The sequence below is a fragment of the Myotis yumanensis genome, unplaced genomic scaffold (genome assembly GCF_028538775.1).
Source record: "Myotis yumanensis isolate MYYU_CA2020_CCGP unplaced genomic scaffold, mMyoYum1.0.hap1 SCAF_1, whole genome shotgun sequence".
NCBI classification, from domain to species: Eukaryota; Metazoa; Chordata; class Mammalia; order Chiroptera; family Vespertilionidae; genus Myotis; species Myotis yumanensis.
In genome coordinates this window covers 154,748,916-154,893,094 of record NW_027223752.1, presented here as the reverse complement: position 1 = coordinate 154,893,094, position 144,179 = coordinate 154,748,916, and the positions used below count along the sequence as shown (strand labels likewise).

The window sequence follows — 144,179 nt, the reverse complement described above, 5'->3', positions numbered from 1 at the left end:
CCCCTTTACCTTTTTCTACCTTTCCCCCACTCCCCAACCCACTTCCCTCTGGCAATCACCATACTGTTATCTGTGTTCATGAGTCGTTAGGTCTATATGTTTTAAATATAACTATTGTCATTTTAATAGGCATTCAAGAGAGAATGGAAGTTATACTTCTATTCAAATTCACCATAATGAATCAGAAATCCCTATTTATATATAAAATCTTGTGGTAGTAGTGTATTTTAAAAAAAAATCTTTCATTATGGAATTTGTTCTTCAAAGATAGTTTGGTAGAACTGTAAGTAATGAATTGAGTCATCCTTCTCCTTTGTTTTAACATGGGAATTATACAAAGAGTAGCATGATCATTCTTTGAACTGCCTTTGAAAATGTGATTTTTAGCTTGTCACAAGTGATTTTGTATATTCTCTTGAAAATCTTTTCCTTTCACTAATGCCTCCTCATAATCAATTTGTTATATTGATTCAAATGCAACATTCCTATGTCTCTGTAAGTATCATTTCCAAATTCTCCAATTCCTTTAAAATTGCATTTCTTAGAAAATTTAGGTTAGCTATTGTCATTCCTCTATACAACTATATTTTTGGAGAACACAGTGGCTGAGGTAAAGCTGTTAAAGTAACAAGTAAAAACAACACAAGGGTTAGGTTACCAATTCTTGTACATATAACTCTAAGAATTTTATAGACTATCATCATGTGTGATGGGCTTAAATGAGCTGCTGTGTGTACACTAATGAAGCTGTTAACACTGAAAAATTAAAGCTTTAATCAATCATGGATTGGCTTATAATAACTCCTCCACTATCTCTTACAGTAGAGCTACTTTTTAAAAAAATCCTCACCCAAGGATATCCTTTCCATTAATTTTTAGAAAGAGTAGAAGTGGGGGAGGGAGAGAGAGAGAGAGAGAGAGAGAAACATTGATGTCAGAGAGTGCGGCCTACGCTCTACCATTGAGAACACTTGCCAGGGCACAGGGCACAGTAGAACTAGTCTTGAGTGACGTGTCCATCCAATACATATTTGCTTGTGGTCTTTGTTGTTGTTGTTACTTTATTGTGTGTGGTTTTGTTTGCTTTTACAATTTGCTTAAGGCTTTGTGGTATATAAAAAGTAGGTAAACTATAAGGAAATTTGCCCAAATTAAGTGTACATATATCATGTAATAATTATTTTTTATTTGATGCAAAGGAAGGTGGGAAAGGATTGCCTTATTTACTCTGCTAGGTGTGCTTTCATACTCAGTCTCTAGTCAATCTAGTAAATTATCAGTTCACTTTATATCTTTCACTTATTATCATTTTCCCCCCCAAGTCTTACTTCCTGACTGTGGAATGCAGATTGGAAACAATACACAAAGTTCATTGTATCGATAACTATTTGATGATTTCCAACATTAGCTCAGTTTTACTCCCTAGATAACTTCCTTACCAACTGACCACAAAGACTATTCTGAACTTCTGTCACTTTTATCAACCCTACCACTGTAGATATACTCCCTGTAGCTCTGCCCTATTAGAGTAAAGCAACAACAGCAGTTGCCACTTAATAAGCACTTACTGCCAAGCACTTTACAACAAAACTGCACAGTAGATCTTTTATTCCGTTTCTGTAGGCGAGGAGAGTAAACCTCAGAGAGGAAAATAAACATACTCAAGGGCACACAGCTCATGCATACACACAGCTCACCAGAAACACCTGACTCATGCCTTATCTTTTTCCTTTGTTTTTCCATTTGTTATCATCTAAAATATGACATTTGATATGTACAAAAATATGCATATAATGTATGTATAATTGTTACAGCTAAATAATAAAATGAATGTCCACCATCCCATCATCTAATTTAGAAAATAGAACATAACCTGTACTGTTTTCTCCCCTCTCCCATCCTCTGACCTCCCCTCACTCCCAGAGGGAACCACTGTTTTAAGTTTATCATTCCCTTGCTATTTCTTAATTTTTTATTTCAAAATATTTTAACGCACAAAAATGCTTAAAGAATATTATAAAAATTTTCTGTATGCCCTTCATCAGATTCAACAATTGTTATCATTTTGCCACCTGCATGCCCCCAACTGGGCATATCAAACTGTGACCTCCTGGTTTATAGGTCAATGCTCAACCACTGAGTATCTTTAATACTATTACAGTTTTTTCTATATCAGCCTTACACATATTTTATTAAATTTAATTTTAGGTATATTATTTTTGAGGTATCGAAATGAAATCTTTTTTTAAATTATGTTTTCTACATGCTTGTTGTTATAGAAATTGTTTTTGGAGTACTTAGATTTTACAGAAATGCCACTAAACTCTGCATATTGCTCTTATGGCAAACTCATTATTTCTAATAACTTAGATTTTTTATAGACTATCATCATTTGTGAAATAATGAAGTCCTTTTCCTTCCTTTCCAAACTTTTGTCTTTGATTTTATTTTTCTTATCTTTCAGTATGAGAATGATAAATTGAGTAGGAGAGCCTGCACCGTCATGGGGCTGTTGCTTCATTATCCAAACCCATCCTGGTCCCCACTAGAGTTTGGCACCATCTGGTGATAATTGTCCACTCCAGCTTACACACTGATGGGAAAAATTTAGGGTCTGTAGTTTATAGGACATCAATAATTCCAGGAAATTCCTAGCTAGACAGTACCAGTTTTGTTGGCTCAGTTTGGGAATGTTGAGTTTGGAAATTATTGAGCAAGCAGTATTCAAACTCCACTTCCCCTCTGGGTTTTGTGCTATTTTCTTCCCTGCTGTGTCCTATTTTCCCCCTCAACCTCAGGAGGTAAGAACTTTATCCTCTCTCCCTCTGCTCCATTCCTGGGGTTGGGTGGTAGATGGGAGTAATTCATCAATTTTTTAATCTCAGAATTCATGACATTTTGTGTGATTTTATTGTATTTTTATATATTTTTTTCTCTCCTTTCATTATAACATAAACTTTGAAAGCTTGAAATGTTTATGTTCCATTCACAGCCAATGAGTAGAAGAGTTCCTAGTATGAGAGCACTCAAACATATTTATTGAATAAAACTAGAGGCCTGGGGCACAAAATTCATGCACAGGGGAAGGGGGGCGTCTCTCAGCCCTACCTGCACCCTCTCCAATCTGGGAGCCTTCAGGGGATATCCAACTGCCAGTTTAGGCCCGATCCCGCAAACTGGCAGTTGGACATCCCTCTAGCAATCCAGGACCTCTGACTCCTAACTGCTCACCTGCCTGACTGCCCTAACCACTCTTCCTGTCTGCCTGATACCCCTAACTGCCCTCCCCTGCTGGCCTGGTCGCCCCTATTAACTTTTTTGGTAATCTTATCCCCTTCACACACAATTGTATTTGACTTCCTTATTGGCTTCTCCCTCTCACACAATTTTTCACACTTTTTCCTACTGACTCATCATTTATAAACTTTTCTTTCCTCCTTATTTCCTACTTCTGTTCAATCATCCTTCTTCCCATCTTTCTCCTACCCTCCCTCCCTCCCCACATTCCTTCTTTCCTTTATCTTTACCTTTCCCCTCCCTCCCCTTTTCCTTCCTTCCCACCTTAATGTTTTTCTTCACTTCCTCCCTCAGACCAGCTTTGCTCCCTCCCCCATTTCTTCCTTCTTCCCATTCTCCTTTTAAGCTCTACCGGCTCCCCTTTAAAACTTTTCTTCCCTCCCTCTTTCTCTCTCATCCACATTCCTCTCTACTTACTTCCACTGTTTTAATATCCATCTACCTGCCTAATTATTCACTATCATTTATCTTTTTTCTTTTCTGACTCCTACTTTTAAAATCTGTCCTCAGTACACAACTATACTTGATTTTCATTATAGCTCTACAGTTCACTCACACATCCTCTTTCCTTCTTTAACTCTGCTCTCTACTGAACTCCTTCATAAAGTCCTTCCCTCCCGCCTTCCCTCCCGCCTTCCCTTCTTAAAGCTTCCATTGGGTGAGGGGCGGGCTTTAACCCCCAGCCCAGGGCTCAGCCCCGCCTTCCCCAGCCTCCCTGCCACTGTCCTGCTCCCATTTCCTGCCTGGGACTCCCGGCCCAGTGAGGGTGGCCGAGGGCCACGCAGCCCGGGTGCTGCTGCCATGAAGCAGGAGCACCGCCACCCAGAAGGCCTCAGACCGTCCACCATTCCATCCCGGACATGTGGGCACCTTCCCGCCACTGCCCTCCTCCTGTCTGGGTGAGGCTCCCCGCTCCACACCGCCTGCACCCTGCCCCTCGCTGGGTGCACCTGCTCCACGCCCCTGTGGTCGCCACCCCCTCCTACATGCAGCCCCGCATTTCCTTCCCTTTTCCATTCCTGCACTTTTCTTTTTCCCTTTCTGTATTTCTGTTTCTCCTGTTGGCCTATCTGCATGCAGGCCTGCCTTCCTCTCCCTCTCCTTTCTTATCCCCTCCTATCATATCCTATCCTACCCCAGGGCCTTGCAGCTGCCTGAGCGGAGGGTGGGGGATGCAGCCTGCTGATCCGGTCGGGACATGATGCTGTAATGGACAATTTGCATATTCCTCTATTATATATATTGATGAGTAAATTGATATCAAAATCTTCCTTTCTATGGTTGGTTTGTTAATGTCTTCCTGTAATTCTATCAATTATTGCTTTATATATTATTATTATTTGCTTTATATATTTAAGGCTCTTTTATCAGATGCATACAAAATTAAAATTGTTAAAGTCTCTTGATGAACTCTATCTCCCTTAACAATATTTTGGGTTTTTTGTTTTTTTGTTTGGTCATGAAACCTATTTCAATACTAACATGCCACCAAGCTTTCTTTCAGTTACTATCTGCCAAATATATTTTTTCATCTTTACTCTCAACCTTTATATGTACTTTTGTTTTATCCCCCTCTCTTTTAAATAGCATTTAGTTGTATTTTTAAAATAAAAATTGTACAATTCGTCATTTCATTGGTGAGTTTAGTTCATTTATATTTATGTATCAAGTTTATTTCTATATTTCTTCAAAAATTTTTTAATCTGGTTATTGTTTTAAAAATTTTAAGGCATCTTTACATTCCTAGAAAATCCTTTTACTTCTAATTCCTCTTAGTCTTGTTTTGCCTGCTGATCTTTAATTCCATTGTAATTTGAATAATTTCATTGTTTATTTCCATAAGTATTCCATTCCTAATCCCCCATTATATGATAAAGTTATAACAGTTATACTAGGTAGCATTTATATAGTGCTAACATAACTGTTAAGTACATTAGATAAACACATTTGTGCGAGGCACTCTTTAAAAAATATATTTTTTATTTAAACTATCATTTCAATGGGGAACTCTTTTAGGAAATTTACTCGTGTTAACTAATTTAACCCTCATTTCACTAATTAACCCCATTTTATAAGTTAGGAAACTACAGCAGTGAAAGGTAAAAAATTTGACCAAGGGCACATATTTAGGTAAATTTCTGAATGGGATTTGAACTCAAGCTGTTACTACACTTTCTCTAATACTCAGTACAGGAATGGGGTATGGGGAATGAGGAAACAAACATTGTTTTTGGCAAAAGATAATTTTATTTTTGCTTTTTAGTGATTTTCAACCTTATTCACATGGCTTTTTCTTTAATTTATTATTTATATTCATTGTCCATTTTTACCTTGGAGAACTAAATAATCTTTTGTACTAAAAGCTCTTTGCTTCGAAGTACAATAAAGTGTATTTTTATTTAATAAAATTTTGCATTTTACCAGATATGAAATCCCAGTTAACATTTACATTTTCTAAGGAAAATTAGACTGAAGATTTATACAACATTTCCCGTTTCAAAGAAAATATAGCTCTGCTCTTCCTCATCCTTACTACCAGGAAATTCTCAGCTATTATTTTCTAGTTCCTAGCTCAAATGTCCATAAGGAAAACATAAAGAAAGAAAAAAAATGTATGCATCTTTCTGTTATGTATATCATGTTAAATATTATTTCTGGGGTCTGTGTGAAATTAAATACAAATTTATTAGTTGCACCAAATAACTACTTCTATTTAAAATGCCACAAACATAATTATACATAATTCCAAAATAGACACAATTTATATTTCATGTTTTTTAAGGAAGCAAACAAAATTCCAAAAATTTTGAAAAGGTAAAGATTTGCAATCATGAAAAGTATAAAAAGGTATCCTTTATTTTCAAGAATTATTCACTATAGAGTTTCTTTATAGAGAGAGCCAAAGGCTTATCTGATTTTTAATACTAAAATAAAAATATATATTCAAGAAACTAAAGAATCACACACTTTCATTTTGAAGCTCTCAGCAATTGCCATGATCAAACCAAGTCTTAGGAAAACAGCACAAATTAGGAATGTTGCCATCTAGTGGTCCCCTTTAGAACTGGCCCCATAAATTAGTATAAAACAGATGACTTGAAAATGTAAAAATCTTGACTTCTTGAAATTGGAACCAGAGATCAAGAGAGAGTTTCCTGAGGTAACTGAGCCGTTTTTAAAATTATGGAAAGAAAGGAGGAGGCTACTAACAATACTAGTATATGCGTATGTACATGTGGGAACAGCAATGAATGAGGATAGACAGTAGAAAGAGAAAATGGTAAATACAGCACTCAGTATCCTTTACAGTGACTAACGACCATGAGGAAAAGGTTGATTCTTTGAAGTAGTAGTAAAATGGCCAATTGTTCATTGAAATGTATTGGATGGGAATTATTTCTTTTTATGGTGGAGTATCAAAATATTTCCATTTTATTTCTGCATCATACATTTGCAATTTTAACAACTTCGATCATTAGCTAATACAGTAATACAAAAATGAGGAAGAAAAAGATGTTAGTATTCATTTTCATAAAGTGCAGAATTAATTGTATATTGTTTACCTTAGTAAACAAAACCTCATTTCAGGTCCACCCTTACCCAAGGAGGAAGAGAAAGGGCTATTTTTACTTAACAAATGAAAGATCCAATAAAGACAAGATTTTTTGCAAACATTTTTTCTGGGTAAGCTTCTGAGGACAACAGTACTGACTGTAAAATGACCTTTCATAGTTAATATGAACACATATAATAAAATAACAAGTTCATAACTTAGACCTCCATGCTTATTTTGCAATGTTTAGGTCTCCAATTATGAGAAAGGTACACAACTGAACAGGAACAGTTACTTTTTACTGGAGTTACTTGAAGACATTCTCTGATTTTGGCCCTTGCAGGAAGTTAATTCTTATATTCCCTTACCAATTATAAAAATACTAGGGGCCCAGTGCACAAATTTGTGCACCTTGAAAGGAACTGTGGGCCATGAGACTGCAGTGGGCACAGGGGCAGGTCTCAGCCTATCCTCCATGCCCCCGCCTGGCTGCTCCTGCTGCGGTCCCTGGTCCTCTGTCTGCCAGCAGCCCCATTCCTGCTGCTACCGCTCCCGCGCGCTGACAGTGCTGGCCTCACTCACACCCACTGACTGTGCGAAGCAATTGGGGCCGGTGCCAGCAGCAGGTGCAAATGGCAGCAGCCACCCCGATCACCCATCGGGAGCAGGGGGAGGTGGAGGAGCCCTTAGTGGTGGTCAGGGCCAGCAGCTGCTGCTTACACCCACTGACAGCGCCGAGCAATCTGGGCCAGCGCCAGGCACCAGCAGCGGGTGAGAGCGGTGGCTCTGGCACTGGCAGCAGGTGCAAGCACCTGGCAGGACCACGGAGCGCGGGAGCAAAGAATTTTCAGTAACCACCAGAGGCTCGCCCCAATGACAGCAACCAGTACCTCGCTTTGATCTGGCGGCCCCACTCACCTGCTCCACCATCCCACCACGGCTGATGCCCGCCATGTTCCGCACTCTGCTGCCTGCTGCCAATGCCTGCCATGTTCTGCGCACACCCCCTGGTGGTCAGTACACGTCATAGTGACCAGTTGTTCAGTTGTTTGGTTGTTCTGCCATTCTGTCTATTTGCATATTAGGGTTTTATATATATAGATAATGTATTGGGCATTTACAACTTTTGAAGGATTTTTGTTTTAGATAATAAAAGCTAACATTTGTTGAGTGCATAGTGAGTGTTGGATAATATGCTTTAGTGAGTGTTAGATAATGCTTTTCCTGTAATATCTATTTGACTTCTATAATCACTCTGTTAGTTACCTCCATTTAAAGTTGAGAAAATTGAGGTATGAAAGACTACAAAGTTGGTAAGTAGCAAAACTAATTTGTCTAAACCAAGAGGCAGGCTGAAATATCTGTGCTCTTAACCCATGTGGTATACTTCCTTCTCGATTAAGTACGGAACTTAGGTTGGATATATAACGTTAGATAGAAAGTTTAGTCAATTATCCAAATAATTTTGACCAAATATTATTTTTACTATCTGGATCTGGTGTTTGCACTGATAAACTCATCCAACAATTGTTTCATTTTTCTTTCACATCTTACTATATTCTGGATAAACTCTAGTACTCAATTTGTCTTTCATATAAAAATATTATAGTGCTCAGATTTCATTATAACTTCTTTGTTAGCAGTAATGGTAAGATTCTCTCTTCAACTCTTGGTCATCTTTCTGGATCATCAGCACAACTGTGGTCACTATTAGGGGTTGACTTGTGTCCCCTACCTTTCAATTTCATATATTGCAGTCCTAAACCCCAGTACCTCAGAATGTGACTGTACTTGGAAGTAAGGACCTTAAAAAGGTAATGAAGTTATTATGAAGTCATTGGGCTGTGCCCTTATAAGAAGAGAAAATTTGGACACAGTTACAGAGGGAAGACTGTGTGAAGACACAGGGGAAAGACAGCCGTCTATAAGTCAAGGAGAGAGGCCTTGGAAGAAACCATCCCTGTTGACACCCTCATCTCATACTTCCAGCTTCCAAACTTTGAGAAAATAAATTTCTGTTGTTTAAGTTACCCAGTCTGTATTACTTTGTTATGGCAGACCTAGCAAATTAATTCAGTCACCGTATCAACTGGGGTCTTAGTTTACCAAAAAACTAAACCAAAACAAACTGAAAACCCAAAACAAAAGAACCCCACTCTTGCTAGTTTAAGCAGAAAAAAAGACATTTCTTAAGGAATATTAGACAGCTCAGAGAATTTTTGGAGGCCCAAAGAGCCAGGTTGGGAGGCTATGCAGCCAGCTATAAAGCCCAAACCATGCGTGAGATTGTGCTAGTGGACATAAGATGCCAGCATTTATAACTTCTGGTTATGAAAGATAACATTTCAGCTGCTACATTTTCAATAAGGAGAGAGAGAGAGAGAGAGAGAGAGAGAGAGAGAGAGAGAGAGAAAGAGGATTTTCTGTAGTTCCTGCCTTGTCAGGTTTGACATCTCACACGGTGTGATGAGGGAGCCTAGACTCATTGCCTACAGAACTAGCTGTGAGCATGGGAGAGTGAGTGTTCTGGCTTCTGCTTTGGGGAGATGGATCAAAAGGCAGGAAATTGCCTAGACAGGGAAAGGGTGCTTGAAGGGTGGTATTACCGCAGTAGTATGATTCTTTGACCAGTTGCTCTGATGGTACATTTCTCTGAGACCCAGTTGTCATTTCCACAGTCCTTAAGCTTTTCTTAAATCTATTTTTATTTTCACTGGATAAAACTCTCCCTTGTCTAGAATTCAAATAACTATCAAGAAAAAATAGTTGAACCCTTCACCCCACCTTATTGTGTACCATTTTTTAAATTTCATTTTGAGAGCGCTTTCATTAAAGTTGGGGTTAGTGAAACTGGGAAGGACGTAGGATAGAAGAAGCAACAGGAGAGAGTCTGGGCCGGCTGCTGACAGCTCTCTAAAGTCAGAGAGAAGGTGGCTTTGGAGGCATGTTCAGGAGGTAAGCCCAGGATGAGCTGCTGCCGCCCACTGCTCCTGGTTGCAAGTCTCATGGGGACCCTCAGAGTTTAAGAGATGCACGCCTAAGAGGGAAGAAAGGCGGGCATGCTGTGAGGGAGAGCGGGCTTATGGTGTGGCTTTTAAAGAAAGAAATTAAGCAGCTTACTGGAAAGATGTTGCTTGCCAAATATTCATTCCCCCTTATGCTAGGAAAGTTCCCTCATCCACCCCCCCACCCCGCCCCTCTTTCCCTGTGGTTTGTGTGGGTAACATCCTGTACTCTGTTACTCCTGTCCAAGTTCCAGACTCATGTTTCTGTCTGGCCAATTAGAACATACAGACACTATCCCTCCTCCCCAGCCCTGTGATTAGCTCTAGAATATACAGTCACACTGTCCAGGACACATCCTAGCACAACAGACTTGCATCTCTCTGGCTCCTCTATTTCTGCTGTGGGTTGCTAGGCTAGGATGTAATCCTGGAGCTGCCGCCGTCTGAATTAATAATCCCTGATGAGACCTTTCCCAAGAGCAAAGCTGACACAGAGGAAAGTAGAGCCAAGAGATAGATAGACGGAGCATCCCACCTAATATCCCTTCAGCAGCTTTGCTTGAAGCTTGTGTTGTATCTGGATTTGTTTCCTGATCCATAAAGTCACTTTCAGTTTAAATCCATTGATTTTAGTCACTTGCCACCAAAGACTCTGGACTAATTTAATTTTTCCATCACCATTTATCCCCCTTATATAATTTTATTGTTTAAATAAAACAAGTAAAGATTTCCCCTAATAATTTTGCTTTAACAAACATTAACTTGATGTCCAACTGAAAAAAAACACACAACACTTCTGGTCTCTGCCCTGATCGGGGCTGAGGCCTAAACTCTGTGACTTGCTCTAAAAACCAAGTATCAGAACCCCCATCTCCCTCTTTTTATTTTATTATGATTACTATTACTAACATCCTTGCAATAGAATAACATTTATACTTGGAGTTAAAAAAAAGAAAAAGAAAAGAAAAAATTCTTGGCCCTGGCTGGGTAGCTCAATTAGTTAGATACACCAAGGTTGCAGGTTCAATCTTTAGTCAGGACATATATAAGAATCAACCAATGAATGCATAAACAAGTGAAACAACAAATCTATGATATTCTCTCTCTCCCTCTCTCTCTCTCTCTCTCCCTCCCTCCCTCTCTCAAATCAATAAATTAAAAAAGGAAAAAATTTGCCTTGTTTTTATATGTGTATATATCACATACACACAGATACAAAGTAAAAATGGAGTGAATACCTCAAAGATTTTATTCATCTTGATTTATTTCTTTTTAGATCAGCGGTTCTCAACCTGTGGGTTGCGACCCCTTTGGGGGTCGAACGACCCTTTCACAGGGGTGGCCTAAGACCATCGGAAAACACATATATAATTACATATGGTTTTTGTGATTAATCACTATGCTTTAATTATGTTCAATTTGTAACAATGAAAATACATCCTGCATATCAGATATTTACATTACGATTCATAACAATGGCAAAATTACAGTTATGAAGTAGCAACGAAAATAATTTTATGGTTGGGGGTCATCACAACATGAGGAACTGTATTAAATGGTCGCGGCGTTAGGAAGGTTGAGAACCACTGTTTTAGATTAGATGACCTTATTAGGACCTGATGAGCAATAAAACATACTTGGATATATTTCTCCATATTTTTTGCTTTATCCAGGTTTACTCTTGAATATAACAAAGAATTATTTTGCTGTTTCTTATGTCCGAGTGTTTGGAGGTCAGCATAGGGTTAACTGCTTTATTTTGTTCATTTTAACCTGTGTGGCTTCTCTCTCTTTGGGTTTGACCTTTCGATTTCATTCTTACCTGACTGTTCCTGGTTAAATGCTGAGGTGTAAACACACATTTAATAGAGGAGTATTATCATTTCAGACTGGCTCCTGTAAGAATTTATGAACTCTATCAAGTAACATAGTACAGTAGGTCCTCGGGTTACGTCGGAGATCCGTTCCTACGGCTCGATGTAAGGGGAACCCACCTACATAAGCACCTACGTCACTCACATGGAGCACACACACAGCAGTAATGAAGTGAAACAGTAGAAAAAAAATTAAAGATAACAATTCCTGACCTTTACTTGTGGTAAATAAATAATAAAAAACATAAAGCATATATGTACATACGTCGAAATGACGGAACTTTTTTTGTTTTTTAAATAAATGGGAGATGGCGACGTAACCACGAAACAACATACATCGAGTCCGACATACCAGAGGACTGCCTGTATCCTACTTCATTGTGTTTCATCTTCTAGCTTGCAGTGCCAGTTTTTTGTCTTGTTTTTTATCCTCACTGGAGGATATGTTCATTGATTTTTTTCAGAAAGAGGGGAAGGGGTAGAGAGAGTAGGAGAAACATTGATCAGTTGCCTCCCATACACGCCCAACTAGGGATCAGCAGCAGTTTTAACTTACCTTTGTCTTCTCATTGTAAATCAGATGCTTCTACACCAGTCTTTTTAAAAAATATATTTTTATTTATTTCAGAGAGGAAGGGAGAGGGAGAGAGAGATAGAAACATCAATAATGAGAAAGAATCATTGATTGGCTGCCTTCTGCATACCCCCCCACTGGGGACTGAGCCCGAAACCCAGGCATGTGCCCTTAACTGGAATCAAACCTGGGACCTTTCAGTCCGCAGGCCAATGCTCTATCCACTTAGCCAAGCCAGCTAGGGCTCCTACACCAATCTTAAGAGCAACTGTTGTGTTGAAGAAAACAGATCACTATCACAAATTTAAATTTAAATCTACTTTGGTGAAAATATTTAATTAAAGGTACTGTACCTGAATATATCAAGAATCTAATTCTCAAGTTGTGTTTCTACACAAATTACAAACTGACTGAGACATAAATGAGTGCCCTAGGGACAACTATAGACATAATCACTGTCTTAGTTCATTCATGCTGCTATAACAAGATACCACAGACTGGGTAGCTTATAAACGATAGGTTTATTTTCTCAATTCGGGAGGTTGGGAAGTTTATGATCAAGATGCCAACATGGTTGTCTTCTGCTGAGGGCCATCTTCCTGGTTCATAGATGATGTCTTCTCTTTGTGCCCTCACGTAAATGGAAGGGACTGGGAATCTCTGTGGGTTCTCTCTTATAAGGGCACTAATCCATTAATGAGGGCTCCACCCTCATCAGCCAATCACCTCTCAAAGACTTCACATCTAAATATCGTCAACTTTGTGGGCAAGGATTCTACATATGGATTTTGGAGAGGTCATAAACATTCAGAACATGGCAAGTACTATGACGCATTGGCTTGAAGAGTAGAAGTTTTGTCTCTGATGTTCCACAATGCCTTCCTTTCTTTTAGTTTTTCCTTTAACAACATTAACTTTGTGTTTTCTTGGACAGAATGTAATTTCGTGTGTCTTTTCATGTTATCTTGAAATGTGTTCCCATAATTTCAAAATAAAAATGTACTCTTAAAAATTTCAATTCTTATTCTACAACTCTCCTTTAGTGAATTTCATTTACTAAAGTTTCTATATGGAATAATTTCCCAGTGAATATCTGGAAGTTGTGTCCAATAAAGTTAATCAAGAATACAGCTTTTAAGTAAGGAGTGAAGAGCTGTGACTTAGGATTCTGTGCCTCTTATGCTGCTAGATTATGCAACCTAGAAATGGGGAAATACTAAAATAGGGAAGATTTCTCCCTATTACAACACGGTGATACAACAACTGGGCTTCTGACTGGCTTGGGGTTTGCAGAACCCTACCTCCCAAAAACTCACACCAGTGTGACCTACTTAATTCTCTGGACATCCAGGGAGAAAAGGATTAGGGGTGAAGGGAAGGCTGGGCAGGAGGGAAGGAGAAAGCTGGAGAAGGAGAGAAAGAAAACTGTTTAACTGGTGCATTTTACCTTCAGTGGGGTAAATAATAAGTATCTCCAAGCTTGTAAATAACTGGATAATGTTCTCTGACTAAAATCAGGAACTTGTTTTTATGGTAGTAATTTATAATTTCCTAATTGTATTGATATTTATTGCAGCCCAAATGAGCAGATGTGCTTTTAAATTAGATTTTTCTATTATAAACAAATGGATGCCTCAAGTTCAATCCAATTTTTTTCTTAATTCCTTATTGTATGGAAATATCTTAATTTTGTTTACTGCAAGAAATATGCACAATTAAATGGGCTTTTCTATGATTAAATATTTTATAACTTTATTTGATGTTTAATTTTCACTGATAATATGGTTATTTTAAAAAATAAATGAAGGCAAATGATTGCAGTAAATAGTGATATTATTTAAGTATTTGTAAGGAAATACTTGTGGATGAAAAGGGGTTCTATGGGAAGTAGCCTCAGAGGGTGATCTGATCATACATTCCTAACTGGACAGGTCTTGGGGTGTCCTCATGCCCCAGGCATATAACTTTTTTTTAGTATAAGGTTTATCTTTGCCTTAACCAGTTAACTGCCACACATCCAAAATGGAAACCATCCCCATATGCCACGATATTTTGAATTTAATTTAAAAAATCCGTTCCTTGTGTCTAAAGACGCTTATGGCATGTAAAGGGTTAAGCAAGCCCTGTCCATTGTTTCTGGGCATCTAGTTTAACACACCTTTGAAATGTCTCTTTTCAGAAGCCTAACAACCCTCCAGAGAGCACATAGTCTTGTCAAAAGATCCATCTTCCATTTCCTGCTTGCTTTCTCCCACGCCCATGTAATCTTCCTTATGCTTCCCCCTTAATTCAGAATGCATAAAAGAAGCTGCAAACTGCCATGCTGAGAAGCATTTTTCTCAATCTGTTGCTATTTGGTTCCAGGCATATCATCAGCTTAGCTCAAATAAAATCTTATAAATATTCTTTACATCAGGGGTGGGAAACATCCGGGGCCCACGGGCCATGTTAGGCCTGCGACATCATTTAGTCTGGCCCTGCCAAGGCAACTGCAGGCAGGACTCAAATTCAATAAATCTAGGAGCTTTTTTCATAGAAACATAAATTTATATTAAGTGAACTTTATTAAGTGAGTGATGTTATAAATATCCAAATGGTCCTTGTCAGAAAAAAAGGTTCCCGACCCCTGCTCTAAAAAGATTTATTTCTGAAACAGACATATGCATTTATAAATAGAATTGGGGCACAATATATTAAATTTATGCAATAATTTTTCCAAAACAATTCATCTATTTTTGTTGTTTACCTATTGATGCCTAACAAACTACTTGAAAACTTAGCGGCTTAAAACAACAACTACTCGCCCTGGCCATGTAGTTCTTTGACAGGGTAGCCAGGCTTCTTAAGTTGTCAGTCTTCCTTCTGCCACATTCTGTTGGCTAAAATAATCACAGTGTCAGCCTAGATTCAGTGTGAAAAGGACTACACAAGGGTGGGAATACCAAGAGGGGTGAACCTGCGGAGACTAGCTACTATAGTATGTGTTTCTTGACAACTTCACTTCCTGGATCCTAAATTGTAAAATCTGGTATTTCTCAAGATATATTTTTTGTGTAATCTGAGACATAAGAAATGCTTTTCAGCCTGGCTGGTGTGGTACAGTGGTTGAGCGTGGACCCATGAACCAGGAGGTCACAGTTCGATTCCCAGTCAGGGCATAGGCCCTGGTTGTGGGCTTGATCCCCAGTAGGGGGTGTGTAAGAGGCAGCTGATCAATGATTCTCATCACTGATGTTTCTATCTCTCTCCCTCTCCCTTCCTCTCTCTAAAATATAAATATAAATATATATATATAAATGCTTTTCAGAAAAAGAGCACTGGTTTAATAAATTTGGGAGACAGCACAAACTAGAGCCTTTCTCTTGAGCTAAAAACAGTAGAGATTTTACAGTATAAATGTCAATTTTCTTTGCTTACCCAGCATTTCCCAAACATTTAAGTGTATAGAACTGTGCCTGGTACTTCCCTTATAAATATTTGTTGAGTGAAACTTATCACAGGACCATTTTTCCCCCCACAAAATACCCATTGACAATACAAAGAATTGATGTTTCCAATGAAAGGAATTTGGGAAAAACAGGTTTATTCTGCAAGAGACAAGTATGCAATTCTTGTGTCTTCCTGACCTACAAACCCCATCTTGGTGCTTCCTAATGAATTAATTGTTGATTTTAGATGACATGACCCCATTTCCTGGTCCCAGGTGATTAGACTCCAGATGGGCACGTGATCCAAAGGCAGCTATCTGTAGGCTGGCCAGATACTTAAAATATATGCTAGCACTAAAGCTTTTGTGGGGAGTTTAAATTGGATTGTGACAGGCAGACCAAATCCGGACCCGTCACTTGGATAGCTGGAATGTGAGACAACCATTCCGTCAGTTGGTAGGGGTAGAAATAGAAATAGAAGCAGAGAATCAATGAATTTCCATTCTATGGAGCCCTTGGTGCTAGTTCTTCATTATCCTGTGGTGTGGCTGCTGAAACACTTCTCTTTCCCTTTCTTATACCATCCTTAGAAGAAAACCCCATTAAGTGAGGTAGCCCATCTATGTCTCTATTTCTCACTAAATGAAAGAGTCTAATTATTACATGATGTCAGGGAGAGAGGCCTATGCTCTCTTACTCAGAGTGAGGAAACCTTCTACTCACCTGTCTAGTCAGCGAAGAAGTGCCACTATGACATGTCCTTCACAAGCATGCAAAGCCATTGGGAGTTCAACAATAGGTAGGACAGGGTAGGGGAGGCTGGCAAACCAACTTCTCAGGCAGTGTTTTCAACTGTTGTAGGAAAATCTTTGTCAATAGATGCAGAAGAAACCGGATATAGGTGAGAATTTTTCTTAAATAAAATCTCGGAAATACATGCTGAAAGTTCTAGTTCTGGGCATGTTATTCCCTCCCCGCTCTTCACCGACAATCAGAAAGGAATAAGTAGTAAGTTAATTATAGATGAAAAGTGACAAGTAGAAGGAAAGAGCACATGGACAGCAGTGAAGCTGAAACTGTTGTGCACAATTTAGCTAATTACTAAAGCAGAGCTGGTCTAGGAAATAATGGACAACCAGGAGAAGGGCGCGCAGTCACTAGTCCAGGTCTATGGAGGAGTCAAAACGGAATAATTCCCTAGGTATTTGTTAGGAGACGCTTTTGAGGAGTGGGGAACAGCACCCAGAAAATCCCACTTAAGTCCACAGACATGCCAGGTCTAGAATGTGAGAAGAGATAGAATATTGACATTGGGACACCAAGTCAATCAGTGTGTTTAGCTGCAATTTTCATGAGGTAGAAGAAATTAAATTGAGATGCCAAGAGCAACAGAACTTGCCTGTTGTTACTGTGCAGACAGCCTCACTGCAGGCCGAGCATTTGGGGAGTTATCACAAGAAAGAAACATGCCTGCTTTGGGGTGTCAGGATTCTATTTGAAAAGTAGTCTTTATTTTTTATTTTTTAAATATATTTTATTGATTTTTTACAGAGAGGAAGGGAGAGGGATAGAGAGTTAGAAACATCGGTGAGAGAGAAGCATCGATCAGCTGCCTCCTGCACACCCCCTACTGGGGATGTGCCTGCAACCAAGGTACATGCCTTTGACCGGAATCGAACTTGAGACTCTTCAGTCCCCAGGCCGACGCTCTATCCAGTGAGCCAAACCAGCTAGGGCAGTCTTTATTTTTTAGAACAGTTTTATATTTACAGAAAAATTGAGCAGGTACATTAAGATGGTACAGAGAGTTCCCATATACCACCATATTCAATTTCACCTATTATTAGCATTTTACCTTAGTATTATTACATTTAATGAATCAATACTGATACATTAATATTAATGAAACTTCACAGTTTATTCAGATTTCCTTAGTTTTTACCTAATTTCTTTTTGTGTTCCAGGGCCCATTCAGGACACCACATTACATTTAGTCCTCATGTCTCCTTAGGCTCCTCTTGGCCCTGCCAGTTTCTCAGACTTCCCTTGTTTTTGACACCTTGACAATTTTGAGGAGTACTGGCCAGGTATTTTGTGGGTTATCCCTCTATTGGAATTTGCCTGATGTTTTCGTCATGATTCACCTGAGGTTATGGGTTTTTGGAGGAAGGTCCAGAGAGATAGAGTGTCATTTTCATCACAACGTCACATTAAGACTGCATGTTATCAACATGATTTATCACTATTGATATTGATCATGATTACCTGCCTGAGACAGTGTTTGCCAAGTTTCTTCACCATGAAGTTACTCTTCTTCCCTCCATTTCCTTAATACTATTTGGAAGGAAGTGTGCACAGTGCATATTTAAAGAGGTAGAGATTTATGCTCCCTCTCCTTGAGAGTCAAGTATCTACATAAATTAGTTGTGATTCTTCTGCATGGGAGATTGTTTCTTTTCCCTACTTATTTTTCAATCATTTATCTATATTGATATGGACTCAAACACTTATTTTATATTTGTGATAATCCAATAATCTATACTAATAAAAGAATAATATGCTAATTAGACTGGGAGACCTTCCGGACATCCTTCTGGACAAAGCTGGGGTCTTGGCCAGCCTGCAAACCACCCCCAAACGGCCCTAAGCCCCTCGCCCAGGCCAGCCATGCCCCCCAACCAGGACCCCCACCCTGAAGGGGATGTGGCCAGCCTGAAAACGGCCCTCAACCCCTCACTCAGGCTGGCCACGCCCCCCAGCAGGGACCCCCACCCTGATGGGGGTGTGGCCGGCCTGCATACCACCCCAGCCCCTTGCCCAGGCTGGTCCCACCCCCCAAGGGGACCCCCACCCTGATCCAAGACCCTCTTCAGGGCAGACCAGCCGGCCCCCACCCATGCACCAGGCCTCTATCTATACTAATAAAAGGATAATATGCTAATTAGACTGGGAGACCTTCTGGGAGACCTTCCGGACATCCTTCAGAACAAGGCCATGGTGGCGGGGCTGAGGCAGAGGCGGTTAGGGACGATCAGGCCAGGAGGGGAGGGCAGTTGGGATGATCAGGCTGGCGGGGGGGGGGGGGTAGTTGGGGTGAGCAGGCTGGCAGGGGGGCATTGGGGGTGATCAGGCCGGCAGGCAGAGTGGTTAGGGGTGATCAGGCAGGCAGGCAGGTGAGTGGTTAGGAACCAGTGGTCCCGGATAGCGAGAGGGATGTCCCAGATTGGAGAGGTGCAGGCCGGGCTGAGGGACATCCCTTCCCATGCACGAATTTTGTGCACCAGGCCACTAGTGCTTTAATAATTGTGTGGCTCAAATCATTCTAGCTTTGGCCATTGGGAGCTTCTTCCTTTGGCTCCTGAGTTCCTTTGACAGACCCTCATGAATGTGGTGTTTCGTTGTTTTTTTGTTTTGTTTTCCTTTTTGTATTTCCTTACTTTTCTGACATTATAAGATGTTCCAGGCTCATCTTGTATACTTCTTTGCTAATCCTGAAATCAGCCATTTCTCCAAGAAACCCTGGTTCCTTTTATTGGAAATGGTATTAGAAACCAATACCATGGGCATAAATTGTACTCATTGCTACAATTGATGTTAGTTATTTTGAGCTCTGTCATCTGACAAAGACATATCCTATATAATCAAAGGCCAGGGACCATAAGCGTAACGACTGGAACGACTGCTCGACCAGTTGCCATGAGGTGCATTGACCACCTCTTGGTCCCTCCCCTCCCCCACCTCCTCCATCCTTCACCTCTGCCCACAGGCAAAAGGGGAACCACAGGGAAGTGGGTGGGTGGCGGCAGGGCAGGATGGGGGACTGGCAAGAGGGAGGAACGGCTGACTTCTTGGTCCCTCCCCACGGCCCGCAGGCTCTGATGGATTAGCGGTGGTGAACTGGGGAACCCGGGTGGGTGGCAGGAGGACCCGGCTGGCTGTCAGGCCATTGGGATCCCCAGTTCATCCCTGGCTGCTCGGGGACTCTGGTCGGCAGGAAAGGGGGCGCTGGCAACTTCACCTCCACACGCATGCACCGGGCCGGCCACTGATGGAATGCTCTGCCCGCTCGGGGCCATTCGCTGCTGCTGCTGCTGCCGCTGCCACTGCTGCTGGGGCTTGTGGTGCTGATAGAAGCTGTGGGGCACGCCCACGACCCACCCACCCACCCCAGCAGCGGAGGCAGTGTTTGGCCTGGAGACTGGCGAATGGGCAGAAGATGGCTCTGATCACAAGCTAGGCCTAGGGACCCTGCCTGCACAATTTCGTGTGCTGGGCCTCTCGTACATGTATATAATACACACACATCTATAAATATTCCTTGAGTCTGCAGGCCGATGCTCCATCCACTGAGCTAAACCGGTTAGGGCATCTATAAATATTCCAATGTCAGGGGTAGGCAAACTTTTTGACTTGAGGCCACAATGGGTTCTTAAACTGGACCGGAGGGCCGGAACAAAAGCAAGGATGGAGTGTTTGTGTGAACTAATATAAATTCAAAGTAAACATCATTACATAAAAGGGTATGGTCTTTTTTTTTTTTTTTTTTTTAGTTTTATTCATTTCAAATGGGCCGGATCCGGCCCGTGGGCCGTAGTTTGCCCACGGCTGCTATATGTAGTCATTAGTATCTATATTAGACTAAACAGGAGTTCTTACTAATGTCGCCAATTCAAATCCAGTACCAACTGAATTATTCTGGCCTCCTCCCAATTCATACCACTTTCTTACCTGAATCTCACTGTACCAGTTGAGAAACGTGGCTCTCACTTTGTGCCATCCATTTACTTACCTATTTGATTCCATTATGCTTGTATAGCAGCATCAGAATCATGAACTCTATCATCAATTAGAGCACAATGCTTATGTGCAGTTCCTTATGCCTTCAGTTTTACAGACTCCGCTCATTTCCATATTTACTCAGGTCAGCACCCCACTCCCCTTTGTTGACACTGTAAGAAAATTAAAAGATGAAGGAATAAATTTACACATTGAAATAGTTTTAAAGACATGTCATACATTTTAATTTGTTAATACTAAATTATACTGTCTGGGATGTATATTTAAATGGTGAAACTTTAAAAAAAAAAAGCAAAAAAGTTATTACTATAGAAGTAACCTCATAAGAAAGAAACTTCTACTTTGGGGCAGAAAAAATATCAGTGATTGGATGTACTCTCCCACTTGAAACAATGAACAGATACCCAATAACAAGTGGTTTCAGACATTGGATAGCAGGCAGTACTTAACAGTGATTCCTGAAAATTGGGGAAACAAATAAGATAAGCCCTATAATTGCCTTAGCTTACTATAGGGAGGAAGTTGCCAGGCTCCAAAGCAGGGTTGGGGAACCCAGGCAGAGACCAGTGGTCCCCTGAGTTAAGAAGTTGGAGCTTGGAGTCTTGGAGATGGGCAGAGTACAGTTAGAGAGGAAAAAGCAGGGTAGAGAAGAGAGAGCTACCACAGAGCATGCTCCAGAGATGGCAGGAAGTCCACCTGGCAAAAGGCAGTGGGGAAACTAATGGAGGACAGAGAAACACACACAAAAGGAGCAGAGGGAAAATGCCTGGAGCTCACAACCAGCAGAATATAGACTGTGCTCCCACCAGCCAGTGGAGAACCTTGGTCATGGGCAAAGCCCTCAAAATGGTGTTCTGAGTAGTGGGACACAATTAGTCATAGATGAATGGTTATTCTGATGCCACTGAATGATGCTAAAATCAAACCTTGAAAGGATTAAACTATTTCCAAGTAACTTGACTATGACTCAGAATAAAGTTCAAGAATATTTGTAGAAATATAAAACTATGCAGCATTCAACAAAGTAAAATTCATAATATCAGGGGTCTTCTGGTAAAGAGGAGGAGAAAGAAGTGAAGATATAGCTCATAGCAACAACAACAACAAAAAAAGAATCATTGCAAAGAGATGTAAACACAGATAATAGAATTAGTAGATAAAGACATTAAAAGAGTTTTGTTCCGTATATTCAAACAGGTAGGGGAAAGATTTCATGTTAAATGGAGGCATAGGATATACACATATGTTTTGTTAGTCCTCACCTGAGGATATTTTCCCATTGATTTTTAGAGAGAGTGAAAGAGAAAGAGAGAGAGAGAAATATCGATTGGTTGCCTCCCACATGTGCCCTGACTGGGGCTGTGGATCAAGCCTGTAACTGAAGTATGTGACGTTGACTGGAATAAAACCCATGACTTTAGTCCATGGGTCAATGCTATATCCACTGAGCCAAACCGGCTAGGGCAAGATATATCTATATATTTAAAAGATTGACCTTCTAGAGATGAAAAATAAAATGTTTGACGGGGAATATATAGAGAATTTTAAAACTCAGGAATAGGAGAACAAACAACTCAATTAGAAAATGGGCAAAAGTTCTGAGCAGACACTTAAAGAAGATACATAGGAGCCAAAGGCACATGAAAAGGTGTTTAGCATTACTGTCCTTAGGGAAGAACAAACTAAAACCATAATGAGGGCCTGGCTGGTGTGGCTCAGTGGTTGAGTGTCAACCCATGAACCAGGAGGTAATGGTTCTATTGCTGGTCAGGGCGCATGTCTGGGTTTCAGGCTTAATCCCCAGTAGGGGGCATTCAGGAGGCAGCCGACCAATGATTCTCTCTCATCATTGATGTTTCTATCCCTCTCTCCTCTCCCTTTTAAATCAATTAAATAAACCACACACACACAAAACAACATAATGTGGTACCACTGCATACTACTACAATGACTAAAATGATAAAGACCAACTGTACCAAGTGTTGGCAAGGATATAGAACAACTACAATTCTCATGCACTACTGGCAGGAATATAAAATTGTAAAACCATTTTGGAAAATGGTTTTGGCAGTTTTCAAAAAGTTAAACATATGCCTGCCATAAGGCCCCGTCTTTCCCCTCCTAGGTAATTACCCCAGGGAAAGGAAAAAATATGTCCACACAAAGACATGTGTATAAATGTTCATGGCAACTTTATTTGCAATAGCTCCAAATGGAAATTACCCAAATATCCTTCAACAGACGAATAAACAAATCCTGGTATATCCATGTGTTGAGTTTCGCTAAGCTACTCAATGATATTGCTGCTTCAGCATCCATTTTGTTTGGCCAAGTGCCTGTGGGAGCCTTAAGCTGACATTAGCCTCCTTATGCAATTGTACACTCTAGATCAGAGATTTTCAACCAGTGTGCCTCAAAATTTTTTTAAAACACGCAATACCTGACTATTTAGACAGGGGCACTGATATCTTTTCCCTTCGATTTCAAATAATAAAAAAAGACAATGGTCATCCACTGTAAATGAATCAAATTATATATATATATTTTTGTCAGATTGGCAAAAAAATATATTTTTTGGTGTACCCCAGAGTTTTTAGTAATTAGCTTCTGTGTGCTGTGAGATGAAAAGGGTTGAAAAACGCTGTTCTAGATAATAGCTTGCTGAGTCACAAGCAAATACAAATTCTGGATATGACTTCCTCGACAGCTCTTGTGATCATCACTCTCCCCTGCCTCCAACACTTTCCCTTTGCATGCATTTTAGGTGAGAGCCTCATGGAGCTTCTCTAAACTCTGCTTTTGTTAGCTTGACTTGAACAATTTGTGCCCAGCTTGGGAAACCCAGAGCATCCATTAGCGGAGACTCATAAAGGCATATGCTTCAGGTCCTATTCCTCTCTCTGTCTGCACCCTGCCTTGACCTCCCAGGTAGCTCCTGAAGGTGTGCTGTGTACCTCCGCCAGGACTGTGAGTAATAAATGTCTGTATTTCAATTTCTCTTGTGGTCCGTTGTTGGCAACTCACTATCCAGCATCCTGTGCTCTACTTAACAAATGTTAATTTAACAAAAGCATGACATGGTACAATGGCATACTAATCATCCATAAAATGGAATGGACTATTGATATGCACAGCAACATAGGTAAATCTCATCATAATTATGCTGGAAGAATCTAGGGAAAAGAATATACACCGTGTTTGGCGCTGCTTCCCATTAGTCACTACTCATTTATTTTAACATATCAAAATTTTTAAAAAAATATATTTTATTGATTTTTTACAGAGAGGAAGGGAGAGAGATAGAGAGTTAGAAACATCGATGAGAGAGAAACATCGATCAGCTGCCTCCTGCATCCCCCACTGGGGATGTGCCCACAACCCAGGTACATGCCCTTGACCGGAATCGAACCTGGGACCCTTCAGTCCGCAGGCCGACGCTCTACCCACTGAGCCAAACCGGTTTCGGCAACATATCAAAATTTTTAACACAATGTTTTACAGATAGTGAGGTACTTAAAGATAATCTTTGTCCTTGATTAAATTATTGAAGCTTGGAATGCTCTTCCAAGCTCATTGCTATTATTGGCAGAATTCAGAATTATACTGAGATTCAATTCTGTATACAGATCCTTGATTAAGAGTCCTGTAGAAAAAGCTATAGGGAACCACAGACATTTTAATTGGTCTAGCAACAAGACCAAATTTCACTCTTAGAAATATCACTCTGACAGAAGTTTTAAGAATGTTGTGAGTGGCAGAGCAGCTGCACCGGTGGGAGGATGTGCAGTTAAGGGGCTTAGCAGTGATTCAGGTTGGATATGGGAAAGGCCTAATTTGAGATAGTTGCAGTCTAGTAAACAAACAGGGGACTTACACTGAGTGGCCAGATTATTATGACCACCCCACCAGTACTCGTTGGGCCACATTTTGCCTTCAATACTGTGGCAATTCTTCTTGGCATTAACTCCACGAGATGTTGAAAGGTGATGCGAGGAATTTGACACCATCCCTGATGAATAGCACTGTCCAGTTATATGAGATTTGATGGTTGTGGAACCAGCTGCCTGATGGCTCTTTTAACTTCATCCCACAAATGCTCAATTGGATTGAGGTCTGGTGATTGTGGGGGCCACCTAAGCAAGGTAAAGTCTCCCTCATGTTCCTGAAAGCACTCCTGCACAATACGAGCACTGTGGCATGGCACATTGTCTTGTTGGAAGAAGCCATCTCCATTGGGATACGCCATCAGCATGATAGGATGAACTTGATCAGCAACGATACTTAGGTATGTTGTGCTATTCAGACGTTTATAATGATCTGGCCCTCTAGCAACTTCAGCGGGAAATTATAGCTAATTTGCCTCCAAATTTCAGGTGGTCATAATAATCTGGCCACTCAGTGTATTTGCTAGCTATCAAGAGGTAGCAGCTTCAGGTTTTAGAAATTGGGGTATGTGTATTGAGGGGAGAAGGAGATGGAGTTATGGAGGAGCAGAGCTTCACATTAACTATCTTGGTGCCAGGGGCAAGCTGTGGGGAAGCACTAAGAGTCATGGCGATGGGAGAGGAGATAACTCATGGAGGAAGCTCCCCCATACCCTCTAGCTCATCCTATGAACTAGCCCTGCAATAACTGGGTGAACTTGAAAATGTTCTCCACAGGTGGGCATTTTACCCTAAGGCAGCGGTTCTCAACCTGTGGGTCGCGACGCCTTTGGGGGTCAAACGATCCTTTCACAGGGGTCGCCTAAGACCATCGGAAAACACACATATAATTACATATTGTTTTTGTGATTAATCACTATGCCTTAATTATATTCAATTTGTAACAATGAAATTGGGGGTCACCACAACATGAGGAACTGTTTAAAGGGTTGCAGAATTAGGAAGGTTGAGAACCACTGCCCTAAGGTAACATGCAGCCCTCTTAAGCCTGAATTTCAGTCCTCTAAGGATTTCCTGAGAAGCTAATAATATAGAGGTACCTTTTCAGCCTGGTCAGTGAGAAGTACTGGACAGAAATCTGATGTGAAGAGAGGTTTCCAAGTGGGTGTTAACCAAAGAAGAGGTTCAGGCTGTAACAACAACAACAACAACAACAAAAGCATTTATTTTTTGGAATCTGAGAGACTCAGATTCAGGGAGTACCCCAAACTGCTCTGGAGAGAACAAAGGAAGGCAAGGTTTACAAAGGCAGAAACCACAGTGTAATTCTTCCATGAAAATGAAAGCTCTGTTAACAGGGATGGCTAGTTCCAATATGCAAATGAGGGAGGGAAAAACTACAAGGAAGTAGGAAAGTCCATACATTTCCATGCAGCAGTTGCTCTAACAGCGGTTCTCAACTTGTGGGTCGAGAACCCTGAAAATACATCCTGCATATCAGATATTTACCTTAGGATTCATAACAGTAGCGAAATTACAGTTATGAAGTAGCAACGAAAATAATTTTATGGTTGGGGGTCACCACAACATGAGGAACTGTATTAAAGGGTCGCGGCATTAGGAAGGTTGAGAACCACTGCATGTTTATGGCTCAGCCCTGAGCAGAGGTTAGCAACAGGTTAGTCAGTGACTTATGGCAGCTCTGAGAACCGAGGCACAATGTTCAGAGGCCCCACTTCCGTAGTGGCCTCCTGCCTATTGAAGTGACTCTCTTAGCAGCTTATTCCATTATAGTTTCTCCATTATCGTGGGGGAAGGAGGACACTTTGCAAATAACCTCTAAGCCCAGTCGAGATATTAATTATGGATGTCCAGAGATGGCGCATCAACTTTGTAAACATAATTATGCGTTGAGCAGAAGGTTAAAGTGAAGAGGAATTTGTGGAAAGTAAGTTCAGTGAATCAATCCTTCCCTTTGCAAGCATGGAAAATCCATTTTTAAATGTGCCTTGGCTCACAAAGGCACAGACTGGGTGGACACGAGGCTGGTAGCCTGGTTTTGGAGGAAAAGCCAGAAGGGCAGAATTTCACATCCATGTCTTCTCCCAAGAGCATTGGCGCGGAGAGTCAGCAGCCATTCCCCAGGAGGCCGGCTCCCTGCACCCCGGCAGGCCCCCGCGCAGGCGCAGCGCAAGGCTGACCCAGAGGCCTGGGCGTCCCAGGGTGATTTTCCCAGGCCCCGTCCCTTCCTGAGAATGAAGAGGGAGGAGCCTCGCGGGCGCTCGAAGCCCCGCCCCCAACCTTCCCTTGGTCCCGCCTTCCGCTTCGCCCCGCCCCACATACCTCCGCCCTGGACGTGGGCGAGCGGCAGCTGACACGCTAGCGGGCGGCCGGAGTCGCGAGCACGAGCGGACGTCTGCGCGCGCGCGCGCGCGCGCCGGCGCCAGGTGACCCCGCCTCCCGCCCCGCCCCGCCCCGCCCCGCCCCGCCAGCCCTCCCTGCTCCTGTCGGCCTCCGGGAGCTGAGAATCCCGGCACCCGCGCGCGCTCTGCGGCCATGGAGGGACCCGGGAGCCTGTACAAGAAAGTCAAGCTGAGCAACAACGTGCAGAACTGGGTGAGTGGGGACCGAGGAGGCTGGGAGCCTCCGGCTGCCGCTGGTTCCGGAGCCCCTGCCTGCCTTCCGCCTCCTTTGCATCCTCGCCGGAGCGCCGGGGATGGGTACCAGAGGCCGCGGCGCCGTCCAACCGGGGTGTGGGTGGTGCGGGTCGGGGGCTGGCCGTGCTGCGGTCCGACCCGCCCTCCGTGGGAAGAACATCCCCTTCCCGGGTTCCTCGGCTCAGATGAGACCTGGAATTAAAGTCTTTGCGGAGAGAGCCGGCGGCTGCTGAAACCTGCACCTTTGAAAGGGGAGCTGGTTGCATCCCCTGGAGTGGCGTGAAGGTCTGCAGAGGGCGGAGGCGGAGGCGGGCGTCTTTGGGTGAGCTGCTGGTTTTTCTTGGCTCCGCCAGCGCAGTTACCCAGGGTTGTGTCCATTTCCAAGTCTTTCCATTTCTGCGCTTCGGTGTGAAGAGAGGGTGCCCAACAATGTATCCATTCATGAGTTGAGAATTCACTGAACTGAGGTTCTTTGTGGCTCGGTGTAAAGTGGGAATGTCTAACATTACATGGAGTTCCAAGACTCGATTCCTGGAGACTGTAAGGTGTGGGAAGACTCATGGTTTATAACGTTTAGCAACGACAGCCAGTTGGCTTTGATGGTCGGATGGTGTGTCCTCATTTAGGTTGCTTCCTTCCTTATTCTTTGGTAAGAAACAGCCTTAATCCAAACCCATTAGTGCCCTTCTGGCTGGGGTGGGGAGGTGGTGTCCATTTGGCTCTTTGAAAAGGCGCTGGTTTTAGGTTTAGGTGGACATTTTTATTTCACAGTGCAACAGAATCATGAGGTTTAAATGCAGCCTTTGCAAATCATTTCAGGCAAATGTTCATTTGCAGTCAGTCGTTTTCCATATCTGTTGTTGCCAGGGATGCTCACCTGATTGCTTTCTCCTTTTAGTTATTATCTTTTCCTTAGGTTTTAAGGGAAGGCGGGTTCAGGCATTGGAAAGAGCACTTACTGGACGACTGGCCTGGTCTCTGGTGCCAGCTTTGCCATTTACTAGTGTGATCTTGAGGAAAATAACTTTACTTCTTTAAACCTCAATTGACTAAAGAAGGGTATGATCGTGTGTTCTTCACAGGGTTATTTTGAAGGGTAAAGAAGATAATTTGAAAGTGCAACAAAGTGTCATAAAATTGTTGACTCTGCTCCTGTTACCCTGAGTAGTTCCTGGTTAGGGGAATAGGGGACTCAGTTAAAGTATTTAAAGGTAATTTCAGTTACACCATCTGTTGCTCATTTATTTACTATTCCATTTGCCAAACAAGTGCATATTTTTCGTAGAGACCTGTGCCAGACGTAGAAAAGATGAAAAATGAGGGACTCAGTGTTTGCATTCTGGTTGCTCATGGCCTGATTGGGGTTGTAAATGACCTTACCAGGTGATGAGTTTGTCATTTTGACCACAGTCGTGGTGTAAGACAAATCTTTTTTTTCCAATTTGGAGGAGAGATTAATTTAGCCTGGGTGTTTTGGGGAGGGTTTACAAAAGAGAAATGTATTCAAATTTCTGAGGCAGAGAGGAACTGTGTGAATAAGGGCTGGGAATAAGAATTATTTTTTTATTCCAAGACCAACTAAGAGTTTAACTACTCTGGACAGTTTTTGTTGAGGAGTGGAGATAAAATTCGATAAGCTGGGACTAGGTTATGCAGTTGTTTTTGTTAATCCTCACCCGAAGATATTTTTCCATTGATTTTTTAGGGAGAGTGGAAGAGAGAGGGAAAGACTGAGAGAAACATTGATGTGGGAGAAACATATCGATTGGTTGCCTCCTGCATACATCCCAACCAGGGCCCAGGTGAGGGAGGAGCCTGCAACCAAGGTACGTGCCCTTGACCAGAATCGAACCTGGGACCCTTTGGTCCGAAGGCTGACGCTCTATCCACTGATCCAAACTGGCTAGGACTAGGTTATGCAGTTGTTAATGTTTGCTTCTAGTGTTAAGACTTGATTCTGTGGGAGATTTTTTGAAAATATATTTTTATTTTATTATTACATTTTTTCAAAAACGTATTTTTATTGTTTTCAGAGAGGAAGGGAGGGACAGAGAAAGAGATAGGAACATTAGTGATGAGAAAGAATTATCGATTGGCTGCCTCCTGCATGCCCTACACTATGGATCCCAGGCATGTGCCCTGACCAGAAATGGAAACGTGACCTCCTGGTTCATAGGTTGATGCTTAACTGCTGAGCCACACTGGCCTGGCATTCTGTGGGAGATTTTTGATGAGGCTAGAATTTTTAATTTTCAGGGCCTTGTAAGTCTTTTTTGCCCCAGTAGGGAACACCCACCGTGTTTCCAGGATTGAGAGTGACACAAATTTGAAGAACCCATACACCTTTAATGTTCCTATTACGTGATAAAACTGGTGTTCCAGGAAGACCGTGTGCTGGAGAAATTAGACATTGTTCCAGATGTGGAAGCCCTGGAGAACAGATAGGGTTATAATGAGGTTTAAATGAATTACAGTCATACCTCATTTTATTGCACTTCACAGATACTGTGTTTTCATCAACATTGAGGTAAGACCTTTCTTCAGCAAAAAGATTATTACTCAGTGAAGACTCAGTTGATGGTTACCATTTTTAGCAATAATGTATTTCTAAATTATTTATGCAGTGTTTTTCTTAGACATAATGCTATTGCACACTAAATAGTCTGCATTGTAGTGTAAAGATAATTTTTATGTGCACTGTGAAACCAAGCATTTCTGTTACTGGTTTTATTGTGGTAGCCTGGAACCAAACCCGAGATATCTCTGAGGTATGCATGGAACATGCCTTGGGACATGCCTGGGACATGCTTTGTTCCACATGTTGGGGATGTAGTGGTAAAACAACAGAAAGGGGTTCTGCTCTCACGGGTATTACATTCTACTTGAGAGACTGTTAATTAAAAAGCAACAAATAAATGAATGAGATAATTTTCCCTTTACTAGTTCTACCTTTTCTGAACATTTTGCCCCTTATACTGTTAGATGCCTTTCATCGAAGGCCAGCTGCCCATTCTGGATTTTGGGGGAGGCTGAGGTAGTACAAAAATGAAATGAGTGCAGGAATGGAACACACAGCATATTAAAGACCAACCGAGAGGCCTGTATAGTCATTCTTTGGAGCATGGGCCTGGCTGTTGTCAGGGGCAGGTACTGATCTTCTCATCCTAGAAGCCAGGGAGATATTGCAGGAATAATTGCCCAAAGAGGAAAAGCTGGACTTTTTACCAAGAATGTATACTTTTTTTCCCTGACGATATTTTTTTCTATTGATTTTTAGAGAGAGTAGAAGGGAAAGAGAAAGACAGAAAGACCGACGTGAGAGAGACACATTGATTGGTTACCTCCTGCATGCCCCCAACCACGCCCGGGAGCCTCTAACCAAGATATGTGCCCTTGACTAGAATCAAACCTGGCCTTCAGTCCGTAGGCTGACGCTCTATCCATGGAGCCCAACTGCCTAGGGCAGTGGTCGGCAAACTCATTAGTCAATAGAGCCAAATATCAACAGTACAATGATTGAAATTTCTTTTGAGAGCCAAATTTTTTAAACTTAAACTATATAGGTAGGTACATTGTTATTAACTTAATTAGGGTACTCCTAAACTGGCCTTTGCTAAAAAGTCCTCAATCTGATTGAGGTACATTCACTGAGGTCGACCCTTTCCAACTCCCCCATCCACACTCGTCAAGTATACTTGTCTTGTCTATCTCCTTTCGTACATCCTCTCTCTATATGTCCAAACCATCTCAACATACCTTTCTCAATCCTCGACACTACATCTTCTTTCACTCCACAACGTTCCCTAAAATTAACTTAATAAACTTTACTTAAAGTTTTAAGTCAACTTTGCACTGTACGTGCGCGCCTGCACGTGGTATTTTGTGGAAGAGCCACACTCAAGGGGCCAAAGACCCCCATGTGGCTTGCGAGCCGCGGTTTGCTGACCACTGGCCTAGGCCACCAAGAATGTATTCTGTAATGTTGACTAACAACAACAGAAGAAGAATGATAGCAAGGTCTAGCTCTGTATTGTCCAGTCTGGTAGCCACCTGTCACCTGTGGCAACTTAAAATTTAGCCAAAGTTAAATAAAATAAAAAATTCTGTTTCTTAGTTTCTCTAGCCACATTTCAAGTGCTGCGTTGCCTCATGTAGCTTCTGGCCACTGTATTGGACATGCAGTATAGACCATTTTCATCATCTCAGAACAACAGGGCAGGTCTAGATAGTCACTTTGGGCTGGGTGCCAACATTTTTTCTACTTATCTATGTATATTTGTATTCTGGTTTTATCTTTACTTTCTTACCAGGACAAGGACATTTCAAGAGATAGTGGCTACTATCAGGATTGTAGGCAATTCTGAGCTCTGGCTCCTTGCAGGGCACCCAGCATTGTTAGCCTCCCCTTAGCACAGTTGCTTCTCTAAATTTGAAACGTGAAATAAACTTCCCCAGCCTGGCTTTGTTACATAGAATTTTGAGGATTAGGTCTTTACCAGTGGTTCTCAACCAGATAAAATTTTGCCACCCCCGGGGACATTTTGCAATATCTGGAGACATATTTGGTTGTTACAATTTGTGTGTGTGTGTGTGTGTGTGTGTGTCCCTGTGCATACGCTCATGCCTCTGGCGAGTAGAGGCTAGAGGTGCTGCTAAACATTCTACATGCACATGATAGCTTCAACAGTAGATTATCTGGGCCAGAAAGTCATTATTTATGAAGCTGAGAAAGTTTGCTCTACTCTCGGCTTTGACTTAACAAAAGGGGAAAATGTTATGTAAGACTTATATACGAAAGTAGTAATTTAAAATAAAATCCAATTGATACTAGAATTCCCTTTTCCAACCACTTGGAAGTTACCATCTCTTGCTCTGAGATGGATCAATTACCCATAGCATACCAACAATAAAACTCCAACCCTGAATTGTTTTAAAAACACATTACAGTGGGTCCTTGACTTATGAGTGTCCTGACTAACGAGTTTTTTGAGATACCAGCTGTCTCTCTGCCGATTTTTTGCATTGACAGAGTAATTTGAGTTAATGAGCTCCTTAACGAGCTCCTTAACGAGCTTGGTCTTCAAGGAAAGTCAAGGCCCCACTGTACTAAGTAATTAGTTCACGTGAAGAGTATAATGCTTCTTTTTGTTACTTACCTAAGAGGCAATCATTTTAGTGAAATATCACTTCCTAAGGACACAGTTCTTTACCAAATAAGTGGGTAAAACTAAGTGAGTGAAACTAGTGAAGATATTATACATTATTTTATAGAAGTTCATTTCTAACTTCAGAAGAATGCAGCCATTAGGTTGCTTTCTCTTATTCTCTCTACTTTGTTTGATGTTTGCATCCCTTCCCTTTGTCTTTATCTCTCTTTTGTGTTAAGTGTACAATTCAGTGTGTCTTTGTATAGTCACAGAGTTGTGCAACCATCACCAATATGTAATTTGAGAATATTTTCATCACCCCTAATGGAACCCTATACCCATTAGTAATCGTTCCCTACCTTCCTGCTCCCCCCACTTCCAGCTCCTGACATCCAATAATACACTTTGTGTCTTCGGATTTCCTTGTTCTAGACTCCTATAAATGGAATAATACAGAATGTAGCCTTCTGTGTGTGTTTTCTTTCACTTAACATTCTGTTTTCAAGGTTAATAAACGTTGCAGCATGTATCAGTAGTTCAACCTTTTATATAGTTGAATATTCCATTGTGTGGATATACCACCCTTTGTTCATATGAGTATTTCTACCTTTGGCTATCCTATATAATAATCTATATATATAAAGAGCCATCTATATTTATAAAGAGCCAGGGGCCATCACAACTGAACAGACGACCGAATGGACGACTGAACAGGCTGAGTCGGGCAACAAGGCCAGCAGGAGGGGCAGCGAGGGACGACCAAACAACTGAACACCAGGCTGTGTGGGGTGACCAGGCTGGCGGGGGGGCAGTGAGGGACAACCAAACGACTGAACAGCAGGCTGTGTGGGGTGACCAGGCCGGCAGGGGGCGCAATTGGAGGCAACCAGGCTGGCGGGGGGTGGGGGGCAGTTAGGGGCGATCAGGCGGCATGCAGAGGCAGTGAGGGGTGATCAGGCCTGCAGGGGGGATCAGTTAGGGGTGACCAGGAAGGCAGGCAGGTGAGCGGTTAGGAGCCAGTGGTACAGGATTGTGAGAGGGATGTCTGACTGCCAGTTTAGGCCCGATCCCTGGGATTGGGTCTAAATCGGCAGTTGGACATCCCCCGAGGGGTCCTGAATTGGAGAGGGTGCAGGCTGGGCTGAGGGGACCCCCACCCCATGCACGAATTTTGTGCATCGGGCCTCTAGTTACAAATAATGCTGCTGTGAGCAATTGTGTAGAAGTTTTTCTGTGCACTCATGGTTGTAATAGTTAATTTCAACCTTTCCGGTAGAAGTTAGTGAGCTTCTGGCTGCCAGCCTCTGAACTCCCTTCATATATGTGGGGACTGTCCTGCTGTCATCATGGTTGAGGCAACAGTCTGTGACCATGTAATGATTTCTTTATCTGTTTGTAGTCAGTGTCCTTCCCTGAAATGTATGTTCTCTTTTGTCCCCAGTATCTGGAAGGGATCAATCAACAATACTGAATGAAGGCACAGGTAGTTCCAGACTCATTTCTGACTTTTAGGAATCTTTTAGGGCTGGGCTCCCCACCTGGAGGTTGTTCAGGGCCCTTCCTTCGAAAGTATCGATATAAAAAAATCTATTAAGTAAATATTTAAATATTTTTAGTTTTTAAAACAAAATAGTTGTGGAGACAACATATATACGCAGAGCATGCCTGACAGTTGATGGCAATCAGATAAGCATGCTGGTCATTTGGTTCCCATTCAGGAGGTTTGGGGTAGGGCCTGAGAGCCGCTTCCTGCCATGCAGTCCGTGTTGCTACTTGTGCATGTAGTTGCAAGGCTTATGTGTAGCCTTCTCAAGTTTTCTCAATCTTCAGGAATGTATGATCTTCACTTGTGCTGTTTGGCCTGGTATCGTCCAAAAACTAACTTCAGTTATCAGTAACTGAACTAAAGGTTTCAGTCATCAATAACTCTGTGAACTGAGTGTTTCTTCTTATTGTCTATTACTGTCTCTTCAGTGTTATCCAAATTATGTCTTGGCACTTAAAAGGAATGTGCCTGTTACAGGGATTCTCTTTGGAGAGAGACATTGTTGAGCAGTTAGTTTAAGGTAGATTGTGGGATGGGTGAGAGAAGTGCAAGTCCTGAATTATTCTTGATATTTGGTATATGCTCTGTGCCTTTACAAATTTCACTTAAAAATGCGGGGTTCTTTATTAAATCCTAGTAAAGTCACAAAGCATGAAATTCTCGAAATGCCATCGTAGGAAAACTAAATTTGCCCCATAGGGAGTGGCTAAAATAACAAAACAGCTCACGTGGAAATTAAGGTGGGTCAGAAAGAAGCACAGGGCCCCTTGTGTGTGTGATGAGGACAGCAGTTTGTAGAATGTGTAGCAAAGGTGCAGTGGGACATCAGAGGCCATGTGACTCTGTCTAGCCCAGCAACAGGACTGATAGTCATTTAGTGGTGGATTCTTTTGAAATGAATTGCCCAGTTCTGCTAGATTTAAGATTTCTGAAGGGTTTAGTCATCATTTCATTTGCATGTTATGCAGAGAATACAAATCATGCTGTAAAATAAATGCCTTGTATCTAACTTTTACTGAACACTGGCTAGGCACCAGAAGAGAGGATGGGCATTGTGGAAAAAAAACAAAGGACTGTATGTCACTCAGAGTGCCTGATCTATCTCCCCAAGCAAGTAAAAAAATATATGCACAAAAAGACACCTAAAAATATTAAAGGGTCTATAAATAACAAACAAATGATACGGGTAGTAAATGTTACAGGGTCTGTAACACGTAATGAAGCCATTGAAGACAAAGACTAGGAATGTAGAGTCAGAAGGAAATACTGACTTAACTCACTCTTGGTCCTTAGTCACTCATGTTATATTTTTCTGTTAGAATTATAGGAAGGATTTATCTGGAATGGGTGGAGAAGGAAAAGACAGGGGGAGGGCAGCGAGAAGAAGATTGCATATGGAAGTGGCCTTTAGGTGCTTTATGAAGTTCAGGCATATTCCCAGCACCTTGCAGTTTCAGTAGTTTTAAAAAGTGCTTTTTGATTTATTCTAAAGAACTGGGAGGGAGGAGAATGTGGCACATCCTTTTTTTTTAAAGTTTATTTTTTTATTGAAAAGTATCAAACATACATAAACAATAAGCCTCCTCGTACCCAGACTGCCATATTTGCTGCCTGAATTTTTTTTTTTTTAAATGTAGGAGCATTCTTTTCTAGTGACTAAAGCAAAAGATCTCTGCTTATCTATATTTTCTCTCAGCCATATCTTCAGTATATTGTTGCTTGTCAGATAATTTTTGTACATTCTACTCAATTTACTAAGGAAAGCAGACGACAAGTTATAGGGCTAAAATGAATTAACATTCATCCAGATACATGTTTCTTTTTGCCCCAAAGCAAAGTAACTTGGAAAAATATCCCCAAACAAAATGACCCAGTCAAACCTGTTGTGCAAGTATAGGACACTAACTTGTAGGCAACCTCCTTGTTGCTTCCCCCATTTCCTGTCTGCGCCTCCTCAGCAGCCTGCCAGGGAGCTAAAACAGGAGGAGGTGCCTCTGCTTCCAGGAGATGCAGCTGTCCGTGTTTGAAACCCTGTATTTTGCTTAAGATATTGGAAGTGCAGAGCTGGAAAGTTGTGTTTGCTTCATCAACCTATTGGAAAGAAATGGGTCGGGAGACTCATTTTTATAAGTGGTTATTGAACATATAAATATATATTGGAAATACATCTATTAATGAGGTGATCAGTGGGGATGGGTGGGGGTGGTTTTTGTGGTGTGCCTATTAAAAGAATTGTCCAACTGTGTGTGTGGGCAGTGAGTGATATAGCAAGACTCAGATGGGCAGAGGTGCCTTCTCCTGTGTACTGCAGGGTACGGGGAGGGGGGAAGCTGTGGAAAGAGAACTTGAACCTTAGGCATCTCTCAGGCAGATTTTAGAAAAGACTCTCTCTGGAAGTTGAAGAGCTGGATGGAAAGATGCTCCTTTATGGAGTCCATATGTTTATCTTTTAAAAGATTCAAGTGAACAAGAATTCTTTCTTTTTTTTCCCTTTTTCCAGGGGATGCAGAGAGCAACTAATGTCACCTACCAAGCTCATCATGTCAGCAGGAACAAGAGGGGACAGGTGGTGGGGACCAGAGGTGGCTTTCGTGGTTGCACAGTTTGGCTCACAGGTATAGTCCAATAAACCAGCTTATTTCAAAAGCAGTGTTATCAACAACCTTGAGCTAGGAGTAAGCATATTTAAATTTTGAGGTCAGTTCTTGTATCTGGAGTGTGATAACATGTAACAGACAAAGTTGCTTAATAACCTATTTCCTTTGGGTAATTTTTTTCCCCCCTAAAGAATTGTTAAAATAAATAGATGCATCTTAAAACTACCTTGTAATTGATAACTACATTACATTCTATACACTTGCATGAAAAATAAGATCTAGATTCTGCCTTCAAGAAGCTAATAATCCCCCCTTTTATAGACACCCACACGCCTGGATGTTATGAGGTTGTATGTAGCATGATGAACACTTTGTAATATTGATCGATTAAATGTAAGACAATTCATCAAAAAAAAAAAAGCTAATAATGTAAACTATATGAAGAGAAAGAATGAGTGATAGAGATAATTTATTCCTGTCATTCAGCTTTTATCTCTGATAGGTTCTTGTGTTGGTTTTCCCAGAGTCTTTGGGCTTAGCCATAGCAGGCTGGGGAGAAGGCAAATTCATACAGATTTTGGAGATAGATTTAAAAATGATGGATACTTTCTCTTCTAGGAATTGTGTATTTAATAAATGTGTATTCAAAATTTATATACATCTCACCAAATTGCCTACTTAGATTTTATACCTATTTACTCTCCCACTAACGGTGTGGGAAGAGAGTCCATTTACCAGTGTCTTTGTCAACATTAGATACTACCAACCCTAAACATTTTTGCTAATGGTTAAAAACAATGTTTCCATTTTGGTTTCAGTATTAGACAGTTCTGTTTGTTTTTGTCTGAAAGAATTCAACACTCTCACATCTTCCCATCTCCTCATTTTTAAGACTGGATTGTTGTTAAATTGATACTTTTTCATAGCCCATGTTTGGAACACTTAACATTCTGTTCTCAAATCTTAAATTTCTGTAATTGTTTGTATTTGAATTCTATAAGTAAACTAATTCAGTACTTATCTCACCATCAGTTCTTTTATCATGGCATGCTCACTCATGAACACTTTCTTTGAGTCAGGTTTCAATTTTCTGTATTTTATTGTTAAACTAGAGGCCTGGTGCACGAAATTTGTGCATGGAGGGCAGGGTCCCCTCAGTCCAGCCTGCACCCTCTCCAATCCGGGACCCTTTGGGGCTTGTCTGACAGTCGGACATCCCTCTCACAACCCTGGACTGCTGGCTCCTAACTGCTCACTTGCCTGCCGGCCTGATCACCCTCACTGCCCCCTGCCGGCCTGGTCACCCCTCACTGCCCCCCCTCCAGCCTAGTTGCCCCTTACTGCTCCCCCATTCTGGCCTGGTCATCTCCAACTGCCACCCCTGCCGGCCTGGTCCCCCCTAACTGCACCCTGCTGCCAGCCTAGTCACCCCTCACTGTCCCCCACTGCTGGCCTGGTTGCCCCTAACTGCCCCCCTTGCCGACCTGGTCGCCCCAACTGCCCCCCCTGCCTGCCTGGTTGCCCCTCACTGCCCCCCCCTGCCAGCCTGGTTGCCCCTCACTGTCCCCCCTGCTGGCCTGGTTGCCCCTAACTGACCCCCCCTGCTGGCCTGGTTGTCCTTCACTGACCCCCCTGCCGGCCTGGTCACCCCTAACTGGCCCCCCCCACTGGCCTGGTCGCCCCCAACTGCCCCCCCACCCCTGCTGGCCTGGTCACCCCTAACTGCCCCCCTTGCTGGCCTGGTTGCCCCACACAGCTTGCTGTTCAGTTGTTTGGTTGTCCCTCACTAACCCCACTGCCGGCCTTGTCGCCCATGTAGCCTGCTGTTCGGTCATCAGTCCAGTTGTTTTGGTCATGACGGCCCCTGGCTTTTTATATATTAGGATAATTTTGGTAAAATGCTTTTCTGCTAGATTCTGGATTCCCTGAATTTTAATTTTTGAGGATGTCTGTCTATTATAACAGCTTGTCTTACAAAATATTTATTTGTGTGTTTTTTTTTTTTTTATTAATTCTCACCTGAGGATATTTTTCCATTGATCTTTTAGAGAGTGGAAGAGAGAGGGAAAGACAGAGAGAATCATTGATGTGAGAGAAACACATCGATTGGTTTGCCTCCTGCACATGCGCTGACCAGAGCCCAGGCCGGGGAGGAGCCTGCAACCAAGGTACAGGCTCTTGACCAGAATCAAACCTGGGGCCCTTTGGTCTATCCACTGAGCCAAATCAGCTGAGGCGTAAAATATATATTTGGTTCATACTCTCTTTGTCCAGAATTCTTAAAGCATTACTCCATTGTCTTCTGGTATTAAAAGTTGTGTGAGACAAATATGATCCCCTCCTCCCCACCCCCCTTATTTTTATGAGCTTTCCTTTTTCATCTGGATGCTTGAAGAATTATGTTTCCTGTATTTTCTTTTAGAAGTTTTCCCTTTCTCACTTAGGCCCTTTATCCATCTGCAGTTGATTTTTGTGTGTGGTGTGAGGGAGGGATCCATTTTTTTCCATATGGATTATCAGTTGTCCCAAGAGCATATGCATATATTGATGAGGGTATCTGATCTGCAGTGCCAGCCATCATTAGTTTCCACTTACGTGTGGACTTGTTTTTGGGCTCTCTGATCTGTTCCATACTTGTTGATTCTCCTATTATTACCACATTGTCTTAATTATTATATTTTTACAAATCTTGAAATCTAGTGGGATAAGTCCTTTTATCTTATTCTTTTTAAAAAATTTATTCATTGATTTTTTAGAGAGAGGGAGGAAAGGGAAAAAGAGTGAGAACAAGAGGGAGAGAGGGAGGAGTGTGAGGGGGGGAGAGAGAGAGAGAGAGAGAGAGAGAGAAAGAGAAAGATCAATTTGTTGTTGCACTTATTTATGCATTCATTGGTTGCTTCTTGTAGGTACCCTGACTGGGATTGAACCTGCAATCTTGAGGTATCGGGATGATGCTCTGATCAACTGAGCTACCGGGCCAGGGCTTACCTTATTCATTAGGAATAAGAAGACTTTTTTTTTTTTTTTTTTTGTCTCTGCATTATTATGTAAAATTTTTAATCAGTTTACCCAATTTCCCCTAAACCCTGTTGGGATTTAGTTTGGGATTACATTATATGTAAAGCTCAATTTGGCAGAAAATTGATCTTTAGAATATTGGATATTTGGTACTCCTTTTTTAAAAAATATATTTTTATTGATTTTAGAGAAGAAGGGAGAGGGAGAGAGAGATAGAAACATCGGTGAGAGAGAAACATCATTGATTGGCTGCCTCCTGCATGAGCCCTTAGGGGGTTGGAGCCACAACCTCAGCATGTACCCTGACCAGGAATCGAACCTTAATCTTCTGATTCTTGAGTCGACACTCTCCCACTGAGCCACATTAGCAGGACTATCAGAGTTTTTGGTACTTGCTTTATGGTCCTATATGTATTAAGTTTTTATAAATGTATATTTGAAAAGAACATACAGTTTTCTCATGTGTGAATATGTTCATTAGATCAGGCTTGGTGGTTATGCTGTTAAATCTTCTATAGCCTTCATTGATTTTCTTTTTTTTTTTTTATGTTGGAAATGGAGGCCCAGATTTCTTTCTTTTCTTGCAATTCGGTAGTTTAACTGGGATCTGTCAAGGTATTAGGTGGTTTGTTTGCCATTCTCCTGGAGCATGGTTTGCTTTTCCTCAGATTTATTTCAGATAAATTTTCTTCTTTTGTATTTTTACATTGGTTTGAGTTAATAGTATCCCAGGACTGCTGAAGCAAATCACTACAAAGTGGGTGGCTTCTAACAACAGAAATTTATCTGCTTGTAGTTCTGGAGGTAGAGTCTGAGGTCAAGGTGTTGACAGGGTTGGTTCCTTCTGTATGCTCTGTTCCATGCTTCTCTCCTTGCTTATGGAGGTTGCTGGCAACCCTTGGAGTTCCTTGGCTAGTAGATATATTATTTTATTTACTAGTATTTACTTTTACAAGCAAAAATTTATTTAGAAAGTTACAGAGGTAGAAGAAGTGAGCCATGGAAGAGGTGAGCCAGCTGGGCTGCGTGGGCTTGGGAAACAAGTTACAGAGGCAAAAGAAGGGCCGGCCCTTGGAGCTTAAAGAAAGAAAGCAAAGAAAACTCTCTGGGGGAATGAGGGGGGGGGGGGGGGGAAGGGGGTAGGGTAGGGGGGGAGAGAGAGAGAGAGAGAGAGATTTCCTGTCTTCACAACGCCTTCTTTCCTCTATGTCTTCATGTACCTGTCATATAAGGGCACCAAATACTAGATTTAGGGTCCACCCTAATCCTGTACAGCTTCATTTTAATTTAACTAATTGCATCCACAAATACCCTATTTCCAATTAGGGTCACATTCTGAGGTTCCATGTAGACATGAATTTTGGGAGGACACTATTCAACCCAGTACAGTTGGTTTCTCTTCTTCAGGTATACCATACCTTAGAGTTGGGTTGTCTATCTTGTTTTATTGTTCTTCTGTAACTGCTTTAATATCTTCACATCATTTTTTTCCATGTTCACTGTAATCATCTCAATGAAACCTTCTGTGTCAGTAATTCAATATTCAGCAGTGTCAATTCTTATTTTGTTTCAAATTAAATATATACATAAAAATATATAAGTACATGTGTGGATAGACTTTTATTATAATTTAGGTTGTCTTTATGGTATAACAAGTTTAGATTTTCAGGTTTCAGTTTTTTTGTTTTTGAAACTTATTGCTCAACTGGTAGTAAAAAACAACAAAAACTGTGAATAACCCGTTCATCACTTGTTTCAGTATTATTGCTGTCTAACAATACATTCAAAACCCAGTGGTGTAAAACACAATTTTCATTTGCTCACCATTTTGTGGGTAAGGAATTCAGAAGGGCTCAGCAGAGCAGGTAGGTCTTGCTTGGTTGAGGTCAGGCTGGTGTGGGCTGCAGTCGTCTTAGGGCTCAACCAGTTGTGTGTGATGATTCAGCTGACCATGCTTGTCAGCTGGGATTTTAGCTGGCAGAGGCAATCGCCCGGAACACCTGCTTGTGATCTCAGGGTACTGAATAGCTGGCTTTTCTCAAATTAAGTGTCCAAAGAGAAGCTGCATAGCCTTTTCTAGTCCAGCCTTGGAAGTCACACATTGTCATTTTCAGTACATTCTTTTTGTAAATTCTGGGATGTAAAGCTCTTCTTAATTTTAGTTGACATACAATATTATATTAATTTCAGGAATATAACATAGATTTGACATTTATATACCTTATGAAGTGATCACCACGAGAAGTCTAGTAACTGTCTGTGATGACTGTATAAAGTTATTATAATATTATTTATTGTATTTTCTGTGTTGTACTTTGTATCTCCTTGACTTATTTGTGTCATAATTATAGGTTTGTACCTCCTAATCCCTTTCACCTTTCTCCACCACCCAATCCTCTGGCAACTATCAGTTAGTTCTCGGTACCTATGAGTCTGTTTTGTTTGTTTAGTTTAAAGTTCATTTAGTTTAAATAAACATCCTGACAGGTGTGAGATGATATCTCATTGTTTCACTACATTCTTTTGGCCACAAGTGAGTCCTATGGCCAGCCTAGATTCAAGGGCAGTGATGTGATAGTGACAATGTCACATTGCAGACAACCTTTCAGGATGGGAAATAGCTGTTGTAACCATCTTTGGAAAATATAATCTGCTATACTCATATGAATTTTTCTTTTAATTAATTAGTTATTATTTTTAATCTTTATTGTTGAGATTATTACAGATGTCCTTCTTTTTCCCCCACCCCAGGCCTTCACCACCCTATTATCTGTGTCCATAGGTAATGCATATTTGCATATAAGATCTTTGTTTAACCTCTGCCTACCTCCCCCATGCCCCTTCCCTGAGAATTGTCAGTCTGTTCCATTTCCGTGCCTCTGGTTTTATTTTATTCACCAGTTTATTTTGTTCATTAGATTTCTTATTAGTTTATTTTGATTTTTAGATTCAATTGTTGATAGGTATGTATTTGCTGCCCTTTTGTTCATATTTTTAATCTTTTTTTTTTCTTCTTCTGTGTCACTGACTCCCAATCCACACTAGTTTTTACAGCTCATAATTCTTACTGCCCATAGGGACTTTTCCCAGCTCTGGGACCCTGGGCTGGGGGTCTGGTGTGGGGCTGGGACCCCTTGCTCCTCTGGGCGGCCCCCGGCAGAAACGATCTCCCTCCTGATTAAAAAAGTGGCCCATGTGGGTGTTGGACTGGCCCATTCCGCCCCTCCACACCTCCTACCAGTCTCAGTGTGCTTTCTTCTTTACTTCTCTAGTTGTAGGACTTCCATTCAGCCAGCTTTGTGGTAGTTCTGCATGATGGTTGTTCTGTATTTTAGTTGTAATTTTGATGTGGCTCTTCATATAAGTTTTTAATGTATAAAGCAATTAGCATTGTATTAATCCTCTCAACGTATCTTTTTTTCAGTTAGTTTTCCATACTACCATGACTTCTTTCCAGAGTATCAGTACATTACTCTTCAATATTCTGTCTCTTGCCTCATAGTTACCTTAGTTATGAATTCTACAATTACACATTCACCAAGGTGGCAAGTATGCGTGCATAAATGTGCTCTTGCATCCGTTCCTTCTTGTTGGTTAGTGAAGCAACATCATTGGTACAGGCAAGTGTGTTGAAATGAGGATATTCTTTCAAGGTTAATTATGTTATAAATTGGATTCCCAGATACTTTTTATCTGTCAGAGGTGATGATCCTGGGATATAGAGGTAACAATAATATTTCACTTACTTTTGTCTTTTTCTTCTCTTGCCAGAAGTAATTTGGGCATACAGAGGTAATTTGGGCAGCTTTAGAATAGTGGTAACAAGAAGTCAAAGGGAATACCTACCCAACCTTTTCTAATATTAAAATTGGTTAAATTCTTTGAAGTTCATCATTGATTTCTAGGATACCTTTGGGCATAGATAGGAGTTATTAAAAACATACATGCTTATTATATTTAACTACAGATATTTTTCTAGCTTAGAGGTAAATCTTACAGAGAAATACTTGTAAGATTGTTACTGAGAGACTGCTGTGAATAATGAATGTAATTAAGCCTGGAATAAAATTCTTTATTACTAACTCATCCTTCTGATTTGATGTATGGCATCTGTATGTACTGTGTAATTTTAGGCTTATCTGGAGCAGGGAAGACCACCGTGAGCATGGCTTTGGAGGAGTACTTAGTTTGCCATGGTATTCCATGCTATACTTTGGATGGTGACAACATTCGTCAAGGCCTCAATAAAAATCTTGGCTTTAGTCCTGAAGACAGAGAAGAGAATGTGCGACGCATTGCAGAAGTCGCTAAGCTGTTTGCAGATGCTGGCTTAGTATGCATCACAAGTTTCATATCGCCTTATACTCAGGTATGTGACTTTGGGCTAATTACATGTATTGGGAACATGGCAAATAGTTTCAGCATTAACATTTGCTTTGAGGCTAAATCCAAATTAAAAAGGATTAACCTACAGCATTTTTGTGCTGTGACTTAATTTTTTATAAAACCTGCTATAAACCCTCTGCCCCCAAAGTGTAACTAAAGTCATTGACCTTAAGCCAAGCTGACCTTTTAATTCAATATTGCCTATAGGAAATACTCAGCGGGTATTAGACACCAGGAGAAATCTTGTTTCTTAACATGTGTCCTATCGTCTTAGCTTCTTTGCTCAAAATTCTCAAGTCCCATCTCTCATCATATTCCTCTTACTTCAGAGACCATAGCAACATTGGTTCACTTTTTTGTGTTTCTCTGAAAAAAATCTTTTTTTTTTTCACTGCAAGTTTTTTTGTTTCTCCCATCTGAAAGGCACGCTTCTCCTTCCTGCTATCCCCCTCTTCTCAACATCACCCAGTCCTGTTCATGCTTTGAGACTCAGTTAGATATCTCCTCCTCCTGAATACCTTCCTTTTCACAGAACCTCAGGCTTTGTTGGGTGCCTCTCTGTGGTGTCCTTGTTATTGTACTTTGACACATTGTTAGTTATAAATACCAGTTCCTTGGTGGTGATTATGTCAGCAGCAGCAGGCGGTAGTGGTAGTAGCAAAAATATTAGTGATAATAGCAGCTAACGTTCATTGAACTGTTATTTTGTACTGGTAACGTGTTTAAGTGCCTTTGTGTGAATTAACTCATTCAGTACTCCTCACCCAGTAAGGAAGGTAGAGGTGAGGAAACAGAGGTGTAAATTACCAAGGCCAACACACTACACGTGGTAGAGCAGGGATTTGCATCCACACAGTGTCCCTGGAACCCATGCTCTTGCCTGCTGTTCTTTGCTGTCTCTTGGGGGCTGGGACTACATCTTATTTATCTTTGTAATCTTGATGCCACGCCCTGCTCCTGGAACACAGTAGATATTTAATGTTTGTTAAATGATAGTATAGCCCCGAAGGAAGCCCAGATATCAAAGAACAGGCAAGTTAGTTTAGTGATTAAGGGCAGGGGCTTTGGAAACAGACACAGTGGGCTGAAATGTCAGCTCTCTCTATTACGGTTATGACCCTGGCCAGTTTACTTAACCTTCCTAAGCTCTGATAATGCTTGCCTCATAGGGTTGCTCTGAAGATTGCATTCAAAGTTCTCAGCACAGTGGCCTGGTGTGTACTAACTATTCAGTTTATGGCATACATAATAGCACAGTTCTAGTACTGTCATAAATTCGGATGGTGACTTAGACCTTCAAAACCAAACAAAACAACATTTGAACTGTAAGATTTATAGATAAGTATCAGGTTGAGTGTTAACCCTGTAGGTTCACTTAATGGAACCATAGCAGGAGTCCTAATATGCTCTGTGAGGAGTAGCTACGTTTCTTCCTGAAATGTTGGAATCTGTGTCAATACATCAGTTTAAGTTAGGTTGATAATGAAGTGTTTAAGCAGACTGAGAGGTGTTTAGAGTTCCTGAATCCTTGGATGTAAACAAGTTTTATAGTTACGAAATAACAGTGATAGTCTTGCACCTTCTGGGGATCTTTGCAACTGCTGGAAAAGGAGAAAGTCAGTACCTGATTTTCAGAGCTGGGTATCTGAGAGTTTATGCTGATCTGCTTTCTGGCTCCCTGGTTTCCATAGCATGGAGCAAAATTTTTGTTGCTCTCATTTCTCAGAGCATTAAGAATGAGGTTTGACTGTGCTTAGGGCATATGAAAATCTGTGATACCATTGGGATAGAATAATGTAATATAGGATATGTGCATTTTTCCATGTCACCACTCAACTTGAGTGTCTTCGTTCTAAAATAAACCAGATTGTTCCTGTTAAAGGAGTTGGTATGCTAGGTAGTCCGGGAGGAACATGCAGATGTGAACAGTCATAACATCTTGAGGCAAGTGAAGGGGTAAATGTATCTGAAAGGTGCTGTGGAAGATTCACAGAGGAGGTGCTGCAAGTGAGTCACCAAGGATGAATCAGAGCATACCAGTTAGACTGGAGGGTGAAGGCTGTTTCAGACAGAGGGGTTACAAAGGCATGGAAATGTGAGGGCGTTTGGTCTTTGGAGGACTCTAGGTAGTTTGGTAAAACTGTGCAGGGTGAATGAGGGGAGATGAAACTAGAGCAATTTGCAGACCCTTCGGGTAGTTAACAGTTCAGGAATACTGAGGAATGTTGTCATTGAGTTTGCACCTTAGTGAGGACACCTTTGAAGCCTGGATGAGAATGGCCTGGAGGTAGAAGACTGGTTAGGAGGCTTTTGGAGTGAATTCCAGCAGCAGCGGCCATAGGAATGGGCATATTGAAGGGCTGGTGACCAGTAGCAGCAGCAGGACTTGGTGCCTGGTTAATTATTGCTTCTTTTTTGAGGGGGAAGGGAGCTAGGGAGTGAAGGATGGTGCTGTCTGAGTAAAGATGGTATTATTAAGTTAGAAAATACAGGGTAGGAAGGGGGGAGGGGTTGAGTATTCACTTCAGGTGGGTTAGATTGGAAGTGTTAATGGAGATGATCACGAGAACATTGGTTTTGGAGCTCAGGAAAGTAGAACTGAGATGCAGATTTAGGAATCATTCCCTTCATTGGTTGAAACCTAGATAAAGTTGAGTATACAGAAGAGTGTATAGAATGAGAGGAGGGCTGCTGATGGAAACTCGGAGCACCTTCTTTGAAAGGACAGCTGGAGCAGTAAGATCACAACTTAGTAATCACTCTGCCAGACACTATGGCTATAAAGCTAGTGAAATGATTTTAATATATCGGAATAAGATCTATGACAGAGGTACATGGTGGGTACATCTGGGAAGCCAGAGAGAGCAAGGTCCCTCAGTCTGGGCATACACAGGAGGCTCCTGGAGGACGCCACCTTGCACATATGCTGTGAGGGAGCAACTTGCTTTAGCCAGAAGAGCGGGTGTATGGGGAGGTGTTCCTGCAGGAAGGTGTTCCTGCCAGGGAGGTGGCAAGAGCATATGCCCAAACATCCAGGTAGAGATAAGGGGTTTGCATCTGGCAAGTGAATAAACTTTCCTCAGACTTCTGAATAGCCCTCGTGTAGGCTGAGGTTGAACATTAAGGAGAGGCCTGATGATACCTGTAGTCAAGCTGGGCTCTGGCTCAGGTTCCTCATAAAATCAAACGAAAGTTTTTATGGGGCATCTGTTACTTTTCCCTCCTGGAATTCCCCCAGTATCTCTGATTTTAAGAATTGTATGCTTTTAAAAATAGTTATGAAGGATGGGTGTGTTAACCTGATTATTTTTTAGATTTTTTTGTTTTGTTTAAATTTTAAAAAATATAAATTAAATTTTATCCAATGTATTTTTTTTATTTTACTCATCCTTGAATTCAAATAGTACCTTTGATTTGTATAAGCACTTTTTATTGTTCTGTACCCATCTTTTTTCTAAGGATCGCAACAATGCGAGGCAGATTCATGAGGGTGCAAGTTTACCTTTCTTTGAAGTATTTGTTGATGCTCCTCTGCATGTTTGTGAACAGAGGGATGTCAAAGGGCTCTATAAAAAAGCTCGGGCTGGAGAAATTAAAGGTAAGTCATGTTTTTTTCCCCCTGTTTCTCTTCACTTAGATATTTTATCTTACCATATCTGAAACTGATATATATGGTAAGATAAAATACCTTTTCTTATCCCATATCTTTTCTAAGTGATTGGGGATATTCGAATGTCTTGGAGCTTCTTGGGAAGAGAAAGTGGGTCTTATTACACGGTTTTAGCTCTCAGGCCTAGCAGAGGTACCTGGCACTGTATTCACCGTGGCTATCACTGATCGGGTTGGAATCCTAACCAGAAGGCAGAATTTTAGAGTGTTGGGACTTTGGGGGCTGGTGGAAACTCCTTGATATAATGAGCTGCCTGGCATTAGATGGGATATCAAAGGCTAGCTGCTGCTATTACAGCTCTTTGTTCCATTGATAATGTAGGACATTTCAGAGCCAGTGGGAAAAATGCCTGAATTTTAAGCATCTTGAGAGCAAGAACAATGTCTTGTTCTTGTTTATAGCCTAGTGCTTGGAATGATCGCTTATTCATTCTGTGTACAATTGTTGAATTGGGTTGAATTAACATATCACTGTTTTCATCAAAATATATACACCTTGCTTTTTAGGTTTTATGGTCTGCTCCAAGAGTTTCAACTGTGATGAGCATTTGGACATAGGAGACATTTAGAACTCGTCTGCTGTGGCCTTTGATGCCAGTTATGTTATTTATCTCCTAGACATCCTTGACATTAGTCCTGTTCTATTATTAACAGAAACAGAGCACATGCAGTGTTAAAAAAAAATCAAAGGTAGATTACTCAGTCAGCCTTATTTAGGAATCAATGATTCATGCAGGTAGCTTTTGTTTACCTTCCTAACTCAGTGAGATCGCCTGGAACTTTCGCAGGAGTTCCGGGAGCTCTGTGAATTATAGATGTTGGCCTTCAGCTTCTGGCCCTGAAAAGGAAAAGGTGGAGTGGGAAGGAAAATGCTTGTTATTCTGGGCTCTTCTGTATTTTGGACATGGGAAGGCTTGAGCGGTTGGCTCAAAATCCACCTGCTGTGGGAAATCTGGGTCCTTGGGCCGGGTTGGTGTCCAGTTGTGCCTCCTGGAGACTCAGTTTCACTTGTTAAGCTGGCTCTTGCTTGACTCAGAAAGCACAGGGTAATGTATGACAACGGGAGGGAAACCAGTTTCACCCCTTTGCTTCTATATCACCCTCTCCCTGTTGATGGGCAGTTTTCACTTCAGTTTGTTGTAATAGAGTTTTGACCAAGAGAAGCAAAATGATGTGTCCAGGATCCTGAAGTCTACATTTTTCACTTATTTTAATTGTAGTTGGTTTTGTTTTGCAAAGATGTATCGTTGAGGGAGGTAGATTTGTCTGCTGGGCTGGAGTAAGCGACTTGTGAGCAGGGACAACACCTTGTGCATTTTCATAATGTTAGAGGTTAGCACAGTGGCCCAAAGCATAATGCCTGGCAAACACATAGTAAGTGCTTTTCAGATGGATGAGAAGGCAGAGTGGAAATCAGATGACAATACCCGTTTATCAACCCTTACTTGCTTTTGGCAAGGAATATATTTGGTGTTCGGGATGCAATGATGAATAAGACTTCATCCAAAGTATCACTTACAGTTTGCATTCTACATCTGGGAGTGTGTTTGTATTATTTTCGTTTTCTATGTGTTACTTGCTTAATTTCCTGTTTCTCAATTCTTTTGTGTACACATTGACAAGATGTTCCTCAGGTTAAAATATGTATGGGTGTGTACATGTGTACACACATTTATTTTAGATTTGCTATGGTGCCAGAGTTCCTGATTGTTCAGTTGTTTTTAAAAATTCCTTGTTAGATGACGCTTAAAAAGTTCCCTGTCAGTGTTGTTTTGGGGCCTTCATGATAGACATTCAAGGACAGATGAGATTGCATACATTTAGCAGAACTCAGGATTTTATAGGTCATTAGGCTTTTATTTAACTGTAAATGTGTCGCTCTGTCAGGCATTCTAATGCCTAGATTATTTTCATGATTACTGCTCATGTACTTATTATCTACTGAAATATAAATGTTTTTCTTACAGCGTTAGTGTATTATCCTTATTTATGGGATAAATTAGCTTGGAAGAGAATTCTTCAACCTGTAAAATGTTAAGCCAAGTTTTCTAACATACTGATTGTCAAGCTTTGCTGCTTGACAATTAGCATTACCTGTAGGAATTTTTAAAACTCCAGTGCCAATGCTGTTCCTAGGCTCATGAAATCAGAATCTCGTGGGAATAGGACCTAATTGAAGTTGAATAAGGTGACGTTTGGCCTTTGTTTCCCCTACTATATTGTAAAGAAGCGTCCTTTTTGTGGCTTATTTAATACCATAGTTTTTGCATTGTTGGGGTGCTTTTTGTTGATGATTTTGTGTAGTTGCATTCTAGAATCAGAGCTTAAGAACAAGTAGTAGTGTTTTAACCAGAATTATACCTCCCCCCCCCCACCCCCAGCTGTTTTATTGCGACTCACTACTAAATACTGCTGGAAATGTTAGTAAAGCAGAAATATATTCCTGGGTTTAGGACTTCATGAGATACTTAGAAATATTAAATAGGAAAAAAGTGAAATAAGAGGACACTGTAGACTTGTAGTGTATATTTTAGAACACTTTTGAGAACTGTACCCTTAATAGTAATGATGTTAAGTTCACATTCATCCTTCTAATCCAAGGATGACCTAAGCATCCCAAGGCAGGCAGGCCTTGAATGACTTACGCGCAGGTGGTGCAGAAGTGTAAGACAGGAAGAGCGTACCTTCAGCTCAGCTAGCCCATTCCAGGAAAGCATCATGTGTTCTTTATTTTCTTGGCAGTCACATGGGAAAGTCTTAAATAGTGGTTAATAACTAAATTTGACTGTGGGATACATTTTGTGATAGAACAGGGTTACCTTCCTGATCTGTGTTTTGTTTAAGCTAAGAGTGGTTCATTTGTCTTGCCTGAACACTTAAGCTGGTGGCAAGGCGGAGCCTGCAGGGCTTCAATGTAGCCTTAGATAATTGCTGTGGACAGACAGATCAGGTGTCCTTTTCTGCCTTGAGAGGAAAAAACTGCGCCAATTTTAGTTTTATGCCCAGGTTTTAGGTGCTGTATTTTGTATTTCTTTGGAGAAATGAGGTGCTCCTATCACTTGGTGTTAATTCCTGTGTCTTCACAGGCAGTTTAGACATTTGAAAAGAAGATGGAAGTATAGTTGATCCTTATTAATTGAAGAGTCCTATTTGCAGGTTGGCTTACTCACTAAAATTTATGTGAAACCCCCACATGTGTGCTTACAACACTTTAGCAGTCATTTGTGGACATGTGCAGAGTGGCAGAAATTTTAGTCATCCGGAGCACACATTCCTAATTGAAGTTGAACAAGGTGACGTTTGGCCTTTGTTTCCCCTACCATATTGTAAAGAAGCGTCCTTTTTGTGGCTTATTTAATACCATAGTTTTTGCATTGTTGGGGTGCTTTTTGTTGATGATTTTGCTGTTTAAAGTGGCCCCAGGCCTAATGCTGAATTGCGGTCTAGTAAGTTCAGGAAGGCTGCCATGTGCCTTACGGAGAAATGTGTGTTAGATACGCTTCATTCCTGAAGCATGAGTTAGAATGCTCTTGGTCATGAGTTCAGTGTTAATGAATGAACAATATAAAGTAAGGTGCTTTAGACAGAAACACACATAAAACAAAGTTAAATATTAATCAGTTAACAAAAGCTTTGTTGCCAGAAGCTCATAGGAGTCTAACCCCAAATTTCCCCTACGAACAATGCTTCAGTTACTCACTAATGTAGTGTTTACAGCAACTTCACTGGACACAACTACTGTGATGATGACAATAGACTGTATGTGGCTAAAGAAGAAACAAACGTTTAATTAGAAATCTTCTCCCAAGAAAGAAGTTTCATTACTCTAACCCTGTACCTTCGAGGGGCAGCAAAAATATTAACTTCAACATAGCAGAGAGAGACTTGCACTGATGAAATAAACGCAGTTCATTTTTAATTTCTGCCTTCCTTCATTATCTGGTATCTTTTATAGGTTTCACTGGGATTGATTCCGAATACGAAAAGCCAGAGGCCCCTGAGTTGGTGCTGAAGACAGACTCCTGCGATGTGAATGACTGTGTCCAGCAAGTTGTGGAGCTCCTGCAGGAGCGGGTAAGAGGAGGTCAACGCAGGAATCACCAGAGCCTGTTTCTGTTTATTGCATACCCATGGCCTCTAAAAAAAGGTGGTGGTAATATGGAGGAATGTCTGTGGTTTTAAATTCTTTATGGTGCCAACAGTTTTCTGTATGTGTAGGTTGCTGTGTTAGGTATTGCGGGGAGGGGATACACTATGTATGCACAACATATGAAATAGTCCATCAGTGTAACCTACAGGAGGCTTAAGAGCCAGTAATCTTTTATTTTACCAGTAATTGTACCACAGAAGTACCTAACGGAGAACACTCAGCCTTGATTTATTCAGCTTCACAACTTGGCATTATTATATTTTTTCAGTTAAGATACAAAAGGTAGTACCACGGTAGCCAGTCTGCATTTTGAACCTGGGAGGCCTTGGAGGGGGAGGTTTCTGTGTTGTCACATGCATTAGCAGATCCTGGGCCAAGAGGTCCTCCACCTCCCTCCCTCCTTCCTGCGGACCATATTTGCTGCTACCCCCCCCCACACACAGTGGACCCTGGGAGGCCTTCCTGCCCTTCCCTGGCAGCCGAAGGCGTGTGTTTTGTGAGCCAGGGTGCAGGGAGGTGGGAGAGTTTGATGCCTGTGCACCACTGAGGAGAGCTCACTCTCAAGTCTCCAGACCTGCTCCCGATCTCCCTTCTGAGCACCTGTTGTAGGCCTGGCTGTGAGTGAGTGCCAAACCCCTGGTGTCTGGGCTGCCAGTCACACTGGTTGGTCCTTGCTCAGCCTTTCAGAGTTTCAAAGGCATTTTAGCTGTTTCTTCCTTTCTGCCTTTATTGCAGTTTCCTCTTGCTTCCATGCTCTACTAAAGGGAGCAGGTCATGTGTCTGGTCTTCTCTTGGTGGGACTTGTCACTCTTTGGGAGCAGTTCACGCCACTGCAATAGGACCTCTGCTCTGTGATGGCCTCAGGGAAGGTTAGGGTTTCATGGATCAGCTGGCCTTTCCTCTTGTTACGTGATGTTCTGTTGCAGAACCTCTGTTCCATTTTCAGCACATTGTGTATTATCCTACCTTTTGCCGTTGGGGTTGTTTATAGTTTTTAAAAATAAATTTGTATGAAAACCATAGATATTAATTCCATGTCATTGTTTGTTGCAACTGTTTTCAGTATTTTTCTTTTTATTGTGATTGTATTTTTGTTTGCATTTTTTTTGTACATCGAACCTATCTTTTTTACTTGGATCTGTCATATCAGTGTTAGAAAGTTGCACATAATTTTATTTTGTTAGATCTTTTTTATATTTAATTAATGATTCTGAAATATTTTTATTAGTAAAACTTCAGAAACATACTCATAGATACTAATATATAATAATAAGGGGGTCATGAGTCCCTGAAGCCATTTTATAGACTACAGATAATTGCAGATAGTTCCGACACTTATAAGTGACTAGAGGCCCGGTGCACAGGATTCATGCACTGGTGGGGAGTGTGGCCTGCAGGGATTGGCCCGCTGTGGGAGCACCTCTCATCCCGGTCAGCCAATGGCACTCCCACTTTGGGAGCGCACTAACCACCAGGGGCAGCTCCTGCGTTGAGCGTCTGCCCCCTGGTGGTCAGTGCACATCATAGCGACTGGTGAACCGGTCGTTCTGGTCATTCTGCCGTTCGGTCGCTGGGCTTTTATTATATAGGATTATTCTTACTGTGTGATGGTACCACAGGTCTTGCCCTCCTTCTTTCTTTCCTGCAATTCCTAGCCTCTTCTTTGGGCCCTATTTACAATAGAACCTTTTTTTTGGGGGGGGGGGCAACATTCTTTTGTTATTCTTGAAATAATGTTATTTTGCGAAAATTTTGCAGTTCTTTGAAAGTCTAAAAATAGCACAGCTAATTCCTGTATTTCCTTCACCCAGCTTCCTCTTGTTACCATATTATGTGATCATAGAACATTTCTGAAGATTAAGAAATTAACCTTGGGTATGATACTATAAACTACAAATACGGATTTTACAAGTTTTCCACTGAAGTGCTTTCCTATTCCAGGATTCAGAATCTCATATTGTATGTAGAGTTAAATTGTTTTTTGACCATGCTGCTATAAAATGAAAATACAGACTCATGGTATCTATAATGCATAAGACTGCAAGATTTTTTTCCTTATGATTAAAAACTGAGAGTAAACTGCCACTCTATAGTTTTAGGCTCCTACTACTTGTATTCTCTTTAACTGGTCACCCAATGTCCAGTTTTGTATGCCTTTTATTCCATCCTGTATTGTTTACAGAATTATCTTTCTAAAGTCTAATATCTTTTTGTTTTCACTCTAAAACATATATTGATTTTTTTTCATTGTTTATAGAATTAAGGTGATTCGTATTCAGTCTGGTACCAAGCTACATATTTTATTGTTGTCCTTATGTATTTCACCATGGTATTCCCTCCCTCCTTCCCTCCTCCATCCAACAATTCCTCCCTTTTTCCCCTCCCTCCCTCCCATGCCATTGTTTTCCTTAGTCTGTATTCTGTAGTCTTAATTAATGCCTTGCTCCGAATTAATGATTATACTAATTGCCTTTACTTTTATACAGATCTTAGTCTATATTATGCCTGTTAGATGATCTGATGATTGTCATTCAAGGTTGGAAAATAGGGACAGATATGAAACTAGAAGTTACTGATTACTTATTATAATGGGCATATATGCAAGGCTTTGTGTCTTAAAACTTTCTTTTAAAATTGATTTTAAGATAGAGAAAAGGGAGGGAGGGAGAGAGGAAGAAAGAGAGAGAGAGAGAGAGAGAGAGAGAGAGGGAAATAGACATCAATTTGTTGTTTCACTTATTTATGCATTCATTGGTTGATTCTTGTATGTGCCCTGATGGGATCAAACCCACAACCTTGGCATATGTGAACAGTGCTCTAACCATGTGAGCTACCCGGCCAAGGCAAGGCTTTGTGTCTTTTAAAATATTTGTTTTGATTGTTAGACTCTGAGGGAAAATGGCCTTTCTCCTAGTTTAGCTTGTTAGCAGGTCCTGAATAAAGACATTTTGTTCAGCATTGCTTTGTATAATGCTGATGTGATGCTGTAAGAACTTAACTCTTATTTATACCAATTAGCCTATGGTAAAATTGGTTTCCTTATACAGTCTTTTGCTTAAAGTTGCAGAGCCTAAGGAGGATGTTAAGCAGACGGATCACGAGAATTCTCGTTTCATATTACACAGTGTTTTACTAAGTATCATACTTTAAAAAGTTATTTGCTTGTAAGAACATGTAATAAATAACTTCAAAATGCAATGGGTATTTAATTTTAAAGCGTGCCTTTAACATATATGTAAAACGTTTTGTGTATTCTTTCAATAGAAACTTATCTGGCCACTGGGTAAAGCTAGCAATAAAACTACTGTTCCACCATGCGTTAAGTGAGGACTTACTGTAAGAAGAACAAATCACCTCTAACTTGGATTACTACGGCATTTCTCAAGTGGTCTTTATGCTGGGTACTTTGTATATGTTGTTTATTTGTTCACACAGTAAGCCTATGAACTTTTTCACAGATATTAAGTAACTTGCTCATCAGCATGTGGCATTCTATACCTAGGATTCCAGGTATATGGATTCCTAGGACTCATTTTCATATACCATTGGCTTTTGCTTTCAAGAATGTTCTCATTCTGCCTTATGTGCAATGTAATTAAATCTACAACCAGAAAGGGATTCTGGTTATATTCGTTTATGACAGAGACATTTTCTTTGGAAAAAAATATTTATTTTTATATTAAAGAAATTCAGACACTTCCTTTGCAATTGTTTTCTTTTGGTACCACCCTCCTTGGCAGGGAGGGGGGAAGGAGATTTCAATTATGTACTTTCCTACGTAAACAACCTCACTTTCCATTGAAAGCATGCATTTCTGTATTGTACATGGCTCGTACTGTTAATTTAACAGATATTTAGTGCTGTACATACTGGGCATTACTGTAAATACTGGGGTTTGTGGCAGTGAATTAAAATCAGTAAAAATTCCATTCTCATGGACCTTAATTTTTAGTTTTTAACCACCATTATTTATAGTTACAGATGAGAATGACAATATATAAATTCATTAAATTTTTTTTATAACATGATGTGGAATTTAAAAATACTATTGAATGATAATTGCTGGGAGGGAGAGATGAGGTGGAAGAGGGTATAGTGGGAGTAAATGCTGATGGGGAAAAAATAAAGAAAAAAATTTACTATTGAAGGAAGGCCACACACATACACACACACACACACACACACACACACACACACACACGACTAACTTCTGTTCTGGAATGCATCCTCCATTGACTTTTCTCAACTAGTTGAATCTTAAATGAAACCTGTGAACCCCTGACATTCAGCTCATAGTTTATGGTTAGTTGGTGACCAAGGAATACATTTACCTGCTGCACCTCTATTGCAAGGTGACTTTCCGTACAGACTTCTCCATGGCGATCAGGCTGGCAAATGCAGCTCAGCTTCATTGTCATCACAAAAACATTTGTTAGGTTTTCCAAAGGTGGGTTATGTGAACTCGCATAGTGGAGTTCAGATACAGACTGGGAGGTGAAGAGGTTGAATGTGTAGAGTGAAGTGTTTTAAAGCAAGGAAGAAGACCAAATCATCATAGCCTTATAGTGTGTGCTTTGAATGGGGATGTGGAGATAAGAGGTTCCGCATTACTACCTGTTGTTGTGTGTAAGAATATAATTGTGGCCCCTAACCGATTTGGCTCAGTGGATAAGGTGTCAGCCAGCGGACTGAAGGGTCCCAGGTTCGATTCTGGTCAAGGGCACGTACCTTGGTTGCGGGCACATCCCCAGTAGGAGATGTGCAGGAGGCAGCTGATCGATGTTTCTCTCTCATCGATGTTTCTAACTCTCTATCCCTTTCCCTTCCTTTCTGTAAAAAATCAGTATATATTTAGAAAAAGAGTATAATTGTGGGTGCTCAAAGCAGATGTCATCGGCAGAGATGGAAACCATCAACAGTAACTCCCATTAGTTGAATTCTTACCATACAGAAGGCACTGTAGTAGGCAATTCAACAGCACTGTTGTGTTTAATTTGTATTAAAACTGGAAAGTAGTCATAATTATCGTCATTTTACTGATAAGGAAACAGATTGAGGGAGGTCAGTTTGTTTGTTTCAGGGTAGTTCAGTCGGGTAACGTAGGATTTGAACACAGTCGGATGGATTCTGCAGCCCACACCCTTGTCTTTCTACGACACTGCCTTCCCTAATATCTAGATGCTTTTGGTTTCTAGTTTATTTCTAAAATCTGCATCTTTTCTTTAACTTTCTTTCACATTCCTTGGCCAGTTGTTCTCTAAGTGTTGTTGGGATTTAGAAATTGAGAAGAATGGACATTTCTTGACTTAATGTTTTTCGAGTACTTTTAAAATACTTCTGAGCAGATCAAAGAACACTGGGCTGGAAAAAATGTTTATTATGTAAAGAACTAAACTGCCATGCCTGTCCTTGGTTAGCGTGGAATGTTTGTTCTGTGTAGTGTGAAATAAGAAAAGTGTGTGTAGGTCATTTGATTTACCTTGGGTAGCTGCCGGATGAATCATGATTTACTTAGGTCCTAAACCCACATCTAAGTGGTAAATGAGTTGACTTGGCTTTTATGCCATCCGTAACAAAAACTCCATTTCTAAAACAGCCACCTAATTACATTTTATCTCCTCTTCAGATTCAGTTTGTTAGACTTTGAGAATTTTTTTCTTTTTTTAAAGATATATTTCTTTATTGATTTCAGAGAGGAAGGGGAAGGGAGAGAGAGATAGAAACATCAATGATGAGAGAGAATCATTGATAGGCTGCCTCGTGCACATCCCCTACTGGGGATCAAGCCCGCAACCCAGGCACGTGCCCTTGGCCAGAACCGAACCTGGGACCCTTCAGTCTGCAGGCCGACACTCTATCCACTGAGCCAAACTGGCTAGGGCGAGGATTTTTTCTTACACCAACCAGTTCTCTGTTTCTCTGACACCAACTGAATGTCCAACAATTCAATTCAGTCCTGACACTAACTATCCAGAGTTAGCTCAGACCCCACAGGTTGAGGGCTTTCTCTCAAGAATGCCTCTGCTTCAGATGCCAGCTGCAAATAGGGTGCCCAGCTGACTGCACATTCAAGGGTTCCCATGATTCCAACCCCGGCTCCAATAGTTCCACTCATAGAACTTGGGAAAGCACTTTCATTACTATTACCAGGCTGTTATAAAGGATACAACTCAGGAACTGCCAAATAGAAGACATGCATGGGGCAAGGTATGGGATGGGGAGAGACGTGGAGCTTCCATGCTACCCTCAGTGTGCTCACCAACCCAGCTCTCTGCACCCCTCCTTTAGGGGTTTTTATGGGGGTTTTATCATGCAGGGACAATTGATTAAATCTTTGGCCACTGGTGTTTAAACTCAATCTCTAGTCCCCCACCCACAACCGTCTAGGGGTAGAGCTGAAAATTCCAACCCTCTAATGACTTGTTCTATCTGGACTGAGCCCCACAGCCTGGAGCAGCGATTTTCAACCTTTTTCATCTCACTGCTCACATAAACTAACTAGAGGCCTGGTGCACAAAATTTGGGCACTGGGTGCGGGGGGGGTGTCTTTCCACCTGGCCTGCACCTTCTCACATTCCAGGAACAGGAGCCCTCGGGGGATGTCCGACTAACGGCAGGGAGCGGGCTTAAGCTGTCAGTTAGACATCTTTAGTGCTGCCGCGGAGGTGGGAGAGGCTCCCGCCACCACCACTGCACTCTCCATCCATGAACCAGCTTCTGGCTGAGCAGCGCTCCCCCTGTGGGAGTGCATTGACCACCAGGGCGCAGCTCCTGCATTGACTGTCTGCCCCCCTGTGGTCAGTGTGCATCATAGCGTCTGGTCGTTCTGCCGTTCAGTTGATTTGCATATTAGAGTTTTATTATATAGGATTACTGAAATTCTGTGGCACACCAAAAAATACATTTTTTGCTGATCTGACAAAAAATAGGTATAATTTTGATTCATTCACACTGGATGGCTATTGTTGTTTTGGCTATTGTCATTTTTATACTTTGACATTCTGAGGGAAAAGAGGTCAGTGCCCCTGACTAAATAGTCAGGTATTGCATGTTTTAAAAATTTGTGTAGCACACTGGTTGAAAATTGCTGGCCTAAATGGTGATGGAAGGAGACTTGACTTGGGGTGGTAAACACACAATACAATATACCAATGATGTATCATAGAATTGTATACCAGAAACCTAGTTAATGTTACTAACCAATGTCACCCCAATAAATTCAGTTAAAAAAAGAAAGAAGCCCTAACTGGTTTTGCTAAGTGAATAGAGTGTCAGCCTGCAGACTAAAGGGTCCCAGGTTCGATTCCGGTCAAGGGCATGTACCTTGGTTGCGGGCACATCCCCAGTAGGAGTTGTGCAAGACGCAGCTGATCGATGTTTCTCTCTCATCGATGTTTCTAACTCTCTATCCCTCTCCCTTCCTCTCTGTAAAAAATCAATAATATATATATTTTTATATATATATATAAAATAAAATTGCTGGCCTAGAGTTACCTCATTGTTGAATCTTCACTCAGGAGATTCCAGGGGTTTTAAGAGCTCTATGTCAGAGAGTGGGGACAGAGACCAAGTACACATTCCCATTGTACCACAACTTTTTATAAGAGCAACGAGAGTAGTGTGTTTTTGAACTTCTAGAGAATGCAGGTATTTGAGAAGTGCTGTCTCCATGGTAACAAATGGACGATTTTCTGTCTGGTGTTTGGTATTACTTTGGAGAGACTCTTCTGAAATGAATTCTATCAAGAATTGTTTTGTTAATCTTTGCTATAAGTGGCATTGGTTTCACTGATCAAGAAAAATATGTTGTTAGCGTGCCGCACGATGGGTATGTTAGAGGACTTTAGTTAGCATAATACCCTCTATCATCTGCGTTCTCTTACTTGCCTTTCATTCTGGCCTGTGTAATATAATGGGATAGGTTAATGCGGTCATTTATATAAAGACTGAATTTCTCAGTATTTTGTCAGAGCATGTTTATTTCTTATTGTGCTTCAGGTGGCATATATTTAATCAAAAATGTAGAAGACACTGAAAAATATTGAGGGTTTTGGATAAAAATATTTCCCCTAACCCTTGAATGGTCACTAGATGGCCTGCTGGTATTGCATTTTAACTTGGTGTGTTCCGACATAAGGAAGTAGGCTTCTTGCTGCTGGTTTTAATCTAAAGAGATATTTTAAATAATGTTTTTTAAATCTACCAGGAACTCTAGATTTTCTACTGCTATAAATTATTTAAAAGTATGTCTTTTTATGGAATGGTGGCTTAGTGCTCTTAAGTAGATTTTATACTGTACATAAAAACCAGACTTCGCAGCTCAGTTTTAAAGTGTTGCCAGAATGTTGTTTGGTGTTCATGCTTTGGAGGCATGTAGTTTAGATAATAGACATTTAATATTTACATAAAAATACGAATGTGCTCTAATGTTCGAATCTGTTGAGCAGACTTGGCTCAAGAAAAAAGTACAGAAAATTTATTTAAAGGAGAAGGTAAGAGCTACTATGCATTTTCAGGTAGTGAATGTTTTTTTCTGTCTTCCAGTTTCCAGGTAAAAAGAAACAGTTGTCTCTTTGAACAAAAATATGGATATAGTGCATGTTAGATCTTAGAGTACATGTAATCAGTCAAGCAAAAAATCTCTTGAGTATTCACGTTACATTTTAAAATAAGTATTTAAACATTCATAGCCTCTAAACCTACCTCATTGGTAGCATATGAATGGTGTCCTGACCCCCTAATTAGGGGGACTCCTAGGAACACCCCTCATCTTCCTTTACCCTGAAATGCTGCAGAGCTCTGAAGATTAGATGAGGGATTTAGGTGTGCAGACACTTGCTCCTCCTGGCCTGGCTTATGATGTTTTTGTGTTAAACAGTAAATTCCCTGAAATCAAGGGTCTTAGATGTACCATTTGAAGGACACATTGTTTTCTAATGGCTGACTATGTCTCTGGAAATCCTGATGAATCCCAAATAAAATGGGAAGCTTGTGTGGCAGGGACATCCTTCTGTTGTCCAGACCCCTTATCTACTTGGAGGTGGTTTTGCTCCTATTAGAAGTTTAGCCCTAGTTTTGGAGTCTAAAAAGGTTTATTGTCACTAGAATGTGTGAGGAGCTGGCTGTCTGCATTTGAAAATTCTTTTTGCATTCCTGATAGTTCTCTGTACACCTACTCTATATAGAACTTGCTTCCTGTAAGCAAATGTTCCATGTTTGTCTCCATTCGTGCTGTTATGTTGGTGTTAATTGCAAAAGATATTCACTTTATGAATCTTTTCCGAGGAGGGGAACAGTAGCAACCTTTTGAACTTGCACTTTGGCATTGGTTAGGCATCAGAAGAATTTTGTGTCTAAGTTGTGAGGCTAAAATTCATTTAAAAATATTGCTGGGTGTGAATTTTGAAAAGAAGAATTTTGTGAAATGCTTGTAATGAAAAGATTATTTTGACTCAAAAATAGGAAAACATTTTCTATTTCTTGAAAACAAAGTGATTATAGCATCTATGTTTATACATATAAAGCAGAACATTACTAACCGTGTTTTCATGCTAAAACTATGGCTTTATTCATGCACAAAACATTAACAAATTAATTTGGTTGGATTAATAGTATAAATGCTACCTTTTCATGTTCAAAGTAATTCTCTTGGAGACACTTAGATTTGATCACAAATTATTTATACCTTTTATACTCTGGGTATGGTTGGAAGGAAACAAGACAGGATTGTGTATAAATATTTGTTAGTTCTCAGTTCCTACTTTGAACATCTCTTCAGAGGGAATTGGTTCACATACCTGGTGGGCCTTCCCAAGTTGTGTGTTCTGGAGAGGGCGATTCCAGGGTGGAGGCAGGAAGTACAGACCCAGGCACGAGGGGCATCACATAGAGCACCATGTACTGCTGCTCTTCATCAGTATTTGTGACCTGAGTCTAGTGATGCTGGTTTAGGAATCCAGCTAAATATGCCCTGTGGCATCTAAGGAAGATCAAAGATTGGTCTGCAGCATGCTGTTCTCTGACCCTCCAAGATGGTTGACCGTTATCAGTGGTACGTGTGGAGGAGAGGGAGAGTAGTCAATCCCAGCACAACATCCTTACAGTAATGCAGGGTTCAGAGATGGCAACGAAAGCTTTATGCAGAGTTGTCATATCATTGAAGTTGAGAATGGAATGCTTCTCTTCCCTGGAGTCCCTGTGTCATTTGTTCCCAGGCTGGATTATGGTTTCGAATTTCTAAGGGGACTAGAGTGGTTGGAAGGGAGGTTTTCATTTTATTTACAGTGATGGGATTTGAAAAAGCTGGTTGAAAATCATTCGCATAGAAATGTTTAGGCCTAACTGACATGTTGAGATACCTTTACTGTTTGTCAAGAACTTTACTGACACAGAAATATCGCATGCTGACCGGAAACCTTGGGAATTATAAATGCTTAATGAACTCATGAAAATAAATCAAGAACACCTTGTGAGAGAAAATGTTTTATAATTTCGTTTTTATGGGAGAAACAGTAATGGTTTGTTTTTTTTTTTGAGGAGAATAGTACTGGGACCTCAGTTCCAACACTTACCAATTCGCTGTACACCTCGGATAATAACCTTCTTTCTGTAGTTATAATTCTTTGTTCTGTGAAATGAGAAACAATAGCACCTGCCTGCCTCAGAATTGTACTGATGATTCTATGAGCTAATATGTGTCCAGTGCTTAGGACTGTGTCTGACATGTAGCAAGCAAACTACAATAACTATTTATTGAGTATTTTTTGTGTGCTAACTGCAGTGAAAGACAATATAGCAGGAATTTGAGACAAGTTACTAATCTTTCTCCTGAGCCTCAGTGTCCTCATCTGTAAAAACTATAGCAATAGTTTCTTCTACCGTCATAGATAGAAGTGTATGGATATTAAATGCATTAATTCATATGAAGTTCCTAGGACAACACTGCTATTATAGAATGCATTCAGTAAATATTAACCCTGCAGTTCAGATACTTTAGTCATTTAATTGTCACAATGGCCCTGAAAGAAATAAATCAATAAATATTTTTAAGCCGCCTTAGCTGGTTTGGCTCAGTGGATGAGCACAGCCTGCGGACTGAAGGGTCCTAGGTTCGATTTCAGCCAAGGGCACATGCCTGGGTTGCAGGCTCGATCCCCAGTAGGGGGCGTGTAGGAGGCAGCAGATCAGTGATTCTTTCTCATCATTGATGTTTCTATCTCTCTATCCCTCAACCTTCCTCTCTAAAATCAATAAAAATATATTATAAAAAAATATTTTTAAGCCACTGAGAAGGAGGCAGGTTCGAGATATTAGGTAACCTGTTCAAGGTTGCACTGTTAGAATCTGAACTTGGATCTTAGATACAAACATCAGAAATAACTGGCCTGCAGACCCCTATGGCTTTCTTGAATCTCTTTTTAGTTTTGAAGATGGTGTGTCTCTAATGTTTTGTGATTAATGTAAATATTTAAGTTTAATTCTGTTTTGCCATACTCCTCCTCATAAAAGTCCTAATGAATGTCAGACTTTTATATGTAACTTAAGTAAATTTTAGCATTTATTTCCAGTCTGGAGGGTTTTAGTTCTTTGTTTTGCAGCTGGGAAAATGTGTATGTCTCATGACATCTATGAGAGCTTTACAGATCCAAAAAGCTAATTGAACATATAGGGTGTGTGTGCAGTTCACTTAATGCACATTACATTATTTTTTCCAGGAAAAGTTGATTCTGAATTTTTATTTTGTAGTTGATGAAGTAATAGGCTTTGTACAGACTGCTGAAACTATTAATTGCCCTGTAATGTGCCTATGGGCAAAAACAGTTGGAAGGGAATACACAGAAATGATAATGATAACCATGTACAGGGTAATGTGTTTTTCTCATTTCCAAATTTTTTTTACTGCTATTTTTTACTTTAAAAAATGTATTAAGTGCATTAAAGTGCATGCATTAATGTATTACGTGTAATAAATGTATTAAAATGATTCCTGGAGTTAGAAGCACAGAATGGACTAGATTAAGATAATCTATTTCTCTTGTTAGATAGAAGGAAGAGTCTTTTCTGTATGTAATTTTCTCTTCGGGTGTACAATGAAGTGACCCCCTCAGCAAAACTTAAGACATGTCCTCTTTACCTGGGTTCACTGGAAATGACACGTCTCATTCATCCAAAGTTGTTTGGTATTTATATCTACAAAGAGAAGACAGAGGCAGCAGATGGAAGCTTTCTTCCTTCTCCAGTGTTCTTTAATGCCCTGACATAGTCTTTACCATCAGTAGAGATAATGAACACCTTCAGCTGTGGGTACCTGGTGGATGCTTAATTGCAAAAGAGGGTCTAGAACAGGTGTAGGGAATGTCCCATCCTTGGGCCATATAAGTACCAGGAAATCATTTGGTCTGGCCCTGCCAAGGCATTAGGGGTGAGTTAAATAAATATTTGACCAAATATAGCAGGCTAATTTTTAAGTTGATAATTTTGTATGGCCCACGAATGATATAAGTATCTAAATGTCCCTTGGCAGTAAAAAAGGTTCCCCACCCCTTGTCTAGAAGGTTAATGAAGTGTCCTGTGCTGTGTAGGGTCTCTCTCTCTCTCTCTCTCTCTCACACACACACATACCCATGTTCCCACTTTCCTCCTGTGAGCAGTGAGGCAGACATGCAAGCCAATAAGGGGCCTCCAGAAAGTGCCCTTCATGTCTGCGCTCCAGGAGCAATCTACTGGCTGAACTTGGTATGGCAGCAAACAGTGTTTCCTTATTTCTTCTCTTTTTATTCTTTCTTTATTTTCCCTTCATGTTTATTCTTCTTATTTAATCTTGAGTTTATGATGAGAAACACCAGAATTTACCCATATGAGTAGCCTGATTTTGGCACATGGTTTAGCCAGAGCTGAACTACTTGTAGAATAATTGTTTCTAGGTGCTCGGAACCCACAGGGATTGCTTGAGTAGTGGCACCCATACCTTTCATGAGGTTTGATATGCATAGCTGACCCTGCTTTTTTTCTCTACACAAGATATTAATGTAAGTCCAAAGATAAGTTGAAGTTTCTTCTCAAACGTATTCCTTAGGAAAAATAGTAGGGAGTGTCCTTAAAAAACCTGGTTTTCCATTAATATTTATTTTGAATAACTTTTTATTAATGTTTTTTTTTTTTAAAAAATGGACTTTATAGTGCAGTTTTAGGTTCACAGAAAAATTGAATGGAAAGTACAGAGAATAAGTTCCCATATGCCCCCTGCTCCGCTCCCACCATGCACGCCTCCTGCTGACAACATCCCTCACCAGAGTGGTCCATTTGTTACAGTTGATGAACCTCATTGACACATCATTGTCACCCATAGCTTACAGTTTCCATTAGGGTTGTACATCCTGTGGACTTTGACAAATGAATGATGACATGTATCCGCCATTGTAGTATCATACAGAATTGTTTCACTGCCCTGGAAAATCCTCAGTGCTCTGCCTATTTGTCTTGCCCTCCACCCTTCCCCTGCCCCCAGCCCCGGCAACCACTGATCTTTTTTACTACCTTCAGAGTTTTGCCTTTTCCAGAATGTCACATAGTTAGAACTATACAGTATGTACCCTTTTTAGATGGTCTCATTTTACTTAGTAATATGCATTTAAGTGTCCAGCCTTTTTTTTCACGGCTACCTAGCTCATTGCTTCTTAATGCTGAGTAATATTCCATTGTCTGGATGTACCACAGTTTATTCACTCATCTGCTGAAGGACTTCTCAGTTGTTTCAAGTGTTGACAATTATGAATCAGGCTGCTATCAACACCTGTGTGCAGGTTTTTGTGTGGACATAAGTTTTCAACTTATTTTGGTAAATACCAAGGAGCACAATTGCTGGGTTGTATGATAAGCGTATATTTACTTTTGTAAGGAACCAACAAATTGTCTTCCACCTGGTCTATCATTTGACATTCCTATCAGCAATGACAGTTTCTGTTGGTCTGCATTCTCACTAGTTTTTAGTATTGTCAGTGTTTTGGATTTTGGCCATTCTAATAGGTCTATAGTGGGATCTCATTTTTGCTTTAAATTTAATTTCCATGATGACATAGGATGTAGAGTATTGTTTCAAATGCTTATTTGTTATGTGTATATCTTGTTTGGTGAGGTGTCTGTTCTGATATTTGGCCCAGTTTTTGAATGGGTTTTCTTATTGTTGAGCTTTAAGAGTTCCTTATATATCATTTTGCAAAGTTTTCTCCTTGCCAATGGCTTGTCTTATCATTCTCTTGAGAATTACCTACTTTATTTTGAATAACAAAGTATCGCTTGGATGAGATAAATCTATGAAAAGCTTTTAATCAATGACAGTTTTATATGCTTATCAATGTTACTTGATAGATTTGGCTTAAAAAATTTAAAGTAATTACATACATTTAGTAATTATTCCCAGGAGTATGACAAATGTGACCAAGCCTTGTAATGATCACCTGTTAGCAGCATATGAGTGTCTATGTTGTGATAATTACACAAGTGTTCTTGCAGGATAAATGAGGCTAAAGGCTGTCCCAATCCCATCTTATATAATAAAAGCATAGTATGCAAATTGTCCCCTCGACTGGGAGTTGTTCAAGAGTTCAACCAGGGGGTGGGGCTGGCCAGGGGAAGGGAGGGAGGCCCCTTCAGCGGCCGGGGGAAGGGAGGGAGTACCTGGCCGGCAGCTGGCAACTGCTAGGGACCCTACCAGTACATGAATTTTGTGCACTGGGCCTCTAGTGTTATATAAATGAGTACCTGGAGTTTGCATAAAATTTTCAGACTACATTTCATATGGGATCAAAAGTGCTGTTTCTCACCCCTGAAGTGGTGGGACATTGTGTCATATTACTGAAAAGGTGGCTTAAGTGTCATGTTCTCATGACATGTTAAGGATAATAATGGTTATGTTTAAGTGGATTTTTTTTTGGTTTGTTTCCAAATTCTTTTTATCATTACCTCTTTGAGGTCATATATTCTCTGCAGTTGCCTGATTTTGAAGGTATATGGTACATTTTAGGAATTTCTTCCTCACTATATAATGGAACATTATGCATAGTGACTTCTTGTATGGGGGATTTTATCAGCTTGAGGGTAGACCAACTGACATTTGGAAAATTGATTGGAGAGGGACAGCATTCAAAAATCTCTTTTATACTTCTTTTCAAAAGTCTTATTTTGAAATTTTAATTTTTCTTCATTAAGGTAACCTTGAAGAACGCTAAAATTCAGCAGTTTATTGTACTTTTGTTTTTGTATAGGATATTGTACCTGTAGATGCCTCTTATGAAGTAAAAGAACTGTATGTGCCAGAAAATAAACTTCATTTGGCAAAAACAGATGCAGAAACACTACCAGCACTGAAAATTAATAAAGTAAGTACTTTGTTACTTTTCATATCAAGCACTATGGCCTTAGGTACAGTTGGTAGTCTGTAAAATTTGTGGTTTTATAGTTGTGTTTGAGGGCATGGTTAGTTGTGGTGTGTATCACAATTTCCAGGATGGGAAATGTGCTGAATTTTAATTTGTAAAGCCATATCCCTAAATTATCATGGCTTTGATTTTTTTTTTTAGTCATAAAATTTATTTATTTTTAAATATCAAAGAACAAAGATTATATAAGATTTTTAGGCTTATCAGAACTGGGATCTAAAAGGTTAAGAAATATTAATCTGCAATAACTAATTGAAAGTTAATAATTAATTTAAAAAATGAACATTTTTTCTTTAAATATGTTTCCCAATCCCCTGCCAAAACCCTGAGTCTCCCTTTCTTATATTATTAAGAATATTTCTGTTGTATATCTTAACTCTAATGATATCATTGGGTATTTTCCCAATAAAAAAACTGCTTAGTTAAACTAGATATGGTGACAATGGAAATTATAATGTACTAGAGGCCCGGTGCACAAATTTGTGCACGGGTAGGGTCCCTCGGCCTGGCCGGCGATTGAGGCCTATTGGGGGGCCAGCTGGCTGGAGGGAGGACTGTGGGATGTTGGCAGGCTGCGGGGAGGGGCCGCAGGAGGTTGGTTGGCTGGGGAAGGGGCTTCAGGAGGTTAGCTGTGAGAGCACACTGACCACCAGGGAGCAGCTCCTGCATTGAGCACCTGCCCCCTGATGGTCAGTGCTCATCATAGTGACTGGTCGACCAGTCATTCTGATCGTTTGGTCATAATGGTTGCTTAGGCTTTTATACACACACACACACACACACACACACACATGTTGGTTTCAAATTTTAGAGAATTTAAGTCTTATCATTAGGTATACTGTAAAAACAGATATTAAGGAATAAGAACCTGGACTAGAAGTAGAATTTCCCAGTCTTTCTTTTAGTATGGTAAAAATTCGACACACCCAGCGAAGTGGCAAATCTGAAAGTAAGGAGAAAGGAAAAACCAAACTTCTGAGCTTGGAGAAAGACTTTCCAAGTACATAGTTTTTCAAATCTCTGATAGGAGTAGATAATCCAATGTGCTTTGCATGATTGGGTCCCTGACCAGAAGCCAAGGCATGCTGGGAGTACAAACATTCAGAGTCGGAGAGCAGAGCCACTCGGGAAGCTGACAAAATCCACTGTAAAGGAACTGATAACTTTGTGTAGAATGAACACAGTCACGCACACACACACACACACACACATGCAGACAGAAGAAGAATGACAGTGACTGAATATGAATCCAGGTCAGTCAAACTTGAGAACCCAGAAGGACAGTAGCCTTTTCTAAATGTAAACTTTTCTTCAATACAGTGGTTTATGCTCTGCACATCAGTATGAAAAATAATTAATTAAAAACTCCATGCTCATTCAGATAGTGTATTAGCTTGGTCTGTCCTAACAAATACAATAGACTGAATGGCTTAAACAGCAGGAAAGTCCAAGATCTAGGCACTGGCTGATTTGATTTCTGGTGAGGCTCTCTTCATGGCTCAAGGACAATAGCCTTCTCACCATATCTTCACAGGGTAGAGAGAGGGAACTCTGGTTTCCTCTTTTTATTAGGGCTGCTAACCTATTGGATTAAGACCCACCCTTATAACCTTATTTGGCCATTGTCACTACCTCATAGGCCCTATCTCCATGTCTACTCACATGGGGGCGGGGGTTAGGGCTTTGACATGATTTTCAGGGGGGCACATTCAGTGCCTAATAGATACCTTCTAGAACTGGATTCTACTATAGACAAAGAGTGTCCTTGGTCAAAGGTGCAGGGAAAACTAATAAGATGAAAACTTGAAATTAATTTGGTGCATGAATATAATTTTTCCTTTGAATTGAAGAAGAGGAATTTGATTTTTCAGTGGGACACATTGGCCAACCTACTTTGGAAATAAATAGTAAGCAACATTTTACTTGGCCAGCTGCTTCATCTTTTCTCATTTGAGAACCACTGTTACATGTATACAGCACCAGTTAAAAATGACCATACCCAACTTACTTTAATGATACAAAGATGATCATTTCTTTTTTAAAAAAATTTATTTTATTTTTTTACAGAGAGGAAGGGAGAGGGATAGAGAGTCAGAAACATCAATGAGAGAGAAACATTGATCAGCTGCCTCCTGCATACCCCCCACTGGGGATGTGCCCGCAACCAAGGTACATGCCCTTGACCAGAATCGAACCTGGGACCTTTCAGTCTGCAGGCCGACGCTCTAGCCACTGAGCCAAACCAGTTAGGGCAAGATGATCATTTCTTTAACCTTCTAATGGGATATTCTAGAAGTCTTTGTAAAATGAAGGGTGCTCTGTTAGTTTTCAGACATCATTGTCAACATTTTCTGGGAACTGTTAAAAATACAAATTCTAGGGCCCTACAGCAAACTGACTGAATCCAGGGGGAGCTGGGGGTGGAGCTTTCTTCATATTAACAAGCCTCCCAGTATACATATTAATATTTGAGAGCCACTTTAGGAGATGCTTTCCTTATTGGAAATGCTTGCAAGTCTGATGTTATTTAAACTTACTCGGAAAAATGCGTATTTTTCTAGTGCCCTTAATTATTAGACTTGTATAATCCGTAATCATTCTCGAGATGTTTGTTTCCATCACTTTCAAAATTAAATTCCTAAAGGCCATTACTGCTTTTGTTCACAAGTACATGACATAGAAAATTTTCCTTTCTCATTTACTAGGTGGACATGCAGTGGGTGCAGGTTTTGGCAGAAGGTTGGGCCACCCCACTGAATGGCTTTATGCGAGAGAGGGAGTACCTGCAGTGTCTTCATTTTGATTGTCTTCTGGATGGTAAGACATTTGCCTTCTATAGTACATTGAGTGTGGAGGAGATATTGCACAGTTATAGGGAGTAGTGTTTTAATGAAGGTAGTGTTTTAAGGCTAAGTTATATCAGCACTAGACATTTAAGTGGATAGTGAGATCTGTTTTTCATTTTTGTTTCCCCGATTGTGATTTATTGCATGGGGAGAAGGAAAACCTGAGGATTAGGGATGAAAAGAATTTCAAAAGCAAATAGTTTCCCTGTGCCATAGCCACCTGGTCATTTTCATGTCCCTGAAAAGTGTTGTGCTACACGGAAGCCCGTGCTTACTTAAGCCAGGCCTTCTAGTAGGGAGCCAGGGAGTCCAAGTTTAGGAGTCCTGAAACAGGTGGTTGAAAGGATGGATCTTCCTATTCTTTTAAAACACTCAAAAAAATTGCCAAAGAAATTGATGTTCAGTATATTGTAATTATAATTCAGCTGCCTTAAACTCTGTATACTGTTGGTAAGATTAATTTGCTACCTCAAAGAAAATACTGTTGTTCCATGTCACAGAACCCTCCTCAATTGCTACCATGCCCTTCTGTATTATGACTTCTTTTAACTGGGGAGTGAAATAGATATTAGAAAATATAATTTCTGATCATTCTTCCAGAGAAATTTTATCACAGGCACGTAAGGATTAAATATTGCTCTTCGATTTTCTTCCTTGGAACTAATAGTAAAGTCTTTATGGACTGTGTCTTGAGTATTGATTTAGTCTTGGGTTTGGTGCAGCATTTTGCACTGTACCTGGTGGTGGTAATTTTAAAACAGCCAAGCAGTTATCAAAGGAGTCATGCCATGATTTCCCAGAAAAGTATGGTTTCTATTTGGTGTGTAAATAAGATCCACATAGGAATCTGAGAGTGCATTTTATTTTTCTAATCTGTGCATGATGAGTAGGAAAAAAACCGTTTAGAGCTTGAAAGGTTGGGAACGGAGAATGTGCCTTTGGTCTCAGTGGGACACATTTTGAGTTAAAAGGAGCACTGATTACCCACTGCCTTTGTGTCTTGGCCAGTGATAGCCGACATGGGTTCAATTCTGACTAAAAACCAAGTAACAAAAACCTTTGTGGGTGTTTTTGTCTTCCTCTCTCAAGGATACCCATGTATACTCAAGTATTCTTAACCAACTTGCCACTCAAAAGGTAGTTATCAGCACGGATTAACTTTCTTTTTAAAAAGGCCCTGAACCATGGTGTTTTATTTTATTCATATATTGGAGGTGTTCAGTATATTGTTGGTGATGTTAAACATAACCAACTGAGTTTTACTTGTTAAACAGTTTCTTTTACTTCTGTGATTCTATTCCATAGTTTTCCCCCAAAAGACAATTTCATGAATTGTGAGTATTGCTACACACACTGTTGATTTTCTTAATTTTTGCTCATTTTTTAGCCTCTGTTGCTTATTCTGTCTCCTGATTTTCTGTGCCAGGCATCAGTTCAACATTATTAGTGTCCACCGAAGTGAGATGCGGACACGTGAGGCCTGTTGAGTAATCCAAGCTGTGTGTTCCTTTGTGCCCTGCAGGGGGTGTCATTAACTTGTCAGTGCCTATAGTTCTGTCAGCGACTCATGAAGATAAAGAGAGGCTGGATGGCTGTACGGCATTTGCTCTGATGTATGAGGGCCGCCGTGTGGCTATTCTTCGCAATCCAGAGTTTTTTGAGCACAGGAAGGAGGAGCGTTGTGCCCGACAGTGGGGAACGACATGCAAGAACCACCCCTACATCAAGGTCCTGTACAAACTTTGCTGCATTTTATCTTGTTTTATTACAAATAATGTTTGTGCTGAAAATGTGGGCATTACCTGTATATTGGTGATTCCGCGGAAATTGTTAATGTTTTGCAGAAACAAGACTGGATCTTAGATTAGTGTGATGAGCATATGGTCTTGTCACTTGGTCCAGATAAATACTTGTTCAGTAACTATTTAAGCATCTACTATACACGAGGCACCGAGCTAGATGCTGGTGCTGGACACGCAAGAACAGGCTGTACGCTCAGGTCTCCTAACTTTTGGTGGTGGAACAGACGTTAATCATGTACTTACAGGTAGGACGCGAGGTCAGGATGGTTTTGTCTTGTCTGGGTTTTTAATTGAACATTGTGTTTCCGGAATGGAAGCAGTGAAATATAATTAGTCTCTTCAAAGTGCCTTGTGTACTTTATATGTGAAATATTATCATTGAAGTAAAACCTCTGTTACTAGTTAGGTGTTTTAAAGTACACTTTGAGCATTAAAAAAAACTAAGTGAAATTATAATAACTTTATCTAGAAAATTTCTGTAACATCTGTTTAGATATTGGAAATGTGCTAAATCTCATTTTATTGTCTCATGAAGGACAAAAAGTGGTAACTTTTTAAAAATGGGATATATTTTCTTAGAAAATAAGGAGGTTGAACTAGTGATGGTGTCAGTTATTCCTTCAAAATTAAATTTTACAGTTAATAGTAACAAGTAACATGGCTTACAAAACATGCTCTTGTAAATTCTTTGAGTCACATAGCAAACCTGTAGGACGGTGGCATGTCCTTTGGACATATGGACAGAGTGAGACTTATAGGGGATAAATGTCTCGACCAGTGGACATTATGCAGGTAATAGGTGGGATGAGGGTCTGATTTTACTTTAGATCACTTTGGGCGTCAAAGCCATCTTCCATGATCATAGCAGATAGTGGTTATTGGTATGAGAGCTTCACATACTATGTAGCCTGTATCACTAGAGGGTACTTTTTTTTAATATCTCATTTTTTATTTTTTAAAAATATATTTTTATTGATTTCAGAGAGGAAGGGAGAGGGAGAGAGAGATAGAAACATCAATGAAGAGAGAGAACCATTAATCAGTTGCCTCCTGCACGCCCCCTACTGGTGATGGAGCCCACAACCCAGGCATGTGCCCTTGACCAGAATCGAACCAGGGACCCTTCAGTCTGCATGCTCTCGCTCTATCCACTGAGCCAAACCAGCTAGGGCACTAGAGGGTACTTTTCATATGAATTTGATGAAGAGATATTTATTTATTTATTTATTTGTTTGTTTGTTTGTTAATCCTCACCTGAGGATATTTTGATTTTTAGAAAAAGTGGTAGGGAGGGGAGAGACAGAAACACTTTGATTGGTTGCCTCCTGCAAGGGCCCTGATAAGGGCCGGGATCGAGCCTGCAACTGAGGTATGTGTCCATGACCGGAATGCAACCTGGGACCCTTCAGTCCGATGCTGTATCCACTGAGCCAAACTAGGTAGAGCGACATTTATTTTTTAATCACTCAACAAATCTGAGTACTGTTTATATTTTATACCATTTTTTAAGAGTGATCTGTATGACTTCTTGGTATTAGTTGGCACCTGGTCTGCAGCCTTCAGACCCTAGTAGGGTTTGGATAGGAGGGGACTGTGAGAGCCGTGGCCCTCCAGGCTTGTGGAGCAGAGATTCAGTGTTTGAGAACTAGCTGGTGTCCAGTGGGAAAGAGGACCTTGGGAAGATAGAGGGCTTACCATTCTACCCTAAACTGTTAAGACTTTGATCAGTCAAAGTAACAATTTACATGTGGTTATGCTTCTCAAACCACATTCCTGTTTATTGGTCCTTTCCGTGACCCTCGGAGGTAGACAGTGTTGTTCTTTATCCTGAAGAACCTTGGGGTGGGCCCTGCTTGCCCAGAGGTGCAGAGGCAGCAGTCCCAAGTCAGGGTTAGGTTGGTCCTGGGTCTTCTTCTTCTTTTTTTTTTTTAAATATATTTTATTGATTTTTTTACAGAGAGGGAGAGGGATAGAGAGTTAGAAACATCGATGAGAGAGAAACATCGATCAGCTGCCTCCTGTACACTCCCTACTGGGGATGTGCCTGCGACCAAGGTACATGCCCTTGACCGGAATCGAACCTGGGACCCTTGAGTCCGCAGGCTGACGCTCTATCCACTGAACCAAACCGGTTAGGGCAGTCCTGGGTCTTCTGTGTTCTTTCTACTACTCTGCATGCTTCCTACAAACGAAGAGGTCGCAGGCAGGTTTGGGCATGAAAGGATCACCAGGTAGTACTGTGAGGAACTCAGCCTGGCAGTCTTGGTGCAGGATGTCCTGTCCCTGCTCCACTCCCACCGGTACTGCCCAAGTTATCTAGTTTCTAGACCAGACTGGTGATCGTCACCTGGCTGGAGTCCTGTTTCCTCTCATACCCACTACCTTCTATCCTCCTCAAGCAGCCAGAGTGCGTCTTCTCAAAATGCAAATCCTTTAAAAGTCATCAGTAAACTGCTCCTTATAGTTAGAATAAAACCCAAGTGCCTGTGGCCTCGCATGACGCTCCTGATTTCTCTTACCTCTGCTCCTGTCCTTGGTTTCACCTTTTCTGACCTTCCAGCCATATTAATTCTCTTTCTGTTCCTCAGAGACAAAGCCTATTGCTGCTCCAGGACTTTGTACTTGCTATCCCTCTGCCTAAAATGCTTTCCCTTCATGACTGTTTCCTTTTCATCTCAAGTTAAATGTCACTCTCCTCAGAGAAGCCTTCACTGCCTCCTTTTTCGCAGTTACTCACTGTAACTAAGGGCACTGGGTTCCATTGCCCTTCTTATTTTCTCTGTAACATTCAGTACCAGCTGATATTTCTCTGGTCTCTCCTCTGTCTTCCCTACTGTGACATAAGCTCCATTGCAGGAAGATCTCTCTCTCTCTTTTCTGCTGTATTTCCCAATGCCTGGTAGAAGCCCTGGCACACACCAGTTACTCAGTAAATGTTTATTGAATGAGTGGTCTGATGGAAGGGGATGGACCTTCTGGTGAGGAAGACCAGGTAGGAAGCGACTACAGTCGTTCAGGTACATCGTTAGCACATAAACCACAGTCATGGGAGAAGGGCCAGCTTGAGCTGCTCTGGGAGAGGGGACCCGTCCTAGGAAATAGCATCTCTTCTTCCAGATGCAGGGACAGAGGACAAGAGAAGGTAAGAAATTTGAGGTGGTATGGAGAGTGGAAGGCATGACTTGGTGCCCAACTCTGTCATCATTACTTTAATTGCTCAAAAGTTTAGGATTGGAGAGCACAAAATAGGGGTAATCCAGGGTTACAAATTTTTTTAATCAACATACAACAACAATGAAAAGAATATTTTTATTACTTAAAAGTCATAATTATTCATGTTGGTTTTGTTAGCCCTTTGTTTTTAAATGGGATAGTTGTTTCATAAGTCCTTTGAGAAATTGTAGAATACTAGAGGCCCAGTGCATGAATTCATGCACGGGTTGGGTCCCTTGGGGGTGGCCTGCTGGTATTGGGCCCCAGCTTACACCCCCAGCCTCACAGCCTCGCAGCCCAGCCTGGCACCCTTCCATGGTCTGGTGCTGCCCCCTCACCTGCTCCACCATCCCGCCTGTGGGGAGATCGATTGGGGCCAGGCCCCCCGCCTGGCTTCCTCAGCACCTAGGAGCCAGGCAGTGGCCTTGGCTCCCGTTTGCACTGACCTGGGCCTGGTGCCACCTGCTTACCTGCTTCACCATCCCACCGTGGTCCTGCTCTTGTTGGGGCCCATCGGGGCTGCAGCGCCTCCACTGCCATCCACTGCCAGCGCTGCTTTGCCAAAGCCCATCATGTTCCATGCTGCCCCCTGGTGGTCAGCACACGTCATAGTGAGCAGTCGAACTCCCGGTAGTACAATTTGCATATTAGGATTTTATTATATAGGATACTCTAATTCTGTAACATTTTCAATCCCAATTCAGTTGTTAAGCTAAATGGATTTACCATTGACCTTGAGATGAAAGTAAAAGTGTATAACCATAGTTACCTTGTATGAGAGAAATGTCCTTATTTTTCTCTTGGTTTTGATTTAAAACAATTATTTTCTGTTTCTTCCCATTAGATGGTGATGGAACAAGGAGACTGGCTGATTGGAGGAGATCTTCAAGTCTTGGACCGAATTTATTGGAATGATGGTCTTGATCAGTATCGTCTTACTCCTACTGAACTAAAGCAGAAGTTTAAAGATATGAATGCTGGTACGACATGGACCTTAATACCTAATATGGGGCTATTTGGGGGTTTTTGCTGGATGGGAAAAGTTTAGAAGATTTCCCCCCCAACATTTAATAACTAGAGGCCTGGTGCATGAATTCGTGCACAGGTGGGGTCCTTCGGCCTGGCCGGCGATCGGGGCTGTGGGAGGTTGGTTGGTGGGGGGAGGGGCCATGGGAGGTTGGCTGTGGGAGTGCACTTACCGCAAGGGGGCAGCTCCTGTGTTAAGCATCTGCCCCTTGGTGGTCAGTGCGCATCATTGCGACCGGTCATTCAGTCATTCGATCACTTAGGCTTTTATATATATAGATGTAACACAGAATGATGAGTAAAGGTAAGTGTAGCAGTTGGAATATGTAAGGAAAAATATCATTGGATCTAACATTATTTTGTATGCTACGTGGAAGATGAATGCTAATAACAAATTGATCTTTTAATTGTTTATTTTGAAACTCTCCTATTAAAGCTGAACAGAACTATGGAAGAGAAATTTTTTGAAAAGCTCATTCATATCAATGTGCTTTATATCTCAGAATGTCTTATATGAGTGGAATGTGTCACTGCAAAAAGTAATAGGAAAACAGAACTTTTATCATGTTCATTATTCGGTCAACAAATGTTTGTTGTTTATCACCAAGTACTGAGATCCATAAATAAATGACAGGAGCTTACAGTGGAAAAGAGAGAGATATTAAACAAATAGCAGAAAGGTTGTTGAAGAGTAGGTTAATAATGATTTTAAATTTCTGGATTAGGATGAAGTGGAGCAGTAAGAGCAGAGTGCCTATAGATTATATATTATAAAAACTCCAGGAGAGGCTTTTTTTTATATCAGATACCCGCTGTTCATAGGTCTTTTACATAGAGGTAGGTAAATGGTGTGTTTACACTGGTGTGCCCATACTCTTACTCTCCCTACACTCACAAGTCCACGGTGCCATGTGAGGCAAAAGCATTCATTGGAGTTGGGAGGCTTTTTTAAGATCTGAAGAATTTTGAAGCATCTTATAATCATGTTACTAATTAATTCTCACTCCACAGAAATGTTTAAGCCCTGAGCGTTAGTGCTGTTTTGTATGTTTTAAAAAATATAATGTATATATTTTCTGTGTAGAAATCAGGCAGAGATGGCTGAGAAAAGTCAGGTGAACATGGTTGCTTTTTAAGGAAATAGCTGGCCACCAAGCTGTATTTGTTCTCTCCCAAGTGACTGTAGGAATCAGGTCAAGAACACCCATTTCATCAGTTGTGTTCAGCCGCTGTGACTCCTAGATCCCAGCAAGTCATTTAGAGTCTTGTGTACAATGTCCCTGCTTCACCACCTAGTAGTTATGTGGTTGTGGGAAATTGCATTCATTTCTGAGGCTCAGTTCCCTCACTCAGGTAAAAGTAAGGACAATGATGATACTAATGCATAGGATTTTATTTTAAAAAGTGAAATGAGATAAGATGTCTAAGGCCCTGTGAACAATGCCTGGCACATAGTAAGCGGTTAAGGTCACAATTGCTGTTATGTGAGTGAAACTAGTGTTATCTATATTTGTGTAAAGATTAGAAAAAGAATAACTGTTTATTTTTAAGCTTTACTGTACTTTGCTAATATTTGAAAATAAGATCAGGAACCGGAGGCCACATACACCCTCTTCAGAGCCCCACAGTTCCCACCCAGCCTGCCTCCTTCATCATATTGTAGGGTATTGAGTGTAAGATTGCTCACCCCAAGCCCTTCCAAACTTATTTTTTTTTCCCCCTTTGAATTTGAAGTAATTATTTGGCTTAAACAACTTGTGCAGGAATGTCTCTGAAAGCTACACTTGCTGCTTGCCTGTACAACAGCTTATTTATCTTGTTTGTTGCTAACATTTTTTGGGCCCCGTCACAGGGAATATCTTTATGTAAGTCAGTGATGGCACCTCACTCTCTTGTCAGTATGTGATTAAGAGTCAGTGTTTGAGTTCATTCTGCCCACTGAGAGGTGAGGTTTTCATTCCTGACAAGAAACTGGCTTACAACTGAGGTCATCTTCTCCCGTCCTCCCAGCAGGAGGTGCTTAGGTTGCTGCCGTGTGAAGGTGCACTGTCCGGAGCTCCGGCGGTCATTGTGCACTGCCGAGGATCTGTGGGAATCTTAGTGTTTGAGTTTGTGATCCAACCCTGGACTCCTCTATCTCTGGATTTCTTACTCAAAGACCTAATGCATGTTTGAATTATTTCGGGCACTTCTAATTGGGTCTTATTTTATTTGCAACCAGAAGCATCGGATAGGTTTTTTTTTTTTTTAAATGTGCCTATTTTTCTCTCTTTTTTTCTGGTGAATGGGGACATGTTAATGGAGGACTTGCTGAGACAACCTCATTTACTTTAATTTTTTGCCAAAACTTGAATTCATATTTAAAATTCTCGTTAGTAAATTAATTGTTGGCATGGTTGAGGAGTCTTATCAAGGAATTATCATTCATAATTAGAGACTTTAATATGACATCTGTTTTACACTCTTTAGTGAGCCAAACATTTTAAATTAGTTAGAGAATTTATTGCATAATGAGTGATTGCAACTTTGTTTAGAGTAGCTAAGGGCCAGTTATTAGCCTTATATTCGACAGCAAAGATCGTGGAGTGTTGGTTTGTTTACTCTTCCATTTTAGGACTAAGGCAAATAAGCAACAGGCTGAGGCGATCCCTTTGTAGTTCTTGTTCACTGTTAGGAAACCAGTAATAAGTCATCTGCTGATGGGGATGAAATGTAGTTCAAGGGAGAGAAAACAAGGAATATTTATTTTTTCTCTTACCTAGGGGTTTTTTCTTACCTCTCTCTTTCTCCTTGCCCAGTGTTAGAAGAACTTTGATCATCCCTTGTCCCTTGTGGGCTGTTGTCTTGTGCACATTGACATGACCGGTTTTGCTGTTCAGACTATCCTGTAGCTGGAAGGGTTGCGAGGTCTTTAACACCCACACAGTGGTTGCAAAGTGACATGATTCCAGATGGCAGGTTCTTTGAACCACTGGTGCTTGATCTCTATCTTGGAAAGAAAGAATGACTTTCACCAAAGCCAAGTAAGAGCCAGCTAGTATTTATTACACACAGAACACTGGTGTCCTGCCAGGTTGCAAAGGAAAAAGTTGACATAATTTCCTTCAGGCTAGTATGTGGTAGCCCAGGGCTGAATAAATCTAAGAAAGCTTAGAGCTGTTGAACTACAAAGTCTATTTTACATGAACGGGTGGAGACACTAGGTGGATATCTTAGGCCATGTTGGGAATGATGAGTGAGAGCCGAGGCTGAGCAGGTGGTCTGTCTGTGAGGGCACTAGGCTTTCTTGACCTTGAATGGCAGTGAGCTGGAGAGAGTGTGGCCTGAGGTGGGGTGAGGAGAGACTCAGTCAAGGCAGAGCACACTCAGAGGAAGCTCTGAACATAATTTAACAAAGTGAGTGTTTAGAGAAGGATGGTCAGAGTTAAGGGAACTCACAGGAATGTTTTCGCACCCAGGGAACACAGGTTAGGGTAGTGTTACCACTCCTGAGAGGGCACGGGAAGGAAACTGTTTCTGAAGCCTGGTAAGAGGAGCTGTAGCTATGAGGAGGGGCTGTGGCCAGAAGCTAGTTGTAGGGGATGTAGGCACAGCTGGAATCACAGTGCTGAGGCAGGATGCTAATGGTGCAAGAGCTCCTGCAAAGTTTGTCTCCCTCCATCTTCTGGTTGCCTGCTAAAGTTTCCCATCTTGGAGGCGTGCGCACACATGCACACATATGTACACATACACACACGCACAGGCATGCACACAAAATGCACACGCAAGCACAGGACAGAGAATTAATTGATGGAAAGCAGCACAGAGCCCAGTTGGCAAAAAGCTTTATATCCCACATTGATTTTTATTTTAATTTGAAAATATTTCTAGTCTTAAGAATGAAAAACATTTTATGGCTGCATACTTTTGGATGTAAGGGTACCTGTTTGTGAAGAATTCTAATTAATATGTTTATATTTACTCAAGTGGCCTATGTCTTACTGATCCCCCCCCCCCCAACAAGAAGCAGTTTAAGTAAAAGAAATACTAGTAATTTATGACAGTCCAGAGAGAGACAGTGAGATCAAAGCCTTCTTTCAAATTCTCTTAAAAACTTCCACAAAAACACACATTAAATATCATGTGCGCACGCGCACACACACACACACCCCTCTCTAACAACTTGACGATTATCATCAATACTCTTGTTTAGCTACTTTATTGATTCAGAGGAAGCAGAAGTGCCTGTTTTGAGAGCTTTGGGGTAGATAATGTGGTAGATATTAAAGCTTGAGTAGGACTGGGAGAGGAAACTTATTAATTACGGCTGTTTGTAGGACAATTTCGCACAGAAGTTGAAAGCGGGGAACAGGAAGATGTTGTAATTCTGGGCTTAGTGGTTGGGATGCATACCAGGGCTCTGGCTGGGGAAGCACAGTTCTGAGGAACTGGGGGGAAGGGTGACGAGGAGCACCTTCTTGCTCATCACCTTATTTGTTGCTCAGAACAGTCCCGCTTGGAGCACTGAAGCTGTCCATGGGCAGGCACTAAGCTGGGAAATTGCAGAGCTGGAGTCCGACCCGGGTTCTTTGCACGGTGCCCCAGGGTCTGATGCCACAGTGTTTGACGAGGCGACCCGTGCGCCCTCACTTTTCAGGGAGTCAGTGCTCACCCTCTTGCCACCGTCAGGAAATGCTCGCGGCCACTGTTTGCTCTCCCTGCCACACATCAACACTTGCTCAGAAGTACCTTCTCCACGTCCTTCTTCTCTTTCCACTGCTAGAAGGAAACGGTCGATTGTGCTTGTTTCTGGGATGTGCTGGCTCCTGGGCTAGATGGTGTTTAAGCTGGGGAAGAGGGGACATCTGTACTACCTGCTGCTCCTCTATGTAGACATGAAATAGAGTCAAAGGAATGGGTTTGGGGGGCTAGACCTGCGTCTGGCTTGTGATGTGACAGTAATAGTGAAGGTGGAAGAAACGAGGGGATGCGGGGCAGTAATGAGCAATATATCTTGAAATGGTTTCAGTAATATCTCTCAACTGCTGAATTGCAAGGTCAGGACGCAGAGATGCAACTAACAGAAGCCATCTGTGCGCAGAGTAATTGGGTCCAGGTGAAGGGCGAGTTTCTTGAAGAGTGTGTAGGGAAGGAAGTTCATCAGATGCAGCAGTGAGCCCTGCTGCTCTGAGAGGTCCTACAAGATGTCAGAAACAGGTGATTACACCAAAGTGGCCAAGCAGAATTTAAAATGCCATGCCTATCTGATGAGAACTGTGTGAAAATGCATGGGTAAGGAGAACAACTAGGAAAGTGGTTTTTTGTTGTTCTTTTTTTTTTTTTTAATATATTTTATTGATTTTTTACAGAGAGGAAGGGAAAGAGATAGAGAGTTAGAAACATCGATGAGAGAGAAACATCGATCAGCTGCCTCCTGCACATCTCCCACTGGGAATGTGCCCGCAACCCAGGTACATGCCCTTGACCAGAATCGAACCCGGGACCCTTGAGTCCGCAGGCCGACGCTCTATCCACTGAGCCAAACCGGTTTCGGCTTTTTTTTTTTTTTTTTTATGTCAGAAGCAGTGGAGAGGCCAGGAGCATTTAAAACTGGAATGTGTCCTTTGGATTTGGCAGGAGCTTCATACCACGTGATGGAGCAGGAAGGAATTGGTTGAATCTATGAATCCAGTCCTGTTCTTTTCTTCCATCCTTTCTTCCTTCACACAGTCACCAGACTGATCCTCTGAAAACAAAGATCTTATGATGCCTGTTGCTGTTGAAGGAAGTGTATTATTCTTCTGCACATGGGTTTATTTTCTGGTTGGTGAATGTCAGCTGCGCCTCCTCTGACCAGATTGTACGCTCCTGGGGGCAGGGCTACTTTCACTGCTGCCTCAGGACAGTGTCTCTAAGGTGGCATTTTCATCTTGCCACAGACTGTCTCCCCCTGCCCTGCCTGCTGTCGCAGGGTGTGGAGGCTGGATTCGGGAGGGAGGCCAGGTCGTGCACACGCCTTGTGAAGAGGTGGTGAAGGGGTGCTGTTGCATCGGTAGTGAGGGAAGGAGAGCTACTGATGAGATCCAGGGCACATGTGCTTCATCGCCTGTGGAGGGTGAGGGTGAGGAAGGGATAAGGGATCTAAGTCTCTGAGGTGAGTGATGGGGCTGTGCTCCCAGAGGGTGAGGAGGAGGACCAGTGATGCATAGCAGGCTGAGAGGAATCCAACCCGAGGTGTACATGGGGCACTAAGAGGTAGTAGCGAGATGTTCTGGGGTGTAGGGGCGGGTTCTGGTCAGCAGATGCAGATTTTCTAGTCGCTAACACAGAGCCCTGCTTAGGGGCCTCAGGCTGCTGGGAGCAGGATGGGGAGAGGGCGGGGGACAGGGCATTGCCTGTCTTCGCCGTTGTCACAGTGTGACCCCGTTCACCAGTGTGTAGGTTGTGCTCTGCCAGAGGAGCCTGTCCGGGTCCTGGGGGAGGAATAGATTGAGTGGGTGGAGAGAATGGAAGAGTTGGTGGAAGTCTTACTTTATGTGGAATTGGGGGAACATGTTCCGCAGCAATAGTCATCTTCTCATTTTGCTGTCTCTTCACTCTACCCACTTACTCTCTGCCCAGCCCATCAGTCCTGCACAGTGCCATTGGACTAGTTTTCTGTAAGACAGTACTGGTTAACTCACAACCCCTTTTGGTCACATTGTGTCCTTCCTGACCTGGCATTTGATATTCTACACCAGGGGTCCTCAAACTTTTTAAACAGGGGTCCAGTTCACTGTCCCTCAGACCGCTGGAGGGCCGGACTATAGTTAAAAAAAACAACTATGAACAAATTCCTATGCACACTGCACATATCTTATTTTGAAGTAAAAAACAAAACGGGAACAAATACAATATTTGTATTTGCATGTGGCCCGCGGACCGTAGTTTGAGGATCCCTGTTCTACACGATCGTCTGTGTCAGCTTTTATATCCATCTGTGACAGGATGGATGATCCTGTGTTCCTCACACACATCAATCTCTGCTTTTCTGCGTCCACAGTTTGGCTCACATCAGCTGGTTGGGTTGGAATACTGATTGTACTTCTATCAGCCACATTTCATTTAGCAAAGTATAGCCTGCAGGCCAAGTCTGGCCCACTGCTGTTTTTTGTAAATAAAGTTTTATTGGAAAACTGCCACATTCATTTGTTTATGCATGGCCTGTGGCTTTTTTTGCACCACTATAGCAGGCTGAATAGTTGCTGCAGAAACCCCATAGCCTGCAAAGCCTCAAATATTCACTCTGGCTCTTTAAGGGAAAAGTTTGCTTTTATTCATGGCCTCAGCAGCTTTGCAGTGTACTTTCTGTAAGTGAAGATTATGGAATACCTGGTCCTTTTCCAGGAACAGGGGTACAGAGGGCTAGAAAGAAATGGAAATCATAAGTGTTAACATTACATTTCAGTCATCTTGTAGATCATCACCTATTTTCAGATACGGTGTTAGGTAAAGCAGTCTGCAACTAAGCCATAAGGAATTATAAGTGAGAAGGCAAATTTTTATACTGATTATGGTGTGACAATCAGGGAAATCACTGTTTTTTAGAAAATGAGAATTAAAATGTGAGACATAATGAAAGTTGTTGTATTAGTGGCCCCAGGTTCATATGGCCCATTATTATTTTATTTTTGATGGAAAATTGATGAAAGAAAATTTAATAGTATGCATACTGGGCTATGTTTGTTGGGACAGAACCCTGGGCGTGTAGCTCCTAATGGATCAGATGCTCTGATTACAGCTTTCATTCACGGAAGTTTTTTAGAGGAGAGACCAAAAGGTAGGGGTGAAAATACAGCCTGGAACTACAGACGGTTAAAGCCATTTGTGTAATTCATTGATAAATAGTGATGAGGAATTGAAAAGACCTGAAATTTAAGAAAGACCTGGTTCTGTTGGCAAGAAAAAAATGGGCAGACAGATCAAATATGGTCATTGGATTTCTGAGTGCAACTGCTAGTAAGGAAAGAATTCTACCTGGAAGAAATTTTGGCAGCAAAATCCTTTATATGTTTGTAATGTGAACTTTTAATATGTCATCCATCTTAACTTTATCTGTTAAATGTCCAGTGTGGAGCTAGATTAATTCTTTTTGGAAAGAAAGCCTAGGTAGATAAATTATTAGAATCTGTGAAATATGTGTATGTGAGACATAATTTATTTTTTATGTTTCCTTTTGCACATCCTCTCATATAAATAACCCTGCTAAATGGCGATTTTACAAAATCAGATTTGACCTGATTGAAGTCTAGGAATGTAGTCGTCATACACCTGAGATGCATTAACCAAGGGTCATGTTCAAAGATAGACCCCTGTTCGTGATTAAAGAGGACACAGGCTGCGTATCCAGCACTGAGCTAACACTCCCTCACCTCGGAAACACTCGCTGGGAATAGAGTTTGTGCATTGTATTGGGTGGCTCAGAGTTTTGATTCGTTCTGTTACAGATGAGTTTAACCTTTTTTAAAGTTAGCTTTTATCACTTAAGATTGTGTTTGCCAGGTTTTTTTCTGCTGTAAAGTTAGCAAATTATTTTATACTTACTAACAAGTATTTTGGGGGAGAGATTTTAGACCATAAATATTCTGTTGTCATCAAACTTTTACCTGCTAGTTTTAGCACAATACAAATACTGTCAAATGATGAATTTCTAATCCCCTCATTCCTTTTACATTTATTAGTTGACTTTCTACCATAAGGTAGAATTTCCACTTCTCCCCCATTGGTTATTCATTTATTTTATTCTTAGGGACTCACAGATTCCTTTTACTCAGTTGGGTACGATCCATTACTATTACTTACTTTGATATTTAGCTTGTTCTGGGTTTACCAGACTGGTTGCTTTGTCCTTTTGACGTGTCCCTGTCATTCTTTGAGCACTTTCTTCATGACACAAAGAATGTTTCAGCTCATGTTGAGCAGTAGGCCTTCGCATAATTTCAGTGTCATCTATCTATATATATAAAAGGCTAATATGCAAAGTGTCCCCTCAGGTGTTCTACTGGGAGTTTGATTGCTTGCTATGATGTGTGCTGACCACCAGGTGGCGGCGTGGAATGAAGGAAGGCCCCAGTCAGCAGCTGGCCGCAGGGGAAGGGAGGCCCCTGTAGGCCCTGATCACTGGCCAGGCCTAGGGACCCTACCTGTGCATGAATTTCGTACACTGGACCTCTAGTTTCATTATAATGATGAGCTGTCCTAGGAACTTAACTCTTCTTAAAATCAGTTAGCCTGTGGTAAAATTGGTTTCATGATACGTCATTGGATGACATTGAGGACTTACTGTACTTTCCTTGCCTTAGCCCCAGAATCAGTCATTTTGCCCAGGAGCCCTGATTTGTTTAAGTGGGCAATGGTAAAAACCATTCTAAAGAGAATGCAAAATTTGGACTTCAGTTTTGCTCATTGTCAGTTCACTGCAGAGTTGTTGCTTGTAGGACCTTTTAGTTGACAGAACTAAGAAATATACATTTGCATATATATACACATAAACGCACACACATTTATATCTGTCCCTGTATCTGCCTATCTAAATAGCTGAAAACCGTGAAGTCACCCTACTTTCCTTTATAACCCAATTCCACATGGTCTATTCTAGCCTTTCTTTTTTCTGTGTTTATACCTTCTTTCTCCTATGGTATGAAACTTGGCTCCCATTATCCTCAGTGTATTTACTTATTTGCTGTACCTCCCTGTATGTAAGCAGTGCCCCAATCAAATGGGCTGTCTTCTAGGCCCCGGCCTGCTGGCCTGAATCATGCAGGTGTCTCCTTGGTCCAGGCCTGTGCTGGGCCAGAGTCTCCTTTCCTCCCCATGGGACCGCCCCACCTCTCCCCCACCCCAAACGTTCCCATCAGTGCAGCAGCTCACAGCAACCTGGAGTAGGATTCATTAGTGCTTAGTAAGTGTCTCTGTTGTGACATCTGTGCCAGGTGTTGTGAAGGCACTATAATGCAGAGCTCCTCTAACAGGGTTATCACTCTCTTCTGTGAGATTGCTCTGTGACCCCAAAGAACCATGTCTTCTAAGAAAGGTCTGCTAATAGGAAGCCCCATGTAGGGATAAAAGCCAGGGTTCTAAACCCGAGATACAGAGCTAATCAGTCTAATGTTTGGGTAATAGCAATGGCCCTTGTAAGGGATATTGGTGTTTCTCAGCTGTAATCCAAAATCCCAACCTGGCATCACAAAGCCAGATAGGGTTCTAGTCAAGCAAAGTATAAATGTACATATTTGGAAAGTAAGTAAATTTTTTGAATTATAAATGTCTCCACCTTACTGTATTCTTTTAATAAAGAAGTATCGTAGGTCCCATGGAGCAGCAGTTGCCAACTGGTGGTCCGCGGACCGCTGGTGGACCATGAGGTCCGAAAGGTTGGTGACTGCTGCTATGGAGGGATTGGCCTGGTGGGTCATTAAGGCAAAGACCAAGAATTTATATCCATGTAAGCAGCTGAACCAGGATGTCAGGACCCGAGAGTATGATCATTGTTCTCAAGCTTCCCATGAATGCAGAAAGTAATTGTTATAAACCCATTACTGTTATGACACATCCTAAAACATGTGAGATTTGTAAAGTAAACATACAGTAGAAGTGCAGGTCATGTTGGTGTGGTCAGAGCAATACATGTTTTTTGTTGTTGTTGTTGTTTTTTTTTTTACTAGTTTTTGATTCTGAGAATGCATGTTTGCTTGTTCCTAAGCATCAAGCTTCAAGAATTGTTTATTTTTTGCAAGGTCATCTGTTAGAAACATGCTCCTCTTAACTCTGAAAATGCTCTTTTCAGATGCTGTCTTTGCATTTCAATTACGCAACCCAGTGCACAACGGACATGCTCTATTAATGCAAGACACTCATAAACAACTTCTACAGAGGGGCTACCGGCGCCCTGTTCTTCTCCTGCACCCTCTGGGTGGCTGGACCAAGGATGACGATGTTCCTTTGATGTGGCGAATGAAGCAGCATGCTGCCGTGCTGGAGGAAGGCGTCCTGAATCCCGAAACAACGGTGGTGGCCATCTTCCCATCCCCCATGATGTATGCTGGACCAACCGAGGTAGACTGCTTTTCAGATTTTCATGCAGCAGTGTGCAAACCTCTTCATGAATACAGCTAGTGTTGGCCACAGACCCGTCTGATCTGTGTGTCTGTTGCAAACACTGAGTGTGCCCGGAGTGCTCTCCTGCTCTGTCAGGGATGTTCTCTAGGGGTGGAGAAGGGAGGGCAGGGGAGGGGCATGCTCCTCTTGCTCTTGTTGCAGTCCTTGGTCCCAGCTGTGGAACAAGTTCTCTGCAGACGGAGGGCTTGGTGAGCTTGGAAAGGTGTGACACAGGTACCTCTTGTAACTAACCGCTGGCCACGTTACAGACACAGCTCAGATAGCACCTATCTCATCCCTTTGACTGAGTCCTGAGTCACTCTTCCCAGGAAACAGATTTGCTCTGATTTTTTCTTCTTCTGAATTTTGGAAGGGCCAAAAGTATTGCAATAAAAAGAATGTCTTATAAACATTCAGGGGATATTCTTCATCTGTTCTTTTGTGAAGGACTGGTGCATAAGAGAGTCAGGATATAAAGTTGCTTCTTGGTTTGGGTGGGAGAGGGTTCTAGCATTCCACTACGGGTTGAGAAGGGATAGTTTGAGATATTTTTATATCTCTCCATAAGGAGGACTTAAATAGATTTTTGCTTGAAGGCAGAGTAGGCTTTCAAAAAATATTTGTTGAATGAATGAATGACTTAAATAGCAGTGGGAAATTCCTAGCCAGCTTCTTGTTGAGTGTTCAAGCTAAAGAGTGGAAGGCACGTTATTAATGCATTATTTTCATCTCTTGGTCAAATTTATCTGGGAGACAAGCCCTTTTGAGTAAATAATTTAGTTATATATACTCCTGTGATGTCTTCTTCCAAAAAAAGAAAAAAAAGAAAGAAAAAAAAGCTTAAGAGGAAATCCAAGAATGTTTAGCTATTTTTTTGGATCAAGCCCAAAAAATTTTATTAGAGCTTAGTTGTGGGGTTGTATGCTCTGTTACCTCTTTCCAAGAAAAACAGGCGAACAAAAAACAACTGTCACAACACATTGAAAGATTAACTCTTCTCTTGGATCCAGCCAAAGTAATGCAGGTGAAACTCTCATGTTCTTCCCTCTTTGTTGTTATACAATGCTCATGAATATTGGGCAGTGGTAGACCTTTGAGTTTCCTAGAGATCACTCATGACCTTTAGTTTTTACATCTCAAAGAAGAACTAAAATTGTTTTGGAAATAAAGCAACAATTTTATAACAATGGTTCCCCAATCTCTCCTTTGGTCCTATCTCCATCATCACCATCATCACCATCATTGTCATCGTCATCATCATCTAAAGGGAATCATTTGGTCTGAAGTAGTCCAAAATTATAGGATGAATGGTTTTCAGTGACCCAAGTGAGTTTAGCATCAGAAATGGGTATATGATAAATAACCTCGTTAAGAGCCAGATAGGAAAGTGAAGGAATTTATCTTCCCTAATTCAGGGCATATTTTTCCTCTTTGTGTTTCTTATTCTCTAAAAGGAGAGGAGAGAGGACATTTTATTAACTAAATGAACTAAAAACTGCTTTTTAGAAGGTGGGAGTGGGGGATAGGTAAATAATAAATGCAGCCAGCTGTAATTAATCTTTTCTTGAGGGTCAAGCATGCTGTTTTATCTACATGAGGAAGATTTTCTTGTCTTCTGATTTCAGAGCAGGGTATGTTTCTACAGGAAGACTCAAAGGTGGAGATACCTACAGGTACCTTTGGGTGCTTGCATTTTGGCTCACCTGAGAGTCTTCCTCCTTGCAAGGCAAAACTGCCTAGTTGGCAAGCTGGTTGCAGGAGGCCTCAGATTCGACTCCCAGTGTTGCCTGTGAGAACGTGGTCTGGAAAAAGCAGTAGAAGACTGTTGTCCAGGAGGCCAGGCACGGATGTGGACCTGGTTTGCCACCAGCTGGTTTTTGATCTTGGGTTAGTCATCTCTGGGCTGTGCTGAGTTCCCAGTAAATGTTTATTTAAAGGATGCACAGAGGAGGGACTGAATGTTCTTTAAGGTTCTGCCCCATTTTGATCATTTTCTAGTTTTTTTTTTCTTTTCTTTTAATTTCATATTGAAGTACGTGTATAATTATAGTACATCAGAAAAATCACACAATGAATTTCCCCCATTTGGTCACATTCATACAACCAAAACCCATATTTTTTAAAAACACTACTACAACACCCCAGAAGTTCTTCTTCCTTCCCCCTCCTCTACATTGCCTGCCTTTTCCACAGTAGTCATCACTGTCCCCACCTCTCACATTGTGGATCCAGTTTGCTTGGTTGTAGTTTGGATACTCTGGGAAACAGACTCTGAGAGCGAGATTAGGGTTCCGGACATTCATTAGGGAGAGTACTTAGGGTCAGTGATTATGGAAGGGAAGGGAAAGAGAGCAGGGTTGGGCAGTGGGAAAAGCTGATATGTAATTCAGTCTTAGTGGAAGCCTAGTTGATCTCCTGTGGAGTTCTGGAAAGGCCTTCAGAGATGTTCCAAGTTGCATAAGAAATAGGTGGTTATACCCCTTGTTCACCAGTGATTGGCTGCTCGGGAAGGGGCGGGCCTTTGGGCTGCTGCTCTGTGAGAGGCAGCTTCTAAAGAGGGTGGACAGCTGCCTGGTGTGTGCTGGCAGAGCTCCTAGCAGCTGGGGATGATCTTTCCTTCCCGAGGGGGGCGTGGGCGGCACATCCCAGCATCCAGTCCCACCTGTTCTGACACCTTTTAAAGCTAGAATTCCGTACTTTCTCGTGTCTGGCTTCTTTCACTTTACATTTTGTTTGTGAAACTTGCCCTTATTGTTGTGTGTAGTTAGTTGAAGGTTAGTCATTCTCAGAACTGCGGAGTGTTCCCTGTGATAGGGTTTTGGTCAGTTTCCAGTTTTTTGCTGTTAAGAGTAGTGCCTGTATGAAAGTTTTAGTGCACATTTCTGTTGGCGTACCTGGGAGTAGCATTGCTGGGTTATGGGTTTGTATTTGTTCAGCTTCAGTGCATGCTGTTAGTCAGTTTTCCAGTGGGTGGTACTATTTTACACTTCCATCTGCAGTGTATTTATTTACCTGTTCTTTTTCATTTTAGCCATTTCTGTCCTTTTTAGTCTAGACCAGTGGTCAGCAAACTCATTAGTCAACAAAGCCAAATATCAACAGTACAATGATTGAAATTTCTTTTGAGAGCCAAATTTTTTAAACTTAAACTATATAGGCAGGTACATTGTTATTAACTTAATTAGGGTACTCCTAAGGCTTAGGAAGAGCCACACTCAAGGGGCCAAAGAGTGCATGTGGCTCGCGAGCCACAGTTTGCCGACCACGGATCTAGACTATTTGGCCAAGCACTTTGTAATACTTTTACTATTTCTAAACTAATTGCAAAAATGTTTCCATTGAACCTGAAGAGGAATTGGAGCATGGTAAATGAGTTGTCCAATACAGTGATTGAGAAATAGAGGATAATAAGCCCACATTTATTGTACTCTTACTGTATTTATCAGGCACATTTCAGGTGTTTTACATGTGTTAGCTAACTTAATCCTTAAAACAGCACCGAGGGGAGGTACTATTACTGTTCTCAATTTAAAGGTGAGGAAACTGAGACTCAAAAAGTAGTTCAAGGTCACATAGTAGTCTATAGACCGTCTGGCCATTGAGCCATGTATTTAACTTCCACAGCATGTTCTTTTATCTTACTACTAGAGGCCCAGTGCATGAAATTTGTGCACTCGGGGTGGAGGGGGATTCCTTAGTATGGCCTGTGCCCTCTCGCAGTCCAGGAGCCCTTGGGGGATGTCCGACTGATGGCTTAGGCCCGCTTCCTGCAGTCGGACATCCTTAGTGCTGCCTCGGAGGTGGGGGAGGCTCCCGCCATCGCTGCTGCACTCACTAGGCATGAGCTGAGTGGTACTTCCCCTGTGGGAGCACACTGACCACCAGGGGGCAGCTCTTGCCTTGAGCGTCTGCCCCCTGGTGGTCAGTGCGCATCATACCGACCAGTCATTCCGCTGTTTGGTCAATTTGCATATTAGCCTTTTATTATCCTATCTAATAATAGACAAACATGGTAATTAACTGTAACTTTGCTACCCTTCCCATTGGCTAATCAGCAAGATATGCAAATTAACTGCCAACCAAGATGGCGGCCAGCAGCCACGCAACTGAAGCAAACATGAGGCTTGGTTGCCCCGGCGATGGAGGAAGCCAAGGTTGCCCGCCTGCCGCAGCCCAACTCTGAGCTCCGGATGCAACAGTGTTGCAATTATAGAAGCTAAACAAACCCCAGGTACCTGCTTTCAGCCGCCAGCGGGCTCAGAGCTTAGAGTGCCAGTGATGGCAACAGAGTTTCAATTATAGAATCTAAACAAACCCAGATACCTGCTTTCAGCCAGCCATGGCCTCAGAGCTGGCAACGGCCTCAGAGCTGGAGCCGGCTCTCAGCTCCAGTGACAGCTATAGAAAGTAAATAAATCCCAGAATAAAAAAAAAAAAAAGAAAAAAAAAGAGCCTGGGAGCTTCAGTCGCCCGCTAGCCTGAAAATGGCCCTCAGCCGCTCACCCAGACTGGCCAGGCACCCCAGTGGGGAACCCCACCCTGAAGGGGGTGTGACCAGCTGCAAACAGCCATCAGCCCGTCATCCAGGCTGGCCAGGCACCCCAGTGGGGACCCCCACCCTGAAGGAGGTATGACCAGCTGCAAACAGCCATCAGCCCATCATCCAGGCTGGCCAGGCACCCTAGTGGGGACCCCCACCCTGAAGTGGGTGTAACCAGCTGAAAACAGCCATCAACCCCTCACCCAGGCTGGCCAGGCACCCAAGCGGGACCCCCACCCTGATCCGGGACACCCTTCAGGGCAAACTAACTGGCCCCCACCCGTGCACCAGGCCTCTATCCTATATAGTAAAAGGGTAATATGCAAACTGACCCTAACAGCAGAAAGACTGGGAATGACTGGTCACTGTGACACACACTGACCACCAGGGGGCAGACAATGCAGGAGCTGCCCTCTGGTGGTCAGGTCGCTCTCACAGGGGGGAGCTCTGCTCAGCCACAAGCCAGGCTGATGGCTGCCAGTACAGCGGTGGTGGTGGGAGCCTCTCCTGCCTCCTCAGCAGCGCTAAGGATGTCCGACTGCAGCTTAGGTCTGCTCCCCGCTGGCAATTGGACATCCCCCGAGGGCTGCCGGGCTGCCAGAGGGATGTCTGATTGCCATCTTAGGCCCAATCCCCCGAGGAGCAGGCCTAAGCCAGCAAGTGGTCACCCCCGAGGGGTCCCAGACTACGAAAGGGCACAGGCCGGGCTGAGGGACCCCCCTACTCCTGAGTGCGCAAATTTTTGTGCACCGGGCTTCTAGTATAAGATATAATTAGTAATCATTTAAAAAATATGTGGTCATATATCTTTTGAAAACAGTCTGGAAACAAATCCTTAAAATCTCCCATAGATGTACCAAAATAGTGACTAAGATGGCCCTATTGACATTCATTAGAGGGAGAATCTCTGGTATAGTGGCTCTCACTTATTTTTTGATTATCATAGCCTAGAGCTGTGGGTTATGATATTCTTTATATAATCTGTACAGGCATACCTCAGAGGTAATTGTGAGACCAGCGCAATTTAATATCACAAAAAAGAGTCACATGAATATTTTTTGTCTTCTACTACATAGAAAAGTAATGTTTGCACTATACTGTAGTTTATTAAATGTAAAATAGCATTATGTCTAAAAACACCCCAGTGTACTTAACTAAATTAAAAAATACTTTATTGCTAAAAATGCTAATCATTATCTGATCTTGTTGGAAAATGGCGCTGATAGACTTGCTCAACATAGGGTTGCCATAGACCTTCAATTCATGAAACACACACACACACACACACACAAACACACACAACAACAACCCATAATATCTGCAAAGCATAGTAAAGTGCAATAAAACGACTGTGCCTGTATTCTTGCTTTTTGTACTCTTATATCTACTTCAGTTACATATTACGAATATCCAACTGTTTTTGTGTTGTGAGGAATGAATGAATGGGATAATGTACATCAGTTAGCACATTGCATAGCTTCTGATAATACATGGTAATTAGCATCAGCTGCCTTAAAAACACTCACAAAGTACCTTTGCTGCAAGTTCTCAATATCCCTAGGATTCTGTCCCCACACCAAGGGGGCTGCCTACACCTCAAAGCTGCCTGTCAGTCAGTGTGAAGTCCTAGAATTTTGGTTTGGACAGAGAGCCTGGAATGACCTCTTCCCTAACAAACTTCATATCAGAGCATATATCCTCTGATTTGGAATGCTCTTTGGTGTTTGATAGCACATAAAAAATATGAAGATCAATAATAAATAAAAAGAAAATGAAATGAACTCCTTTTTGAGTGCCTGTTAATGTGTCACGCATTGAACAGATTCTTTGCATCCATTGTATAACCTCCTCCCCACAGCAGCTCCGTGAGATGGGTTTTATTCCCACTGAATGATGAGGTTAGTGAAGCTCCGAGCAGGTTAGTAGTTATAATGGGGATAGATTTAAAAAATATATATATTCTTATTGGTTTCAGAGAGGAAGGGAGAAGGAAGGAAACATTAATATTGAGAGAGAATCATTGATCGGCTGCCTCCTGCACACCCCCTACTGGGGATCGAGTTTGCAACCCAGGCATGTGCCCTTGGCCGGAATCAAACCCAGGACCCTTCAGTTCATAGGCCAACCCTCTATACATTGAGCCAAATCAGCTAGGGCAGGGAAAGTAGATTTTATTTGGGAACTATTCCATAGAGGAAAAGAGACCTCAGGGTAGAATGGGGCTCAGTTCTAAATATGGCATAGACAGGTGGGGGGAATTATAGCCAAAGAGTGGGTGGGGGTTATGGATGGAAAACTACTAAGAGGCAACATTGGAAATAACAGTCAAGGGATGATTCTGGTTAAACAGACCAAGCAGGATTCTTGCTGAAAGCGGGCCAGTCTGACCAAGTATCACGTGGGGGATGGAAGTAGGGGATGAAGAACTGGATCAGATACGATGGATGAGGAATTCACTTAGCAAGACTTTTGCTACAGCTGGGCATTTCAGGCCGGACAAAGATGCACACTGAAGGTCAAGGCCTGGAGGGCTTCGAAGAGCCTGACTAGAGTTAGGTAAAGGAGAGAGTGTCAGATCCTGCATCCAGCAAGATGCAGAAGGGGGCCTGTGTGTTCTGTTGGCCTGTGCTCCTTGCTGTGTGGAAGCCCCCAAGGGGTCTGTGCCTTGGCAGTCGGTGGAAGGGCATGGAATCTCGGTGCCTGCACAGAGCTCGCAGGGCTTAGAGAGCTATAAAGGCACCTCGAGTTGTATCTCGCAGGCCATGCCTGTCTGGAGTGTCAGGAATAGGCTTAGAGGTGCAGCTCTTGTCAGGAAGCATCAGATCTGGTGCGTGAGTAAAAGGAACTTTTAAAGAGCAAAGTGTAGGCATACTAGTAAACATCTTCATATTTAAACTACTAAGTGTTTTAATGTTTATGACCTCACAGGATTTAAACTCTGAGATTGAGCGCCTTATGAAAACTATTCATTTCTTTTTCTCAACCACCTCACTTGTTTGACTTATTTGGCTTATTTACAGCCTTAAATGAATGTTTTGTTTTGTTTTGTTTTTGGTAATAAACAAAAAGGACACCACTCATTTTTTTGTAGCTTTTCCAGTGACATCAGGAAAGAGTCTGCCAGTAATGCTTATCTGCCAACTAATAATTAAATAAAAACAGTGACTCTTCCTTTATTCATTTTCTGTAGGTCATTTAGAAGGCATTGGTACCAGATTTGTTTCCCTCGCACAAATGCTTTTCAGAACAATGAGCAGCTGTCAAGCCTGTTTGGTTATCACCAGGTTGTCCCTGACTTTCCAGTCTGTAAAGATTTAACAGCTTGCCCTAACCGGTTTGGCTCAGTGGATAGAGCGTTGGCCTTCGGACTCAAGGGTCCCAGGTTCGATTCCAGTCAAGGGCATGTACCTTGGCTGTGGGCACATCCCCAGTAGGGGGCGTGCAGGAGGCAACTGATCGATGTTTCTCGCTCATCGATATTTCTAACTCTCTATCCCTCTCCCTTCCTCTCTGTAAAAAATCAATAAAATATATTTAAAAAAAAAAAGATTTAATAGCTTGATTCCTAAATTCCATTTTAGGAATTGGGTGGGTGGGGAAAGAGAGTTGCTTTTGTAATGACAAAAAGGTGTTATGTTTATATTTTTGTGAGGTATTAATTGCCTGTAGAAGTTGTGTTTGTCCCTTCTACCAGATTACTAAATCTCTTTTTATAAAGGATGATAATGCTTTCTAAGACCTGTTAACATGAAAGTTAGATGTATTTTGGAATGTGGACTTGTACAACTAGCAGCTATAATCTGGTTCAAGATCTTCAGATGAGAACTGCCAGTTGAATTTGGAGAAAACACATTGTTGGAGGGAAGAACTTTTCTTTGCCATGAAAGCTACCCATGCCTTGTTAAATGACCCCTTAAGAGAGACTGATTCTGTGTAAGTGAGCAGGTGCCCTTAAACAAAGATGGTAGGAACGTACAGTAGTCCCCTTTATCTTCGGGGGATGTGCCCCAGTGGATGCCTGAAATCATGAATAGGGCTGAGCCCTGTATATACTAACTATAGGCTCAGTGCACGAGATTCGTGCACTTGGGGGGAGGGGGGTCGCTCAGCCCCGCCTGCGCGCTCTTGCAGTCCAGGAGCCCTCGGGGGATGTCTGACTGATGGCTTAGGCCTAAGTCATCAGTCGGACATCTTTAGTGTTGCTGTGGAGGCAGGAGAGGCTCCCGCTACTGCTGCTGCGGTTGCCAGCCATGAGCCCAGCTTCTGGCTGAGTGACACTTCCCCTGTGGGAGTGCACTGACCACCAGGGGGCAGCTCCTGCGCTGAGCCATCTGCCCCCTGGTGGTCAGTGCACATTATAGTGAATGGTCGTTTCGCCATTCAGTTGATTTGCTTATTAGCCTTTTATTACATAGGATAGGATTTTTTTCCTATACCTATATACGGTTTCACTTAAAGGAAGTGTTATCGGTGGGGTATCCTCTATGTCCCCACTGGTTGCTGGTGGAAGTGAGCTTCTTGGGGTGCCACTGGAATAAGAATTTCTGGAGGCCTCCATGGGAGGATGAGGTATCATGGAAAGTTTTATTTCTGTTGAATCAAACGCCCGAGTTTCCAAGTTCCATCTCCCTCTGCCCTGCCAAGGAAAAAGTCCAGCTGTGTCTTCATCAGGGCTGGGATTAAAGCTATTGCCCAGAGTTTCCGTTCCATGTTTGCACAGTTGAGTCCAGCATCTGGCTAGATGAGCTTGTGTTCACAGCTGTAGTCCATTGGCTGTGGGGTGCATGGCCATGGGCTATTCGGCTCCTGGGACCACATGGCTATGGAGGAAACGGGTGAGTACAAGGAAGCAGGAACAAAGCCACAGAACAAGAGAGAAACAAAAGATTCTAGAGAGAATTTCTTTGTCTGTGCATTTTAACCTTCTAAGATTTTGTGTGCTTGCAGTGGCTCCATCCCCTCTAGCCAGTTATCTTTTTTCCAGCTTAGACTGGCAGGTAAACATCTTCCCTACATTACCCAGATGTTACTGTCCATGTGTCCATCTTCCTCATTGTTGGACCCCTTTCCCCAGTGATTTGCAGGGAATGGATTGGCGGTTCCCTGGGGAGTGTGATGTTGTAGCTTCCTGGTGAAGTTGCCCAGATGACCATGTTTATAATGTCTGGCCTTCCCTTTGCTACTTTGCTATTCTATATAATAAAGAGCTAATATGCTAATGGTTGTGACGCCCTCACACCGTAACCACCGTTCAGGAGGCTGCATGTGTGGCAGGGCGGAGCCGCCGCATTGCTCCAGAGACAGGGCGAAAGCAAGGAGGTGCCTGGAGGAGGCAGGACCAGCCCGAGGCAACTCATGGGACCAAGGGTGGAGCTTGAAGCGGCCAGAGAAGGCCGGAGGGATCAGGGGCGGGGCCAGGTGCGCTCAAGCTCTGGGTGGAGAGGTTAGGATGTCAAGGCGGGGCAGCAAGCAGGTGGGTGGAGTGCACGCGGGTGGGCGAGGCTGTGCAATTTCATGCGCAGGGTCACTAGTTATTAATATTAAAACTAGCTAGCCCAAACTGGTTTGGCTCAGTGGATAGAGCGTCGTCCTGTGGACTCAAGGGTCCCAGGTTTGATTCCGGTCAAGGGCATGTACCTTGGTTGCAGGCACAACCCACCAGGGAGTGTGCAGGAGGCGGCTGATTGATGTTTCTCTCTCATCGATGTTTCTAACTATCTCTCTCCCTTCCTCTCTGTAAAAAATCAATAAAATATATTAAAAAAAACAAAAACAAAAACAAACAACTAGCTAATTACAATGTTAACAGAAGCACCTTCTCTTTGGCATATCCAGTTTGCCAGCATCACTACTCTTGCACTTTGGGGCCATCATTAATTAAAATACTTAAATTTTACTTAGTTACTTGAACACAAGCAGTATGATACTATGACAGCTGATCCGATAACTGAGATGGTTAGTAAGTGGCTAACAGGCAGGGAGCCTGTACAGCATGGAGATTTTGGACAAAGGGATTTATGTCCTGGGCGGGATGGAGTGGGAGAGCATGAGGTTTCATCACACTGGTCAGAATGGAATGGGGCACCAAACCATTTATTTCTGGAATTTTCCACTTAATATTTTCAGACTGTGGTGGACTGCAAGTAACTGAAACCACAGAAAACAAAGCCTTAGATAAGGTGGGGCACTAGGTGTTAGACTGCTAGAGTCAGTCTGGACCTCAGTTCAGCAACCTTGGTACTTAAATTCTGGCTAAGAAAGAATTCAGAGCTAAGACTCAAACTATAAGAGAAAGTTTATTTAGAAAGTCACAGAGGTAGAAGAAGTGAGCTGTAGCAGAAATGGGCTCAGGAAACAACTTGCAGAGGCAAAAGAAGGGCCCTTAGAGCTTAGGAGAGAGAGACAAGGAAAATACTCCTGGGAGAAGGGTGTGGGGAGAGGCATGGTGTGCTCCATAGATGGGTCCTCCCTTTTAAGGGCTGTTAAGAGTGGGGATTTTAGGGGATTTCCCAGGGAAGGATCTCAATAGAATATTCATCAGCTTTCCAGGTGTGTCCTTTCAGGGTTGTGGTCTCCATTGATTGGTCAGCACCAAGACAGGGGTCATTAGTTATTGCAGCTGGTCCTGATGTCAGCCATGGTATTGCTTGTCTGGTTTTGTTGTTTTTCTGGGCCTGGAGCTGAAAGACAGCCGAAGCCTAGATGTTTTCCCTAGGGGTTAATGCTTAAGGGAGTGGTTGTGTAAGGATCACATGGGAGTCGAATGAGGCCACTCTTCCACCCCTTGTTCCTCCTCCAAAGGGGTTTACTGCATGACTAGCCATGCGACATGCCAGGGGAGGAAAGGTCAGGGGAGGGTCTGAACCAAATGACCAGCTATCTGAGAGGTTGTCCTGGTGACCTTCTGTACCTGGCCATCGTGCTTGCTCTGCTCATGTCTGCCTAACTGCCAACCACAGAACTACTGTGTTGCCACCTGGATGCCCGTATAGTCAGTTAATTAGTTCATGCTTTTATCCAGTATCTTTCTGGAGCAGTAATATGTGTTAGGTTAGAAATCTGTTCCTGCCTATAAACACTTGCAAGAGTTCTGATAGCTTAAAGAGATGTTATTCTTGAGATCAGAGCCTAATTATGGGAGCCATAGATTCTCAAGTTTTAATTGTAACCTTTGGCCCCCTGTGGCATCCTTGTTAATTTTGTCTTGTGCTTATTTATTTTATTCATTTTTCTGGAGTGGTGCGACACAGATTCACAATCTCTCTTTTTAAAAAAAAATATATATTTTATTGATTTTTTACAGAGAGGAAGGGAGAGAGATAGAGAGTTAGAAACATCGATGAGAGAGAAACATCGACCAGCTGTCTCCTGCACATCTCCTACTGGGGATGTGCCCGCAACCCAGGTACATGCCCTTGACCGGAATCGAACCTGGGACCTTTCATTCCGCAGGCCTACACTCTATCCACTGAGCCAAACCGGTTTCCGCCACAATCTCTTATCCAAACTATTTGGGGTCATGTATTCTACTGGTGGGTCTGGGACATAGAGAACATAGAAATTTCTGTAGCAGTGTGAATGATTTCTCACACTGAGTGGGATCAGTAAAACCCATAAGTAACTTCATGTCAGTTTTGGTCAGGTTTTGCTACTAAATTAGTTAAAAAACTAGGTTTTTTGAATTTCAGATGGATATGTTAACTAATCTTTCTATGGTAATCAAGTCATCACGTTTCACACCTTAAACTTATAGAACATGTTACATGTTAATTATCCTATATAATAAAGAGGTAATATGAGTTATGAGGGTGGGGCAGCTAGCTACCTGTGGCAGAGAGCTACAGGAAGGCGGGGCAGCGAGCTATGTGTGGTGGAGAGTTACAAGTGGCTGGTGGGCGAGTGGCGGTGGGCGGTGGTGGGACGGCCAGCTGAGGCAAGCAGCAGTGGTGCGCAGGGCTACTAGTATCTCAATAAAATTGGAAAAAAATTGGATTTGAGATTTTTGGATAAGCAATTTTGAGTCCGAATCATAAAAACATTTTAGATCTGGTGGTTTATTTTGAAAGTAATTATTGGGATCTGTATAGTCCGATATTTTATATACTTTTAGCTTGAGAACTAAAATGACTACTTTAATTCAGAGATATTGTAGATTTTACAGGTGTTTTAGGATGCTTCTCATGGAGGAAGACTGTCCTTTTTCTTTCTCCTGATTTTTCTATAGATTTTCAGCTCAAAATCTGTTGTTATTAAAACAGCATCAGGTTTTAATATTTTCTGTTAGCCTGGTTTTTCAATAGTTAGGTAATCTATACTATTTCTTCCCTAAATACACTAACTTGTATTTTCTCTCCTGCTCTGATGTCCTGTCTTGTAGGCCTTGATGCAGTTTAAGTAGCTCTGTCAGCTTGAAGAGCTTACAGTGATTCCTACTGCTGAGAAATCAAGAGGCAGGCGGTTATGATCTGGGAATTTATAGAAAATAGATTAATACTAGAGTGATGTGCTAATGTAAGGTACAAAGAAGGGAAGGGTATTTTGACGTGGAATTCCTAAGATGAATGGAGGTATTGACTTTTTTACCCAACAAGAATAGGTAATGGATATAACTTTCTAAAGAATTTTAGTAGTGTTAAAATAAGTGCACTTTTGATAATTTGGAAAAGGAAATGTGCACATTTACATTAAAATGTTTCTGTGCCTGAAGTTCTTTTATAGACCAATTTGTTGTAATGTACCCCGCAAATCACAGAAGGATGCCTCAAGAAGTCGAATTAAAGAGTCACATTTATTGCAGTCCGGGACTATGAGGGGCCATTCCCCAAATCTCATAGCCATAAGATGGTGGCAAAACCAGACTTATATAGGCAAAGATCACAAAGGTATTGATTACATCTCGAGGTTTGGAATGAGGAACCTGGTTTGCAAAAAAGCAGATTACAGAAGCAGAATTAAGCATGTTAATTATAGTTTTGGGTCTCGGGGTCACTGAATTGACAGAAACACCTTATCTAGAGCCCTTGGTTCTTGAGACAACTGGGTTGCCAGGAACTCATTATCTAGAGCCATCGAGGTAATTTGGAGTAATTGCGCTGTCCTGGTCTTGGGACCACTGAGTCAACCGGAACGCATTATCTGTGGCCACTAAAACAATTTAGGATAATTGTGCTGTCCTGTTCCCCAGGTACAGAAGAATGTGCTTTCTAAAACCAGTAAGATCACAATCAATGGGATAGTCACATTACAATCAATAAGGCATTTAATCGAATGGGATGATTTATATAATTCAGAAAATCAAAATAACCTGTCCATTGTTAAACAAAGCAAATAGGTACCATACTTCAAATTGAGTATCAGAGTTTTGCCTTACAGAATATTGGCTTTAATAAAATTTATTACACTTAAATAAAATAAAATTTTGGTGTGAATATATAAAGAAATGGGTCAGTTTAGCTGGATTAAAAAATTATTATCCTCAGTATTTTCAATTGAGAAAGATTAAAAATACATACGCAGTTTGATAAGGCAAGTCTCAAACCTTAATTGAAGGTGAAGTGAGATAATTATTGAACATCAGTATTGGTTAGCACTTGGCATTTGTATTCAACCTACAACCTGGGCTTGTGCCTTGACTGGGAATCAACCAGCAACCTTTTGGCGCACTGGACAATGCCTAAACAACTGAGTTACACCATCCACGGCTGATTTTCCTGTATTTTTAAATCACTGCACAGTTTTCTAGTGCTAGGAAATTAATTTAATCAATAGGCACACCCTATTGAAGGAGATTTGGGTTGTTTTCTGTCTTTTTTTATTAACAATTCTGTGATGAATCCTAAAGTGAACATCTTTGCATACTGGTCTCAATTTCTGGAATTGTTTAGGTTTTTGACATGCCTTTCAGAAATTTTATACCACTTTTCATTCACATAAGCGGAGTAAAAGAGTATAATATTCAGGCAGGTGGTCACTGTGCATGTAGATGTCTGCTTTATCACCAAGTTTGAATCTCTGGAGCCAATCACAGGTCTTTGCGACTAACACTATACCCAGAGAGGGGTATTTATTGAGCCAGGTGTTTTCTCTGCTAACCTGTGTCTTTAAGTCCTAGAAATACCACAGTTTCCAAACAATTCAATTATTGTACTATTTGGGGTTATAGAGTATTTTAAAGTTTTGTTATATAAATTAATGTTTGTTACATACAATTAGTTTTTTTTAAAAAATATATTTTATTGATTTTTTACAGAGAGGAAGGGAGAGAGATAGAGAGTTAGAAACATCGGTGAGAGAGAAACATCGATCAGCTGCCTCCTGCACACCTCCTACTGGGGATGTGCCCGCAACCCAGGTACATGCCCTTGACCGGAATCGAACCTGGGACCTTTCAGTCCTCAGGCCGACGCTCTATCCACTGAGCCAAACCGGTTTCAGCCATACAATTAGTTTTATGACTTCCATATATAGATTGTTCTTTCAATAGGCATGAGTTACTCCCAGTATATACATTTTTGTTAATGGTTTTGATTATATTTAAAATGTTAACTCACTGGTCACTTCTGATTGTTTCTTTTAATTTGGCTAATAAAAAACCGTTTCTAGGAAGTGGGAAATATGTAGAAGAAAATAGTCCTTTTGTCTTCCACCTATCTCCTTTAATTAGTCTACTTTTAAATGCAGCTTTAGACTAAATAAGTCACTGATTTCAGATATTGGATAAAGATCTTCTTGCCATTTGTCTAATGACAAAAAGAGAATAATTTCAGCGAAGATGTTTCCGTTTTAATTCTTTATTTTGGCTTATATTAAGTTGTATTCAAATGAGTGAAGATCAGCAAAAATATGCCATATTATTACTTGCGGCTAAAATACCATCTACAAGTCTATTTTCTTGTCAAGTTTTTATTTCAATTTTTGTTTATTTTTGACAGTTGTCTTTTAGAGAGCATATTATCTTTTTCAGACAATGAATGAGTTTCCTTAGTCAAGAAACTAACTTGCAAAAGTCTTTCCTGATAAAGAGCTGTATTCATGTTTTAATTAAGCACAATAAAATATAAAAGGGCAGGAAAAAAAACATTTTAAGCAAAACTTTAAAAATATAGTGTTGTGGAAATCTTAGATCTTGTGAATATTTTTGTGAAGTTTAGACATCCTTTAATTTTCTTCCAGCTTGTGTAATGAATACAAAATCTTGTGGTTTGTGTAATTTGAAACATATTTAAGCAGTGTGAAGTAGGAACCCTTTGAACCAGAGTAGGTAAAATTTGAGCTACATTTTAAGAAATGTGTTTTCTTTTTTCAGGTTTATTTTAAATGCTGTGTTGACACCCTATCTACTTTTAAGTTTGTTGGGAACTAGGAACCTTAATAAAGTTTTCCTCCATTTACTTTGGAAAAGTAAAACATGGTGGGAGCATAAATCATTATTGCTTTGTAAAACAAACTTGCATGGACCTCAGATGCACAGAGTTAGATTAATCATAATTTGTGGTATATGGTGTATGGGTGCACTGTCATCATTGGTCTGTGAGTTGGTTTATTAAGTTGTGATTATTTACATAATTGTTACCTTTGAAAATTAGTGAGTAAACAACTGTGAATTGCCTGATCTGAGAAATATAACTTGCTTCTCCCAGCTTCTCTCAATCTCATCTGGAATTGGAATTGCTTAGGTTTTTGACATTTGCCAACATGCCTGTCAGAAATTTTATGCCAGTTTTCATTCACATAAGCAGATTGATCACTGTGCACGTCAGTGTCTGCTTTGTCACTAACTTTGAATCTACGGAACCACAAAAGGTCTGTGACTGACATGATAAGCAGAGAAGCACATTTATTGAGCCAGGTTTTTTTTGTTTTTGTTTTTGTTTTTTTTGTGTGTGTGTGTGTGTGTGAATCAAAGTCTTAAGTCCTAGAAACACCATAGTTTCCAAAATAACTTTCCTGCCATTCTCCTCCCTCTCCAGATTATCACAGTCTTGAATTTTGTACTTTTTATTTCCTTACCTTTACACACATTTTCATCACATGTGCATATGCTCACATGATATATTATTTAGCTTTGCTTGTTTCTCAACTTGGTTAAAAGTATGTAATACTTTTAACCCTGCTTTAGATACCTCTATGCTGATGATACTCAAATATCTCTCTATAATTCACATCTCTTTTCTGAACTCCAAACCCATATATCCCACCACCTTGAGTGTCTAACCTACAGCTCAAACTTACCATGCCTAAAATGTTAATTGCCTCATTTCGCCCTTCCAAATCCACTTTACTCTTAGCTTTCGCCATCTCAGGGGATCCCAGTTCCTTCAGAGATCTTGGGATCATCATTTTCTCTCCTAACCCATGCCTGTCTGTCCACAAAAATTATGTTCCTTATTACTTTCAAAATATATCTAGACTTTTGCTTCTGGTCATAATGGGGTAATGGATACTGGACTTATCCTCTTCCTGAAAACAACTATAAAATCGATTAAGTATGTGAAACACCTGTGTGAAGGCAGTGTGCAGAAACATAATCCTGACAGATGGGGAGCACACACAGTGAACCCCCTGTTTACCCTGATCTGGTCCTGCGGTAGTTTCCTGACCATGGCACAGACTGGGAATCCAAGTGGAACACATTGGTCCTGGATTTGGGGGCTGCTGGACCTGCTGAGACCTGCAGAGTGCTTGCCAGAAAGGAGGGCGCAGCACAGAGCTGAGGCACCAGATGCTCATCAGAGGATGTTCCCCAATGTTCCTTGGACTGCATTTGTGCAGGGCGAGACTCTAGAGTGGAGTGAGGATGCTGGAGGTCGGGTTACACAGTGTTGGAAGATGACGTTCCAGCCCAACTCCAATGGAGAGACTTTGTTAACATTCCAGGCATTGAACTGAGTGAGACACCAGAAAAACATGCCTTAAGAGCAAAGACCACCCTTTATACCCAAGACAGTGTATTTGACTGGGTCCCATTAGGAGGTGGAATTTGCACAGAATTTGAATAGGGAAAATTTAAAGAATTATTAAACTTCAGTAGTGGTATAACTGTGAAAACGTCAAGTGAACTCTAAAGGGTACCCTGAGGTTGAAGGAGATTACTAAAGGAAGGACAAACTTGTAAAAGGGATCCCTTCCCTGAGAGTTGGCCCCAGACCTCATTGAAAAAGCTATGGTTTTATCCCAGTGGGCGGAGGAAAAATTCAGTGGACTGTTTGGGCCACAACTGGTTCACAGAAGCCAGAAAGCAGGAAACAATTCTGGTGCACAGGCTAACTGAGGCTGACAGACAGGTGCCCAGAGGGTGTTTGGGAGCCCACTGCTGCCAGAGAGATGCACAGTGTGTGATGCTGGTGTGGAGAGGGACGCAGGAAACAATCCTCTGGGCTCAGGTGAGCCCAGGCTGGAAGGTGGGGTGCAGAAGGGAGTCGGGGAGCCCCTGCTGCTGGGAGGCCTGGGGTGCACTATGTCTGCATCAGGAGGGCTGCGGCGAAGTGGTCACTGGGTTCAGGCTAGGGCTTTGAGGTTATGATGGATTATGCACTTTGGGTTTGCCAGAATGCCACCAGTTATGCACATACACAGGCACCATGATACCCCTTCCTCCTACAGTGTTCCTATGATGCCCTCTACTGGTAAAACTTAACATTGTGATTGCTGATAAAGAGAAATGCTAACAGAGTTCAATCCATTATCTTAAATAATTTGGGTGAATTTGGAGTTGAGGGGCAGTAGACCTGCCCTGGCCAGTGTGGCTCAGTTGATTGGAGTGTTGTCCCGTACACTGAAAAGTGGCAGGTTCTGTTCCTGGTCAGGTCACATACCCAGATTATATGTTTGACCCCTGGCTGAGGCTCATGAGGGAGGCAACCAATTGATGTTTCTCATCTCTCTTCTCTCTTCTCTCTTCTCTCTTCTCTCTTCTCTCTTCTCTCTTCTCTCTCTTGTCTCTCGTCTCTCTCTCTTACTTTTTTCCTTCTCTCTTTCTCTCTCCTTCTCTGTCTTTCTCTCTGCCTCTCTAAATAAATAAAAAACATATTCTTGGGTGAGGATTTAAAAAAAAAAAAGGCAAAAAAAAAAAGCTAGACGTGCCCAACAAGGCTTACAACCAAGCCTCAGAAAGACAAGAAGACGTGCCAAATTACCTCCTTAAAACAAACCTTCCACAAGTCCAACATACAATAACAAATTACTGGAAATAGGAAGAAACAGGAAAGTGTGATTTACAGTGCAGAATGAAAACTGTTGCTAGAAATAGACCTTGAGATGATGCTGATGTTAGAATTACCAAAAAAGTATTAAAGCTTTTTAAAGAAAAATAGGATCCATGGATGGGGAATCTCAGGAAAAAAAAAAAAAAACGGAAATGAAGAAAAATCAAATGGAAAGTCAAGGATGAAAAAAGCATAGTATCTGAAGTGAAATCAATCAGACTTAAAATCAGACTACATTTGGCAGAAGAACTGGTCAGTGAACTAGAAATCAGATTAATGTAAGTAATTTGGAAAAAAGAAAGAAAATGCGTGGGGAGAGTGAGCAGAGCCTCAGTAACTGTGGACAGTATCACTATCTAACATATATGTAATTGGAGCTCTGAGAGAAGGAGACAGAGAAATGTGGCAGAAAAAGTTTTTGAAAAAATGATGGTGAAAGCTTTCTGAAATTGGTGAAAAACATCAACCTAAAAATTCAAGAAACCTTTAATCTTGGAAAAAATAAAAGGAAACCACATTTAAGCACATAGTACTCAGACTGATGAAAATTAATGATGTAAAGAGGAACCTTGAAAGTAGAGTCATGGGAAGGGAGAGATGAAGAGGGAACATTAAGGAAATAATAGGACTGATGCTGCCCGGCCTGTGTTGCTCAATGATTGAGCATTGACCTATGAACCAGGAGGTCATGGTTTGATTCCCGGTCAGGGCACATGCTCAGGTTGTGGGCTCCATCCCCAGTGGGGAATGTGCAGGAGGCATCCAATCAATGATTCTCTCTCATCATTGATGTTTCTACCTCTCTCTCCCTCTCCTTTCCTCTCTGAAATCAATATAAATATATTTTAAAAAGTAGGAATGATGCCTGACTTCTCAGGAGCAATGTGAACTGGAAGCAGTGGGTTAGCATCATTAAGAAAAACCAGCAAAAAAAAATAAAAGAAAAAATAAGCCTGTTAATCTAGAATTCTGTTTTCTCACAAAAATAAAGGTAAAGACATTTCCAATAAATGGGAGTTGAGAATGGTATTAGGGAAGAAAAGCTTTCCATAGCTCTTGCCGCAGACTTCCCCAGAAGCCCCTTAATTTGCTCAGCTATGGGCTGCATGGCAAGGAAGACCGGGACCTGGCATCTCATCCTCTAGAACAGTGGTTCTCAACCTTCTGGCCCTTTAAATACAGTTCCTCATGTTGTGACCCAACCATAAAATTATTTTCGTTGCTACTTCATAACTGTAATGTTGCTACTGCTATGAATTGTAATGTAAATATCTGATATGCAGAATGGTCTTCGACCCCTGTGAAAGGGTCGTTCAACCGCCAAATGGGTCGCGACCCACAGGTTGAGAACCGCTGTTCTAGGCAGTGTGCCATCTTTTTCATAGAGCAAATGGATTCCCTTTAGAAACACTGGTTAGGAAGCAGTTGATCAACTGGGATCGTCAGGGAATGTTTTACAGAATAATAGTAACAGCAGCGATGTTTGTCCTTTATTGAGGGCCAGGTGCTGTCCTGAGTGCTTTCAAATCTTCCATCAATCTTATGTGTTAAGTGTTATCCTTGTTTTTATAAATTCGGAAACTGAGGCTTATATAAGGAAATTGCTTAAGGGCATTCAGTTAGGGGCAAAGTCAGGGTGCAAATCTAGGGCAGTCTGACTCCACAGCCTGTGTGCTTCACCAGATGCAGCAAGGGCTCTGGACTGACTTGCAGTCTCTTGATTAAAGCATATCACCTTTTCAATAGGTTTTAAGTTAACCCGCACCACGTATTCTTGGAAGAGTTACGTGTTTTGCTTATTCAAGTCTGTTACAGTTTTACAAGTATTCTCATGGGGAAACCACTCACTAAATTGTACATTAAAATAATTCAGGTCACCTGCAGGAGAATGTTGACTCCTTGTTTGGTGTATTGACCTTTAATTTACTCATGTAACCTCTCGAAGTCCAAGAGCAATTTAATTGACTGGTAATTTTACAAGACAAAATTAGAACTGGCCACTGCCACCAACCACGTGCTCTGTGACCCAATAAGGTGCTAAGTTTTCTGAGCTTCAGTTTCCTCTTGTTTTAAGAGGATGGAGGTGGTTGGATTAAATGATCTGAGCTACCTTAAATATTAAAATTAAGCCATACATTTGTAGTTTGTGGACCTTTTGGTACTTGAATGATTTAAATGCCTAGACATACATACTTAATGAGCAAAGTAAGTTTACCTAAATTCAGAGAACTTAGACTGCCCTTTTAGTTTAATGCTTTGCAAGCGCCATTCATTTGCATGCAGTAGAGTTGCAAAGTGGTTAATTGATGATAAAATTCTGACCTCGATAAAAATTCTGAGTCTAAACTAGCAAAGATCTTTTGTGTGACTGTGATGAAGGGGCAGAGGGGAGTGAGCAGAATTTTTTCTTTTTTTTTATTGTGGCTCAATGCACATAGAATTAATGCTATAGCAGAAAAAGGTGTAGTTATAGGACTTTGGGGTCCCTCTCTATTCATCTGTCAAATGGGGAAAGAAGAACTAAGATAGCAATCAGGAGGCTTATTAGTGTTCCTCAGTTGGAAGTGGCACATATCACTTTGGCTCTCATTCCTCTGGCCAGAACTCGGCCACAGGGTCACGCTGCAAGGGAGGCTGGGGATTGTATTTCACTGTGTTCTCAGGAAGAAGGGTAGTCCGGCTACACAGACACAGAGGTATATGGAAAATTAAGCGAGTGGAAAAAATCAAGACAGTTATTAACTCTAGGAAAAACAAACAGTTGTACAAGGAGGGGAATAAAAGACCACAATAACAGCTAACATTTGTTGTGTACTTACTCTGTACTAGGTACTGTTTGTTCTAACTGCTCACATGTTCCATATATTAGTTTACTTAAAACATCTATTTTTACAGGTGAATGTTGATTTCGCCAAAAATGTATCACTATATTCATTGGACAAATGGGATAGGGAATGAGAGTGGAGTAAAAGCCAAACATCGTCATTTATAGTAGGAAAAATAATGTGGGAATAATGTCTACATTTTATAGTATCTGAAACTAAACAGTCAAGACATGCAGTTTATGAACGTCATTTGGAAATAAAGAGTAGATATCAGTAGTAACAATTGAAAAAGCAAACTCTGGAGGGTGAGCAGTTCAGGGGTGGGGGGATTGCCCTCGTGCTATTGTGCTTTCTAGGCATGTTGATAAATATTCAAGTACCTGTTATAAGAGAAACCGTCAAGAGAGAGAAAATGAAAACGATGTGTAGTGTTCATTATGTTACCTTATTTTCATGCAGAACAGAGATGCTTTTGCAAAAATCACTAAATAATTGAGCCTTACATGAAAAGAAAGGGAGCTAAAAACAGATTTCTAGACCTGGGTTTGCGCCATACTTAATTGGCCAAGTCAAACTTTGGATTTACTTCCAATTTTAATGAGAATGATGATCTCTTACAGTTACTACTTTAACTTCTATGTAAATTCTAGCTGTTAGACTGATTTTTGTTTTTAAACTATGTCTTAATGTGAAAGTATGGGCTTCAAAGCTAGTTTTGCATGCGGCCAAATGCCTTAATTCTTGCCTGGTATCTTTGGTCATAGTCACTTAGCTACATGTTTTCTCAGTACCAGTTTATATAAGTAGTAAAATTAGTTTAATCATTTTCATCGAGTAGTTTTTTTTAACCAATGACAGTATAACAGAAAAAGTACAGAAGTCACAGTGTACATACAGCTTAATGAACTTCTACAGTGAGCACAGCCTGGTTGCCAGCCCTCGGCTCAGATCTAGAAACAGAGCATTATCAGGCACTCTTAGAACTGACATCAACGTGGACTAAAGTTGCAAAGTGATTAATTGATGATAAAATTCTTTGTAGAATGAATTTATCTCCCTTTGACTGATGAAATTGTGTTAATTTCTATTATTTCCAAAATTGGTCAAAGGGTACGAATTTTCAGTTATAAAAAGAATAAATTCTGAGGATCTGCTATACAGCAGGGTGACTATTGTTAATAACACTGCGTGTATACTTGAAATTTGCTCAGATCTTAAGTGTTCTCACTACACACAGATAACTGTGTGAGGTAATGACCGTGTTAATTTGATTGTGGTAAATATTTCAGAACGCAAGCTCATTTTTTTGGTTGATTTTTCTTTGTTAAATGGCATTTAAGTATATAAAATAAATATCAAAAATATGTCTTTGTTTTACTATGGTTGCAAATATCAAAAAATTTCTATATGTGACACGGCACCAGAGTTTAGTTAGGGTTTTTCAAAATGCTGACACGCCGAGTTCAAAAGGTTCGCCATCACTGGCATATACATATATCAAGTCATCGTGTTGCATACTTCAAGTATATACAATTTAATTTGTCGGTTTATCTGTCAAGAAAATGACAAGAAAACAGCAGAACATTTCAGTTATCCCAGAAGCCCCTTCCAGTTGCCTCCATGAAAGGATCCATCTCTACCCGACTTCTGACCTCTTGGATTAGATTTTGAACTATACATAAATGATATATAGCAGTTGTGTAAAATCATACATGTAGACACTTATACTCACATATTTCCTTTAAATAAAATAATATAAACATGTATGCATAAACACTTGTACACATTTATACTTTTAGATTTTTTTTTGAGGGTGAGGGGTTGCCAGTTCTGTTTCTGGCTTCCCGAGGTTATACATTTAAATTTGGATCGTATGAGAAGTATATTTATTTATTATTCACTTACTATTTTTAAGGACTCGTCATAAAGGCATGATGATCTAATAGGAAAACTGTTATTCCAGGTCCAGTGGCACTGCAGAGCGAGGATGGTGGCAGGAGCCAATTTCTACATTGTTGGACGAGATCCCGCTGGCATGCCTCATCCAGAAACGGGGAAGGACCTGTATGAGCCAACTCACGGCGCCAAAGTGCTGACAATGGCCCCTGGCCTAATCACTCTGGAAATAGTTCCCTTTCGTGTTGCAGCTTACAACAAAAAAAAGAAGCATATGGATTACTATGACTCTGAACAGTAAGTTTTACATTCTCTGCACAGATCTGTGAAATACCTATATTCTCAGCTGCCCCCAGGGATTTCACATGCTATCTCATCTTTATAGCTTTACTGATGACAAGCTATATTGTACCTACTTCAGAGAAAGGCAGACTGAGGAAACTAATTTCTCGATATTCCAGAAGTTAGAAATAAAAATTGAATCTGGTTTTATGATTACAGGAATTTTGCCTTGAAGTATTTAAAGGCAGTATTGACATTTCTGTGTCTGCCGTATCTATTGTACCTTAGTATACAGAAGTGGTCCAAGGACTTAGTAATGAACACTGCTCTGCTAAGCCTACATCATCTATGTAGTGAGAAAGTTTAATATTCATGCAATCACTATTCATGCAGGCACTATCCTAGTTATTGTACAAATGTTAATTATTCCCTACAGCAATCTTATGAGGTAGGTGCTGATATTATTCCCAGTATATAGATTAGTAGTAAGCTGAGGCATACAAAGGTCAAATAACTGTAAAAGGTCACGTAATCAGTAAATACCAGCCCAGCAATTGAACCTAAGCATGGTGGCTCCACAGTTGGTGCTCCTGACCAGTAAGAGTGCAGCTTCCTTCTTCAGAGATCTTAGGAGGAGCAACAAACTTGCAGGCTTTTAGGATAAATTATTGGTAGTCTTAAGAATGCGTTTATTGATTGATGAAATTGTATTAATTTCTATCTGTAGATGCTATCAGTAGGTACTACACTCCATGATTCAGAGTGGCAAGGTGAGGCTTTAGAATCAGAAATCATGGGTTCTAGCCCAGGGGTGGGCAAACTTTTTGACTCGAGGGCCACAATGGATTCTTAAACTGGACCGGAGGGCCGGAACAAAAGCATAGATGGAGTGTTTGTGTGAACTAATATAAATTCAAAGTAAACATCATTACATAAAAGGGTACGGTCTTTTTTTTTTTTTTAGTTTTATTCATTTCAAATGGGCTGGATCCGGCCCGTGGGCATAGTTTGCCCATGGCTGTTCTAGCCCATCCTTGCTGTGTGACTTGAGAGTCCTATGTGATCTCTGGCCTTGTTCTTCATCTTAAGAATGATGGCCGTAGACTAGGTGATTCCTGCGTTACTCAAAATCTGTAGTTCTTTCCATGTTCTGTTGTACCTACTTATTTTTATGTCTTAGTAAGTACTTGTACATATGAATTGTTTTCTTGATTGCTGCTTATTTAGTACTAGAGGCCTGGTGCACGAAATTCGTGCAGGGTGTGGTGGTGGGGTGGGGGGGTCCCTTAGCCCGGCCTTCACTCTCTCCAATCTGGGACCGCTGGCTTCTAACCGTTCGCCTGCCTGCCTGCCTGATCGCCCCAACCCCTCTGCCTGCCTGCCTGATCACCTCTAACCCCTTTCCCTGCCTGCCTGATAACCCCTAACCCCTCTGCCTGCCTGCCTGATTGCTCCTAACCGCCTCTGCCTACCAGCCTGATCACCCCTAACTGTTCCCCTGCCAGCCTGATCGCCCTTAACCGCTCCTCTGTCTGCCTGATTGCCCTAACCCCTCTGCCTGCCTGCCTGATAACCCTTAACCCCTCTGCCTGCCTGCCTGATGGCCCCTAACAGCCTATGCCTGCTAGCTCCTAACTGCTCCCCTGCCAGCCTGATCATCCCTAACTGCTCTCCTGCCTGCCTGATTGCCCCTAACCCCTCTGACTGCCTGCCTGATCACCCCTAACCCCTCTGCCTGCCTGCCTGATAACCCCTAACCCCTCTCCCTGCCTGCCTGATGGCCCCTAACAGCCTCTGCCTGCTAGCCTGATCACCCCTAACTGCTCCCCTGCTGTCCTGATCGCTCCTAACTGCTCCCCTGCCGGCCTGATCTCCCCTAACTGCTCCCCTGCCTGCCTGATTGCCCCTAACCCCTCTGACTGCCTGCCTGATCACCCCTAACCCTTCTGCCTGCCTGCCTGATTGCCCCTAACCGCCTCTGCCTTCCAGCCTGATCACCCCTAACTGCTCTCCTGCCTGCCTGATTGCCCCTAACCGCCCCTGCCTGCCTGCCTGATCACCCCTAACTGCTCCCCTGCCTGCCTGATCGCCCCTAACTGACTGCCTGCTGGCTTGATCGCCCCTAACTGCTCCCCTGCTGGCCTGATCACCCCTACCACTCTGCCTGCCTGTCTGATTGCCCCTAACCTCCTCTGCCTCGGCCCCACCACTGCGGCTTTATCCGGAAGGACATCCGGACGTCTGGACAGTCATTTGGTTGTCTGGTCTAATTAGCATATTACGCTTTTATTAGTATAGATAATTGCACCTGCTTATTTAGTACTAGAGGCCCAGTGCATGAAATTCGGGCACGGGGGGGGGGGGGGGGGGAGAGGGGAGTGTCCCTCAGCCCAGCCTGCACCCTCTCCAATCTGGGACCCCTTGAGGGATGTCTGGCTGCTGGTTTAAGCCCGATCCCACAGGCAGTCGGACATCCCTCTCACAATCCAGGACTGCTGGCTCCCAACTGCTTGCCTGCCTGCCTGCCTGCCTGATTGCCCCTAACCGCTTCTGCCTGTCAGCCTGATCACCCCCTAACCACTCCCCTGCCAGCCTGATTGATGCCTAACTGCTCCCCTGCCGACCTGATCACGCCCAACTGCCCTCCCCTGCTGGCCCGGTTGCCCCCAACTACTCTCCCCTGCAGGCCTGGTCCCCACCAACTGCCCTCCCCTGCCGGCCTGGTCCCCCACAACTGCCCTCCTTCCCCTACAGGCCCAGTCGCCCCCAACTTCCCTCGCCTGCTGGCCTGGTCACCCCTAACTGCCCTCCCCTGCTGGCCTGGTTGACCCTAACTGCCCTCCCCTGCAGGCCTGGTCCCCCCCCAACTGCCCTCCCCTGCTGGCCTGGTCCCCCCCAACTGTCCTCCCCTGCAGGCCCAGTCGCCTCCAACTGCCCTGTCCTGCTGGCCTGGTTGCCCCTAACTGCCCTCCCCTGCTGGCCTGATCACTCCCAATTGCCCTCCCCTGCTGACCTGATTGCCCACAACTGCTCTCCCCTGCCAGTCATCTTGTGGTGGCCATCTTTTGACCACATGTGGGCGGCCATCTTGTGTGAGGGCGTGATGGTCAATTTGCATATTACCTCTATTATATAGGCTACCTGCTTTTTTAGTACAAGTTACAGTTCATATTCAGTAAATAGAACCGATAATTATTTTTATTTATGTTTTATCAGTGTACCTCTACTGATGGGTACTAATTGAAAATTGACCATAGTAACCTTTGATCTGAGAGGTCTCATTCTTTTTTCCATGGTTGTTTACAGTTGACTCTATGTTCAGAAATGATCTTGACCTGACCCTGACCCTATAGCTTCAATTGGTGTGGCCCATTTTGTAACACTGGGAACAAGAAAGGAAAAGAAGCCTTTTTAAAAATAAAAACATTCTCTTGTTTCTAAGAGGGCCATAAATGTATCATTAAGTTTTTTTGAGATAAGTGATAATTTGTCTGGATAAAGAAAGACTATTATCAGAGTAGTTTGTTGGCTTCTCATTTAATAACATAAATAATTCTGGAGAAAATGTACAATTTTAGATAATAACAGGCTTTCTAAGTGACAGATTGTAGCTAAACTATAGGAAAATCTTGAATCAATGAAGAGAAAAGGCTTACATAACTGGTGTGGGCAAGCATAAAAGAATGAAGTGTTTCTGTGGCCTCGTTGTGGAGTTAAAGACCAGAGCAATTCTAGAGTATTATTTTCTGAACACCTGAAATGTGACCCAGATTCTAGTATACTTGTGAACCACACCATGAGAAGAATTTGCAGTAACCAGAACATTTTTACCCTTGTACAAAATCAGGGTTTTCCAACACCTAGAAATAGTTCCGAATTGTGGCAGGTTTAGTTTTATTTTGGCCTGTGTGTGTGTGTGTGTGTGTGTGTGTATGCTTATATATATGTACTAGAGGCCCGGTGCATGAAAATTCATGCACTGGAGGGGGGAGTCCCTCAGCCTGGCCTGCCCCCTCTCACAGTCTGGGAGCCCTCAGGGACGGGAAGTGACCCGGCAATCAGGGGAAGGTGACGCCCTATCACATCTCTGCTGCTGCCACTGCCGGCAGCGCCAACCTTGGCTGGCCCTGGTTACCTGAGCCTCGGGTGGCCCTGGTTACCTGAGCCTTGGGTGGCCCTGGGCGGCTGGGCAGCTGACATCCGAGGCTTGCCTGCACCTTGGTCTGGCCCTGGGTGTCTGGGCAGCTGACATCCGAGGCTTGCCTGCACCTTGGGCCAGTCCTAGGTGGCTAGGCAGCTGCCATCCGAGGCTTACCTGAGCCTCGGGCTGGCCCTGGATGGCTGGGGGGCTGAGAGGACTGGGGTACTCTGGAGGCAGGCACACGGAGCGGCCAGGCCAGCCTTGCCACGTGCCCCATCGCCATCTTGTGGCTGTGGGTGCTGCCATCTTTGAGGGCGTGGCAGCCAATTAGCATATTCCCTCCTTATTGGCTGTGGGTGCCGCCATCTTTGTGACAGCATGAGGGTCAATTAGCATATTCCCTCTTTATTAGATAGGTTATGTATATATACAGAGTGGAGCAAAAGTAGGGTTACAGTTATTCGTATGGAAAGTAGTATAGTAATTAATAAATAATAATGTAAGAATACACTATGTTTCATGTACTCACAACTATAACCCTGCTTTTGCCCCACCCTATATGTACTTACATATATATACGTCCACACACTACGATTTCACTGTAAAAAAAACCCACAGCTATAAAATTCATGTGCTAAGAGTTGTAAATAGACTATTTCTACCAAAGAGATGCCTTACAAGCTTAAGAAAAAAGAGTTTTAAGAAAAATGAAAGCAATTATAGTAAATCTTAAACTATGTTACAACAAAAGATGATTGAAAGAGAAAATATAAATTAAATATTAAGGAAAGTAAAAACTTTTAGAATATAATGCTGTCCTTTTGTGGTTAAAATTATGTAGTGTCACCAACAGGGTTTCTGACTTACAGTAGTCCCCCTTTACTGCAGTTTTGCTTTCTGTGGTTTCATTTACCCTGCTGTCAACTCTGGCTCAAAAATATTAAAGGTAAATTTCAGAAATACACAATTTGCAAGTTTTAAATGCACACCGTTCCGAGTAGTGTGATGAAACCTCAGACCGTCTCATCTGTCCTGCCTGCGGACATGAATCACCCTTTTGTCCAGCATATCTGTGCTGTGTATGTTCCCCACGTGTTAGCCACTTCTGTTATCAGATTGAATGTTGCAGTATCACAATGCTTGTGTTCAAGGAATCCTTATTTTACTTAATAATAGCCCCAAAGTGCAAGAGTAGTGATGCCTACAATTCAGATATGCCAAAGATAAGCCATAAAAGGTGCATCCTTTGAGTGAAAACGTGAGTATAGTTATGTAATTTGAGAGGGTCCACATTTGCATAACTTTTATTACAGTATATTGTTCTATTTTATTATTAGTTGTTGTTAATCTCTTACTGAGCCTAATTTATAAGTTAAACTTTATCATTGGCATATATGTATAGGAGAAAACATGGTATATATAGGGTTCAGTACTATCTGGGGTTTCAGGCATCCACTGGGCAGGGTCTTGGAATGTACACCCCTCAGATAAGGGTAGGACTACTGTACTTAGTCTAGGGAGAAGCCTACTTTGGACATTCTTTTGGAAGCTCCCCAGTATTGCCTTTCTACAAGTTTATAAAACATTGAGTGTCAGAGATGGAGTGCTGGGCCAGGAAACTTTTCTTCTCACCCAGCATCCAATGTATTGGTTTAATTGTGTACAAGATGTTTTGAAAGTAATGATCAGTCACTTACAGAGATAGGAGAGAAAAATAGAATCATTCAACTAGTGGTCAAATGCATAAAACTCAGGTGCATTTGCATCATTGCGAGTTTAGGAGACAAAACTAAAGAGAGACAGAGCTTTTCTTTTACATGATCCTTGTGCCGCTGTTTCATTACTGTGGCTTCTTTGCATGATCAGCTGATTTAATTACATTCAGGACCCTAGAACTCATCTGTATGTAGTTAGTTGACTGATGGGCTGGGAGGCCCTTGATAACTTTCATGTTTCCTGGGTAATATTGCTTTAAGTCTCTCTTTTAATCATTCAAAAGCTAAATAATTACATCAGTTCTCATAAGATTTTCCAATGATGAATTCTGTATTAGTTGCATGAGCAGCTCATTTTCTTGGAATTTTTTTAGAGTTAGCAAATCGTAATAAATTGTAACTTGGGAGGCTTTAAAACTGCCTTAGTTTTTTAAATTTTTACATTATGTTCAAATATAATTAAGTTGATGGGAATATGTTGGAAAGTGATTAAAATTTTGTGGAAAGGCAATAGTCTTTGATGTAGTGAGAAAACAGTTATTAATTATGTGCATATGAGGTTGGCTTAGGTTTGATTAATGGACATTGTTCAATGCCAACTTTTATGTAATTAATGATTTTATAGCTTTTGATTTGACTAAATACCAGTGTAAGACAAGGTTTAGGGAGAAAAAACCAGCTTCATAAAGATTTCAAGCAAGATATTATTGATAGGAATTATGATAAAAATCATCTGTTTATACTTAGGAAGTTAAGTAGGTCCATATTAGCTACACTAGAGACTGAAGGAAATTTGCTTTTAAGACTACAAGATTAAAGTCCCTTCTTTCAGATATTACAAACTTTCAGGATACTTTTTGGGGGGTAACTTTTTTTCTCCTTTATGCAATAAATCTTTGTATTTGGGTAAATGTAAGATTATGATTCACGTGATTGAAATAGCAACTAACAAAAAGAGAGCACACGTGAGTGAGTGTTCCTTTTGGAAATGGGTAAATGAAGGGACAGTTGGATGTAAATGTTTGCTGTACAGTTATTTCCACATTATCCATAGAGTAATTTTTCATATTTTTTAAATACTGTAGTATACTCAAAATCATATAGTATTAGTGTCATTAAAAAATACACATTCTGGGTGGGGGTTGGGGGTGGGATAGAAGGAGGTCAATGAGAGAAAAAAGGGGGCATATGTAATACTTCCATCAATAAACATTTAATTAAAAAAATACATTTTAATTGTAGGTATCCTTCAAGGCCTTTTCATATATTCGTCCCTTCTTTTGTATACTTTCCACAGGAAAGCTCATCTATTCTAGCAGTTTCTTTGCGGTAACTCTTAAAGGTATATACATATCACTGTTTCCAAGTTGCTGCGTTAGCTTTCTGTTGCTGGCCACACATTATCACAAACGTAGTGGCTTTAAAACAGTATTCATTTATTAACTCTCAGTTCTTTAGGTCAGAAGTCTGGGTGGGCTAGACTAGATTCTGGCCAGGCTGGGCTCTTCTCTGAAGGTTCTAAAAAGAATCCACTTTCCAGATGACCCTTGTTCGCAGAATTCAGTTTCTTACGGTTTTAGGACTTAGGTCCCTGTCTTCTTACTGACTGTTGGCTGAGGATTGCTCTCCGCTCCTAGAAGCCACTTTGAGGTCCTTCCCCGTGGGCCCTTCCATCTCAGCCTCGAGCCTCTGTCATGGCAAATATGTCTCATGTTTCAGCTCTCCTTGACTTCCCTTCCGCCATCAGCCAAGAAAACCTTCACTTTTAAAGGGCTTAGATAATTAGGATAGACCGACTCAGATAATTTCACTATTTTAGGTCAGTACTTTAGTAACTAATTGTGTCTGCAAGATCCTTGTGGCATATGATGACATATCATGGTAGTAATGCCATAGGGCAGTGGTCGGCAAACTCATTAGTCAACAGAGCCAAATATCAACAGTACAACGATTGAAATTTCTTTTGAGAGTCACATTTTTTAAACTTAAACTATATAGGTAGGTACATTGTTATTAACTCAATTAAGGTACTCCTAAACTGGCCTTTGCTAAAAACGTCCTCAATCTGATTGAGGTACGTTCGCTGAGGTCAACCCTTTCTAACTCTCCCATCCATACTCGTTTTGTATACTTGTTTCGTCTATCTCCTTTCGTTCATCCTCTCTACATGTCCACCCCCCACTTCTTCTAATGCCACTTCTTCAAAATAGACTCACCCAGGCCGAAAACCGACTTCTGCGCATGGGCCACGAAGGTTCAATCGCACTGTATGTGTGCGCCCGCACGTGGTATTTTGTGGAAGAGCCACACTAAAGGGGCCAAAGAGCCACATGTGGCTCGCGAGCCATGGTTTGCCGACCACTGCCACAGGGTGAAGATCATGAGGGCCATCGTAAAATTCTGTCTACCCCACTAATGGGCATTTCTGCTTAGATTTCTTGATATTACTTAAAATACCCAGAAACAACATTCCCTTTCCCTCCACCTATTTTCAAATCCTAAATTTCTTTAGTTACTTGTTCTTCCCATTATATAGAATCTTTCAGTCCTTTATTCTTTCACCTCACTCTTCACATACAAGTCTTGTCACGTTGCCCACTGAAGTACTGCTTGTGTGAATTCTTTTCTTTCCCTTTCTTGCCATATAGTCTTTTTAATACACAAGAATTTTTGTCAGAGTACCGAGGAACTTTCTTTTCCATTAACTCATAAAATACTTTGCTTTCATTAATTTTGATATTTCTTCTGAAAACTTTTAGAAGTTTTTACTATAATTACATGAATTTACTGAGCATCATCCTGTGTTTGTAGATTCAAGGGGTGTTATACTAGTAGCATAACTGTTAATAGATAGGATCTAATTTCCAATCTATTGTAGTTTCTTCTTTGTTTGACTATACATTTGAATCATACTTAGGGATGTACTAGTATGTATATCTTTGAAAATAAAGTTATATATTATATTTGTATATAATAGTCTTATTTTAAAGTCAACGGCAGATATTGAAATTGACAAAACTTTCTAGCTTTACTGTGCTTTATTCATTCGTAGACTATTTATTGAATCTGTACTACATACATGCAATTGCTAGGTATAGGCACAATAATTGGAAATAGGCAGATATTGTTGTTGACCTCATGGGACTTACATTCTAGAGAAGATGACAGACGGTAAACCAGTAACAACAGTTAATTAAGGGTCATAAGTGCAGAAGATTACAGGAAGCTCTGCTAGAACTTGTCTGACCACCTCGGTTATCAGGGATGGTTTCCTGGAGCAAGTGACATTTGGGATAGGCTCCAAAAGATAGTAGGCATCTCTATATATAAAACCCTAATATGCAAATAAAATGAACAGCAAAACAACCGAACAACTGAACAACCAAACAACTGGTCTCTCTGACATGTGCTGACCACCAGAGGGCATGTGCGGAACATGGCGGGCATTGGCCATGGCAGGATGGTGCAGCAGGTGAGCGAGGGTGCCAGACCAAGGCAGGGTGCCAGTTGCTGTCATCGGGGCGAGCTTCTGGTGGTTACTGAAAATTCTTTGCTCCCATGCGCTGCGGTCCTGCTGGATGCCTGCACCTGCTGCCGGCACCTGCACCTGCTGCTGGTGCTGGCTCTGCTCGTACCCACTGCTGGATCTGGAGCCGCCACTTGCACCTGCTGCTGGTGCCCAGCGCTGGCCCCGATCAGCGGGTGTGAGTGGTGGCTGCTAGCCCTGATTGCCCCTCAGGACTTCTCCACCTCTCCCTGCTCTTGAGGGGCTATTGGAGCTGGCAGCCAACTCTCTCACCCACTGATGGCGCCGGCCCCATTCTCACCTGCAGCCGGCACTACCGCTTGCACCTGCTGCCAGCACCTGGCACTGGTCCTGATCGCTTGGTGCCATCAGTGGGTGTGAGTGGTGGCTGCTGACCCTGATCGCCCCTGAGGGCTTCTCCACCTCTCCCTGCTCCTGAGGGGCAATCGGGGCCAGCAGCCACCACTCACACCCGCTCATGGCACCAAGCGATCAGGACCAGCACCAGGCGCTGGCAGCAAGTGCAAGCAGCGGCACCGGCTGCAGGTGAGAGCAGGCTGGTGCTATCAGCATGTGAGAGGAGTGGTGGCAGGGGCTTCCAGCAGACAGGGGACCAGGGACAGTGGCGGGAAGGGCCAGGTGGGGACACAGAGGATGGGCCAAGACCCGCCCCTGTGCCCAACTGCAGTCTCTCAGCCCTCAGTTCCTTTCAAGGTGCATGAATTTATGCACTGGGCCCCTAGAAAGAAGGCTAGGTGGGGTAGAACAGAGAGTGAAAGGAGGAGGATGAGACAGACAGGGATCAGATAAGGCAGTTCTTTGAAAGGTAGGAACTGGACTAGGTTATTTATTTATTTATTTATTTGTGTATGTATTTTTATTAACATTCTTTCTCAGTTATAGTTTACATTCAATATTATTTTGTATTAAGGTGTACTAAGCAGTAGTTAGATAATCATCTACTTTACAAAGTGTTCCCTCTGTATTTTCATACTGGACTGATACCATACATTATTATTATAATACTAGAGGCCTGGTGCACGAATTCGTGCATGGGTGGGGTCCCTTGGCCTGGCTGCTGATCCAGGCTGATCGGAGCTGCTGGAGGTTGGCTGATGGGGGGAGGGGCTGTGGGATGTTGGCTGTGGGAGCACACTGACCACCAGGGGGCAGCTCCTGCATTGAGCATCTGCCCCCTGGTGGTCAGTGCGCATTATAGGGTCTGATCGCTCGGTCACTTAGGCTTTTATATCTATAGATTGATTTTTAAAAGATAGAGTTGTTAATAGTATGCATTAGATATTAGGATGTTCAGGTTTTTGGTAATTAGGTTAGATTACATAGATTGATTCTCCTAAGAAATTAACTAAAAATTCTGGATTAAAAAAAACACATTTTCATGAAAGTATTGATAAGATGATAAGATAATAATGATAAGATGATTATAAGAACTGTAAGGCCAAACTCTTAAGTGAAGGCTAGAGTCCAGGTAAGTTGAGCACTGAAGTTGCTCTCATCCTGGTGGACCTAGCGAACTTGAGTATTGATTATCACGGTCCTGTCTTAGGTCGCAGTTCAGCAGGAGACAATCCTATTCAGCTGGGACTCCTTCCCACCTAAGTGTAAGGAGGAACTGAAGTGAACCCAGTCCACTCCCCAAGGAGAATGTGAGCAGAGCACTGAGCTTTATATTCAGGAGCCCAAACTCTGCTCCAGTGGGCCAAGCACATATTACCTGGGTGGTATCAAAACAAACAGTAAACAGCCAGAAAGTCTTCATCTCACACAGTAAGTGGTTTTCGGTGGTTCTTGACTAGATGTGCCTCAAAGTATTCAGTAAAAGCAAAAAAAAAGTCCTCCTGGGGCATTACACCTTTATTTTAGGACTCAACTTATTCCAATAAATAATTACATAAGTTGACGGAACAATTTCAGCCAAAAATGAAAACGTACACAAAGAAACAGAGCACCAACACCAGAAAAAGTGGAAACTACAGTCAGCAGAACAGACCTGCGCAGACTTCACCCAATAGAATTGCCAAATAATAGATTGCAGAAATAGCTATGCTTGCAATGTTTATAAGAACAAAGATAAGTTTGAAACTATCTACATGGCACATAATCATAAAAAAATAACCTAGCAATCCCGGCAAGTTGGGAGGGGAGGTCATTGTTGTCAACACATTTCCCAGACCCTGGAATTTAAATCAAGAGGTTTATTCTCAAAAGCATGGGTTGCAAGCCAGGGAGACGCAGCTTCCAGTACAAACAGAGCACGTTCTGAAGAGGGAGAGGTAGGGCAGGGCATTTAAGGACAAACACCACAGGAGGCTGACCTTTAAGGGGATTGATTGCTAAGGGAAGCAGAGCTATGAGTATGCACTCTACATTTTCTGGGTGGTTAGGGCAACCGGGCTTTCCAATGTTTGCTAATTTAGGATCAGCAGGTGGAATCATGAGATATGACCAAGGGTCAGTATCATAACGTCAGCAGAGTTGTCACAAGACACTGGCCACTGCCTGAGTTTTCCTTGGAGCTCACAAAACAAATCTGTAAAACAAGCAATGTTTAAACAGTATAGGGAGTGCAGTTTGTCAGAGTTCAAACTGCAAAGCTGCTTAGTCACTCAAGCAGAGCCAGAGACCAAATTGCATAAAAGAACCAGCTATTTTGTCACAAAACTGTGATATTAAAATCCTTGGTGTCAAGGTGTGTATTCGTGCTGGCAGGAGTTAATGGGAGCTTAGGTTTGCTCCCATTAGATTGTGACAGGAATTGGGAGAGATGGATTGACTCAAAACATCTTTAGGAGACACAGCATTAGGACTTAAAGTATAATCCTATATAATAAAAGCCCAGTGAGCAAAATGGCAGAATGACCAGAGACCAGAACGACTGCAGCCCCTCGCCCCGGCCGGCCACGCCCCCAAGTGGGGACCCCCACCCCAATTGGGGGTGTGGCTGGCTTGCAAACCGCCCACAGCCCCTCGCCCAGGCTGGCCCCGACCCCCAGCGGGGACCCCCCACCCCGATCAGGGGCGTGGCCAGCCTGCAAACCCCCCGCGGCCCCTTGCCCAGGCTGGCCCCACCCCCCAGTGGGGACCCTCATCTTGATCTGGGGCCCCCATCAGGGCAGGCCGGCTAGCCCCCACCTGTGCACCAGGCCTCTATCCTATATAATAAAAAGGTAATATACAAATTGACTTTAATGGCGGAACGACCAGAACGACCACTCGACCAGTCACTATGAGGCGCACTGACCACCTCTTGGTCCCTTTCCCCGGCCAACAGGCTCCAATCACCCAATGGCGAACAGGGAACCAGGGTTGGGTGGCAGGGTTGGATGGCGAACGGGGAACCAGGGTTGGGTGCCACACAGAGGGCAACCATGCGGAGCGGGTGGGAATGGCCGACCTCTTGGTCCCTTCCCGCAGCCATCAGGCTTCAATCGTATGATGGCGAAGGAGGAACCAGGGTTGGGTGGCAGCAGGGGCAGGGCCCTGATCGCAGGCCAGGCCTAGGGACCATACCCGCACACAAATTTCGTGTGCTGGGTCTCTATTTGCTATATTAAATGAAGGTTGATTTTTATCTTCCTAAATACATAAATCTAATATCTTCTCTCATGCCCCAAAACAAGCAACACCACCAACCGCAAAACATTTTAGTTCAGTGTTCTCTGGAATTCCAGAGGTGACAGGCATGGGGTTTTAATGGAAAGAATTGGTAGGTATAAAAGTACAATGGAATAGTGTAGTGATTGTGTTTCTGACAACATCATTATTTTATACAAGGTACATGTTATGCTTTCTACAATAATACTGTGATTCTGAAAGTGTTCTGATGGCAAGATCCTGACTTCACATTTTATCAAACAGTTCATAAACAAAATACTTTTTTGCATTTTGCTCCATTAATTGACATTTATTAACCAATATATTGATAATTTTCTCCCTAACTTTTATGGAATACTTCCTTTGATCTGCAGCGAAATATATAATATGGAAATATACATTATTTGTCGTTATCCCTTCACAGATCACTCTAGAGAACATTCTAGAGAAGGGAGAAGCTTATGTTTTCTAGAAATAAAATAAAAGTAATCTTTTTCTCTCTGATGGTTATCATTAGGAATAAATGATACTTAAGGAGATTTCATAGTATTTTCCTTTTTATTTTTTATTTTTTTTAAAAAATATATTTTATTGATTTTTTACAGAGAGGAAGGGAGAGAGATAGATAGTTAGAAACATCGATGGGAGAGAAACATCGACCAGCTGCCTCCTGCACATCTCCCATGGGAGATGTGCCCGCAACCCAGGTTCGTGCCCGCAACCCAGGTACATGCCCTTGACCGGAATCGAACCTGGGACCTTTCAGTCCGCAGGCCGACGCTCTATCCACTGAGCCAAACCGGTTTTGGCAGTATTTTCCTTTTTAAAAAAATTTTTTTTATTGATTTCAGAGAGGAAGGGAGGGAGAGAGAGATAGAAACATCGATGATGAGAGAGAATCATTGATTGGCTGCCTCCTGCATGCCCCCTAGGGATCAAGCCTGCAACCTCAGGCATGTGCCCTTGACCAGAATCAAACCCGGGACCCTTTGGTCGGCAGGCCAATGCTTTATCCACTGAGCCAAACCAGCTAGGGCCATAGTATTTTCATTATAAAACCCAGCACTACCCATGTGCTGCTTTTCATCAGTCATAACATTTATAAGAGAGAAGGTGGTTGTGGGGAGAGGGACATGCACTGAGGAGTAGCCAACAGCGGAAGCCTCCGATTAGAACTCTAGTGAGCTGGTATAGATGGAAGATTTATTGCCAGGAAGACCAAGGTAGCCTTGAATCAGTACAGGTCAGAGGTCTCCTCTTCCTCTCTTTATTTCAAAACCCTGACCAGGTTTGACTACTCTGGGAGGATGAATGGACACACCTATCAGTACAAGAGGGAAAGTAGAAGAAGCAATGAGACAGTTCCCAGGAAAATGTTTCCCTTAGTGCTAAGAGTAGAGTGATCTGGGGCTCCCAGCAGAGCAGTACAAGGTATTCCTAATACTCCAGCTGGTGGAAGGGAAATAGGTCTCCGTGATGTTCCTAGGCAGTTCCTCCTTCATGGTGAGTGGGATACGCTGATTTGATAAATCCTCGGGTGAATAAAGGATGAATGGAATGAGTTCCCCCAGTGGTCAACCAATAAATAAGTTTTTAATAAAATTATGAAAGTATTTAAAAGCAGAAAAATAAGAACTCACGTCATCACCCATTATTTTATGTGCTTTGCTTATAGTTATCTGTGCAATTCATTTAATATAGCTGAGCATAATTGAGTGTATAATATAGTAGAACTTTGTTCTTGCTTTTTATTATTTATTTTTCATGAGCATCTTTCCATGCTATTAGAAGTTCTCTGTGCACATCTCAAGGCTCCTTATTGTCAGTTCTGGTACTGCACTGTGCCACAAGTCCTGATGGGGTGTGTGCAATGAATGATGATAAGGATGAATGATTACACTGTGCAGGCCCTCTGTGTGCTCCAGAATGAGACTGGCAGGAAGGACTTCTGCTCATGTGCTTAGGTATCACTGAGGGATGGTGGCATCTGCCTGTCCCACCTAGTCCCACGTCTTCCCACCCTTTCCCCTTACAAACATGGGGTATCGTTTTTCTATACCTGTACCTTCAAATGCTGCACTACTTATTGAGATCAGGCTGTGATCTCCTCTGGGTGTAGAGCTGTGCTGTATCCAGTCACTGATCTGGTAAAGAGGCCCCAAAGGAAATAGCCACAAATCATACGTTTCATGAATTGAATTTTCCCCTTCTGTTATGCCAGTTAGCAGGCTTTCTCAACTCAGCCCTGTTGACATTTGGAGCCACATAATTCATTGTTGTGGGCGCCTGTCCTATTGTAAAATGTTGGCCCTGGGGAGGAGGAGATAAGGTAGCAAAATCACTTCTGTGGAGAACCAATGGTTTGTAACAATATTGGCATATTTGGGTATCTTATGCTCCTCCCCCCCCCTTTTTAAAAATATTTTTATTGATTTCAGAGAGGAAAGGAGAGGATGAGAAACGTCAATGATGAGAGAGAATCATTGATTGGCTGCCTCTTGCATGCACCCCACTGGGGATGGAGCCCGCAACCCGGGCGATGTGCCCTTGACTGGAATAGAACCTGGGACCCTTCAGTCTGAAGGCCGACACTGAGCCAAACCAGCTAGGGCCCTTATGCTCTTCTTAATTATTTTATTACTAGAGGCCCAGTGCACAAAATTCATGCACTCAGGGTGCGGAGGGGTCCCTCAGCTCGGCCTGTGCCCTCTCACATTCTGGGAGCCCTCGGGGGGGTGTCTGACTGCCAATGTGCTTGCCAGCCATGAGCCTGTCTTCTGGCTGAGTGGTGCTCCCCCTTGTGGAGTACAGTAACCACCAGGGGGCAGCTCCTGTGTTGAGAGACCGCGGGAGGACTCCAGGGCATGTCCGGCCCATCTGACTCAGTTCCAACTGGCCGGACCCTAGCAGCAAGCTAATCTACCGGTCAGAGTGTCTGCCCCCTGGTTGACAGTGCATGTCATAGCAACTGGTGGGCCTGTTGACTGTCAGCCCCCTGGTGGTCAGTGCACATCATAACGAGAGGTTGAGCAGCCTTAGCATATCATCAACATATTATGCTTTGATTGGTTGAATGGCCAACTAGATGACTGACACTTAGCTTGTTAGGCTTTTATTATAAAGGACTAGAAGCCAGGTGCACAAAAATTTGTGCACTTGGGAGGGTCCCTCAGCCCGGCCTGTGCCCTCTCGCAGTCTGGGACCCCTTGAAGAATGACCACTTGCTGGCTTAGGCCTGCTCCCCAGGGGATTGGGCCTAAACTGGCAGTCAGACATTCCTCTGGCAGCCCGGGAGCCCTCGGGGGATGTCCACTTCTCAGCGGGGAGCAGGCTTTGCTGCAGTCAGACATCCTTAGTGCTGCTGAGGAGGCGGGAGAGGCTCCCACCACCACCGCTGTACTGGCAGCCATCAGCCTGGCTTGTGGCTGAGCAGAGCTCCACCTGTGGGAGCCCACTGACCACCAGGGGACAGCTCCTGCACTGGTCAATCAATCCTACATTGAGCTTCTGCCCCCTGGTGGTCAGTGTGTGTCATAGTGACCAGTGATTTCCAGTTGCTCTGCTGTTAGGGTCAATTTGCATATTACCCTTTTATTATATAGGATAGAGGCCTGGTGTATGGGTGGGGGCTGGCTGGTTTGCCCTGAAGGGTGTCCCGGATCAGGGTGGGGGTCCTGCTGGGGTGCCTGGCAAGCCTGAGTGAGGGGCTGAGGGCCGTTTTCAGGCTGGCCACACACCCTTCAAGGTGGGGGGGTCCTGCTGGGGTGCCTGGCCAGTCTGGGTGAGGGGCTGATGGCTGTTTGCAGGCTGGCCAAGGCCCCCAGTGGGAACCCTCACTCCATGAGGGTGTGGTGATCCTAAGTGAGGAGCTGATGGCTGTTTGCAGGCTGGCCACAGGCCCTTCAGGGTGGGGTCCCCACTGGGGTGCCTGGCCAGCCTGGGTGAGGGGCTGATGGCTGTTTGCAGGCTGGCACAGCCCCCCAGCGGGGACTCTTACCCCACAAGGGTGTGGCCTGCCTGGGTGAGGGGCTGATGGCTGTTTGCAGGCTGGCCACAGCCCCTTCAGGGTGGGGGTCCCCACTGGGGTGCCTTGCCAGCCTGGGTGAGGGGCTAATGGCTGTTTGCAGGCTGGCTACAGCCCCTTCAGGGTGGGGGTCCCCACTGGGGTGCCTGGCCAGCCTGGGTGAGGGGCTGAGGGCCGTTTTCAGGCTGGCCACATCCCCTTCATGGTGGGGGGTCCTGCTGGGGTCCCTGGCCAGTCTGGGGGAGGGGCTGATGGCTGTTTGCAGGCTGGCCACAGCCCCCCAGCAGGGACCCTCACCCCATGAGAGTGTGGCCATCCTGGGTGAGTGGCTGATGGCTGTTTGCAGGCTCTCCACAGCCCCTTCAGGGTAGGGGTCCCTGCTGGGGTGCCTAGCTAGCCTGGGTGAGGGGCTGATGGCTGTTTGCAGGATGGCCACAGCCCCTTCAGGGTGGAGGTCCCCGCTGGGGTGCCTGGCCAGCCTGGGTGCAGGGTTGATGGCTGTTTGCAGTCTGGCCAAGCCCCCCAGCAGGGACCCTCACCCCATGAGGGTGTGGCCAGCCTGGGTGAGGGGCTGTTGGCTGTTTTCAGGCTGGCACAGCCTCTTCAGGGTGGGGGTCCCCACTGGGGTGCCTTGCCAGCCTGGGTGAGGGGCTAATGGCTGTTTTCAGGCTGGCCACACCCCCTTCATGGTGGGGGCTCCTGCTGGGGTGCCTGGCCAGCCTGGGTGAGGGGCTGATGGCTGTTTGCAGGCTGGCCACAGCCCCCAACTACCCAAGCTCCCAGTGGAGGCTGGCTGGAAGCAGGTATCTGGGATTTATTTCTCTTCTATAACAAACTTTTTTGCTTTCAGCGGAGGCCAGAGCCGCCCAGAGCAGTCGGGAAGCTTGGCTTCCTCCATCGCTGGGGCAACCAAGCCTCCTGCTTGCTCCACCTCCGTGGCTGCCGGCCGCCATCTTGGTTGAGTTAATTTGCATATAGTCGCTCTGATTGACTGGTGGGTGTGGCTTGGGCATAGCGAAGTTATGGTCAGTTAGCATCTTTGTCTTTTATTAGTGTAGATTGACAAATGAAAATGAAGCATTCCTTTTTTCCCTCAGAGACTTCTTCTTACTTTGATATTTGGAGCTGATCTTTGTGTTTTCAGAGTACTAGAAATCCTGGTTTCTAAATAAATGAAGATAGTCACATATGCCACAATAGTAGAAAGCAGATGATAAAAACATTTAAGAAACCCTGTGACAAATAGAAAGAAAATTGTTTAATATAGCTAGACCAGTGTCCTTGTTACCTGGAATTCTGTACTTGGGTTCACTTAATTTTTATGGTTGACTTGTAAATAATTAAGCTCTTTGGACTACTACTTTTTAAAATTGCCTCGAAAATGTATCATTTCTCTCTGTATAACTTCCTGCCTTAGTTGGAGGCCTTGTACAGGGAGCAAAGTCCAAGCATGTCAGCGGTCTGCTCAGAATAGCCCTGGGCGGCCTGCTGAGGGGAGCTCAGCCAGATGCCTCAGCCCAGGCAGCTTTATGTGGTGACGGGCATCTGAGAGCTTCCAGGATTAGTTTCCTGAAAATTGAGTCATTCTTGAGTAATCGGAGGCTTTTTTCAGAAGCAGATGAAAAGTGATGTACCTTTTTCTAATTGAGAGAGCACAGAAACCCAGAATTTTGCCCAGCAGGGTATTTGTGGATCCTTTTGAAACCTGTTCATTGGCACTCAGTTAAAAACCCCTGTTCTCAAGTTGCGAGATACAGAGAACAGATGGATGGTTACCAGAGGTGGGAGGGAATGGGTGAGGTTAGTCAAAAGCTACAAACTTCTAGTTGTAAAATAAATAAGTCATGAGGATGTAATGTCCGGCATGGTGACTAGACCTAATAACACTGTATTGCATATTTGAAAGTTGCTAAGCAAGTAGATCTTAAAAGTTCTCATCACAAGACAAAATGTTTGGTTTTGGTAACTGTGCATAACCATGGATTTTAATTAGGCTTATTGTGGTGATAATTTCCCAATACACATATACAACCATTATGTTGTTCACCTGACATTAATACAATGTGATATGCTAATTATACCTCAGTAAAGGAAATGAAAAGCCACCAAAAAACCCTGCTCTTCTACACTGTTGGTAGATTACAGATTTGTGACCCATTTACGATAAAGAAACTTGAGTTGACTGCAGTGACTTCAGGAAACCCTGGCAATTTGATATTTGACTGATTGTCTGATAGAAGCAGTTCTCTAACTTTTATTTATAAGACTGAGATAGTGGAAGGAAAACATGATGAATTAAGAATTGGCTTCATTAAGTTCTAGTAACTAAATGTTTTGCATATTTCAATTGGTCTTGGTTTGGAAATAAAAGTTTTGAAATTTGTCATGTATGATGTCAACCAGTGCTTTTTAGTTTTTAGAAAGAAAGACAAATAGCTATTTATCTGGTTGTGAAAAGATGATTTTTTTACCCCATTCTTAAGAATTCTTAGTCGTTGATGTGTATGTACTATATTATATGTAAACATCATTCAAGCTGGATGAAAAGTTAAATAGACCCCAAGTAGTTTGTTAGATTCACTTATAAGTGACCATCATTAATTTTAGTATATTAGAAAAGAAATTCTTCTTTGCTTCTCTGATCACTTAACGGTCTAGTTAGCATTTTTATAAAAGCTGGCCTAATGAGATATGAACAGTTACACTTGAAGAGCTATCTACTGTCCCCAGCCCTTGTCCATGTAAATAAGCTTGTGCTAGTGGCTCTGATGGCCACATATGTGGACTGAAAGACAGCAGATGGTTGTAAAGATGTAAAATCTCCAGCAGTTATTGTCCGCCGGAGTTAATCAAGATGCTGGCCACATGCGGTTAGTGTGTCCCATGTGGGAGAAGATGCTGGTCCCACAGGGGCCCACGTAGTCTACCTGGTCGTCTGGTTTCCCCCCTTCCTGCTGTTTAAATGCACTCCCCCTTTTTTAAGAGCTGGAGTTCTGTCAGCTGTGGATTATAAGAATCTATGACCAAGTGGTTTTGAGAAGAAAAAACCAAAACATACTCGTGTTTCTTTTTCCAGGTTCCATGGGAGATTGGTAACTAGTAAAATTAGATAGCCTAAGTAGAGTTGCTTTGTAGTCAAAGCCTTACATCTTTTATTCAGTAGCCTTCTCTGCTTTGGCAGATTCCTGATTACTCACAGGTGAAGGTCAGAGCTAATTTTAGATCATTCCTGGAATGCCTCAGTTTCTGCTTGATTTAATTATTTCTGTAAAATACTGTTCATTTAAATATATAATTGTAAACACTGTGATTCGATTACAGACAGTGACTCTTGTGTCCAGGCCTTGCATCGGACTTTTGATGACAAACAGAATCCGTATGTGACAGATAGAAGTACAGTTATGAGGCAGAGGGAAATAAATGTGTTTTTCGTAGCCAGGGTGGAGTGCAACCACCACCATGTGGAAGCAGGAACTCCAGTTCCATGTGATGAAGAAATGCCTGTGGCATGCGGGGCAGATGGAGTGTGAAATAGCGTCAGGGAAAGAGGTACCCAGGGACCTTGGTTTTAAAAATGCAATTTCAGAAGGAATGCAAGCAAACTTCTGGATGTCAGACAGCTTGGCATTCTGGGGAAAGAAAAGACTTTAATTGGTCTGGCCTTTTTTCCTTTAATCAAAAAGGCAGGACAGAATCATCCAGCAGCTGCTGCGCTCTTGTATCTTTCTCATTGCCATCAACAGCCAAAGAGCGCTTCATGCATGTGACACAGGTTTTCTTTTTCAAAGTCAGAATTTTAAATTTACCTGGCCAGAAAGCTCTAGGGTTATCATTTTCCTCAATGAAGCTTAGTTAGGGAGCTGGTAAGGGAACCTTCTAAGGAACTGAAACATTTAGTCCGAGATTTTGTCAACTGGTTCTCAGCTAAACTAAGTTTATATCAGGCTGGAGCGAAGATGTTGAGATACAATTGGGAAGATATCTGGCCCCCCAACCCCCTTGACCTCGTGCCTAGGCCCGGCTTTGATCCTCTCAGGTGTAACCTGAAGATGAGGTGGAGATAGTTGACTGAGTTGATGGATTCTATTACCAGTTATTCCCATACAGCTTCTGGTTACCCTCAGAAGTCAACCTTATGTCTTTGTGGAAACAGTAACCGCCTCACCTTCTTCTAACTTCAAATCATCACTATTTTTTTCTTCATTCTTGACCCTCTCCTTGTCAAAGCTCCTTTCCCTGTGTTCTTTATTTCAGACCTTCTTCGTCTTCCTGTTTCCTCCCTCCTGGTTTTCATCCTGCTTCTAAAATTAGCTCTGAACTTCATTCTTGCCATTTATTTTGTTCTGCCTGTGTACTTACTCTTTTCTTGGGGAAAAAAAAGATCGCATCTTTTCTCCTCTGCGTCTCTGTCATTTTACCATTCCATCTGTTTTCTTCATCATCAACTAAAACTCTTACATTAAAGAAAATTTAAATTCTGGTTTGTAAATCCAGTGTTTTTTTTTTTTTTTTTTTTTTTTTCTTCCTTCATGGCCATTTTCCTTAGCCCCTCTGCGGCCTTAAACTTTTAAAATATCCCTTCTTCCATGACTTTCTTATAATCAACTTGGTTTTCTTCCTATTCCTTTGACAAATACTTTCTCTTTTGCTGAGCTTATCTGTTTTCTCAGATTCAGTTTTCATTTCAGTGTTGACAATTTACAAATTATGTTTCAAACCCCAACCTTTTCTGATTTTTAAAAAAAATCTCTCGTAATCTTGCTTCTAGGCCTAGCTCACATGCAGTACATTTCTTTTTTCTCACCTTAAGTTGTACCCATTCATGGAAGAGGAAGATGATCACTCCCTGGCTGGTGTGGCTCAGTTGATTGAGCACCATCCTGTGCACCAAAGGGTCTTGGGTTCAATTCCAAGTTAGGGCATATTCCCAGGTTGCAAGTTTGATCCCGGTCAATGCGGGAGGCAACCGATTGATGTTTCTCTCTTACCTCTATGTTTCTTTCTCTCTCCCTCTCCATTCCACTCTTTCTAAAAATCAATTAAAAAAAAAAAAAAGAGGGAAATGGTTGCTTACTTCATGTATCAACTGTGGTCACCATTTCATCTGCACGGGCCAGTATAGTACTGTAGCTCTGACTTTTCTGCAAATTGAATAGATGACAGAAGTGGGAGATACCTCCTAGATTTAAACTATTTGAATCCAGCCTACTTTGAGGCATTATCCATTACCCTTTCCTTCTCATCATCATCTTTGAAGATTTGTGTAGACATTTAAAAGATATTTTCCCTGAGAAGATGAGGGCTGTTGGAATACTGAGCACCTGTATGTCTTTTTGCCTCCCTGGTAGTGCAGGGAATAGGAAGAGCAGACACGGCGACCAGGAGAAGGTGTCGCATGTCTGAGTGAAAGAGGTAGTGCCTTCTGCTTGGTAGCAGTGTCCCTGCTGTGGGGCCAGAACAGCAGCATCCTGTTCACCTGCTCTCACTGGGGTGGCATTCCAAATGATGGAGGTTTCAGCTTCATGAAAGGAATTTGAAGTATTATACATCACTTTGGATAGAGATTTTTAAAATAAGCTTTTACTCATAATTGTTTTTGATACTTTACTTGATAATTGATAAAAATCATTATTGTAGAAAATTGCAGAACACATATTGAACAAAAGTAAAAGCACTCGTGATACCACTTTGTAGAAATAACCTATTAACGCTTCAGGGTATTTCTTTATAGCCTTCCTCCCCCCACCCTATCCCTTGTATTTTAACAAAATTGCAGTGGTATTGTGTATAAAGTTTTCTGTCCTGATTATTTTCACGTATTAATTACATCATGAACACCCCCCCCCACCCCCCCCTTAGCTGTACTTTAATAACTACATAATTCTCCTCAGGGCTATACCATCATTTATTTAGAACCGTCAACTTTTAGGTTATTTATAATATTTGACTATCATAAAACAACTTTCATAATAGGTATCTTTCTGCATAATATTTGTCTGCATCTCTGGCTATTTCCTTCATTGATTCCTGGAAATGTGATTATTAAAACATACCTAGCATCGACTAGAAGGAAGGGCCACTTGGCAGTTTATGATGTCACTGGATCCTCAGGTTAACTCCACAGATAATGAAGTGGGGAGGGAACGTACAGCTTCTAATAGGGAGTACATGTGGTCTGTGATTTGGTGACTTGAGTGACCCAGAACTCATGCTGGATCCTGGTCTGCTTTCTAGTTGGTTCCGTTGTTTGAGGGAAGATGATGAAATTACCAGTAGACAATATGTGTAATAGCTGTAGGTGCCACATGCTTAATGGTGTAAGGGCTTTGGTGCGTTTTGTAGGTATAGTAGCTTATCAGTGGAATAATAGCAATTATTGCTACCTACTCTCTGTTGCCATTATGAAATTCCAGTTTTTCTCTTAATGTTCCAATATGCATTTAGCCTTTCAGATTCAACCTTCCTAAAAGTTTTTAATCTGTACTAGCTAAATTATATTTCTCTTTTTTAAGTTCCTAGTTCTAAACTAGTAGTTGCCAGGGGCTGGGGAGCAGAGGGTGAGATGGGTATGGCTATCAAAGGGCAACCTGAGGAATCGTTCTGGTTTGGGAACTGTCCTGTACCTTAACTGTGGTGCCTAAATGAACCTGCACGTGCGATGACATCGCACAGAACTAAATAAACGCCCTGGGAAATGAGCATGGATAACACTAGGGAGATTTTCGTAGGATGGTAGATTGTTTCTGTGCTGATACCCTGATTGTGATGTTATGCTGTAGTTTTGTAAGATGTTACCATTGGGGGAAACTGGCTAAACGGATACATGGGATCTTGCTGTATTAGTTCTTATAATTGCATGTGAATCTACAATGATCTCAGTAAAAATGTCAATTAAAATAGGTTTGCCAGTTCTGAAATTGGATGATTTTCAAGAATGTGGTATTTTTACTCAGTGGTAACTTTGAAATCAGCTTGATATTCACAAGTCATGTTATCCTTTTTTTTTTTTTTCCGGTAAGTTTGTCTACTGTGAACAGAAGGAACAAATGCTTCTTATATTTTCCTATAACTAAGTTTTTTAAGGTGTGACATAATTTTCTTTCAGCCACGAAGACTTTGAATTTATTTCGGGAACACGAATGCGCAAACTTGCTCGAGACGGCCAGAAGCCTCCTGAGGGTTTCATGGCTCCCAAGGCCTGGACTGTGCTGGTGGAATACTACAAGTCCCTGGAGAAAGCCTGAGCTGCTCACCAGTCCCTCCACCTTTGACACTTCACTGAGTAACCAGAGGGGACCGCATAGTTAGTGTTGGCATTTCTTTGTGGTGGTGTCTGTCTGGACACCCTTCCTAAAAACAGACCATTGTCCTTAACTTGCATCAGTTTTGGTCTGCCTTATGAGCTCTGTTTTGAACTAGTGTACTACAGTGCTGATTTTAATGTATCTTTTCCACTTATTATAGTTAATATTCCTATAATACAATTTTAAAATCTTGTCTTTTTATATTATATTTATGCTTTTGTCTCATGATTTTTTTCAAGCTGTTATACTAATTGTAACCAATAATATACACATTGAATTTCATTTTCATCCCTTGAAAAAGGAAAAAAAATCCACTAAACAATCTACATGGCTAGAACTTCTTTTGGGAATTTTACAAGACATCTGTAGCAATTAGATTTTTTTTCTACATTGAAAATATAAACTGCTTTCTGTATTCCTTTCTTCCAATCAGCTATTGATTTATAATCTGTTATAATCTAAAGTATTCCTATGACATATGTAAGACCTGAATGAACTTTCTTTATTCAATAAAATTAAACCTTTTGACTTATTTGTGTGATACTTTTCATTTTTATTTTTATTTATTTCAGAGAGGAAGAGAGAGGGAAATAGAAGCATCAATGATGAGAGAGAATCATCAATTGGCTGCCTCTTGCACTCCCTCTGTTATGGGTTAGCTCAGCGAGATAGACCACCGACTCAGAATTTAAATTTTAAGAGCCTTTATTAAGCTGGCCAGCTGACTGCAGCCGTGTCCCTCCCGTAGGAGCATCACAGCTTGCAGTGCTGACCGAGAGTACAGCAAGACCTTTTATCTGCAACACTACAAAGTATTTTTTTAAAAAAAGAAAAAACAAACTGCAAAGCGGTTCATTAGCTGTTCCTGGTACTGGCAGGGTAAAAAGTTTACATAAAATTTACGAGCAGGGTCACACCTGGCTGGGTTTAATCATAACACATTGCTTTTCTAGCGAGATAATTAGCAATTTTTCTCTCCCATGGTCCCTGCCCCTCAGCCTACTCAGTAATTCTTCTTTGTCAGGCCCCTGCCCCTAGCACACCTCCACTGGGGATCAAGCCCACAACCTGGGCATGTGCCCAGACCAAGAATGGAATTCTGTGACCTCCTGGTTCATAGGTCGATGCTCAACCACTAAGCCACATGGGCTGGATTTGTGTGATACTTTCAGTTTTGTTTACACATATGCTTTCTGTTTTGTGAAGTTTCTGATGGAGGAGAGAAGATACAGGTATCTTTTATTACTGGAATCTAATAATTATTAACATTGTATTTCATAGTGAATTTGTAGGTGGGAAAATAATGTATTCTTAGCCTTTCCAAAAACTGAACATGTTTCCCCAATATTCTTAAAACACCTCAGAGGGTGGTTCCAGTAATAGAGAATGATACAGGGAGTAGCGGGATGTCAATTCGTCCATTTTTGGGGGGAGGGGAAGCAACACACCAAGTTTGCTCTTTGCCGCAGCCTTTTCGCAGCAAGGGTTCAGGAGTCTGGAGAAGGGCTGCGCATAAATGGATATAGACTAGACAAGAATATAAATTTGGAAGGCATTGGGGGAGCCAGACAGAAACCAACTCTCTAGTGGAGTGGCTTTCAAAATGTCTGCACTCACAGCTTTTTATTCACACATTTTGCCCTTTAGCAAAGCAGATATACATATCAAAGGTAAGGTTTGGTAAACAATAAAGGATTATCAGGTTAGGGGAATTGCCCTCAGCTGTTTGGCCTGCTGAAGATGTCCATCAGCCTTCTGAGGAACTTCTCCCATTTATTATGCTAACTGCTATTCTTAGCCTCCAGCAGCTCTTGTAGAATATCCTCAAGTTGAATATTTACATGAAGATGCTTTTTTAGGAGCTGGATATACACTATTGGTTGAGATGCCAGCTTTTTTGATTTGCAATCATGCTTTGTATTGTGAAATAATCTTGCATGGTTTGGCCTTAAAAATTAAGCATTTTAAAGAGATGGAGATTATGCATGGATATAGTGTGGAAGTGTATAAAATAGTACTCAGAAAAGAAATAGAAGGAAAAATGTTTTTTAAAAAAAAGGTAAAAATGGGTGGATGATGGAACCAGTTAGTGAGAAAGCTGATAAATAGAAAAGATGTAGAAATTATGAGTAGATATTTTCTAGTGGATAGATATATTCACTGTGGATACTGAAGAAAATATTAGTGGGTGATTTAGAGGCTATATGGATGGATATGTTTATGGAAAAAATGAGACATGATTGTTTATTACTTTCTTGGCACCACCCTATCTAGATGTGTTTATATTATAGTTATGATTGTATTAGCATGTACTGACCCCCATATTTCAATATTAAGTTGTAACCTTGTGTGAGACCCACAAAACCCAAATGTACTTTCCCAAATGAGTGAACGCCCAGAACTTGTACCCTAGACCCATATCGCACCAGTACAGCACACCACAGCCAGCAGCCACCGATAAGGACCGTCGTGTTTACTCAGCCACATAAAAACCCCAGACTTTTGATACTCGGTGTCTCCTGCCCCAAGAGGGGAGGACTCCATGTTGCTCTACGACCCCGAGGCGCTCCACCGAGACCGAGCCGCGGCCGCTCCCGTTTTCATCTTCGTCCTTGTCGATGTGCATCGCCAGGTGGCCGCGCTGGTGCCAGGATCCACTAGGAACTGGTAATAAACCCCTGTGTGATGGCAGACTAACATCTGTCTCTGTGTGTGGATGTTTATGACTTGGTTCGGTTGCCTTAGGCCTTAAAGGTCTGAGGGGGGCGTTGTTATCGCGGACCCTGGGACACCTGCGCTTGTCCCGACCAGGCTAAGGCAGAATAAGTAATTAATAGAATTTGGGGTCGGCTGGGACAGTTTATTTAGGGATAACTCCTGTATATAAGTCTACAAAGGTTGGAGGGCACCATAGACTCTCCCTTGGCAACCATAGGCAGCTAAGGTGTGACAGCACCTTGACTCAGCTAATTTCAGAAACTCCCACCTGACATGTTGAACATGTAGGAAGTGATGCAGAGATGTAGAGACAGAATAAATCATGGTCTCATGGTGGCAGTGGTAGAGTCAAGATTCTGGGGGCAGTGAGTGTCCAGTGGAGTTGGCACCCATGGCAATTGGGTCTCCTATGCAGAAGTAGTATTCTACTAGAATATACCAGTGTCATGATCTTGGCAGATTCCTCTGCCATCAGCCTCCTTTCATTCCTGAGTATTTTCTAAGCCTCATTCTATTGCATTTTCCATCAGATCTGTAAGGTACCCACCAACCTTCCCATTAATTCCTTTGTAATCTAAATTATATGGAGTTTCTATTGTTTGCTGTCAAGTACCCTGATCCTAACAGGTGGGATGTGAAAAAAAATGTATTTCACAAAAATATCATGCTACTGCTAAATTTCAAGATGATTTTTCCAGTCAGCAGCATTAAACATTTAAAATATAGAAAATAAACATTTTTAAAAGCCTGACACTCAGAAAATTTAGTATCCTTTCAAAACTATAAAAATTTACTCATGAAATCAAGATTAATAGCATTCGGGTGAAATGTGGTCTAAAAAGTAACTCTGTGTTCTATTGTGCAATTGTCCTTTTTGAGTCTAGTGCTTCCCTGGCCTCCAACCTACCAGAGAGAGATATGATGGAAACATGATTTTAGGCCCCTGTGCCCTTGGGGTTGGCCACCCTCTTGTGTGTTCCAGAGAGATGGGGAAGCAAATGCAAGCACCAATGACTTCCACCAGCCCACAGATCAACGTGTGAGTCTTTAATCTGCAAATCTGATATGCAGAAATTGTTTTTCCTCTTCCCAGTTCATAAAAATGAGCCCAAGCTAATCTTTAAAACGTTCAACCCTTACACCAAGCCTGCCAAGTGGAGTTGGAAATCTCAGTGCCATTGTAATCTATCCATCAGCTGGAAAAATGCATGGAAAATAATAATATTGGTTTTTGAAGGAAGGAAGAAAAGAAAGTGCAATCATCTTGGCAGAAATATAATGTTTTAAATCTGTCAAATCTCTATTCCACTATGATAATCAAGACCACATATTTGCATTTCATTTACCATCCAAAAGGGGAACAGTTGGGTCTATGTCTTGGAAGTCAGTATTCAATTACTTTATCAGGAAAAATTCGGAAGTCATGCTTCTTACATATGGTATATTTTTATTAGCACATATGTATCCATGGGTGGGTTGGCTTACAAAGTAAACTGTTTGCCCACTGGGACTCTTACGTGTGAGGTATATTTCTTTGAGGGCCTACAATCCTCTTCGGTTATATTTCTGCTGGATTCCATTCCCTACTCCACACAGTCTTGTCCTGAATGTAATTATATGTAAGTTGTGCCAAAAACATCCTGCCCACCTAAGTCCCAGTCTTTTCTGGACCGAGATAAAAGCTGGCCTCACTTGACTATAATTGAGCAGAGGTGTGTGAAGATTGAAGCCGCCTTTTCCTGACGTCCTGCTCCCCCAGATTCACAAGGTAAATGGCACCAGAATGTAGGGCCTCATTTTGAGGAACTGAAATAGGGAACATGGACAATTTTGTCATGGATATCTGGACCCGTGCCAGCACTGAGCATCCCTAATCTGCCCTTGTTAAGAAAAGGAAAACACCTCCACTGAAATGAACTAGAAGGCTGACCCCTCTCTGCTTTCCCCCAGTAGCCCTGGCTTAACCTCCCTGAGAAGTGTTTGTATTCTCCTACAGCTTGATTACTCCTATTTCCCAAGAATGCTTAGGCGTCTGTTAAAAGCAAACGTACAGAGACATGGAAGCATGGAACAGACTGGGGGTGGGTGGGTATGTAGGGAGAGATTAATGGGGGAATTTATATGGACATATGCACAGCCCATGAACATAGACAATAGTGTGGTGAAGGCCTAGAAGGGGCAGGTGCATTGTATTAACCATTTTTCTTTGCATTTACTTTTAAAGAAAGAACAAAAGGAAAATGTTAACCCCCAACCTCAGAGCAATCACCATATACCACATAATAAGTACATTGGGGGCCTTAAGTTTTTTATGATTTTTAATCTTTGGAATAATAGGGAAGGGATTTGATTCCTTTTATTCATATCTCTAATGGATTAAAAGTATTATGCCCCAAGTTTGCATAAAAATTTTTCTCTTACTGCCAGAAATAAACAAAAGAAACAAAGAACCTCAATAAAGAAAATAAAATATAGTACAGCGGGGCCTTGACTTACGAGTGTCCCGACTAACGAGTTTTTTGAGATACCAGCTGTCTCTCTGCCGATTTTTTGCATTGAGTTGATAGAGTAATTTGAGTTAACGAGCTCCTTAACGAGCTCCTTAATGAGCTCAGTCTCGGAACGAATTAAACTCGTAAGTCAAGGCCACACTGTATAGCTAAGAGACAAACTTGAAAACTCAGTTTTGAGTGATTAAAATTACATTGAATGGAAACTTTAAAAGGCAATCTTTTTTAGAAAAGGATCTGGAGTAATGACTTCTACCACAATAACTCCGAAAGAGATCATAGGTAATGTGGTAAAAGCAAAGAGCTCTATTTACTCAGGAGTTGAGGGTATTATGTTAAATGGGAATTTAAAAAAAATGTGGAAGTATTTGTTCCAGAACTTTCCGTATAGCAGATATTCAGCATATGTTTGCTTCCTTCCCTTTCAGAGTAGCACTGTGTGTTGTCTAGCCTCCATTCCACCTTTCTTATGAACAGGATCCTAACTGCATTGAGGTTGTCAAAGTGCCAACCTTTAGGGGCTGGGTCATAAAGCTCTTAGGCTGATCATGACAGTCTGTTCCCAGCTTTCCCAGCCTCCCTTGTAGCTATCCCTGGCCATTGGACCAATTTGGGCCAAGAGGGAGGTTTTGCTTTCCTCCTCATAGAGAAGGGACACAGCTAGCCACATGACAGTTCCTTTTGGTTTTTGTCTGGTAGGCAAAAGAACGCTTCCTTGATAAGCTCTGTAACAAGATACAATGAATGGTATTTAGAAATCTTTTTTTGTTTGTTTTTTTAAGTCTAAAGAAATGTTTTTCAAATTATGGTTTTGACCCATCTGTATTAAAGACACCTGGTTGCTATCTCTGGGTTGAAACCAGGAATATGCATTTTAAATATGTGCTTCATGCCGTTCTTATGCACCCTAAAGTTTGATATCTGGTGGCAAAAAAAAAAAAAAAAAAAAAAGCTGAGATGGAGTTCTTTTGAATAGGTTTGTTTAAAAAGTTATAATATGTTTTGATTTGGCTATGCATTCCAATTAAAGACTTTAATACACTTTGGACCTGACTATCTGCTCCTTTGGACATTTTGAGACATATTTTAGTTGAGAGTAACTGCCATATTTTCAGCTAAATCCAGAGAAGAAACACAGATGGTCCTCTCCTGAACTGGCTTTTATAAGTCTTTGCTCCTTTGCTAAAATGTTAAAACATATTTTCTTTCCCATAAATAATTCTCAAAGATTCCTGAAATACTGAGGGCCTGTATAATCTTTTTAAGGAACAAAAGAAGACCACCACTAACAGTAATAGAACATTTAAAAAAAATTTTTTTAATGCTCTCTAGAGAGCCCAGGCCCCAGACTCCTTAGCCGAAAGGCTTATAATCAATTAAATGAGATTTTAACTTCAAAAAGGAAAAGTTAACAGGCACTATGGGGTGTCTATAGACATCTCCAGATTCCCCCATAGTGGATCCTGCCTTAGAAGACCCTCCAACACCAGGGAGATAAGGTGATGCAGCCCCAACAGGGTGCAGTGCTTCCTGCTGCTCTCAGTTAAGGTGTTGGGGACACAGCACAGGCAGTTTCTTTTCAGGGCCAAGCCTGTCTCCCATCCCCTCAGTATTTCCATCTCTCTCCATGGCAACCCTACCACCATGGAAAGATGATAAAATATGAGAAGGAACACTTCAGTCGCAGAAAAATGCTCAGTACCAGAAGCTCTAGGCAAGTTTCTCAATGTTTACAGTGTTTTGTTTTAGTTTTTCTTCAGTTTTCTTCATGCTCAGAGTAATGCAAGTCAGCTCTGTCACATTTTATGGAGTCTAGGCATTGCTCACCACTAGAGACAGCTCATTGCCTCTTTGGCTGCCAAGACTTGTGGAGATCCCACCCTCCAATCCTGAAATAAGCCACAGGACATGATTATGGGAGCTCAGAATTCAGAAACTATCCAAGCAAGTGACTATCCTATATAATAAAAGCCTAATATGCAAATTATCCCCTAGGGTGGTCTTTCGACTGGGAGTTTGACCACTCGCTATGATGTGTTGCTGACTACCAGGGGGTGGCACGGAACATGGCAGGCGTTGGCGACGCAGCACTGGCAGTGGGCAGCAGTGGAGGCACTGCCGGCCCCTGATGGGCCCTGATGAGAGCAGGACCATGGTGGGATGGTGGAGCAGGTGAGTAGGTGGCACCAGATCAAGGGGGGTGTGAGCCAGGGCCCGATGGCCCTGCTGATCGCCGCGCAGACAGCGACCAGGCACTGAGGGAGCCGGGCAGGGGGCCTGGCCCCTATGGGCCTCGATAGATTGCCCCGCAGGCAGGATGGTGGAGCAGATGAGGTGGCGGTGCCAGGCCAAGGTGGGGTGCCAGGCAGGGCTGCAGGGTTGCGAGGCTGGGGGCATGAGCTGGGGCCTGATCTTGGCAGGCCACCCTGAGGGACCCCACCAGTGCATAAATTTGTGCACTGGGCCTCTAGTTTATGATAACCAGGGTTTCTGGTTCTGGGAGCTGGCTTAAAAATGAAAGAGATTTCAAAGTGTTAGGGGAAACCCTGTCACAAAAAATAAGAATAAGATATAACCAGTGAAAATAGCAAAAATGTGAAAATGTCCAGCTCTACCAATTTATTATTATTACAAATTAAACAACTTGAAGGGTCTTGTTTTATTTTGGCTAGAATGCAGTGAAATTAGACGTGAGGCATGATGGTGTGGGCAAATTTTGGTGACTCCAAGCCATCTAACTTGGGCTACCAGAATGTTCAGGTGAACATCACCCTGTCCCCACGTCTGGTGGCTGGGGGATTATTCATGTTCTTAATGAGAGGAATTTCATGTGTATGGAGGAGTGAAGCCTACTGTGTGCAGTAAGAATGAATTATTTACATTCAATTCAATAGGGGCAGCCACTGGAGGTTTTATCCAGGAATGAGGCAAGCAGGATTTTAGGGAAGTAACTTTGGCCATGTTGTGCTAAGTGGAGAGAGAAACTGAAGAGTGATTCTCAGAGGGACCAGTTAAAAGGGCTACCCTTTTCCAGGCAGGGGGCTAGGAGGGCCTGGCTTAGGCATTGAAAGAGGTATTGGAGAAGGGAGATTGCCTTTACCATCTTCCCAAATGAACATCCTGGGCCTGGTCCCCCTGACCTGTTCTTTGGTGGCCACGTAAGCTTTAGCCTCATTGTTTACTCCCAGGTGAGTTTCTGACAGTGTAAGTCCAGCAAAACCAAATTTGTTCCTCTCCTGTCTGCTTATACCTGTTTCACAGATGCAAAAACTGAGATAAAGTCTCAAGGTCACACACTAGTAAGTGATGGACAGGGTCCAAGGCGTGACTGATTCCAGAGCCTGGCTATGTGTGAGAGTTTCCATTAAGGAACTTAGAGGTGTTCAGAACTGTAAATTATTATATGGTTATATTTAAGTACCTTTACTTAGATATAACCATATAATAATAAGAGAAGTATAATAAATAGTTGAAGATCTACTGTGTACCAGGTTCTGTATTAAGTGCTTTTTACAACTTACCTCATTTCATTCTTGCTATAGACTTAAGAGTTAGGTAAAATTCCCTTATAATAAATAGGAAAACTGGAGCTCAGAGAGGTTAGGGGAATTAGCCAAGATCACAAAGCTAGGAAAATGCAAAGTCAGGACTAGATTCAAACTCAGGAATTCCACAAAGGTAGCCCACATTTTGGGCTATAAGTGAACACTAGTTTATATATGTTTTATGATTCTTACAATAGGCTTGGAGTTGAGGCTGCTCCATAATCGAGACTCACAGCGTTTTCTGAAATGTCATCTGTGATCTCCTTTATCAGAATTGCTTCTGATTCTGGATAAAAGTGTAGATCCCTGGACC

The 144,179-nt window shown here is 42.0% G+C and overlaps 1 protein-coding gene across 2 annotated transcripts; it reads left to right on the top strand.

Annotated features, from left to right (window-relative positions):
- The first annotated feature begins 26,912 nt into the window (after positions 1-26,912).
- On the top strand, positions 26,913-135,625 carry PAPSS1 (3'-phosphoadenosine 5'-phosphosulfate synthase 1). Of its 2 annotated transcripts, none has more exons than XM_070433415.1 (12): positions 26,913-27,028; positions 36,263-36,377; positions 43,511-43,746; positions 47,223-47,361; positions 51,388-51,506; positions 66,846-66,959; positions 69,725-69,836; positions 71,388-71,593; positions 75,725-75,860; positions 86,711-86,979; positions 110,554-110,783; positions 134,895-135,625. In XM_070433415.1, the coding sequence occupies exons 1-12, from the start codon at positions 26,969-26,971 to the stop codon at positions 135,031-135,033; spliced, it is 1,875 nt and encodes a 624-aa protein (XP_070289516.1). In that variant the 5' UTR covers positions 26,913-26,968; the 3' UTR covers positions 135,034-135,625. The 2 variants fall into 2 exon arrangements, with proteins under 2 accessions (XP_070289516.1, XP_070289525.1); XM_070433424.1 differs by lacking the exon at positions 26,913-27,028 and adding an exon at positions 27,264-27,391.
- The last annotated feature ends 8,554 nt before the right edge of the window (positions 135,626-144,179 follow it).

Bases quoted from the DNA above. Each gene is read 5' to 3' on its own strand.
- PAPSS1 (XM_070433415.1), top strand. From the start codon at position 26,969: ATGGAGGGACCCGGGAGCCTGTACAAGAAAGTCAAGCTGAGCAACAAC. The intron at 51,507-66,845 runs GTAAGAGGAGGT...GTTTTTGTATAG, and splicing joins TGGAGCTCCTGCAGGAGCGG to GATATTGTACCTGTAGATGC. The intron at 75,861-86,710 runs GTACGACATGGA...TGCTCTTTTCAG, and splicing joins GTTTAAAGATATGAATGCTG to ATGCTGTCTTTGCATTTCAA.